Consider the following 102352-nt stretch of genomic DNA (forward strand, 5'->3'; position numbering starts at 1 on the left):
CTTTTGACATACATGGAAGTGCAGTAGTTCAGTGATGAATCATCCAAAAGGTTAGTGAAAGAGATGGTCAGAGACGATCAGTGTTATAACAGGATCACACCAGTATGCATGGAGTGCAGCTCTGAGGCAGCATGGGAGGCTACACTTTCCAGATGGCAATGATGAAGTAAAGAGGAGGTGAGGACTTGGCATGCTAAAGGAGCCTATCTGTCGTGACAAGGTTACGCTTCTGGTGTTGGGTGGGTGGTTTGGTGGGTGGTTGAGCCTTTTCATGCAGCCGATATTCTCTCCATCTTCAGAGAATCAAAGAGTCACAAAGAAAGAGCCTTTGGTTTCGAGTAAATAAACAGATATTACAGAAAAAAGGGAAGATAGATATCACGGAGGAAAAATAGGTGCATAAATGTAGACGAAAATGCTGACGTGATCAATAGTGGATTTACCCCATAGACAACGCCACTACAGGAATGATAAAAGGAATCAATTTATTTATTTGCCTTTCCAATGTATATTTTTAAATCTAAGAAATGGAGAATAATATATCTGTGCTGTATCAGCAAAACAAAAGTTAATGTAGTATGTCTCAGGCTGAAAGGAAAAAACATGCATTTATATTACTCAGTGTTCTGCACTGAATAAAGAGTTTTCTGTGGTGGAGAACTTAAAGGAACATCCTTACATCAGTTACAAGTGCTCACAAGTGGGACACGCCTTCCATAAATGTTAAATAAACATCTCCTTACAGAACATTATATATAATTAGACATTTTACTTAATACACATGCTTTTTATTCTGTTCTCTTTTTTTTGTTAGATTATGTGGCACATTAGCCATACAGATCCCTGTGAATTAGCTGTTACTATAGAAACAATAACAGTGCCCATGAGCTTACATGTGTCTACATGTGTATTGAGCTCCACTTTGAACCATGACAATATTGATTTTTGATTGCCCAAGCACTTGTGTCCTGTCTCATCAGCCCATATGCACATTACTGCTAGTCTTTTCTACTATGGAAATGTACACTAGTTCACGAATCACCCTGGCCTTGAGAGAGGCTGGAGGAGAAGCGTTGCCTCACTCCAAAGGCAGGACATCAGTAGCAAAAGAATGTCTAGCTTAGTTTGAAATGTTTTAACCCGGAATGACATTAATTCTTTATACATACTGTATTTTGGGGATACATGGTTGTTTATGGTTGTTTATATGGATGCTCGATTTATAACTGAAATAAATATCCTATAGACTTTGTAAATCCACTTCATGTAGTGCGTGTTTCCTGATCCACAAGGAAAATGTAAACTCCAGGCTTGGGGAAACAGCTGTCCTCACAGATTACCATTCACCAACAAAAAACCCTGTTTGTCAGGGGTCAGACGGAGGACACATCCCTCTCTTTTCAAAGTTTAAAACCATGTGCCAAGACATGACAAACATAATTACCACTGCCCTGTCTTGAGGGGCCCTTGTTTATACTTGCCATTTTGAAGGCCTTGCTTCGGCTGTCTGGCTTTACCACTGTTTCCCGGAGCAAAGAAGCTGAGCAGTGCATCACAACTGACATGGCCTCCACTGAGATCCTGGCATGGCGGAGATGAGAAAGATTGTGAGAGGCAGGACAGGGGCTAGCATGGCTGGCAGTGCCGTGAGGCATGGCGGCCTCATGGTGTCAGTAAATGAGAGTTCTCTGACCAAGCGGGGAGCGCTCTCACTGCTGTCTCCAACCACAACAGATGCCACCACTGGGTTATCTGAGCCAAGAGGAATGTGAGCCAGCTGTTTTTCCACAGCCGTGATATAGATGCTGATCTAAGAGCAGTGCTTAACCTTCCTGTTCTCTTTAGATTGAAATGAGCCATTTTAAATGATAACATTATTCAAGTTTAATATCATTTTAATATTTTTCCCAACATGGAACTTAGCTCAGTTTCTCATTCCACAGCCATCTGTTAAATTTTTTGTTTTAGCTCTTTTCTTGTGTTGCTGCTGCTCCAGCTCTATCATAACATTCCTTGTGTGAGCCTGTCCCTTATTATTAATCATGGTATATATTGTTTATACTTCTGTCTTTCCTGTGTGTCTTTGCATAATACTTATGCTCTGTGATTATTATATTTTTCTGAAAGTTTCTCCCCGTATAATATGTTTTTTTCCCCCAAGTTTAGCCTTTGCTAATTCTCGACCCATTAGCTTTGAGGAGAGTCCTATTCTGGTCCCATGAAAGGACAGATTCTTGTGATTGGCTAGTGACAGGTTAAGTATAAGAGGTAGAAGGAAACACGGTAATCCTTCCCACCCAGAGTGCAGAGCCAATTATGCTGTCTTGGACTTCCAACCGTTGGATTGATGGCTCTGTCATAAAAACATCCACAATCAAACATGCAAAACAGATCAGCATGAGGCAGTGGTTGCTCAGTGCTTAAGGCTTTGAGCTACTGTATGGAACGTTGAGTATGTTACTTCAAATCCCAGCACCACCAAGCTGCCACCTTGTATCCTGTCTCAATTGTAAGTCACTTTGGATTAAAGCATCATCCAAATAAGTAAATGTGAAATGTAGACCAAATGACAGTAAGGCCTTCACCACCTGAGTTTTGCATATTTGTATAATTCCTAGGTTGATAGGTTTTCTTTGTTTTTACCCCATTTCTAGTTCTTTCCTAGTTTCTAATTGTAGTTAGAGTACCATTTGGTTTTGACCTTTTTTCCAGTGTTATTTTTCATGATGTGGATTTGACTTTAATTACCCTTCCAGTGTTTTGGCCCCTGCTATGGACCTCAACAACACAGCATGGAATATTTTTAATAAAGAAACACACTTGCATCCAACTGCCTCTGAATCCATTTTTCATCCTATTTTTATACAGAGCTTACAAAGAGCAACATGGTGAAACAGTTTTGTTAAACAAAACTGTAATTTTAGTTGCTGACACATTCCCAGCTATGCACACACACACCTGCCATCCCTAATTATGTGAAGGCTCTTGGAGTTCTGCTAACTAGGTCAACTAAGTTTATTTTGCTAATAACTAAGAGACAGGATGACATGATGGTGCATGGGTAGTGTTGTGGCCTCACAGGTTCATGATTCCTCATTTGATCCAGAACTCAGAGATTACTGTCTATGCAGAGATTTGTATGTTCTCCCCATATCAGCTTGTGTTCTCTCTGGGTTCTCTGGTTTCCTCCATCCTCCCAAAAACATCCAAGCAGATGAACTGGCTATGGTAAATTGCACCCAGGACATTGTACCAGGTACTTTGAAATATTTTTACAACTGCATTGCTGTAAAATGAAAAGAGCTGCCCTGGGACATGCATTTCTCAGGGGTGAACAGAACATGGGGGTTAATAGCAGCATAAGTGCGTGTTAGTAGTGAAGTGAAAGTTACAGAAAGATGGCTGTCCTGCATCAGGAGAGTCAGATGAGAGAGCGTGTTCAGCACTCATGTTGCTCTGTGGGCAGGGATGACAAATGGACATCTGCCTTCAGAGGAATGTCAGTGGAAAGAAAGGTCACAGAGAAATTTTTCTTCTTAATGCATTTCTCCCTTTGATATAGCCATGACACTGAAAAAAGATGCAGAATGCTAATGGGAACAGATATCTATTTGAAATGCAAAGCCCAATAGTTACATGGTAACCTTGAAACATCCTCAAATATATTTCTTTCTTTGGCGTGATTAAACCAACTCCACATTTTGACCCTGACCTGCAGCGCTGCACTTTCTTTCAATTTCATGGCTTTACAGGTGAAGGCTGTGGGTGCCACTACCTCTAAAAGTAGAATTTAAATTTCAAGCCACATTAAGCCTCCCACATGGCTCTGAGCAAAAAGAATTGTCTTTCCCTCGTCTTGCCTCCTCCTGACTGTCTGGCCACATTATTTTAGTTCATGCAGGTGCCTGGCTCCAAAAGCCTATATCATTTCACGCTACTCGACAAGTAGAGCCTATTCAGGAAGACACTACTATGATGCAAAGGTGAGTGCCAGGAATTTCTCTGGATTTTTTGCCAGGACATGACAATGTCATATCAGTTTTGGCAGCGGTAATTACCCTACTGGAAATAGGATTCTCTACCTGTCTACTCCCATATCTGTGACCCTGCTTCTGTTTACTTTATGCTGGTGACAAGTTCATCTGCTCCTCTTCCTCCTACTTCACAACAGATCATTCCTGAGAGCCAGAACAGCTGGATCTATTATGTGATGATTTCCTAAACAGTGTGCCCTTTGTTGTCTTTAATCTCAGACATCCTGCCTTGCATTTTACTCTCTGTAGAAGGTTTTAGTGGAATAAGTGTCATCCACTTTCATAAGTAGTGCAATAACAAACCCCTGTTCCTTTAATACCACCTGCTTGCCAAGGGGATTTCTTCATGCTGACAGATACTTTTTATCAAAGAAATTCAAAGGTACCAAAGCTCATTCTGCATTCATGAGACGCCTCATGCTGGCTTTCTGGTTTAAAATGTACAAGGGCTGCGCTGAACACAAGTTTTGACTCATTAGCATTAGTCGGCTTCTCTGCTTTTCATCATGGTTGGTGTGTGATTTGAAGCTAATACTATTGCATTCTATTAGAGGTGTTGAATGGCACAATTGGTAAATCTTTAATATATATAAATATTAAAACTTGCAAGATATTCTAATGCATTAATGAGGGAAACTTTGCTAAAGTCTATGTATGAGTCTTGTAAAAAATTCAGTCAAAATCTAGAAGTTAAATTGAAGAGATTCAGAATGCCAATAAACAAGGCTGTTTAAAAAAAGTACAGCCAGTTTTATAGCCAGTTTATATTATAATATATAGTTTATTATTTATATATAATTAGCCTTATTTCCAATTTAGCCTTATTGGAAATTTATCTGTAATATCCATTAATTCTAATTCTTAACACTAAGTTAAGAGATGCATCATGGCTGTATATTACATACTTACGGTCCTAATAATATTATTAATATTAACATTGTATGGAATAAAATTTAAAAAGCAGATTGTATGGAATAAAAGCTTGGATCACATTGCATTGAGTTGCTTGTTTTAAATATATCTTTCAAAATGAAGTTACATGCTACAAAAGAGTCTCATATTACACCAGGTACTCGTGGAAGTATTCCTAATTGACTATGCTTAAAATTAAACAAGTTTGATTATTATTGATTACAAATTATGGTGGTGCAGCAGGTAGCATTACAGCTTCATGGCTCTAGGGTCCCTGGTTCAATCCTGAGCTCAGGTTACTGAGTATGTGAATGTGTGTGGGCTTGGCGTCCCATTCAAAGTGTATTCCTGCCTCGCAACCAGTTACAGCAGATGAATGAATGAGAATGATTAAGTCATTGCAGGTGTAAAATATTGTTCTGAAAGATAAAGGGCAATGTGTTAATGTTCACATTAACACAATTAAAAACTCTTCTGAAATTTGTAATCATCTTATTTTCTGAGTATGACTCCTTTTAGCAGATCTACTTTTAGCAGATCACAATAAATCAGGTAATCTGAATAATTAACTAGACTAAAGGCTCACAGTGGTCTTGTTAAGACTGCAAGCATTTACTAAGTTGATATACTAGATTGAGTTTGTTAATTGTTTACTGTTTTCTAGCTCATCCTACTCCTGAATGTATCATTCTGCTCATACTATAAATAATCACCCTCTATCAGAGCTGCTTGTGCTGGGTTTCTTCAGCCACGTCTTCTCCTCCTGCTAATATAAAGGCCAATGAGACCATTGCTTTCTGTGAGGGCAGCCTATCCACTCTTTGATCTGTGTGTGACTGGCATATTCACCAGAGTCACGCCAGAGTCTGTGCAGTTCATCTGCTGATCCCATTTGCTTAGCAGCGTGGAATAAAAGCGTCTCAGAAAAGAGAGAGAGAGAGGGAGAGAGAGAGGGAGAGAGAGAGTGACTAACAAGCCCTTCCGTCCCTCACGGCAGCAAGTGTTGAGTATGTCACAACTCGGTGGAAAACTCAATTTCCATTTCATAGCACTTGGGAGAGAAATTGTGCCAAGTGTGTTCATAGTATTGCTGTATTCCTGTGTATGTTTGTGTGGTGTACAGAATGACAATTTCACACCATGCTAACAAAATTGTAAGTGCCACCATCCCAGATGTACAGTCTAAGATTAGAATCCCACAGAAACCACTTTGATGGAATCCCTCAGAAATGTTACAGTCCTATTTCTTGATGTTCAAAGTGGGTTTATACAACTGGACACATCTAAGGTGTTGCGCTCAAATGCCAGAGAAGTAATGATGTCTTACATCCTAATAACTGATTGTGAGTTCCAATCTCAGGACTGCAGAGAGGCAGTGTGGGCCGTTGAACAAGACCGTTAACCTCAAACTGCCCAGAGAGATGCCTGGATTTTGCCTCACAAATCTGTACGAGAGTGTGGATAAAATCACCTGCCAAATGAGAGTTGTGTAAAGGTAAGATACTGCAAGAGAAAACCAAAAATGTAGCCTTCTGATGTCATTAGAATTAAAACATTAGTTCATTGTGAAGATGCTCTCAAGAGAAAGAGTGTGAGAGTGTTTGAAAATCATTTTTGTTGTTTAATCAAGAAAATACCATGCACTGTTATAAAACAAACTATGCAAATACAGTAGGTTTAATGTTAATGTGTTTCCACTCTAGTTAGTGTGGATGATAAGGTTTACAAATGAAATTGATATGTACAGTATATCATAATGACACATAAACTCATATATATATATATGTGTGTGTGTGTGTGTGTGTGTGTGTGTGTTTGTGTGTAGGGATGGTATGATATGACTTGATATGGTTCTGCCAAGTGGGTGGAGCTTAAGACTTCATCAAAGTGCAAAGTTTCAGATAATGTGTCGGTTCCGAGTGGACAAATAAAATATACAATTTAAGAGAATTGTATTAAACATGCAATTTATCCAAAAAAAAATCTGAGAAATGACTGACATGACCTGTGCCTGAGCTTTGTGATCTGAACAACCTTGATTACCTCTAACAAATTATTGCTAAGCTATAATTACTCTAATATACAAAGAAGTGCTACAAAATGTATTTGAAAGCAGTTGGCACCATTATAGTCTAAATATGCTACCAGTGACAAATGTAGAATAGAGATAAATTGAATTCACACACGTATTTTATATATTCTATCTCTGCCATCTTTCCAAGTACTTTTATGTAACACTGTGTCCAGATACCGAAACACAATTTATAAGCCATTAGTCTGAATGTATATTGCTTCTACAATCTGAGAGAGGTGAGGAGAGGTGAAACCACTTATAATCCATGTGGAGAGAGCACAGTGAGGGCTCACTGAAGAGCTATTTCATTCTAATTTATTCCAGGTGTTTAAAAAAAGCATGAAACACATTAGTATTCTTATAGACAGTGCTGAATTTCTCTCCTTTCAGTTGGTGCATGTTCAAGGTTTTACACACGTTTATGAACTGCCTTGGGGGCAGGCTTCCACCCTCCCTTCCATTGACACTCTCGACATGAAATGTATTGAATATCAATGCTTTCTGGCATCTAAAAGACAGAAACCCCATTGAATTCCCTCAAACATAGACATGGACAAAAAAAATCTCTTAGAAACCCACGAAGTCGATCAAAGATACTCCTGGGAACAAACCCTCTTCATTTCAAAAGGAGCTTCAGCGCCAGGGTTAAAAATATCCCATACTTTCCTCAGAGGGCATCATTGCAGTTCACATTATCCCGGCCTCACACAGTAAATAATATGCACAGACACACACACACAAATACACACACACACCCAAGCAGAGGAATAAACTCAGGGATTAACACCTCAGGGTGTCAGAAAAAGCAGTGTTTAAAGACTGGCTACAGTTTTCACCTTTCCTGACTGTGCAGTTCTGAATAATAGTAAACCGAGAGCTTTCAAAACAGACACTGTCTTTTTAGATGGCAGAATTAACATCCAGCCAAATGCCAGACGGACACCCAGACAGTTTATACAGAGACAGCAGAGTAAACATATCATGCAGTATGTAAATAACTGGACGTGGCTGATTTATTTTTTCTTTTTTTTTCTGTTTTTTTGATATGGCTCTCCAGCAAATTGGTTTAAATGTCAGCTATAATTTGAGGGTATTTAAAGCTATGCTGGAAGGAATCATGGCCATTTTTATACCAAGCTGTCCTTTCCTTCAGTCATGCACAGGTTAATCTTCATCTTATCTGCCTAGATCCCTACAGGCTTTTTATTTACTTTTCTGACAAACTCTAGCTTGGCCTTTCATGAGGCTTACAAGTGGTTTATTTCTTATTGTAAACCATCTGGGGTGATGCTGGTGTCTTTCTCTCTTTGTGGGAGTCTTTGACGCATCTTTGCTTAAATGCTAAACAGATTTTTTTTTCTTGCTTCTTAGCAATGTACCAAACAAATGATTCTGACATCCTTAACATAATCATGTTGTCTCTAATGACGCATTCACATCATGTGGGAGAATTTAGGAGAATGTGGCACTTTCCACTATTTGGACTTATTTGGAAATCTTTTACACATTGCCATCTTGTTTTCTAGATACATTATCTAGTTTTTGCTGTAAGTATTAGCTGTGTTCCCAGTAGCATATCTCTTCCTAACATTTAATAGAACATTATTTCCTTGGATGCCCCGCATGCTCATGTAGCCAAAAGCCTAGTTTTCAGGAATGGTCAGTAAAATCACAGCTGTTAGAGTGCTACCAAAATTCCAACTTGGAATTACTGCACCAAGGTCAGTGTTGTTGTTTTCCCTAGTTAAGTGGTAATTACTGTTATCCCTTTATGAATGCAGCATTACTGATTAATTCTCATATTTTGATAGCCTGTGGCGGCCTTTACGGGTGTTGACCTTTCCCTGTTTATCATGTTGAGGGACAACAGATGTGAGTGCTATGGAAAATACGCGATTACTTGAATCCCTTGGAGGGATGACTTTATGCCAAAGTCTTTATCCTCTCAAGATAATGTCTTTGGTGTAGCATATCATGTTTGTGCCCTCGACAAAAAGTAAGAAAGTCTTTGGCTAACATTTCAGCTATGAGCTCAGTGCACATAAAGACGTTACTGGAGATGGCGTATTCATTTTTGATTGATTTTTGCATGATTGCTCATATAAATGCGAGGTGACTGTGTGTTGTGTTAGCACTGGAGTTATATAACAGGTTTTGTGCTGCAGTATATTCTATTTAGCTCAGTCTTGTCACTGTTTCCACACCTCATCCTTTTGTGTTCCAGATTCTGGAAAAATTGTCTAACAATTAATATGCCTACTAAAAATGGGTCCTACCACATTCTTGGTGCACAAGCATGGTTAATATACACAGTATATTAATGTTTCCATTCCTATACAGCCTCGGAACAGTATGATATGCTTCTATAACAGAACGTGATATGCTTCACCGAAGACGTTTTATATATATGTGTAAACCGTCAGTCATTTATATCTGGGGAGTATGTGTTGGAGCAGGGTGCACTGAAATACTGTGGTGAAGGCTTTTAACTCTGGTAACTCTGACCAGGAACCAAGGTCACAGCTTTATAGCACTTCAGAGCCATGCCGTTTCTCTGCCACAGGTCTAGACAGCTTTGTTTCCAACAAGCCACTCTACAGGCAGCTGTAGCTGTAGGTCATCACAGTTAGACCATATTACTTAACTGGTCACATTGATTAAGCTACTGAAAGATAACTTAGCTATGGATTTGATTTTAGACCCTACCACAAGGTAATGAAAAAAGTACACTTGAGGAAAGTACACACTTTCCTCAATAGAGATTGCTTCTAATAGTCTATGATTTTACCAGTAACTCTCCAATATAAACGTTCAGCATGAAGAATGGTATTCTCTTGTCTCTTATCCCACTCTTGTCTAATAGTGGACTACATTATGACTGTAGTATTATATGGTTCTCTCTAGGTGAATATTTTCTGCTGGCAAAACTCTATAATCATGCAATCCACATTTACAGTTCAAGAGGGTCTATTTCAACAGTGCTACAAATGTAGAATATGAAATTAATGATGCATTTTGAGAGTGATTTTATTTTATTTTATTTTTTTTATTTTTTTTTTTTACCAGGACTCAGACACAAGCGGCTTTGGCTTCATACAGTTCGACCTAGCTGCTCTTAATTAAACCTCCCTCAATATCAATTTGATAAGCAATAGATAACAGATAAAATCCTCTGGTATAACTCAGGTTAAGCCTCTTTAGCTATCTCCGAATATGATTGTGTTTGGTAATTATAAAAAGCAGATATCAGACTGTTTTTTACACTGCAGTACATTTTGTTTTCTATACAAGATAAGCAACAACAAAACAACAACAACAACAACAATAAGAAGAAGAAGAAGAAGAAGAAGGGCTTCACAATAATGCCATACAATGAATGGTCTGGGTTTTTTTGTTGTTGTTGCTGTTATTTTTGTTTTTGTTTTTCTGGCCCTGAAATTATCTCCACCCCAAACTTGGAACATAGCCGCTTAGTGCTGCCCCTTTTCCTTAAAAGGCAACTCCCAGTGCATATATACTGTAGTTTCACCAGAGGGGGTGCTGTCAGTGTGAGGGAAAGGGAAGACTTATCAGCATTTTCACCTGCAATTCAGTTTGCAGGCAGCAGAGGGCTCTAAAAATTGCAAACAGCTCCTTTAAGAAGTTATTCATATTAAATGCAGGAGAAGGGGGTTATACTTTGATGTTATATATGATATAATGTGACATTTGGTAGCTTCCGTTAAACCACCTAGCTTAGTTTGTATTACACATAATAATCCAAATATTTGTATAACTTATCACATATTTGTTTAACTTAATAGCTAACTAAACAGGGCTTGTGCAGTGGTAGTAGCTCGCTACACCAGTCAGGTTAATGTCAATGTAAACCTCATTCCCAACAATCAATGATCAATCAATTATGATTCCTAAGCTATTATTTAGTCATTCTTACACTGCAAACATCTTCAAAAAGGATAATTTCTTAATGCTGGCATGTGTAAAATATTACCTTTTATTTCAAACATTTAACGTATTGTAAAAACAGTAAAGTAACACTTACTGACACTTTTTTCTATTTGTCTTAGTATACTGCTTCAGGAAATGCCTGAAGGCTTCATTAAGCAAGAAGATGGGCTTTGATTCACCAGAGACACCTCTGTCACCTTATTCTTTATTACTGACATACCTTGAAATATGCACTTTCATAATATATGGTATAAGTTTGACATGGCATTAAAGCACCCTGAAATTGACAGAACCCAGTAATAGCCCATCAAGTTTATACTCGGTTTGAGAAATGTTATTTGACCAAAATGACATATACTGTAGAACCTTATAATACTAAGCTATATATGTTCATTTTCATACCTTGGCAGAGTGTTAGACCCTACATGAACTCCATTTGGTGAGTGTTTACATAATTTCTATGAGATCATACAAAGTGTCATTTTTCTGACATCACCAAACCATGTGCCATGTGAGTGAACTGACACGTATTTCTCCCTTTCACTGAGCCTAGATATAATATTTCATATAAATATTCTCCTATTTTCATTCAATATCCAATTTAACCTCAATTACAAGCCTTGTTGAGATACTAGATGCTCTCAAGTAACAGAGTGGTGGCAGATGGGTGTAATTAAAGACTCCAGGCTCCGTTGAGATCACATTAGCTGTTGGGAATTGCATCCCCTTCACATAGCTAGGATCACTGCTGGTTGATGTTTAGGGTCAGAAATGTTGGGATTTGCTGAAAATACTTGCAAAAAAATGCAAAGTGCTGACAAGAATAAATATATGTGTAGGGGCAATATAAGTGTAATACTGAGATCATTAAAATAATTTTCTGCAAATGAATTACCCACTTGTAAAAGTGACTCCATGAGTCTATGAAGTGGAAAAGGACATTTTTCCAGTTAGGGATGTGGTTGTATATTATATAAATATAACAGGGCCATTTCAGGTAGTATAAAATAGAATATTCTAGCATATCTTAACCCCTTTAGGCCTTCATAATATATTATACAACAGGTAGTGGATTCTCTGTAACAATATAAATATTTAACTTTAACATTACTTTTTTTTAAGTCATCATGCATTGTTAATGAATACTATGTCATGAAAACCACTAATAGCTATCATAATAATGAAAGCACTCTAATATCAAAGTAGGGTATCATAATATATTAAAGATCCACTTTTTCAGTAATAATACAATAAATATAAGTGATAAAGAAGAGAGGTCAAGGCTAAATGCTGTAATACTGCACTCTGCTGTACAATGTAAAACATAGCAGCCAATCTAAGATGAATAGTGAACATGATATAACTAGGACCAGGAGATACTTCATGTAATATTGCAATGAGCCATGTAGCTTTTGTTCCCTCTGTCAGCTATACCATATTACAGTCTACTTAGTCTACAAGAGTTAGTTAAATGAGACGGTGGTTTAATATATGCAATAATCCTTGCCTGTATTCTATTAAATATACAATTGTGTTGCAAAATTCAACCAGAAATTCCCCTCTGTATATTTTCCTAACCTATATATACTGCATTCTCTGGCAGCTGAATGGAACCCTAAGGAATCCTGAGATCTCCAACCATTTTTCTTTTAAGCAAGATGTATGTGCCCCCTACCACACACACACACACACACTCTCTCGAGCACAGTTTTATATGTGGGCATGTGTATATGTGCACCTGAACAGCTTGCATAGAAGGCTGTAAGCCTCAAACCACAGTTTACATGCTGACTGAACACTCTAGTAAAAGCAACTCTGCTTTTAAAATCTCAGGGAGAAAACCTTAATGTCTACACTCACTGTTTTTTAAATTACATGGTGTCTGTGTTACGGTACAAATCTTACATACAAATAAGTTCATTACAAAGTTGTTTCAGAACCAGCACATCTTCTTCCATATCAAAGAATAAAAAAAATCTGGGGTTTGATTACATCAGGGAACCTTTAATGCTATTTGACCTTCACTAGTCTAATTAAGACTGCAGTACTATGTAGGTAAGATTTCCTGAGCAGCTTCGGTGCTGATGATCTCCGTATACATCTCCCTATCTCAATATCTGCCTGTCAACAGGATCTGTCACCACTTCGGTGCTACATGTATTCAACAAAAACCCACTGCTCAGCGAATCAATGCTTCCCTTAATTCTCAAGGATGATCCTGCATGAATTCAAGGTCATGAACAAGAGGTTTTACACTTTCACCCCTGGCACAGGGAAGGACATGTAGAATGATGTGCAGTGTTAAGTCAGCAGACTAAGTCAACGTGACTGGGAATATTTTCCTTAAAACCCTCAACAGAAAATGCTACTTATCCAGCACTAAACAGTGTGTTACACAGTATAGGCTAGTCCATACATGTTTTTCATATACTCAAGTCAATTCACGTGTTTTACTATAACTTGTATACACTGAAAGAAAATGTCATCTCTTCAGGACCATGGTGCAACACATAATGCGGTAGCATGGTACAAAGGACTACCTAAAGTATATTGTATTACATTTTAGAAAATGTTTTGGATCTCCTAATGGTCGTAAGACTGGAACAGATCATTTAACATTGCGGATTTTGTTGAATTGCAATATTAAGTATTAGCCTTATGCAGCAGTAGCTCATGACCATAGATTGTGGTGTGGCAGGACGAGTAATCCCGTAATAGACGGTTGAGAGTTGGCAACATACAGACATGCAAGTCTAGCTTGTTTTTGAGCTGTTTTAGATGTACCTTTGTTCAGCTGGATTCGATAAAGCCTGTGCCCTGTGTAGTCTCAGACTACTGTCCTTGGCTGACAGGTTTGGAAAGTAATGAGGTCGTATGCTGTTGTAGCCCATCCGCCTCAAGGTTTGACATCTTGTACATTCTGAGATGCTTTTCTGCTCACCACAGCTGTAAAGAGTGGTTAATTGAGGTTCCATAGGCTTTCCTGTCAGCTGAAGCCAGTTTGGCCCTTCTCCTCTGACCTCTCTTATCAACAAGCTATTTCTGCTTGCAGAACTGCTACTCACTGGCTGTTTTTTGTTTTTCACACCATTCTGTATAAACTATAGACCGTCATGTGTGTATTATTCAAACCATGGCATGATCAAAGTCACTGAGATCAATTTGTTCCTCAAGCTGATGTGTGATGTGAACATTAAGTGAAGCTCTTGACCTGGATCTGCAGACTTTTAGAAAGTGCACTGCTGCCACATGTGCAGGTTTACAGCTGTTCCTAGTAAAGTGGATGTTGAGTATATGGAGGAGCCACTACTGACCTTATGGCATCCATTAAATGAATAAAATACTGACTGATTTTATGAGCACATACATGAGTCATACAGTATATGATATGGGTTTATAGGTTCAAAAAGACACCAGACTTTGTGAAACATGACCTGCAATTTTTCTTTTGCAAATATGAACTTTGAGTTTCGCAAATACTAGCTACTCATGACATCTGTAACTGGATTTAGGTAACAGAGTTCAGTAATACAGGTTATTTGTGCATTTATCTGCACAACAAGACTCATAGTTTCCAACCACAGCCCTGATAAGAGCAGCTCGTTTTTAATTACCTGCCGGATTCGCTCTAATTGCGCGTCACTCATCGGAAATGAATGAGGCTGAATTCCAAATGAATTTCTTTATAAGAGCACTACTACAGGGTATGGCTACTGCGTCCTACGTAGATGCACTATACCTCCAATAGGAAGCGGTTTGAGATTTAGCCTGGGTTACGCAGCAGCAGCTCGATTTGACAGGCATGGGGTCTGCGTTCTGCTCTCACACTCCGCTAATATCATGTAAACGCGTGCGTATTTAAAATCCGAACAGAGCAGAGAATACACGTGCAAGTTTGGCTAATGTAGCTCAGATCAGGCTGGTGTTATTCTGGAAAGAAAGGCGCTAAATCTTCTAACTGCTCTTCAGTGACATCACTGGCACCCCGACTGAAACACTGCCGTAAAGTGAAAGTTGCTGTGCGTTCTCGGTGTGTTCTTCTCATGCAAGTCTCTGTTCGTCGCCAGACAGCATGAACGTGTCTGACTCCTGGCGCGTCGGAGATTCTTCCGCTCCTGCGTTGGAGATGTCGGAGGCGCCGGGCGCGCGTGCCAGCCGGGAGCAGGGCGCGCAGCCGGACGGGACCGTGCCGCCGCCGGCGTTCCCTCAGCGCCGAGTCTCGCACCTGTACGGCTACGGCCACCGGATGTCCGTGTACAGCACCACGCGACCCGTCCTCACCCGCGCTTACCTTCAAGGACAGGTGTACAACTTTTTGGAAAGACCGTCGGGGTGGAAATGCTTTGTGTATCACTTTACAGTGTGAGTACGAGCGGTGAGAAAGAAAATATGGTAAAACATATAATACAATATTTAAACATATTCTCACAATATACGATATATTTTTTTTTCATACATACATACATACATACATCTCCTGAAGCCAGGAGAGTAATACAACATAAACATTCATAAAAAGTAACCTGTTAAATAATCAAATCAAAATAATCAAATGAATAAACAGGATCCGGCATCCAATCCAGTCTCCTAGTAATTGGTATAGAGGTTTATTAATCTGACAGTAATGACATCAGTATGACATCACTGGTTGTTTACTGTCTTTTTGTATTTGGTATAAATCTTTTGTTCAGTTAGTGAGCATTAATAATACTGTTATAGTTGGTCAGCCTTCTAGAACTGCTACAGTTAGCGAGAGTTCTAGAGCTGATACAGTCTATTTAAGCTGCTGCTGTTAGTGTCTTAGAACTGCTACAGATGGTGAGTGTTCTAGAACTTCTACATTTGGTGAGAGTTCTAGAACTGCAACAGATGGTGAGTGTTCTAGAACAGCTACATTTGGTGAGAGTTCTAGAACTGCAACAGATGGTGAGTGTTCTAGAACAGCTACATTTGGTGAGTGTTCTAGAACTGCAACAGATGGTTAGTGTTCTAGAACTGTGACAGTTGTGTCATGTTCTAGAACTGCAACATTTGGTGAGTGTTCCAAAACTGCAACAGATGGTGAGTGTTCTAGAACTGCTACATTTGTTGAGTGTTCTAGTACTTCTTCATTTCCTGAGAGTTCTAGAACTGCTACATTTGTTGAGTGTTCTAGAACTACGAGACTACATAAGTGTTATTGATACAGTTGTTAGGTCTATTTAAGTTGCTGAACTGTGACAGTTGTGTCGTGTTCTAGAACTGCAACATTTGGTGAGTGTTCCAAAACTGCAACAGATAGTGAGTGTTCTAGAACTGGTACATTTGATGAGTGTTCTAGTACTGCTATGTTTGATGAGTGTTCAAGCACTGTAACAGTTGGTGAGTGCTCTAGAACTGCAGCATTTGGTTGATGGTCCAGAACTGTGAGAGTTGGTTGATTCAGAACTGCTATACTTGGTGAGCGTTCTAGAACTATGACAATTGCTAAATGTTCTATTACTGCTACATTTGGTGTGTGTTCCATAATTGCTACATTGCAATTATACTACATTGTTCAGGAAGTGCTGGGAAAAGCCAAAATGACAGCAGAAACTGGTTCTATGGTGTAATCTTTCAAATATCTTACATTATTTTGTTGGTATTATGATGTAATATTATACATTAATGATAACTTCACAGAAAGACATCAGAAAGGGGGTATTACGATGTAACAACTTCTAGAAATAATAATACTATATACTCATCATGATTTCATACTTAAGTATCGGTATTGTTTAAGAGGAGAATACATTGAAGTGGATTTAGTCACAATTGTGTGGTTTTAACTGAAGTTACATAACATCTTTCTCAGCAGCATAAATGTCTTTGTTCACATGAATGGGAGGGAATTAATAAACCAATACTAAGCACGACACTCCTGCAGTTGGACCATGATGTGAGTGTTGACTCTCAGGAGAGATTCCTAAGAGTGGAGATTGCACTCATGGTGTGAGAAGTCTTGTTTTCAGGTTCAGCAGAAGACGGTGTGAGAGGAATGTGCAGAATGAAGGCACCAGCTGCTGTCATGTTCTCTGTCCCTAGCAGGAGAGGAGGTGATAATGGGCTGCTAAACTTGGCAGCAGCATGGTCGCTCTCTGGAGCCCAGAAGCCTGCTGACCTCGTGACCTACTGCTGCTGGGTAGTGATAGAGGGGGAGTTTGGGAGTGATAGTGTACCTTCTGTGTACTAAGCTGCATACATAACACATCCAGTGAGCACATGGGCTTTTACAAGAATGCTTTTCAAGTGTAGGTTTCATCTGTGTTATTTAGATAGAAGATAGAACGGCAGACTGGGGTATTACAATCTCTCTGAGCTTACAGATGCTACATATATATTTGAAATATTTCAAGTCATTCAACAAAAAAACTTTTCAAAATATCATGCAGTAAGTAGTACTGATTTCTGTACCCTACATAGGTGCATGCTACGTTCAGTAGAAATTCATTATTCTCTCAAAACCTGCAAAGATCTGGTTATTTTTGTTCCTAAAATGTCAAAACCTGGTCATGCATTTGGAGGAGAAAACAGGAAGCAGGGAGAGAAAGTGCAAGGAAAGAAAGCTGGTCATGTCATTGGTCGTTGCCATTGTGCCAGTTCATGCAGTAATAGAGACTATCAGCATTGGAAAGCACAGTGTTTTAACCTGTTCTTAATATTGTTCATTCAGTTAGCTGTCACAGGAAAAGTTTTGGACTGATGGCTAAATTGTAACCTTTTCTTTTGTATGAGGGTGTATGAATAGGAGGCAGGCAAGCAAGGCGAACTGAGATGTGCGCTTACTTATCTCTGTTCCACCCGCCCCAAAGCCACTTGTGTAGGGGGATGAACTGCACTTATCATTACAGCATGACTAGTCTGTGTTTGCATGCATGTCTTTACGTGTGTGTCTGCATCATAAGCGTATACCTGAATGTGCACGTTCTGTTGATTCTGTTGATGTACATGTGGATTAAGTTTCTAGCACATTGTTTATGATCACCTGTAAGACTGAGTGACAGAAGACAGAGTAGAATGTTTGCTGTTGTCATATGAGGCTCATGCAGAGAGCCAGAAGGCAAGATAGGGAATGGACAAGCTGAATAAGATAACACAATTACAACATGTCTATTATAATAGACAACACCTCAACCAATAACCTGAGAGGCATGCATGAGAGGCATTAATTATCAGTTATGTAATTTATGAATAGAACAGCATCAGACGTATGGAAGGAGTCCATATCACTGGCAAGATAAAAGCAACTCCTTTTTGTAGTTCTGTGTAGGTGATAAGTCAATGGTAAGGGCCGTGAATTCAAATCCCTCTGCTGCCAGACTGCCACTGTTGAATCTTTCAGCAAGGCCCTTAATCCTCAGCTGCTCCACAGTCATCAGTCATGTACAACGGCTGACTCAGTGCTCTTACCTCTTACTAATTTACTAAGTTGGGCTATTTTTCATTCATTCATCTACATTAATCTCTTTAGCAGAGTCACAGTGGATCCGAAGCCTGGGAAATACACCTTGGATTGGGGTGTGGGGGTGGGGGAGGGGTGTAATACATACACTCCTTCACGCCTAGGAACAATTTATCATAACCAGTCCACCCTACCAGCATGGAAACCAGATAAGCCAGAGGAAACCCATGTGGACATTGACAGAAAGAAAGAAAAATGTCCACTCACCTTGGTGACAATGAAAGATTCGCTTTCCCTCCCACGAGGATTAGTGATTATCATTTAATGAGGACACTTTTACATATCACAATCTGCGGTCAGCATCACAATGAAGATTAACAAGTGATATATTGTGCTGTGACATCACATTTATTTAAAAACCTTGTTAGTCACTCCGCTTGCTTTAGCTTTATTTTTAGTACCAATTAGAATGAGCAGTTTTTGCTGAGCTCTGCTGGTTTCACTGAAGGACAGATGTATTATTCATATAAAACCGTCATTTTTGCAGGCTGTTTTTGTAGTTTCAGTTGTAACTGCAGGTTGTTCTTGTATTGGAAAGCTCTTCTGAAGGCCATAAAAGCTCATGCACTGATTACGATACATAATGACTGATGAAGATGAAACTTTTGACAGACAGCCATTTCCCAATAGACTGTGTTTCCTTACGTCTCTGGCCCCTCCCTGTGTGGCAGCGCTGACAGCTAACAGCTGGCCTTCCTTTGTCATAACAGCAGCTGTGCTGCATGCTGTCTGTTCTTTGGTTGTGTTTTGCTGGTTGGTAATTTCTTTTAAATGCATGAATGAGGCGTTTACATGTTGGCTGACATGCTGTACAAAACACCTCCCTGATGTTGACTGAAAACAAAAAGTGTGAGATAGAAATGGTCATTCTAGAGCTTCTATCCAATTACAGTTTCTCTGTCTAGAACAATTATCTCACAGTTATTTTATAGTTAACATCAATTCATAGATCCAAGTGAATCAAATTAAATAAGTCCACAAAAATGTATGTAATGGCTTCAATGCAGGGTTTTCTAACCTTGTTATGCATTTAGATGTTCTCCAGGTCCATTAAATGGCTGGTAATGTTTATCTAATACATTCTAAATTATCTGCCTGGCCTGTCTGTTAATATACAGAGGTTTTTCAGAGGATTAGCATAGAGAAAACAGTGGAGTTTGCACAGCGTGGCCCTGTCTGAATAATGGCATAGCTGCTCAAGGTAAAACTCTCTTATCTCTCAATAAAGAAAACAGTTTTATCGTGCATATGGGGGACTTGAAGCCGGGTTTTTTTGTTGGTCCAGCCATTCAGTCATGCAGCTGACCTTGTAGGAGAGCAACCCAGTGATGTGTTTAACCTCCAACCCTGTGTTTTCAAGCTCACCTGGACTTTACACTTAGTAGATAAGCTCAAAAATTGGTCACTGACACTTTAAACACACACACACACACATACACACACACATACATGTATCAAACATATTAAAGTCTAATTCATATAAGTAGTAGCGTTTTAGATGATCCCAGGGTGGCTCATTAGAAGATTTAACTAATTAGGACATTCTGTAATGTTAGCGTTATAGTGTTCTGTTCCCTCTAAAGATTTTTTAAAGGTACCGTTTTTATATTTTTGTTGTTTGCCGTTTTACAGAATGCACAGTGTACTTATTACAGATTTTTATTATCTCAAAGCCTTCATATCTGAGATCTTGTAGGCAGAGGGTCTGACGTCAGGTAAAGACCTGGGCCAGAGGACTGTCCTTGACATTGCTCAGCTGTCAGCAACCTTTCATGTACATGCATATGATCATATTTTACCTTTTTAATTGCAGTCATTCTTAATATTCAATAGTAGAACAGTAGTAGTTAACATTCAATAGTAGAACCATTCATTAAACAAGACCAATTTTTATAGAGCTTAATTTGATAAGGAAAGCTGGTCATAAATCGATATAAGCAGTTTGATGTTTGATGTTAGTTTGATGTTTCTCAAAGAAAGTTTGTTCCAGTAGGTGGTGATAGTGAGTCACAGTGCCACAGTGGTAGGAATTATGACTCAATTCATTCATTCATTAATTCATTTATCTTCATTAACTGCTTTATCCTGGTCAGGGTCAGGGTGGATCTGGAGCTTATCCCATGAATACTGGGCAAGAGGTGGGAATACACCCTAGATTGGATGCCAGTCCATGGCGGGGCATCATGCACACACACACACACACACATAAGAGAAATTGAGCATAGCTAATCCACCTACTTGCTTGTTTTTGCGAGGTGTCGGAAATCGGAAAACATGATATGATGATAGAAGATAAGACTGAAGATAAGATGGATTTAAACAAAAAATTATATATTCTGCATTTCACCTTTGTTGTTTGTGGAGCCTCAACAGCACACAGAAATGATGACAAGTTTAAGCTTATCAAGATTATGCTTGTTGTGGTGTGTAAATGACAAAAGTTTGTCCTTGTGAAATGACTCCCTTGAACAGAATGACTCATTAGCAAAACACCTGATGATACATCACTAGGTTTAGTGAGTCTTCAAGTGTATTAAACGGTTTTAAATGGATTTAAGCAGAATTGTGAATCAGTTTTATTCAAACTACTGAGTGGTGTTGTTCTTATTTCGGCTGCTCGATTAGGGGTCACCACAGCGGATCATTGGTTGCATATTTGATTTGGCACAGTTTTTACGCTGGATGCCCTTCCTGACACAACCCGCCTCAATTTTATGCGAGCTGGGGACTGGCACTGGGAGTACACTGACGTGTGCTGGGCTTGGTTCCCTGGCTGGGAATCGAACCCAGGCCTCAGCAGTAAGAGTGCCGTGGCCTAACCACTAGTCTTCCAGGGACCCATATTCAAACTACTGAGTGTGACTGAAGAAATATAGAAGTTATAGAAAATACATTTAAAAAATGCTGTATCTCAATTGCTGTATTCTTAATAGAATTAAGAAATCCTAAATGTTAGAACATATTCGATTCATTCGGATAAGATTTCTTGTTAATTGTTATTTTTGTATGTTTAATGGTGTAATTGTGGGGGCTAAGCAAGGTGTATGTTATCCACTTAAGTAACTGACCGATTGCCAAACTAAACTAATGATGATACTTTCTGCTACGGGAACACATTTCAATACCGAAAACTTGTGTTTGCCTTTGAACATCTGCTCTAATGCTCTGCAAATGTATGCAGTTTTAGTACTGAGCAATGGCAACAAGCAGCAAGTTTGAGGACTCAAATGAGCTTATAATAAAATAAAGTGCAAATTTAGCTATGTGCATTCCTGTTCCCTGTGTCAGGTTCAGCTAAGTGTGCTATTCATTCATTCATATGTTTTCCTACCTTTCTTCCTGGTAAAAGTCACAGTGGAAACAGGCTGAGACGGTCCATCTATCCCCAGCCACACATTCCAGCTCCTCCTGGGAGATCCCCAGACATTCCCAAGCTAAGTGTGAGATATATTCTTTCCAGCAGGTCCTGGGTTTGCCCTGAGGTCTCTGTCCAGCATACATACATCCTTGCATGTTGCCCAAACACCTAATCTAATCTAATCTAATCTAATCTTCTCTTAATTCAGTAGAGCAGCAGCTCTACTCTATCAAGCTCCTCACCCTATCAGAAAGACACAGAAGCTGAAGAACAGAGTGAAGGAACATCGTTTCCATCAGCTAATAAGCCAAGTTACAAGAAGTGAATGGGATGTTCTCTTTTTAGTGACATTTCATGCCAAAATATGTATGTACACTTGAGTTGGCTAAATAAATAGCTACCTTGCTAGCAACTCTCTCTGGAACATTTGCTAACTACCACTTAAACTCTTGAGTGTACAAAAACTCTTTCCCTGAAATAGAGAAATTGTAATAAGATTTTCAGAGATATAATCGCTGAGGTGTATTCTTATTTCTATGAGATTATGAAAATCTAGAGTTAAATGTTAAGCCACTGTGCTTTTTTTGCAAGAATGTGAATTGCAAGTGCTTGGCCAGCACTGTTCGGTGATATTCCTACTCTGATACAATGTTCCCACCTAGTGGACAAATTTAATAAGACATATCAAACACTAAAATAGTAAAAATATCAATATGATGAAGTACAGTGTTCTGATGGGTGTGAGGGGCGGCATGGTGGTGGAGCGGGTAGTGTATCCGCCTCATCTTCAGGGTCCCCATTTTGATACTGAGCTCGAGTTACTGTGTGTGTTTAGTTTCAGTGCATGTTCTCCACATGTCCACATGGGTTCCCTCTGGATTCTCCGGTTTCCTCACATCTCTCAAAAACATGCTTGGAGGTGGACTGGTTATGCTAAATTGAGACTAGGTGTGAATAGGTGTCCACATGGTGCCCTGAGATGAACTGGCATCCCATCCAGGGTGTGTTCCCGGCATAGGCTCAGGATCCATCCTGACTGTGACCAGCATGAAGTGGTTACTGAAGATGAATTGGTGTGATAGACAGATTTTGCCAGCAGAGGGTGCTTCAGGATTTCCAAAATGTAGAAGAGTTTACCTGTTCTATTAATTTATAACTTTTATTTATTTTATTTTAATGATTTATTTATTTATTAATGTTTTCTTGTGCTTGGTGCACAGATGAGTGTTTTATGTCTCGTTCCTTTTGCAGGTTTTTGATTGTACTATCTTGCCTGATCCTCAGCGTACTGTCCACTATTGATCAGTATCAGGCTCTGGCCCAAGAAACACTTTTCTGGGTGGTGAGTTTTTAAAAATTTATTTTAATGCCCTTTTTTTAAATTGCTGCCACTAGGTTTCATCTTAACAATCAATATGTGTACTATATAAAACTTGGAGCAATGTCATTTTAATGCAAATTCCTGTAGTTGTAATGAAGCATTTGTCTCCAGCAGGGGGCGATAGTGCAGTATAATTAATAAAATGACTGGGCTTTATGGAGTGAAGATGACAATAGTAAATACAGATCCTCGTAGCAATAACTACAGTAAATGAAAGGATAACAAATGACAAAGTCCCCACTGTTTTATTGCATCCAATACAGTAATGTCAAATCAGCTTATCTGTAATCAGTTCAGATATTCAACAAAATAAGTGTTTCCAAGACTAACTGTGTTTTAAAAACAAATTTGCCAGGTAAGAGCACAAGATATTGACTGGTTCCATCTGTGTGATTTTATGTGATTCAATTGATTGCTTGGTCAGCTTAATTAACTTTTCAAGATTTATATCTGATCAATTAAAGTCTGTTTGGGTAATTAAGGTTCATGCTGTTAATGGCGCTGTTTGTTGTAAGAGGAGATATCACAACCCAAGATAATCAATACAGCACCTGATTGCTTGCATGCTCCACCGCCTCATTGCCATGTGTTCAAGTTAGTGGCTTCCTCCTCCAAACGGCGTATGCTTTGTTTTTATATTGAGCTACGCTTAATATAATTACTAGCCAAAGGACAGAGACAAAGGGAGGTTGGAGAGAATCAATCAGGCCAGGCTGGTAGGGAAAAGTGGAAAGCTAAAGGTTGAGATTATAGTGTGGTGAATGTTCGCTAGAGGTCAGAGGTCAGCCTAGCCACTGGATAAAGAGGATTAAAGCTATGCGATGCGTTCTTTATAGGCGACGCTGCGCATCACAAATCAGTGCCGCAGCCTTGACTCAGGGAATGAGCTACAGGGATTAGACCAGGCTCTGGTCTTGTTTAAGAGGCCCTGTAACAGGTGTGCCAGGTTTTTAGCATTATTGATTTAACATTCGTTATTAAGTACAAATGGAGGCACATCATGACATGGATGAGGATATTTCTCACAGGAAGTAGACCTGCCATGCTGAACCCCTCCTTTCTTCTCCCAACCCCCAGCACTCCCCGTTTTAATGAGCACAGGCCTGTGTATTCGCTTCACAGCTGTTGGGCTGAACAAAGGCAGAAATCATGTACTTTGATGCCTTTCTGCATTGAACCTGCCTGCACAGTGATCAGAATCATTTTGCAAACTGTATATAATATCTTGTAAAAATTGGTCTAACTGAGTGAGTGAACTAATACCTCATATTAATTAGCAGATCATGGCAACAACTCCTAAGAAGTTAACACTTCTTAACTTCTTAACACTCCAATTAATAAATTGGACTCAAATGCAAATAGACTGAACTGTGAATCCAGCTTAGTACAACATTGTTCTCTTGATAGGAATGCTACTGCACATTTGTAATGCATAACGTACCACCTGTGTCATTGGTCTGTCCAGCCAAGGTGACCAACATAACACCACAAAAGGGAAGCTCATCTCTCAGGAAGACATGAAGTGTAGGAACTCACACAGGACAGTCCAATACGTAGAGGTTTTTTACACGTGCCACTAAGCCGTGAAGTCACACGTGTAAACTCTTTCTATCCCAGAGTGAAATCAGATAGGTGTCATCAAGCCAAGTCTTTATGCTAACGAGGTGTGACGAGACCTCATCATGCTCTGTTGTCGGGTGATTTAACTTCAGCGCTTCTGCCACAAGGTGCCAAACTCCACACAGAGAACAGTACCTGCTGCAAAGTTACACTCTGCAGATAAAAACCCCATAAGTCAGAGAGAACACAAATGGCTTTATTGTTGTCAATGAAATCTCTGAGCCCACTTTAAAGAACAGCTATAAAATTGTAAAACCTTCAAAGCCCTGATAATGATAAAAGATACCCTTCTTGAAACAGCAATGAATGCATAATGAGCACATATTGCTGTGCTTCACTCATCTCCATCTCTGTCTATGGTAATATTTTACCTATTTACCAGAGGGAGCATTACAGTTAAGCTTGTTTGTCATTCAACTGAATAATAAAATCTAAACATTATACAGAAGCATGTGCCATATTCTTCCCTGAACAAAATGGGAATAAGGTACAAAAAGTTGTTCTCTGCATGAATAAGGGGCATTAACTATTAGGAGGTGAAACACTTCCTTTCCCCCAGAGGTTTTGAATATTGCTCAGTACATTCAAGAGTTGCAAAGGGTGTGAGGAATGATCTCCGTGACATCTTTCACCTCACTGATAAGAGCCTTCACCCTCCCCCTCATCTGGCACGTCTTTCCTTTGTATACTCCGGGCGCATGAGGGACTCTTTGCAGCAATATGCGTTTTCAGTAACAGCTTGCATTATCCAACTAAATAAAACACAAGCAATTTTACCTGGAATTTGTTAATTGTTTTTATTTAAAAACTATCATAAAAAATTGTGCTATTGTTTTTTATTTCTGAGTTTTTCCTTAACTTGGGTGATCATGCAGATCAGTCATGCAGGTCTGCCATTTCTTTTCAATATCTATAACATTACTAATGATATCTATCAAAAAATCCTACCTAGTGCCTCTTTAATACACAGTACATTCCTGAAACATTATTTCAAATATTATATAGTTTTTTTTTTTCTAAAAATATCATAATTTAAGTTTTTGTTTTTCTGGTGTTGTCATGTCAATCAATCAAATGGGCTCGACCTCAGATATTCTAGGCTGATAGTGAAAGATGTGTTCATGAATACATAATGTAACCTTGCATGATGGATATTAATAAGGTCAGCTAGTCCTTACCAGCCTACCCACTTTACTTCATTGACCTTTGGCGACTACATTCCAGCTACATTTTGGATGGGAAATCCTACTGCCATGGTAACAAAGAAAGAGGCCCTGCATCTGGTCCCTCGTTTCCTTCTTCTCCCTGTGAGCTGCTCTCATGGCCCCCGTGGCGCCCATTGGCCCTCCACCCGGACCTTTTAGGTGACAGCTGGTCAGTGTGGTCACTAGCCTAGACTTAATTAGAAACTCAGTGGGCTAAGTCACTGGGACAAACGGGGTGAGCTCAGGCGTCTCACCACAGTGTAAGTGCAGTTCAGTAAATCGTTTGATATTTGTTTGGATGTTGCGTTTTATTTGAGGAAGAGATCAGGATTCACAATGGAAATTGTGTAGAATTACTACTTTGCCTTGGTGATTCTTTTAATAGACAGTAGGTGTAACGAAAAATAGCCTAGCTGCAAAAATGTTCATGAATGAACAGGAATGCAAAAAAAATTATTGAATAGCACCCTCCAAAAATCCCAAATATTTAAAATTATATTTAAGTCATCATAAGTTTCTTTCTTTGTAGGGATCCTTATGTCTGTGCGATATCAGTCTCTTATTATATAATAAAATATGTCAAGATTATCTAATTTGTAGTTCAGCTGAATCCTTTGTGGCCAAGATTTAAAGCACTCATGGATACTGCCTTACACTTGTTTCTCTTGTTTCTGGTCAACTGTCGGAAATCTGTTTGTGCACCACTTATATCACAATCCGTTCCTTTAACAGCTCTATCTATGCTTTGGATTAAAGGTCATGTCAAGGAATAAATGCTCATCTAAATTCTTTGAAGGGGTCACCCTGAGAGACGAGAAGTCATTTCAGGTTAAAACCGTTTGCTGTCCTGCTAGAAGACCCATCCTCATGGCTTCATCTCCAGCCCTGTTTGCCTCGCCGTCACCTCCTTTGCCCCATCAGCCCTGTTTGACCCCTCACCTCCTGCCAGACTGATCCTGTTGTTCTACTCCATTCTAATGGGCAATTTGGACAAGCTGCCCAGTGACTGTAGTTGTGTTCCCTTTCCCAGGCTGCTTGTCCAGTCTGTTCCCAGTTCTCCAGACTGCTTGTGGAACAGAGGGCGTCATGGCCAGCCTCATAACTCATACTTGTCTGATTCCCTCACCGGGCAGACTCTGTGCCTCCCTTTGTTTGCATTAGTTAAAGAGTGAGACTGCTGTTATTGGCCGTGACCATGAACTGGCTTTGTGTATTGCCACATGATGCCTGTCAACTTTGCCTCAGTATTAGTAAGACTCTATTAAACTCAGTATGTTCTGCAACAATACTCAGATAGGCTGTGGCATTCAAGTGATGCTTGGTTGGTATAAAGGGGCCCAATAAGTGCCAAGAAAACACCATTACAGCACCACCACCAGCCTGAACTGTTAACACAAGGCAGGTTGGGTCCATGGATTCATGCTGTTGGCACCAAATTCTGACCTTACCATCTGCATGTCACAGCAGAAATAAAGATTAATCAGACCAGACGACATTTTTCTAGTCTTCAGCTGTCTAATTTAGGTGAGCCTGTGCCCATTGTAGCCTCAGATTCCTGTCCTTGGCAGACAGAGGTGGAACCCAGTGTGGTCTTCTGCTGTTGTAGCCCATCTGCCTCACGGTTCAATGTGCTGTGCTTTCTGAGATGCTTTTCTGCTCACTACAGTTGTAAAAAGTGGTTATTTGAGTTACCATTTCAGCTCAAACCTGTCATTCTCATCAGATCTCTCTCATCACCAAGGCATTTCTGCCCACATAACTGCTGCTCACTGTATTTTTTTTTTTTTTTGCCTGATTCTGTGTAAACTCTGCAGACTGTTTTGCATGAAAATCCCAGGAGATCAGCAGTTTCTGAAATGCATAGACCAGCCCATCTGATGCCAGCAACCACGCCACAGTCAAAGTCACTGAGATCACATTTTCCCCATTCTGATATTTGATGTGAACATTAGTTGAAATTCCTGACCTGTATCTGCATGATTTCATGCATTGTGTTGCTGCCAAATGATAGTCTTATTGGATATTTGCAGGGTATAAATCACATGTAATGGATAGAGATCATATTCTTCCATGATCACATAGTAAAGTAGTTATTTCAGTTATATGTCCTTTTAATAATGTAGTTATTTCAGAATAAACCCTTATGATGTCTTTCATAGGCCGTTGTCCTGAAAATACCTTTACAATGGTTTTAATCATGATATTCCTCTAGAGAATGTAATGCTACTTGCAAATAAACTCACCACCATTGAGCTCAAATTTTTTTTTCCACAAGATGAAACCTCATTGTCTACCTTAATTTGCAGCAGGCGACTGTGGTTACCAGAATGAGTAAACACAATTTACCATAATTCCAGTGCAGTTTAAATGAATAATCCAAACAATCCCCATTGTCAACCTCATGAAAACCGCCGTTGTCTAAGCAGGCTAGAAATGTGAATGCATCTCTTCTTACTAGGAAATAGTGTTGGTGGTATTTTTCGGAGTGGAATATGTGGTGAGGCTGTGGTCTGCAGGATGCCGCAGTAAATACGTGGGTATTCTGGGGAGGCTCCGCTTTGCAAGAAAGCCCATCTCTATCATTGGTGAGCGCGCATTCACTGAGTTCATTGTCTAGTATGTTCAACCCACAGGCATTTTCCAAGTGCCTGCATGATTATGTCATGGTAATGACTGTTTTGCTGCTACTGATTACATTTCCAACCAAATTTTCTTTTTTACCACAGACTTAATTGTGGTGGTGGCTTCGGTCATTGTTCTTTCAGTAGGCTCTAATGGGCAGGTCTTTGCTACCTCTGCCGTCAGGTAATGAGGATCTAGTTTGTTTACAAACATTACAGAAGAGCCTCTTCTTTGAGTGCTTTTTTTTTTTACTCTTGGCTGATATTGATGGTGTGCTGTAATGCATATTTTGGCCCAGAGGCATCCGCTTTTTGCAGATCCTACGAATGTTACATGTGGATCGTCAGGGAGGAACCTGGAGGCTGCTGGGATCGGTGGTTTTCATCCATCGCCAGGCAAGGGAATCATTTTCATTACGTTTTGCACATATTATTACATATCCAGTGAGTCATAAAATAAATTTATAACAATACACAGCTTATAAAGTATTTCTCTGTATGGAATGTTTCTCAGGAACTGATCACGACTCTCTATATTGGATTCTTGGGTCTGATCTTCTGCTCGTACTTTGTGTACCTGGCAGAAAAAGATGCAGTGGACAGCAGTGGAATCACAGAATTTTCCAGCTATGCCGATGCTCTGTGGTGGGGAGTGGTAGGCATTCTTCGTAGTCCAAAGCTATGTAATCAAATCTTTTCCAGAACCATCCACAGCTCATACATTTTTTTCCTTTCATGCTTTAGGTGACAGTGACCACTATTGGGTACGGGGATAAAGTGCCACAGACTTGGATAGGGAAAACCATTGGCTCCTGCTTTGCCGTCTTTGCCATGTCCTTCTTTGCCCTGCCTGCTGTAAGTCACAGAATCCACAGCTATATATTTCTTATTCCTACACCAAATTAACATAATATAGACGAGCATGTTTTGCAGGGCATTCTGGGTTCAGGCTTTGCCCTGAAAGTCCAGCAGAAACAGAGACAGAAGCACTTCAACAGGCAAATTCCTGCTGCTGCTTGTCTTATACAGGTCAGATTGAGTGATGTTTGACACACCTTTGTCTAAAGTTTTCATTTGATTAAACACGTGTGGATTTTGTTTTTTACGTTTCTTTTATTCTGCTCGGTTTCAGACATCCTGGAGATGTTTTGCAATAGAAAACCCTGACTCTTCCACCTATAAGATGTTTGTGCGAAGGAAGCCTGTGCCGTTGAGTCACACAGCATCCAGTCCTAAGGCTAAAAAAACTGTACGTAGGAAAGATTATTTTTACCTTCTTGCTTTACCCCTAACACTCCCTCTGTTAAGGTCAAAATGAGCAGTTTAAAATTTATGGTAAAAATAGATACAAAAATGTATTTTATTTTGTTGAGCCAATTTCATAAATCATGTTTCAAATCATATTTAAACATATCAGGATGATGTACAGGACCTTATAACTTGACAGAAACAGAATAAAGTGTCTTTGATTGGTCTTTGGAAATTTTGTAGTGTTAGTCCTGGTAATTTTTCCTTCACCTTTTTACCACATGCCTACTATCAGGAGTTTTTTGTGCCCATATAATATTCATAAATATGGTTTAAGTTGCTAGTAATCTAATATCTAATTATCTAATAATCTAATTAATTTTAAAATGGTATTTATAAATTTAAAAAACCTGGCCTGGGTTTTTGGGACATCCACAATAAGTAGTGAGCAGAACAGGGCCTTGTTTTCCAATGCAGTGTAAAATAGATAATATCTTAACTTACAGAGAGAGTGTCTCATGTAATGCTTGCTTTACCATTCAACAAAGATTTTGAACTATTATATTGAAGTATAAGTATAAGTATAATTCAGTTTATGGATATCACTTTCCTCCATGTATGTCACGCTGCCCTATGATGCAGCATGAGCAGCAGTTCCAAAAGATGTGGTTGGACAACTTAACATGTATCAGAGGAGGCACATGTTAGTCCTCACCCTCCCCTTTTGATAGCTGTCATATGATAGGGAAGAGCTGGCTGGTGGGTGGGAAATGGCAAGACCAAATTAGGGAAAAAATTGTGGAGGTAGTGGGGGCACCTTCTCAACATGATGCTACCACCACCATGATTCACTGTAATTGTAACACTCCAAATTTTAGAAAGGTTTGAGAAGGCGAATTCTTATGAAGGTCTCTGTATATCGTGTACTACTGCCTACATTTATTATTTTCTTTTGCTTGTTTAGGTAAAAATGAGAAGAAAGATGAAGACAAGTGAGAAAGACAATGGCCCAAGCACTCCTACAATCCCTACAATCACCTTTGACTCAGTGTTTGATGATGGCCGAGACCAAAGTCAGGATACTGTGTACAGTACCGAAACATCCGGTAGTATCAATAGCTTCATGGACACTCAATCTTTACACTAATCAGCTCAAGCTCCTGATTTTATTGTCTTCCCAATTTTCACTATACTTGCCACTCAAATCATTTAATTATAATGGCGATGACCTGCCTCACTTTTCTCCCTCTGTTCTCTGCTCACAGTAAAAACAGTTGCTCGGAGAGGATTTGGTGAGCTGCTGTTAGTGTCTGCTGCTGCATGTCTTTGCTGTTAGTACCACACTCCTACCACAAAATCCTGTCAGGGTGTGTGTGGGACTTTCTCTTATGTGTGCTGCATTATCATTGCTTGAACACACTCATTTTTTATTTGAATAATTTTTGTTCACTTGGCAGCATGATTTGGCCGCATGATTTGAAGTTGTTGAAATTTGCATCTGGGTTAAATTCTGTGGACTGATGTGGTGAAGAGGTTAGGTGAAGCAGAAGATATAATGTGTATTACTCCCTCCCCTTTGTAGAACGACAGCACTCCTGGACCTCTATAACCTCCTTCCAGTTCTCCCCTCCTCCAGGTAATCTGATCTTAGCTATTAGGCCTGTTTACTCCAACCTAAATAGCACTGAAATAACAGTTCGTACAGGGAGAGGGAGGAAATACTTTGTCATGACACTTTCCTCCTTTTGTGTGCTATTGTTTTGGACCGAAAACTGTGAACTTTTGTGACTTATGACAGAAATAGGATTAGTATTTTATAAGAGTTTACTTGCATTTTGCCTGCTGCTCTCTGCAAACATGCAAAAGAGTTTTCCAAAAAAAAAAAAAAACATAGTTCTTATTGGAAGATGTAATGTACGTACTATACACAGAGCTTCATGGTTCCATTGCATGAATTTGCAGAGACTTGTATGTCAGACCACAATATCTCCCTTAAAACCCCAATCTGTGGGTGAAAGTAAGTGTGTGTGCATTTGTAGTAAAGCAAAACTCAGAGTTTTTGGCGGTGCAACCACGTCCCCCACTGCAGAGGAGCAACAGTTTTGCGGATGACCTGGAAATGGAAGCAGAGAGGGACATCCTTCTCCTGCCTGTCTCTCATGTGTCAGAGTGAGTATCAGCACACAGATCTGATAAGCACCACATTGCCTATGTCCCAGAGAAAAAAAAATCCCTATAGGGCGAACATGACTGATGACACATGATCCCTGAGTGCTGCTTAGAAAATAAGAATTGTGTTTGGCACATTGAGTGGTGTTAGGTATAATACAGAAGACCTAAACAGTGTTCCACATTCAGGGAATATTTAGTAATGCATCTAGTTAGTAATGACATCACCGGTGTACAGAATTACTACTTAGTGTGCTAGTATGCAATTTGAAACACACCACAAGTATTCAAGCCTCATGAGCATATGCATGTAATTATCTGCAATCATTGTTGTAATATTACACATTTAAAAAGAAATAAAACTAATTTCATTGAGCATGTTAACAGTATTTTTCACAGCTTGTTAAAAAAAGTTAAGCTAATTGAAAAAAAAAATTAAAATAGTGGCAGGTCAATCTGACAGCCGACAGTGTAGTTACTGTCTGAGCTGTCACTTAGAAGAAAGTATTGTTAATTTAGCAAGTTATAAAGATAAAGAAAGTAGCACTTGAAAGTATCTGATAGTTACTAGCAAGTACTAGATAGTTACTAGCAAGGTCTGCAAACAATATGTAATCGTAATTTGTAGTTTCACAACAATATGGCACACCGTTAGCAAAGAGCTGGCTGACTAACTTGCTAACGAAGCAGAAAATCTGTGGAAAAAAGACACAAATTGGTGAAAAATAGACACACAGAAGGCAATTCGGCACAAAAAATGCCTTGCATTGTCAGCAAGAAAAAAATCTAACTCCACATTACTTTACTTATAATTGTACATTGGACTCTTTTGCTGTTTTTGCTTGCTGGCTCTCTAGACTTCTGTTTTTTTTTCTTTTTCACTCCCTTCTGGTGCTGAAAATGACTGCAGAGTGCTGTATTACATAACTACCTAGCTAGCTAATTAAGGTCAATAATGAAGTTGGTCTTAGTGGCTAGCAAGCGAATATTTATATCTATATATCTAGGCTGTAAAGTCAGGTTTTATTATCTAGTTCATTTTAACCATGGAATGACTTCTGTCAATCTATAAATAAAAATACAATACAAGTATGTGTGTTGAAAAATTCAGCTATGTCTGAGCAGCTACAAGTTGCTAAAACACAGGCCGAGCTGGTGAGACTTTGCCAACTGTTATAATATTTTCTGTTTATGTCATAAATCACCTTGATCTATGCTCATGCAGAAAATGGGCCACATTAACAGAAATATTCTTCAAAGTGGGCTTGAGGCAATAAGGATATAAATAGAGATAGTAAGGATAGCAAGTTTGCTTACATTTCACCATTGCCACTATTATATTTGTCATTGTATGCTATCCTACTATCGGTGACTTTTAAATGAGAGTCATAGTAGTGGCCACACTACGTTTGATTTTAATCAAAAATTTCTGACACTGCCAAAACTTTGTTGTTGGCTGTCTTTGGTGGCAATGGCACTAAATCGGCCATCAGTGACATCAGTGTCAAGTTATGTGCTCTGAGATCATCAATCTCAAATCATGACAAAAGAATCCTTTTACAACATGTCTGTGATATCAAAATCAGGACTGTACACAGTAGTTAGCTTTATCATCAGTTAAAACCTGATTATCTGTAGTTAGCATCAATCTAAGTCTCAGCAGTCTGCTAATCTCCTGAAACTTAGCAAAGATCTGTAAAGCAATTATAGCTTTCACACCTAACAAGCTTTATTCCCCCTGAGAGCACCATCACTCCTCTTTGGAACTTCTTTGGGGGCTAAACCTGTGAAAAAGGGCCAGATTTCTGGTGCCTGGAGCCATGCGGTTCCCATGGGTGTGGATTGCCTGCGAGTGGGCTATTAGCTGGACTTCTGCGCCCCATTAGCCATGTAGCATGTGGAACGATACGAGTGCATGCTCTGCTTGCTGTTTGTGTTCCACAGAGACTGTGTATGGCCTTTCTCCTAGAGAATCAAGGACAGCCTCATGAAACAGAGCGTCTCAGTCCGTTTGTGGCAGGTGACGTCAGGAGCTATCGCTCTTGCTGACTCTGACGCTTGAATCAATGCAAATGGACTGGAAGAATGTGGCCTCATATGACTGATTGTTGTTTTCCCTGGTGGTAGGTGTGATCCACTAGAGGGCAGTGGAGATGTTTCTTTTAACTCCATGGTCATGAAAATTAAAGCATACAACCTTCCAGCTGCCAGTGACTTTTCTCCTGGTCAAGATTGAATGACTAAGCAACTTTTCAATGACTTGGAAAGAAGGAAATTGCTCTGTGGTGCCAGAGCAAGAGGGGCATGAATCAGCAAAAATATAAAGGGAAAGTAATCCTGCATACTAATGGTCCAGTGATCATTACCATGACTATTGGAGACACCAGTTGGAACAGCTGGCTTTGTGTTATTTTTATCGTTAGGAACCTTTTTCTTGGCTAGTCCTCATCTTGGTAATATTTGTGAAATATTTCTGGATATATGACAAAGTTCATATGCTTTTTAAATTCATCTTCTTCTTCTTCTTCTTGTAATAATAATAATAAAAATAATAATAATAATAATAATAATAATTATTATTATTATTATTATTATTATTATTAAACCCAGGTCAATATTCTTTGACCATGCTTCCCTTCTTAAGGACCATAACTTTCTTTACAGATCATTTATAATAGTGCAAGTGTAATTAATAATAGAAATGCACATAGAAGCAAATATGACAACAACAGTGTTAACAGTGTTAACAAAAAAAAATGCATGTTGTGACCATGGTGAGGATAATTAACAAATTATACGTATATACTTTTTACACAGAGAAAATATGTAAAGAGGGATCAGTTCTCATTTTATTGTAAAATATTGTTAAAAAAAAGTGACCATGTATCCTCAAATGGTTTATTGTTTAGATCTGCTGAGTCTTAATATAATAATTTTAGCAATGGTGAGTGCTAAAATGGTGAAATTAAAATAAAGGACTTTAGATGGCTGGGTACTGATAATGAAGAAATATCATTACGTAATGCTACAGTGGGGCAGATGGAGAATCAGGATCACGGATAGCTTGCCCATGACCTCCAACCAAAAATTACGGATGTGAGGACAAAGCCAACACAGTTCATATCAATGTAAAAACTAATGGCATAACATTTTAATCATTATCACGAGATTGCATTTTCTTATCCGAATCTGTCCTTGGAATTTTTTGACATAAATATTTATCTCTAAATATAGGTATGGACTTTTTTCTCTCAGATAGATGTTTGATTTGATTCCACCTCTCCTTCTTAAGCACACATATTACATCTCCTGCACAAAAGCTCTCTTGTCACTGCCTGCTTCTGTTTGATCTTTGAAGTTTAATGAGCTTTCACTCATCTCACACTGAGATGCAATGGTAACAGCTGTCTCTCTCCTTTTCTTTTGCTCCTGTTCTATCTCTCTCTTCCTCCTTCTTTCTTTTATTCCTCCTTCTCTCTCTCTCTGTGGGTGTGAGTGCATGTTTATTTGTTTGTGTGCTACGGAGCAGCAGGTCACTCAAAATGGCTGAAAGGAGCAAGCAAAAACATAATTCTTACACAATATCCTTGTGCACTCTTCTGCTCTACTCTCCGAGCATGTTGCTCACAATCTTTCTCCTGTGATGACCTTTGACCTTGGCCTGTTAACTTAAGAGGGCAGAGAGGCCCTAAGCCCTTGTCCCCGTGTCTGCAGCTGAAGCAGCTTGCCTGCACTGGGGGTGGGGAGAGAACAATGCCATAGCTACGCCTCTGCGACTCTTGTGTGTGTTTGTGTGTGTGTGTGTGTGTGTGTGCACTCGTACACATAAGTGTGCACACTTACATATAAAGGCATTTTTTTTAGCCCATACCACTTTGGAGTATAATCAGTATATAGTCTCAATGCATATTTTAAGATCAGAAAATAATAGCACAATCGATACATTCATGAAACCATCAGTTTTAGACGCTGAAGTTTTTGAGACCCCTGCATGTTTGCCTTCACCTGACATTCCCTCTGCAATGCTCCATAGGTTAGACAAAGAAAGCTCGTAGCTGATGGCATGGCCAAGGTGAAAAGAGATGGAACCGCAGCAGAAGCAGGTGCATGACTGAGTGAGTGAGCAAGTGAAAGCACGAGTGGCCGTCTGCTCCTGCTCAGATCGGCTCCTCTTGCCTTGTGACAGTGGGGTGTGTGGTTTACCAAAGGCTCAAAAGATTGATTTATTCTCAGCAAACAGAGAAGGGTTTCTTGTGGCTGAAGCAGGGCCCGGTCGTCCACTCTAGCCCTGAGACAAAGAGCCATTGTCTGCAGCTCTACACACTCCAACAATGGCCTGATTGACAAGCAGCTCTAGTCGTACTGGGCTCCTGGCCTAGGACTGCAATGGCAGCTTTGTTAGAAACACTCTTATCGTAAGAAACAATCACCTCTGGGCCTGGTGAGACTTGTGCGTTTCAAAAAATTTTTTAACATTTTCAACATGAAAGTTAGTGTTAGTGTTGGTACAGTTCATGGATTATTTAATGGTATCATAATGTTTGGCTATAACATCTATTTCAGCCATTTGCAGCAAGGAATAATTTTATTAGTATAATACAATACAACTTTTCAAATACACACATTAGTCAAGCATGTACCATTATTTATATTCATATATTCAAGTTATTAGAGAATTTTATTGCAGCATTTTTCACCTACAGAACCCAAAAATGTAGAGTTGAAACATTTTATATCATGTCATACAGCTACTTTCACAGATTTGATGTCTTTAATTTTTTTTAATGATTAAGATTAAGATTTAGGAAATAACTTCTTATAAAAAATAAAAAAAAAACATTGGTGGATTTTAAAACTTACTCAATTCAACTGACCAGTCAATTTGTGGTAGACGTGTAATAAATACAATAGCAATATATAGAATATCAATAGTAGTGAATAGTGATCTCCAGCATCATCAGATCATTAAAAAAATACTAATAACAAAAGGGTTGATCCTCTGAATATACACTGTGGACCCCTTGGAGAGTCAAGATTTTAGATATGATTTTTTGTTTAATCTAAGGTACACTTGTTGTCATATTTGAAATATGGCAGTAATAATGGCCTTCCTGGCGTTCCTTATTAGAACTGACCTAATGTACGGTACTGTCTGGACATAATATGCTGCACTGTCTAGACTGCTGTGTGTGTGCCTGTGTGTGTTTGTGTGTAAAACTGCACAGGAGTGTGTGAGGCGTGATGAATAGGACAGGATCGTTGGCTCACTAATGCCTCTTCAGCGCGGCTTGCCAGCACAAGTCTCTTTATCAGGGCCGTCACGGCCACCCTTTCTTTCCTCTTTAACAGTAATTGCGTTTCGTTACAGTGTGTCAGGGCTAACAAGAGACCGAGGAGAAACAGAGAGAGGGAGATAGAGGGAGGAGGGAGCAGACAGAGGAGACAGATACAGATTGAGATAGATAGCAGGATCCACTATTGCGTGTAATTCTAGAGAATTCTCTTGTATGCTGTCAGACAAATCTGTAAAATATTGCTTAACTTAGAGCTTTATTATTAGTGCACATGGTTGAAGTTCCTGTTCACTTTAGTTAACACCACTTTTCTGCTGCGTTTTACCATTCTGGTTTGGAAAAGTGACTTGTAAAAAATACACTATATACATATATATATCCCAATAGACTCCACACACAGGAGACTGTGTATGCCAGCATCATGTTGGTTGTGCCTTCGTCAGTGGATGTTCGTGGATGTCCACTTCTCAGTAAGTTCGCAACACTTCCCATCTTTTTGAATTTGTTAATAAGTTTGGCAGCAGTGTCGTGTGTGATGTGCTTGGCATGTTTCCTGATAAAGTCCATCACAACCTTGCGACAGCTTAATGATCCAGCCATGAGAATGATTTCAATATGTTCTTCTTTCATTAAAAGCATTCTTAAATGGTATCTGAAAAATATAATATAAACTAAATATGAAAAATTTTGGAAGACGTTTTGCTAAAAAGTGTAAATTTCCTCTATGTATGGAGACTTTTGGGACACCCTGTATTGTTCTTTTACAAACAGTTGTAAGGGTTAAAGCTAATTATTCCCTATTAACATTGTAGCTACATTCTCTTTAAATTCGGTAATACAGAAATAATGCTGTAATCAACATTAATCTAGGATTTTGGTTGATTTTGGATCCTCATACTGTAATGATATTGTTTTAAATGGCTGTTCAGTACTTATTGTTATTTATTTGGTAGCAAACAATAATGATGGGAAAATGTAAAGTACATTAATTCCATTCTCAGTGAAACAGACAGTAAATAAAATATTTATTTGTGTGCTTTATGACCAATAACAATAATGAACAGTGATGGTGGTAAAATGTAATTAACAGAAAATTATATAAAGGTCTTCAACAGTAAAAACAGTATAAAAACTATAATATTTTATTTGTAACACTGAAAATTTACAATCGTTTTTATTTATAATGTTGTTAATCACATATCGTACAACTATTATTGAAAAGAATCCAGTGAATCTTATCAAAACCTGATTTAGAGCCGGTCCTGGTGAGAATGTTAAGATGTGTGTTTGACTAAAACAGCAGGGTCTGACTGCACTTCCGCTTGTTATAATGTGTAGCGTAGTGTATTGGGGAGGTGAAAAGTAATCACGATAAATGGACAGGAACCTTCTTCTTCAGATTTTAAGTGCAGACAGAGTAAGCACAATAATATTAATATTAATAAATTAGTACATTTATTTAGACAGCATTCATACCAAACACAATGTAATAATATTTTGTTAATCAGACAGTAGAATAAAATTTTCTTGAATCTATAGATCCATATGCAAGACTAATTATTAAATTAAAAAAACTAGCAGAGCTGTTTCGGATTCGAAACAGTGGGTCTTATTGGTGAGTGACTGAATTCTGAAGTGGGAAGTTGGAGCTTCGAATTACATCATTTTCCACCTTGGGGTGTTTCAGCTACAAAGCAAAAAAAAAAAAAAAAACATGGATCCCTCGATGACATTTTTTCTTTTCTTTGCTCAGTCTAAGCATCTAGAGCTGATGAACTAGCAAAAAGTTAACATTAGTGATATAAATGATAACTAAATGATAATGTTCATGATGTACTTATATTCGAGCAAACTGTTATAAATTTAACCAACTAATGTGTCTATATGTTGATTCAACACAAATACTACTGTAAAATCATTCAAAAATAGAAGAATGGTGGATTATTTACTGTTCGCAGTGTGTGTGGCTGTGTTGCTCTGATGTCACATGCTTGGGGTTGAGGAGAGCTTTCTGACTTTATGAGCAGGAATTCCATGTTGAGGGGCGTTTTCTTTGGGTTTCTTTGGTAAATTCAAATTTACGAGCTTTAGTCAAACACAGCAACCGAGTCACTGAAAAGAGTCATAATTCCCATTACTGAATGCAGCATTTTGTTTTGGAGCGATCTGGTGATGTGTGATATCAGATTTAATTTCTCAAATTGAAAAGAACTGAATTAAAGTGAATAAACTCAGCACAGTCAATATAAAGTAATTAAAAATTTACAAAAAAAATTAAGGACATTTTGTTAACATACTAAAACTGATTAGATTATCAAAAAAAACAGTGTAAAGATTAAAAACTGACTTTTTTTTTTACTTGTTAGTGTTATGTCCAATTGATGTAGTATGGAGCATCACTTAAGACAAAGTTATTGTTTCCTGTGGTTTTTTTTTTTTTAATCAAAATGCAGCCATTTTTATTATGTCCTATACACAGGTTTGGGAAAATGTATCCAGAGAAATGACACATTACAAATAAATACCATGTTATGACTTGCATTTCGGGCCTTGAACATTGTTAATGTTGTCATGCAATGACACTGTAGTTATTTATAATCATATATGAAGATGTGCCAAATGACAGTTTGTCGGCAGGCTTGTGAGCATGGAGGCAGCAGGTTCCGTTTAGTCATGGTGTAATCCAGCGCTGTGGCGCTCCGTCTCAACCTTAGTAAGGATATTTAATACTGGGTGTACTAGTCTGGCCCTTTGATAATCAGGATGAAAGAGATCTTTGCTTGACTGAAGCCATGGGGACCCCTGGTTCGATGGGCGTGTGTTTGTGTGTGTGCGTGTGTGTGTGTGTGTTTATGTGTGTGTCCATATGATGTCCTTAAGCATGCTGGACCAACTCACGACCTGTGATTGCCCAGTATCCGGCATCTGGTCAATGATTATCGGGCTGCCCTAGACTCTCATGTGCTTATCTTGTGCTGGACACTTATAAAAACGTCATGGAGGCATTTGAGCTGAGAGCAGACGAGTGGGCCGATGTTTGGGCTAGCATGTTTTATTGAGCAGAAGCCCCAACTCCCCCCCTATATCCCTCCAGACTGCGGCTAATCGCTGTGCTGTTCCCCTCCTGCTGCAGGGGGGCTATTCTTAGAGCCTCCAGCCTTTTAGTGCCCCAGCACTGCACTCCCAAAGCCTGCGGCGCAACACAGCCACACAAAAGCACTTCAACTTTTGACTCAGAGCAACGAGGACAAGAGTGCACTCTGACACGGCTAAGGGCGGGGGAGGGGCGGCGTGTGTATGTGTGTGTGTGTGTGTGTGTGTGTGTATGTTAGAAAGGGGGTGCTGTAGTAACAGACCCTCGTCACGTGATATCTATTCTGAGGCACAAAGCATTTTCAGGACAATTTTATTGCGCAATTCTGGCTAATTCATGCAGATTTTTTTGCTGAGCACAGCAGTGTGTATTTCAGATTTTAGGCCGATGATGCAAATTGTTTGTCATTAACACTTTACAGTCAGGACTGTGTTGGTTATTGGTGTGTGGAGAGAAGAGATAAAAGAAAGTGACATCTATTCATTCTGTTGTTCCCCATGTTTGCGGAAAAGCATTCATTCACATCTCTGTGTCGTCTTACGCCCTGTTCGTTTTATAACCGCACAGCTGTGCGTTTGTTAGTTTTTGTGTGCTCAGTCCCCGTGGATGTGTGTGTGCATGTACTGAGTGCTGCTGCAGGCTTAATGTCTCTATCTCTATCTTGATGATAAGACTAACAAGGAACTCCAGAACCTAATTGCTTCCCTTCCTGTTTATCTGGTCCTGATAACGGTCTGATTAGCTCTGAGAAAACGTCACACGGATACCACTTAAAGAAAATACCTGAAAAGTAAAATAATAAACATTATAATTATATTATATTTTTTTGTTGCTTCCTGTGAGCAAACTCTGACTTTTGAAAGTCAGCAGATGCTGGAGGTTGTGTGACATTATCACTCAGTCTGAGCAAGCCATGCAGAAAATCCCTCTCTGTCCCCACAACTTGTTTACTTCCCTCATTTCCTTGTTAATGGTGCCACTCTGAAGTGGTGTGATTGTTTGCCTCAATACAGCTCCAGTCAGGAATTCACTCAGTGCCAATTTCACAGCCCAGTTTTTCTTGAGTTTGTTCTCTCCGCACTGCAGAACCTAGCTGACCCGAGATCAGTGTTTACCAGGCAGCTTGTCATGTTAAACACACCCTGTACATGTGATACAGGTGGGCATGGTCTTCAGTGCAGGGTGTTGATGGCAGTAATGGCATGGCTGTTTCCTGTCCCACGCTGCACCTCTTTGATCTTTATTTGGTGTGGTTGTGACTGTCACTGACACAAGCACAACATCCGTTAGCATCCACGCAATCAAGCGATCAAGCACACATGTCGTGACTTGCAAATGACTTTGGGTGAGAGCTTGTGACAGCTTGGGTTTGATGCACTTTTTTTATTAACAACAAATCTTAATGGCTTTTCCCTCATGCTAATTTGGCTTGCTCATGAGAGCCTCTGGACACGGTTTTCTGTAACACTTTGTGGCAATGTCTCATAAAAAGTAGTCTATAAATAAAATTGACTTGGTTTTACTTGAACATGTTGAGTCTCGGTGAGTCATAAGCTCTTCTTATATGCTAATACTTGCAGATGTTTACCACTTTGACTTCTCTTTTGCTATTCCAGACACGCTCTGGTTTGTTCACATCTGTCTGCTACTGATATCAGTCCCTGGAAGAGAGACTGCCATTGCTGATTGTCTCGTACTTGCTTTATCAGTTCCAGGAGATCTCTTTCTCCTCTTTTTTGCGTAGCTTCTTGCCAGTGTCTGCCATTAGCCAGGCTTTGTGCCAGCACCAAAGGCAGATGGTGACCCTGATGGGGTCATGAGACTAGCGTTGCTATGCTGGTAGCCAGGGATGGGGAAAGGAAGTGGTGCTGTCCCCTAGACAGATGGGCTGGTTCCCATGTTCTTCTTCCCCCCGATCTCTCTCACTCTCTCACTCTCTCTCACTCTCCCACGCACATAAATTCTCTCAGCGCCATTTGCCAATCTACTGGAATGACAAGCGTCTGATTCCAGAGCATAATGATCTTGTGGTTGTCATCTGTGGAGGCCCTTTTGAAGGCGGCAAGGTCATCATAAGGCTGTCAGTGGCGGAGCTGTATCCCACAGTGATGGCATGCTTTGTATTGTCTTCATGTTAGTCACTGTCGTTCGGCATCTTTGTAACTCAGAATGAAGACTCAATAACCCAAAGACAGTTATGTAATGCATGTCTTGTCCAACAGTGGAATGTGAAAAATGGGCCAAGGGTGGTGTTTGGAATAATTGCGCTCCACTCAAGGCCAGCTTGTTATTCAAACTTAGCTATCCATATCAGCAAGGGTTTTCTTCTGTTAAAACTACAAGCATGGGGAAATAATTAAGTTTTCAGCATTTTTTGTTATATTTTAGAATGCCTATATGTATTTTTCCTTTACATGCCTTTATTGGAAGTGTAATTCGCATTCTACTTTAGGAATATTAGCTATATCTAATTGCCAGAAAGGATGCTAGATCACATCCTGAACTGGCTACAAGCTATTTATTCGCTGTTGCCTGGAGCCATGCATACGTTATGCTCCATTTCCCTGTGCTCAGGAACCAAACACCCTCAGGCAGCTATGGAAATGTCTGAAGTCTTACAACCTGCAACCTGCTTGATGCTAATTTCTTTCTTTGGAGGTTTCTTCTAATTGATATGGTGCACCTGCAAGCATTGGTGTGGCAAAACAACACAAATACAGACCACAAATACATGTAGAGCAGCACAGACACATTTATACATGGCCTATCAAGATAAAGATCAAATTTTTAATATTATTTAATTAAAGGGCTTCTTATACAGGCCTTACAAGGGGGTCATCTATCCCTTTATACAGGGTATCTACAAGCAGGTCATTTACAGGTTGCAATTCTTGCACCAGCCACACTCCCATTCACACACAACCCTTTCAAAATCCTCCATGGCTGACAGCATTGGGGTTGTGTTTGGTCCATGTCCTGGTCACAACCCCTGCCTGTGTCATTACCTGGGCTCATCAGCATTAAAGGCCTCTGCATTGACTCCCCCAAGCCGCACCTGAGGGCCTTTCCCAAGCCAGAGAGGATTGTTTTGCAAATGGTGTAGCATGGCTTGTGTCAAGAGTGCATTCAGTGCTTTGGAACTATTATCTTCATGATACTTTACAGCCTTATTGTCTTCCTCGCCTTTTCTGGAAGTTGTAAAGGACCCAAACCATGCATTAGTCTGGCACGGTTTCAAACACACCCTGCAAAGCACGAGAATAAGTGAAATGGGAGTTTTTTGTTCATTCTGTCCTTTTTATGCACTCAGAGACACTAAAGCTTTGAGAATCTAATTTAATCATACTTTCATATGTCTAACTGTAATGTATCTTTCTCCCTTTCTCTTCCTCATCCTTATGATCACCCATTTATACACAGGTTGCGAGAAACCCACCGGGCGGCTATTAGAGTGATCCAGAGAATGCGCTATTTTGTGGCCAAAAAAAGGTTCCAGGTAAGACTGACTGGATTTTTTTAAACTACCAGTAAATTCTTTACTGAAATCAGAAATCCCCATGTAGTGATGCTGCAGGCAGGTAACATTATATCTCATACTGAGCACTTGGCTGTGGGATTTCAGTGTTAAGGTCAGATCGCTTATCACTATAATGTGAGTAATTACGAACTGTAATTGCGTCTCCATGAGGAGTTCCAGTGTAATTGGGGTTTAATGTCTCTCCCGGTGCCTGTAGAAGAGCTGGCCTCTATGCTAAAAGGTCTTTATCCACTGTACAGTTCTGAACATTTGGCAACAGAAAACTGCTTTTTTCCATTTGTATTGTTTCTACCTGCTGAAAATAAACACCAACAAGAAGTATTGGAACTAATGAAGTTACCTGTATTGTTTAATGCACAATATGATGTTTTTGGCTTGAATAAGGGCAGAAAGGCAGCACTTCCTGGAGGAAAGATACAACTGCTATATGCCTTAGGGGCTGTTAACTAATAATAGATTCTTACAAGGCAGGCACTATTGATTATGCCTAGAAAAGCAGATATCAGTATAAGGCCACGTTTACAAAGACACAGTTATTGTTACAGTTACTGTTATACACATAGATTTTTAGAGTACAGCTGTGAATGTATAGTTTTTGCCTCGTCTTTCTCAAAACTGATGTGAATGACTGAAGTCTTGCTGAGACCGTCTCCTATTGGTTGACCCATGTATACATCAGCACATATTGCATCAAAAGGTAAACTTTTGTAACGGATGATGGAGTGTGATTTTGATTCTTTGGCATATGTTGGTGCGAGCTGTCTGTCAGGACATTGTTCTCACTGAAATGAGAGGCAGTGATGTGGTTTTGACTAATAACAGAAAGTGCTTGTGAATGTGGCCTTAAGCAATCATCATTTATAAGCCTTTGAGGCATATAGCATTATTAATTTATCTCCTCTTCACCTACTGAAGTGTATTCAGAAGTTTCTCACTGGCATAAAACCATGCACATACAGGTCAGTTAACATTCACATCAAACAGAATAGGGGAAAAAATGTGATCTCAGTGACTGTGACTGTTTGTTTGTTGGTGCCAGGCAGGCTGGTTTAAGTAGATCAGAAACTGCTGATCTCTTGGAATTTTCAGGTACAATGACCTTAAGAGTGATGCGAAAAACAAAAGAAAGACATGCAGTGAGTGGTGGTTCTGTGGGCAGAAACGCCTTTTTGATGGGAGAGGCCAGAGGAGAATGGCTAGATTGGTTGAGCTGACAGAAAGGCTGTGATAATTCAAATAACCACTCTTTACAACCTTGCTATGCTGAAAAGCATCTCAGTATGTGCAACACATCAAACCTTGAGGCAGATGGGCTACAACAGCAGAATACCACATCAGGTTCCAGTCCTGTCAGCCAAAAACAGAACTCTGAGGCTATGGTAGACACAGGCTCACCAAAACTGGACAGTTGAATATTAGAAAAACATCGCCTGGTCTTTTTCAATCTTTCAATACAGCCGTTCCTAATAAAGTGAGTGTATAAAGTGAGTATTGTGCCAGTGAGTGTATAGGAATAGTAGAATATGGAAAGACAACTGCTAAGGTTATTCATGATTGGCTTCAGTTTTAGCAAAAGTTAAAGAAAGCAATGTTTCACACTGTTGTGCAGTAATTGCTGAGTGGCCCAACATACTGCTTTGTTTTTCACTAAACATAGTGAGTTCAGTAGGCACAAATGCAGGGCAAACAAACAAAAATACTTTCAGGTCATACAGGTTCTAGTTTGTCTGGACATATTATATCCAGCTATGCACATTTGTGTTGACGTCAGTTCTTCATCCCACACCCACACTCTTCCCCTTCTTGCAATAGCACTGATTGACACTGGTCTGTCATTTTCTGTTGCACTTTCTATCTTTGTCCTCCTTCCCTCTCAATGTCCTTTCATTTGCCTTTGGCTTAGCACACTTACGTGTTTCTGAAATCCCCTCACCCCTCCTCCTCTCCACCTCTCACACACTCTTGTGACACCAAACACATAATCATGACCGTGTGTCAGACATTGGCAGCCAGTTTCAATGTCTGAACTCATGACTTATGTTTGCTCTTCTTTGAACAGATTTACTCCCGTCTGAATTGGGAGTTCTTTTACCAGAGATGTGTGAATGTTTGCATTTTTTCTTGCTTAGGCAGCTGAAGCCTCATAACAAACATGTGACTTCCCACATTCTCCACATGTTCCTTGGTGTCATCAAATAAAGTCAAACAGCTCAGGGTGTCGTTGTGCAGGTCTAATCAGGTTCAAAAGCAAGGAATCAGTGCTTGAGTGCTTGATCAATATGAACGTTTGGCGTCGGCACATGTGGGTGGCTTTTCTTCAAAGCTAAACTCAAAGCAAAGAGGTCTTAGTGCTCTTTGATCTAAAGCAGGATAAATGTGAGGTGATGAAGGTTTATATAACGTTCATAATTATGCAGTGATTTACTCATTTTCTCATGTGGTTATGTGTTTAGTTTTAGTACCTGAATGGTGTTTATTTTTGTAGTACAAAGGTTTCCTTATGTTGAACATATAAGATAAGGAAGGACAAGTAGAAACACAGCCCTGACCATGTTTGTGTGTTTGCAGCAAGCACGTAAACCATATGATGTCAGAGATGTGATCGAGCAGTACTCTCAAGGCCATGTTAACCTCATGATGCGCATCAAGGAGCTGCAGAGGAGGTGGGATACTGCTTTCAACTTCATTCAAGCTTCTGTGAAATAAATGCTCCAAATCAAAACATGTACTACAGTGGATTATTTATGGATTATTAGAGCAATGAATACACATTTATTAATCTGCTGTATCTGCCTTCCATAGGCTTGATCAAAGTTTGGGAAAAATGTCCTTGTTCCAGACAAGTTCAGGTAAAGTTGGCGAAACAGCACATTAGTAATTTTTTTAAAGGGTGATTATACTGGACAGGCCTACGATATTCTGAGTAACACCAATAGACTCCAGAATGAATTTGCTTTTGGACACCAATGCAATATTTTTGGAATATCTGGAAAAAAAATAATTATGGAGATATTCTTGTTTTAAACTTATAGTTCATTCATTCTTGGAAAATGATCAGATGTGTTTGGTTTGGGAGGCCTATAAATTGTACCAAAATGATAAATACATTTTGATTTCTGGAAGTAGAAAAAACAGTAATATTTAGAACCAAGAAGACAAAAAGATGTAAATTGGTACTTTGGTTTTTATGTAATAATAAACACTACATCATAAATGGTGGCAAAACCTCCACCACGTTCATGAGCACAAGGATTATGATTATTTAATGTTGTTATTATTAAGGTTGGATGATTTCATGTAAAACCCTATATGTTTCATTGTTGTTTGTTCATTATTTTGTTGGCATTTCTGTATTTTTTTTTCTTTTCAGAGCGAGCTAGAGATAGAGGCACGAATACAATTGGCTCCAGACTCAACAGGATGGAGGACAAGGTAAGCCCTTGCATTTTTCTTTTTAGATTAGGGTTCTAAATTTAGCACCAATGGTCATATTAATGGCTTTTTGTGCCTTTGGGAAACATGGTGGGAAAGTTATTTTCATTTTGAAGTGACTCGTACTTGAAATACTTCCGTCATCTCTAGCTAAATGCCTTCAGAGAGCATCACAAATTCTTGAAATCTACATTGTGATGCTGATTCACTGGCCATTAATGAAGACCATAAAGAGATTTTCTGAAACAAATATAAGCATTACCCAGGCTTAGCTTCATTATACTTAGCTAGGGGAAGTGAAACACGCCTTGTTACCCTTCATTTAAATGTCACTATTTAACTCTTGATTAAAGAATACTGAACTCAGTGATGTGTGCTGATAAGGATGTTTAGTGTCTTAAAGAGGATTGCATTCCCCACAACAGTTTTGTAACAACAAGTTTGAAAGGTTTCAAAACAACAGAGCTGAAAGGTTTCTATTTGGTTAAGGTTAGGATTAGATTAAGGTGTAGGAATAGCATTAATTGGCTGCATAAAAAATTATGGCAGTGGAAAGGCCTCATAAAAATACTAAGACAAACATGTGTGTATGTATGTGTGTGTGTGTGTGTGTGTGTGTGTAGCCTCTTAACTGACTTGACTGACAGCCAGGGACTCAGGAGCTTTATAAACACTCACTATGCTCCTGTTCCTTTGCCACTCTGGCCCTAAATCCCTTTACAAACACTTTTTTTTTTTTATCCCAGACATGAACTCCGGGGAAAACACACACTTACTGACGTACTTCTCCCCCTCCTTCTGTCTGCACTGCACTCCCAGTCTGTGTCTCATACTCTCTTTTTTCCTCTGTACAGCTATGTAAACGTCTTTCTGTATCCTCCTGGCTGTCTAAATGCCTATAATGATTAACACGAATACCTAGAAGTTGCAATAATAAGTTTTATTAAGTATACCTCAGACAACAGCCATGTTTTTAAACTTGAGAAATGAAAGAATTTACTTTTACAATAAGTTCAGTGGGGAGTTTTGTATACCTAGCACACTGGATTAGCAATTAATTTACTTACTCTCTCTCAGTATCATAGAAGCTGCAGTGGCAGATCTGATGTGTTTGCACTGTTTTTTTCTCCACAACGACTATTTTTTTGTAGTTGCCACGGAGACAATGATGACTGCTTCCAGTGATGACAGGATGACCTGCCCCACAATCTATTGCTCTTCTTCCCATAGTACAGTGGTAAACAGGAAGCAGACAATGTGTGACATAAACAGGAACAAATAGCTGGAGCTTTCTAGGCAAACAGGCGCCTGAGGCATTCCTCTGACTTGCTTGCTGTATTCTGCCCTGCCACCCACTGTGATACCAGCCACTCCAGTATGTGGGACAAAAACATATTACACAAAAAGATCTCACACTCGTATCATATAACCATAGAAAAATGTGTGTAATATGTAGCACTATTATAATCAGATCACACAAACTACCCATTAGTAACTAGTGGTTATAAACTTGTAGTATAAAATTATTAGGTTTGAGCCTTATAGCACTCTCATTGTATAGGCATAAGCTTAAAACCACTATACATACACACAGGAACATACTCACTCTTTGAAAGAAGGATAGGCTGCACAATTTGTGCTTCCTATTTTTTTTAAACAATTGTTTAAAATCCGTAACCATGCCATGTCCCTTCTGAATAACAAGCACAGTAAACAGAAGAACCGCACTTGCCATTTGAGCACTCTTCCATTCAAACCAGTGAACGCAAACCTTCTGTCAATGAATGCAAAACATTCTGTAGTTGTCCCTTTCTATGATTTATACTTTGATTGGTAAATGTGTGCTTAGTGCTTCTAGTGTCTACTGCAATTTGCAATTTGAGGGGGGAAAATGCTGAAAAAAAATTCATTATTGAGAAAGTAATGCACCTCGTTCATGTTTATTATACCCACTATTGTATTTGAAGTGAGCCTGCTCAATCACTGCTGATGACATGTTTTGAATGTGACAACGACGCAGATTAGCCCGAGTGCATGTTAAATGTAAGGGGGCGATTCATTGCAATTCAAATTTCAGTTCAGTTTTAGTTACACAGCTCTTTTAATAATGAACATTATCACAAAGCAGCTTTACACAAAAAAAAGCTTATATAGACATAGATTCAGATACCTAATGATCAAGCCAGAGGCAACAGTGGCTCCCTGAGATGGCAGGAGGAAGAATGCTTGAGGGAAACCAGACTTAAAATGAAACTCATCCTCATCTGAATGATACCAGATAGTGTGATTATGAGTCATTACTCATATCATACATATCATAGTCATTACTCACTACAGTTACTTGCAAAGTAACTGTATAAAGTCAAACAGTGTGAAGAATATCAAAAGGATGTTCACTGTGAGTTCATTATGAAGGTCTTTTTTTTATTTTGGTAGAGTTTTTAGCTTTAGGTCTATGGATGTAGCTTTAAACCTATGGAGAAGGAGGGGTTAGCCCATTTATACCAGCCGGCCCTTGCTGTGTCTCAAATCACATACTTGTGTATTATTCTACACTACTTTTGTGTACATAACTGTCTGAATAAAATGTAGCATGCTAAAATTCATTTGTCTAACAATATGTGGTGCAGCAGACAGTTTTTGCACTAGCCTCTTCATGTACTGCAGAACAGAAAAGGAGAGGCTTGTAGCAGATAACAGCTAACACTCTGTGTCAAAACTGTATCCAAATAAACTGAAAAAGACACATAGAAACCTGGGACCAACCTGGGAGGCTGAAAGCTGAGACATTTGAAGCCATCCACCACATATTTTTCAAACTGATGCACATGTTATGTCACAGGGCAGCTGAACACATTGGGAGGAATGCAGCAACTGTCAGCTGCTGTATACATGAGCTCACAGACGTCCATGTCGCTCTGTGTGTCACTCTGATTGACAGGGAAGAGTGTAGTGCCATCCCTACATGACTAATTTGGCTGCCACATGCATTTTTTAACATAATTTTCTTTACGTAGGCCAACAAAGTGCTTAATATTTGAATTTATCATGACTTCTAAGGATGTATTATCTTCTAGATTAGTATATAGAATAGTTTAGTCATAGTATGCAATTTCATACATAGCTTATGATTATCGGTTTTAGCATATGTGATTGTATGTCATATATGTATTGTACAGCCAATGAAATTCTTTGCAATGGCAGATGTGAAGCGTGTCAGCTCTCAGCTGTAACCCATCATATCCAGCAGTTTCATTCCACTCCATTTGAGCTGGTTTTTGTCTCTCCATGGTTAGAAGGGTGTATATTTGTATATCTGCGTCTACGTGGGAGAGCTTGCACATGTTTACATGTGGAGTCCCATGCCATGTGCTGGATGGCTGTGTATGTTTGTAAATGTGTTTGCGACTGTGTGCCTTTACGCTACCTCGGTATAAACTATGTTGTTGCTCAGAGACGCTCATCTGGTGATTTGTAATAGGGTGGAGACGGACTCGGCTCCAGAGATCACTTAACATGGAAGGACACTCACCCCCACAGCAGTATATCTCCATATGCATCTAAACATGTAATGTAAATATATCGCTGCTTCATGCCTGGACAAATTAATTAAGCAGAAAAGAAGGCACGATAGTCTTTGGATGTACTTTATCTTTAAGATCCTAAACATTACATGCCAAATAGATGTACATGATGATATGCAACTGAAATGGGGACTATGTTATGATATGAATTACAGATATGTAAAGGTATTTTATTGTCTTACATTCCTGGAAGTATTAACAGTCTGGGAATGTCAACAAAACCAGCACTTACTGGAAGTCTTGGAATATCTAAAATAACTAAAACAGCAACAATGATAACACAAATTGCCCATGTTATTAAAATGTTTAGTAAAGATTCAACAAGTTTTAAGAAAGACAGACTGTAACATTCCTGAAATAACATTTCTGCAATGTTTTAAAAAACTGCTGCTCTAATAGTTTCTCCACAAAGTTATTAGAATGCTACTCAAAAAAGATCCAGAAAGAAAATAACACTATAGAACCATTAGTGTTACTGTTCCTGCAACAAAAACTGTGCAAGAACGTTGCAGGAACATTTATAAACATAATGTTAAAAAAAAGAGAGAGAGAGAGAGATTACATTATTTTACCAGTCTGTTTCTGTTTCCTAGTCTCTGGGAGAACCCAGAAAACATAATGAATGTTCTTGGACCAAAAATTTCCTGTTTAATTCTATTTCATTTCTGTAGCACCTAAGACCTTGACACAAAGCAGCTTTACAGAAATCCGGATGTAGATTTATATTTAGATCCCTAATAAGCAAAGCCAGAGGTAACAGTGGCAAGGAAAAGCTCCCTGAGATGGCATGAGGAAGAAACCTCGAGAGGAACCAGACTGCATCTGGGTGACATTATAAATCATTACTCTTCTACAGTTGTATACTATAGTGTCAAACAGTACAGAGCGTGTCGAAAGGATGTTCAGTATGAGCATATTGTAAATAAGAGTCCTAGAATGAGCATAGGATGGTGTTTATGATTATAGCAGCAGTCATTATGTACAAATTGACAGTATCCAGGTGAGATTTTCCAGTAAAGCATGGATGAGCCTTGGGCATAAACTGTTTTTGGGAAGTGCAAATGTTAAATGAGTGTCTATGTGAGACCCTCCACATCCATGATTAGATGGGTGTTTGTCATGAAGGTTCCTTTGTCACTGATAAGGTTCCTAAAATATCTGGCTTGTAACAGAATTTGTTCAAAGGTTGTCAAAAACTTGCATGTCTAGCTATTTTGTATTGCAGGTAAGTTTAGTCTATGTGTGCCTTTACATGATGCACTCTCTTGTGTCTTGTGCTCAGATCACACACATGGACAAGACTCTGAACCGCATTGCAGAATCTCTGAACCTCCTGCTGAAGAGGGAGAGCGATGTGAGCAGTGTGGCAGGAGTGGTACAGAGTGAAAGGGCCCTCACGCTAACACGCGACCTCAGTCTGCCCACGTATGACCAGCTCTCCACCCCGTGTCCATCTGCCCTGGAGGAGAGCTCCTGAGCTGGTGCAGCTTCCAAAACTACTGAATCTAGTGCCTTGTGCGGGGTGAGGTTTCTCTTGGAGAAGAGTAGACACAGACAAAAGGAACACTGAATCTGTACTTAAGCTTGATTAGATTTACTCAGGTGGACCAATCATAACAAGTCACTCTATACAATGGTTTAAAAAGATGTAATCTCTCATACACATACAGTATGACATGGATTACTGATTAGACTTGGTGTGTTTACTGTATAAGGAAAAATATGTGAGATCATTTTTAATTGCTCCAATCTCTTGATATGCTGATTAATATTAAATCAGGTTTTTTTTTTAGGTTTTAATGCAAGGTATGGGGATGCTTATGGCAAGCTATGCACATGCAAATGGTTGCATAAATATTTATTAGATCCAGTTATATGGGGTGGTTTTGCAGTCTGTACATTTGAAATCTAGTTTATTTATTAAGACATGTATACAATGATTCACAAATGCATACATGCATACATGTACTGATTTCCATTCACATGCTAAAATATTAGTTTTGTTCAAATAATGAGCCAGATGTTATTACTGGTTATTCCAGAAGCAACACTTCTAAATCCTTTTTTTGATTTTTATACATGCTATTTTGCCTGTCCTCATTAATAAATATTAACCATCACTAATGTGTTTGTTTGTATTACTTTTCAGTGAGGTCCCATCTTGAAACTGTTTCTGTGTCTGGGGTTTTCCCGCTCTTTTTTTTTTTTTTTTGGTCCTTACCATAGATCTTTGGTGGTTCGATGGAGATGTGGAGGCATTTATGGCATTCAGGAACGGTTGTAATCCTTTTTCTAAAAAGTCTTTCAGCTACACTTGAATTCCTTTAGTGCATCCTGACAGATCAATGACTTACGCAGCACACGACCATATGGGCAGCACCCTGACCTGTGACCTCTGTGCGATACCTCTGCTCTTTTGGGTGAAGGGGCTCATTGCCATGGAGATGACTTGATGTGCACCCCCTGACCCTCTCATGTGAAGTAACATAACCATTCCTCTGCTTCTTTCAATTATTGCTTATCATATGGACTAGTGCTGCCAGTAAGATGTGTGACAAGTGCTATCACAAACTGACCATGTGTGGGAATTATCTTGTTCATTAATTTATCTAGTTGAGTGATTGGAATTTAGAAATCTTTAAACTTACGAACAACTGTCCAAACCACTTTGGCCTAATCAATTTCTGAAAAAACTCTGTTGCACGGAGTAAATACATATTGGATTTTTCACATTTAACTAAATAGTAACTAGTCATTCTTTAGACTTTTCTGGAGCACATTTTTATTTATTGTATTTTTAAAATGCATTTCATGAACCAGCTTTGTTCAAATTTGATTATGTTGTTGCTTTCTTAGAAATGATTTTCAGTTCTCCTTTTTATATAACATTACTCAACACATTAAGCGCTGATCTGATGCATATAAGTCAATATGATACTAACTATTGCATTATCATCAGAAAATTTCTGCACATGACATGAGTTCCTCATGATGACTAATATCAGCTGTTTCCTTCTGAGATTTAGACATCTTCTACAATACTCACTTGCCAATTTTTTTATAATGTTACTTCTATTCAGTATTCCCTAATCTACTGATAATACATACATATATGTATGTATAAATGCACAAGACAAGCATGGCACAAGCCTCTTATATAACCCTCTTTCATAATGACTCAAAAGCGTTTAAAGATCATGTAGGCCTGACACGGCTGACTCTGAACACAGAGGGGTTTAAATTCTTAAAAAATAGAGCACAGAAGGTGAGTGAGTGACAAGAGCCAAGTATAGCCACAGCGCTGACTGTTCTTTAGACTTTGCTACCCTGCGACAAGACAACTGTGTCAACAGTAAAGGCAAGAGGACAACAGAGCGGGCAGGCAGCATGGAGGGCAGGCCTTGCTACTGTGGGGGTCTGGGCCATATGCCGCCACATAAATGATGGGCCTTTGTTATGCGTTTAAAAGGACGCACTGCTGCCACTTTTTCTAAGACTGCTGAGCAAACTTGGGGAGCAAATGCTATTAATTCAAGCTAGTGAACCCATAGAGGTGTATCCAGCCTTAAAGACACAGCTTGCCAATGCCTCGGCTAGTTTTATGGGCCAAATGATTCAGAGAGAAAAAAGAAGCGCCCTGACATGGAAAGAGGCTAAAGTATCTGGAAGATGGATGGTTTGATGGTCTGGCAGCAACTTGGCTACGCTGGGAAAGTGGTTTCTTTGATAACAGAAAATGTGTGTCCTAAATATGAGCTTTCCCAAATGAGCTCATTACATGCTGCAATTTGATATCATGTATTAAGCAACCATGTTATGTTTGGTATGAAATTGGAAACTGAATTTCAGTTTAGCAATTAAGAATGGCAGTAGTGTCTAAAATACACCAAAAATATTCCTGTTTTACACTAATGTATTCTTAATGAACTAAGAACTGGACTAAAGAATAGATTCAGATATGAGACCTGACTTCACTGAGGTGTGTACAGATTGCTAGGGGATGAACATCTATGGCTCTTTGGGATTTCTGCGAGTCAATCTGGGGGTCCCAAGAGTCTCAGAAAATCATCCATCTGTTTAGAAATCCCACTGGTAAGGGTACAGCATATTGACAATCTGGACATAATGATTTTATTGTATAAGATCAAATAATGAGGTCCCAGTTTAACCCTCGGGGCATGCAGACCTATAAATTGTTTAGATATATCTGTACTACATGAAGCATATGTAATCTTATTACAGATGTTTTAACATAACATAGAAAATCAGTGTATTCTGTCAATCCTTTACAGCAACAACAAAAAAAGGAAATTGCACTTTGGAAACTAAAACAGGGACTTGCAAATATTCCCCATCTTCAGGCTGGATTAATCTAGTAAAACTATATTGTTTTGCTTTTGCTGTCTTTTAAATCATGATGGCAGACAATAATCCTTCCAATTTTATCCCTTTTGCTGGTGAAAATGTAATGTCATCAGCTCAGCTGATCCCAAAGAGTGCCTCTGATCAAAAGGAAGACAGATTAGACATGAGACCCATCGTTCCTCCTTGGGGTCTGATGGGAGCCTTGGGGGGCCAATCTCTGTTTTCTTGCACACGACTGTAGATAGAGCAGAAAAGCCAAACCAAACAGAGGATTTGGGGGCGCACAGGGCTCCCATTAAGGCGCACAGGCTCATTTGCAGGTGAATGCGATGGCACTCGCTCGGCCTGACGCGCCTTTCGCTCCTTTTGTTCCGCTGCGGCCTTTTTTTCCTGCCAGATGGTCGGAGAAATGAGACACGCCCAGGTCCTCCCACCGACTGCGTCTCACCGCAAAGAATAAAAAAATATCACGGGAAAACTACAGGCAACGAATTTTTACGCTTATACACTTTATCTGTGATGTTTCTGCTGGTGATGTTCCTCTTTACGCAAAGGGGAAAAAACTAATTTTGCTCTTAGAAAGAAAGAAAGAAAGAAAGAAAGAAGATATTGTGATTCAGAATGCAATTTCGTTTCGTGTAAAATTTGGCTCTGATTTTGAGATTTCTAAAATTTCTAAGAATCCAAACAATTCCAAATAAAGAGCACATTCATCAGTCTCATCAGTCTACTGATCAGGAAGTAAGGGGACCTGAAATATCAGAATTATTATGTTTTTATAATATAAATTGTGTTTGATTTCATTTATTTTATGGTAAAACTTAAACCAAATAGTATTAAAAAGCTGTTCAATTCCAGACCCTGTATCATATAAAAATCTGCAGATGGCCTGTTTCCAAAAAGCATCGAAACACAAAGACCATCTCCAAGCATCACATGGAAAACTCTCTCTCTCTCTCTCTCTCTCTCTCTATCTCTATCTATCTATCTCTATCTCTGTCAGGATTATCTTAAATTGACTTCTTTTGAGAAACTGCTCCTTAAACCTTCAAAAAGTCGTTATTATTTATTGGAATTTGAAGTTATAGAAAGTGAAACAAAACATCCGTGAAATTTCTGACTAAACAGAATAACACTAATCTAAATACCCCTGTGTGCTCTATAGCCTAATTTACATTTGTTTTAGTAAATTACACAACTTCTAACAGGGAATAAAAAAATCATGTTTTTCTAGATTAATATTCCAGCAGAAACAATCACTCACAGATAAAAAAAATTTTAAAAATGTAAAAAAAAAAAAAAAAAGACAAAAAAAAGAAAATCTGTGGATACTATACCACTTGATACTTATTTATTAATATTTATGTGACTCAGTATGAAGCTAAAATGCGATAAAGGTGATTCTGAAGTGTCTGGAAATGATTTTCGTTTTGCTTGTAAACTCTGGAGCTTTTGATTCTTAGTAAGAGTTATATCTAATGAGCAGTGTTGTTGTGGTGGCCATCATGCGCTCTAATAGAGATGCAAGTTATTTACCCTGCATGTGTGTGTGTGTGTAGGTATAGAGTGGGAGGCAGGTGGTCGGCGTGTGTGTATGTGTGTGTGTGTGTGTGTGTAGCAGGAGCCCGTTTTGTTCCGCGGCTCTCCGTAAGTGTTTCATTAGCTGAGAGGGCGCTGAAAATGAAGCTCTTACACTGGGACAAAGCGGATGGGGGTTGTGTTTCTCAGAGGGCACCTGCCTCCTCCTTCATTATGGAGAGAGAAAATGGCCTTTAAATCCCCCTATAACCGAGCAGCTGTCCAGGGTGGAACAGCTGAGAGGCTAAAACTTCTTTTTTCTGTCTCTCTCTCTCTCTCTCTCTCTCTTTTTGTTGTTACTCTCAAATGTTCACATCCAATAAGTACAAAGGGCAGAACATTTCTTTCAACCCTCCCACCTCCCCCAGGCTCTAGGTATTGAGATATTATAATCCTGCTCAAGACACACAACAATACCACTGAGTAAACAAAAATAGAATTTATTTTTTTTTTCCATTCAATTCCTCAATACAAAGCTAGTATATACATATATATTAAAGAAGAGGCTCAGAAACATTATTTGCATCGTGACGTCATCCAACAAACTTAAATAAAACATAAAAATATTGCAGTAAATAAACAATAGCTGTAAATAAAAGCGTGACACTATCATGGATCATAAATAAAACATAAGTTAGTAGTATATTCTTCCACCAGTACACAAAAATTCAGATGCTAAATACTATAGGAAACAATGTGGCCTACAAAATAAAGTTAAAAATCAAACAAGGGGAAATAATAATAACATTAAAAATAACAGTAATAATAATAATCATGATAATAAAATAATTGCACAGTTCAGACGTTTTAACACTGCAACCAAGTCTGTTCTGGTAGAGCCAGTATTGCTACATTGATCAGAGAGAAAGAAATTAATTTTAAAAAATAAAAAAATAAAAAAAAGTTTCAGTTCGTCCTCGATGTGTCCTTCATCCGCTCAGCAGATAAAACACAGGACTTCTGTATTTCTCAGTGCAAACCATCTACAAATAAAAATCAGAGGAATATCAGGGGTTATGAACTGAATGAATATACGGAAAGATTAAGATTAAGAAGATTAAGTGTAAACTATTGAAACCAGTCAGATATGTGCAGTTAAACAGAGCTGCTCAGAGTGATAGAGGCTTCTGATGGAGCACAGAGTCAGCAAGGCATGACTCACTGAAATAACCTTCCTGCCATTGTTAAGCCTGTTCTCCACTTACAATGCCTGTTTTATATACATTTAAACTACTGGAAAAAACAGGAAGTTGTTCTGACTTGAACACCTACCATCTGATTCTTTTGCGTGGAGTAACTTCAGCAGGGATGGAGGTGGAGGTGGAGGAGGAGGACTGGGATGTGCGCTCTGCCGGCTTAGAGTCACAGCTCCGTTTCCTCCTGGGGAAGAAGTCTAGACACGGAGAAAAAGAAAGACTGATGTTAGAAATAATAATAATAATAATAATAATAATAATAATAATAATAATAGCAATAATAATAATAATAATATCATCATTATTTCATACATGGATAGGCTGCGTAAAAAGTATTAGGCTACTACAAGTACTACTACTACTATTATTATTATTATTATTATTATTATTAACTAAGCCTAGGTTAGTTCTAGTACTTTAGGACTGAGTGTAATAATATCCGATGTAATGTATATTACCTGTAATGTGCGTAGTGTTATTTGTTGGAGCGTCTGGCACAGAGGTCCTCTTTCTTCTCCGGCACACAGGAGTGACATGGTGCCTGGCGTTCAGCGCTCCGGAGCGGTTTTCCTGGTTCACCTCTGCAGATGGACTCGGAGCTTCTGAGGATCTCTGGGCTTCATTTTTACATCCACATCCACCCTCCGTGCTGGCCTCAGCGTTAGCAGCGCGCGCTCTCCCGTTACGCACCGACTCCTTATAGAAAGATGGCACTGCGCTCACTGCTATTTCCTCCCACTCGTAATGTCCAGGCAACGGCACATTCTCCTCGAAGTTAAAGTTCCAGCGGCTCTGGTCCCGTTCCGAGATTTCCTGCAGTCTTCGCTTCATCTCGCAGCTCAGCTCTTCATGATCCACGGGTCCGAAGAGATTGCGGCAGACTTTAGTGCGGGAGAGAAGAGGAAACGTCCTCCGTGCGGCGTGTCGCTCCCACATGCTCTGTACGTCCACGTTAGCCATGACGCGCTGCAGAAAGGACGGCTTTACTCGGAACGGAACCGGCGTTTGTGCTGAGGAACGTTTGTCCAGGTCGATTTATATTTCAGCTCTTGGTGCTTGAAGGCCCGGTGTGTACAAAGCACTAGCCGGGGATTGGGTTGCTCCACGCCCCGCCCCTTGTTACAAACCCCGCCCTCCCCGAAGCGCATTGGCCAGAAGCGGATAGTGAGGGAGCACAATGCTTCTTTCATGTGTTTATTCTATGTTGATGTAAATACACACAAAAGCCATAAAGTCGTGAACATTAAGGGAGAGTGATGCACCTCGGTGCTGAGTTGAAAAAAAAGGGGGGGGGGGGGGGGGAACACAAAAGCCACAATCGATCTTAAATACATTTAAAAAAGTGTTATTTTAATATTTTCATGCGTAAACTTTTTTTTGTGAATTTTTTAAAGATTCTAATGGTTATTTATTGGCTAAGTAAACTAGACTAGATGAAGCATTTGACTCGCTTGTTGTGCTTATAGACATTACACACTGAGTAACAAAACCAAAGACACTGCACTGGTAATGCAACGCGTTTACTCTGTGTGAACTAATGAACTGAAGTGAATTATATACAACTACTGCAAAAGAAACAGAATACTGCAGCTATATAGAGAGTGTTTACAGATACGTATTGAAAAAAGCACAGTGCATATAGATTCATTTTCCATCGCCTGATCGTTTTTTAAAAATATTACCACAATTAAAAAAGAAAAGAAGAATTATTTTAAAAAGCTGCTGTCCTACTGTACCATGTAGCGACTGGGTTAGTGGCCCTAGCGAAATAGACTTATTTATTTATTTATTTATTTATTTATTTATTATTATTATTATTATTATTATTATTATTATTATTATTATTATTATTAATGGAATTATTGGAATTATTAAAAAGTAAAATAATTATATTTAAATAAAAAATATTAATAATAAATAAATAAATAAATAAATAAAATTATTATTATTAGTAGTAGTAGTAGTAGTAGTAGTAGTAGTCTACTTTTTGGGGTAAAATTATTAGTAGGCTAAAAGGTTTTTAAACCACCGTTTTAAAGCTTACTAAGTATAAAACCCTTTTTTTAAATAAGCTTGAAAGTTTGCTCTGTATTTGCCTGCATGTCCTGTTACGTGTTGCTGGAAGCTGGAAGCACCGCAGCGCGCGCGTGCTCTCTGTGTGTAACCGCATCCTGCCGCCCTGCAGCGTGTGATCAGCCTGACCATCCCGCCATACAGTCTGCAGCAGTAAACACGGGGTTGGGTGCAGCTGGAAGCAGCCTACAAATTGCTACTTGAGTAAAACAGTAGAATAAATTGGCAAAACTTTACCCCCGAAATTACAGCTAAAGAATATTATAAGATTGCTGTAAGAACACTTAGATAAGGCCTACTGAAGTTACTCTGAAATCCCATTCAAAGTAAAAGTGAATATCAGAAACACACATGCCGGATATAGAGAACAAGATCCTCACACACAGATTTCAGAGCCCTGAATTACTTTTGGAATAATAATGATTTAAAAAAAAAAAAAAAAAAACAGTTACGAACAATTTGTTATGCGTAATTTCGGAGTAATTTCAGTTCACTTAGTGTAAAAAGGCTTTTTTTTAGCTCACCAAAGTCATGGAATAGTGAATTTGATGATAGTGAAGACGTTTACTTTTTAAAACTCCAGATAATTCATACTTCTTATTTCTAAAGGTCAGTAACTCTGGCATTCTTTTATTATAAGCATAAATATTATTCATTCAACAGTCTTAATGAGAAATTAGGGGTTTTTTTTATGAATAATTTTTTTATTCCCTTCTTGCTGCTGTAAATTATGAACAAAACATCTGGCATCTGGAACCTGTAATAAACTGTTACATTACTAATGAAATCATAATAAAGAAAGAAAAAAAAATAAAGAAAAAATAAATAAAGAAAAAATTACTAATCAAGAAAGAAACTGAAACTATGTAGGCCTAAAATTCCTATCTATAGATAAAGCAATCAAACTTGAATTCTTCTTATTGTTAGTGTATTCATATTACAAATAATGACCTTAAGACCATCAGAATCAGTCAGTTAAAGGTAGGGGACATTAACACGTCTAATCATCTCTGATTTTAACCCTCACAGAAAAAAGACACCAGTATCTACAGCAAGCCTACACTGAAACTGAAATGAAGGCAGTAGCCTGTATTCTTACAGTTCTGCATGTGATAAGGCTATTTATTTATTTATTTAGAGGGTTTTATTTGCCAGTGATTAGGTAACAGTTGCGGCTCTTGAGCGGCACCAGTTCCATAGAGTTTGCTGTCGCACACCGCCCTCTTGTGGCCACTTAGGTGAACTACATGGTTCTGTCATTAATTTAGTTATTTATTTTTATGTGAGTTGTTCATTTGCACAAACGGGTGTTTGGAGCTCGAGTTCAGGTTCCTGTCTGAAAGGAGTTTCACATGTTCTCCATGTGTTCTTGTGGGTTCCCTCTGGGTTCTCTGCTTTCCTCTCACCTTACGTAAACATGCCAGTAAGTGGAATTGTGTGTGTGTGTGTGTGTGTGTGTGTGTGTGATGCTCTATGGCTTCGTGTCCCATCCAGTGTGTAGTGGTTGCCTGGTGTCCAGTATTCCCATGATAGACTCTGGATCCACCACCATCCTGATCTGGAAGAAGTGCATACTGAAGATGAATGAATAAATATGCAGACTCACAAAAACATAACTCTGAAAAAGGTTGAAGGCTTTAATAGATAGAAAAAGAATTGTAATATTTAAATTCATTTGTTTGACTGCTCAGGCTGGTTAAATACCAAATTAATTGATCTCACAATGGTGATTCCATTACTTTAAAGATATTTTATATAGCCTATTTAGTTTATTTACAGTCCATGTCTCTGCCAGGACTGTATTTAAAAAATAAATAAAGAAATAAAATAATTGTTTAAGAATAAACAGTGTAATTATTGTAAAGATAAACATTTATATTCATATAGGGTTGAGGCATGCTGAAAGTCAAGATGTGGTTATTATTACAGTGGTTGTTATACAGGAAGTCTATTAAAACAACAAATGATAAAGCATCTCTATTCATACAACAGAGTTTCTTTCAAAAAAAAAAAAAAAAAAAGCCCATCTATAGCACACAAAAAGCTTGCAGCTGGCGTCCGGCACCACAAGTGGCCTGTTGTTTACTGAGAACAGGTGAGCTACAGTAAATCAGTCTATTAATCTGCATGGAAATGGCGAAAAATCAGAAAGCCAAATGTCACTCTGCTACACTGAAAGATTTTTTTACTCTGCCTCTTGGGTAGTACGATTATCTTTTGTACCTTTAATATGTAGACTAATATATAATATAATTGGACCATAATTATGTTTTAAAGCTTTAAACGCACACTATATGCACCGTTCTAGGTAAATGATACATACTAAAGCTACAAAAGGTACACTTGAAGGAACCACTCCAGTGACAAGGAAAGGTACAGTTTAGTACCTTTTTTGTCTGAGAGTGTGTAGTTTAATCATAATGCCAAAATAGTAATAATAGGTATATTTTAGAATCAGATTCAGAATCAGGTTTATTAGAAAAATAAGATATCACTTAGAAGATATTCATCACAACCAGATATAAGAAGCAAACATGGAATTAAATGTACAGAACTATTATTTGCTCTACACGCTCAGAAAAATGGCACTAAACTGTACAATTCCCTGTTGCTGTTTCTTGTTTTTTTCTCATATTGTCAACAATCTTGTCCAGTACAGTGAGCATTTTAGCTTCCATAAGTGCATATTTCACATTATGTATAAGAGACAGAAAACCATAGCATATCAGAAAGTCTAAGAGTTATTGTGCTTAACTGGGAATAAATGATGATATTTCTGTCTAATGCTGTATTAAGCGATGGCAATGCAATGCTTGGGATAAAAGAACAGCCACTAATGCTTTTAGATATTATAAACACCATCTAAAAAATTATATGCTATGATTCAACATATAAACAGGATCATTTTTCATAGTTGATTTTGAAAAATGTATATGGAACAGTGATTTCGCGTAAGTAATAGTGCTGGGGGATGTAGGTGTGCCGAGTACCTGTGTGCCTACAGGTAAGGGTGTGTGGCTCTTTAGCAGCAGCTGTAGGGCTGGTCATCTTTGGCGAGAACACACCTGAGCTTCATTTCCTGGTTTGAATGAAACGTGTCCAGAGCACGGTTTTCCGGTGAGAGCTGGAACACTGCAGGCGCAGAACCGAAGACAAAAAGGCAAAGCAAGATGCCCGAGCTTCAGGACACACCTATGGTAAGCCTGTTCTGTCTACTTGGATAATGTGTGTTTTTCAATTTCTGTAAAACTCTATTTAAAGCTCTAAAGGCAATCACAGGACAGATTTCACTTAGAATTAGAAACTAATCTCTAAAGCTGTCCTTTGACATATTGTTGTAATTTCAGTTGGTAGTTTACATAATTGATGTAGAGTTCTCTGAGGTGGATTCAAACAGCCATGGGTAATTTGTTGGATTTCACATTTTAGGTGTAATAGTGTTTAGTACATACAGTGTATAAAGATTGTGAATAATAATTTTCATTTTAACAACGGCTCCCAGGAAAAGCATAAAGCCAGAGTTTCATTATGTTTAATGTAATTATGATCTGTGATTTCTGATGCAAATGATTACTTTTGCATGGTTTATGGTGTATGAAGTTTCTCACACACACATCCTGCCATAGTCCCTAGTCAAATTATGACCTCCACCTGTCGCCATGGAAACACACATATTTGTAGACCTGTAGGGTTTACATAAAACAAGTTCTTCCTGAGAGCTACCCTTTCACATTCGAAACTGTACATTGACTATGGGTCTATGTGTAAATGTGTATCGATTTGCTGTGTTATGATTTATTCAGGTACTCATTATATTGACTGCGAGACCTGCCAAACAGACAGACTTTTAGAAATTAAGAAGATTTCACCTCTATGGTCATGATGTAGGGAGGGATGTGTGTATTCTTTTTTTTTTTTTTTTTTTTTTTTTTTTTTTGCGAAGAGCTGTAAACAGTGGAATATCTATATTTTTTTATTATTATTCTTTTAGGTACACTGTTGTGCAGTATTATCTCAAAAGTGATCTATAATATGGATATAATATGGTACCTTTCCTTCATAAAGTCCAAAATGTTCTCTGCAACTACATATCTTAATGAAAAAACCTAAACATTTGCTCTTTCTACTGTGACAATAATTATATTTGTCAGTTACAGATTCTCTTTCGTTTTCCAGTGGGAAAAAAAACAACTCCACAATGATATTTCATAGTTTTTATTTGTATTTGCATATTTAAATCATTATTTGAATACAGTGATTTTCTTATCTTTCAGTTTCTAATCTGTCACTGTTTAGATTTGTCAGAAGGGAGCAAAACTCCAGACTCTGTTAGTGTCTTCTTTTTCTTCTTTCCAAGTCTCCTCTTCTGACTTGCTTTCCTTCAGCAGGGAAAATCCATTAAGGTCCATGAAGTCACCTGTGGCTCCACCAGCAGAAAAGCAGCACGTTTGCATGTGCAAAGAATGGAAATGGAAATAGGGCCTGCTTTGCATAAAGAGGCTTCTGAACAATGCTTATGTACTCACTGTCCATTTTATTAGGAACACCTGTATGTCTGCTCATTCAGGCCCTTATCCAATCAGTCAACCATGTGGCAGCAGCGCAATGCGTAAAATTACGCAGAAACAGATCAAGAGCTTCAGTTCATGTTCACATCAAAGATAAGAATAGGAAAAATGTGATCTGGAAGGGTTGTTGGTACCAGATGGGCTGGTTTGAATATTTCAGAAACTGTTGATCTCCTGGGATTTCCACTCACAACAGTCTCTAGAATTTACATAGAATGGTGTAGAAAAACACCCCCCACAAAAATCTCCACTGAGTGGCAGTTCTGTGGGTGTAATGATGAGAGAGGTCAGAGCAGAACCAGTCTGGCCATTCTCCTGTCCTCAACGTCATTGAGATGACATTTTTCCTCATTCTGCTTTTTGACGTGAACATCAGCTGAAGCTTGTGACCTGTATCTGCCTGATTTTATGCACTGTGCTGCTGCCACATGATTGGCAGATTGGAAAATTGCCTGAATGTGCAAGTGTACTGGTTTTCCTAATAATGTGGACAGTAAGTGTATATCAATATGTGCATACAGCATAATGTATGTATAAATTGAGTGTCTATACTATATGTGTACACAGGTGACAATACCCCCAGGGAAAAAGTGTGCAAATTGTGGAGAACCAATACTTGAACCAGACGAAGAAGGGTGAGAGCAGGATCATATCCTGATCCCAAACTTATAAAAGATCCTGTCTTCCTTCATTGCTCATTTTATGGTCTATATTATGTGTTCCCTATATGTTTTTTTCTTTGGGCTTTTTAAATAAAATGTATGTGTGTCTGTGGGTGTGTCATGTACACAGAAATGTGTTAGGCTGTCAGTGTTTCTCTGAAGACGTAGAAACTACTGAAGGGTCGAGCCATAAAGCTAAAGAGAAGCGGAATAAAACCCACTGGACAGCTGGTCGTTTGGGAGACATTGACTTTACGGGGTCCAACAAGACCAGGGGCAAGGTATGCTAGAACCGAAAACTATATTAAAACCAGGTATTTTGAGATTTTCAGGATTTAATTTTTCACACTATGAATGTGTTGGTATACTGTTAGCATAACAATGAAATCCAAAAATACTTATACAGTGAACATTATTGGTATACACAATGAGGCACTGACTAGGTGGTGCATCCATTTAAATGTACTTGCTTACCTTAGGATACACTTACCAGGAGAAATTAGAGAAGACATTATTTTATGTTTTGTTTATCCTAATTGATAAAAGCTTGGTAAAAAAAAAATAAAAAATCAGGTTTTCCAAATTAAATAATTGAACACTTGCCCTGCCAGTGCAGTTTTGTGTCATTGAATGTCTTCAAAATGTCTTTAAAACTTGAATTATTCATGAACAATTATACAATGACAAATGCTTTTGTATTACTGACTACGAGTTCTAAGAAGTCATGTGAATCCGGTTATTACAGCCTATTTTATGTCACATAAAATTGTGCTTGCTTATTAGACGTGTGCATTACTCACACATTCTATTTGTCAGTCCAGTTTGCCAGGGTTAGCAGTGCCACAGAGCCAGAGCTGATCTACCAGCTGCTGACTGAGCAGTGGGGTCTTGCTGCTCCACACCTGGTGGTGGGACTAGTGGGCGGCGATGAACAGGCCCAGATGAAACCCTGGCTCAGAGACACAGTGAGGAAAGGCTTAGTGAAAGCTGCACAGAGTACAGGTCAGGAAACTTATTTTACCCAAGGAAATAATAATTAGGCAGGTCAAATATGGTTGGCCTTCATGGCTGTCACTGATTATAATCCTCACCAGGAGCATGGATCCTGACCAGCGGCCTGCGGTTTGGCATCACAAAGCATCTGGGCCAGGCAGTGAGGGACCACTCACTGGCCAGCACTTCTTCAAAGGTGCGTGTGGTGGCTATTGGAATCGCTCCCTGGACCAAGATCCACAACCGAGAACTGCTGCTCTCCACCAAGGTTGTGACATCCTACAGCATAGGGGAATATTTCCTTATTCATTTTACTTACTTATATTTTACAATCATAGGAAAATGGGTTTCATTATGAACATTTCCTATTTTATGTTTGTCAATTATGTAAGGAATAAAACACAAGGGGGCGTGCTTTTACAGGAAAATACTCAGTGCCCAATCTGAAGCAGAGTTACTATTACTAACTTGCAGTTGATTATTTTTTTAATAAGAGCACATCCCACTTTTATTCCACTTATAGCAGAAATTTGTCAAGAATTAAAATTTTGTAATTTATTAAAGAATGAAATTAAATGAATTTTTTTTATCAAGTTATAGTTACATTTAATGTAATGTCTGTGAGACACAGCTTGTCACGTTCCCAAGAAACTAGAAATTCCTCTGTCCTGATGACTCTCCTGTGGTGGAAAACTTACTGAGCATTACAAAGTGCTGACTGCTAAGACTGGAGACTCCTTCCATAAAAATTAAATAATGTCTCCTTATAGCAAGTTAAAAAAGCAGATGATGTCTTTGTTACATAATATGTAAATTTTATATTACAAAGAATATAAAAAATATATTATTTTATTATTAGGCTTAGATTATGAGAACCACCCACCATAAAAGTTTGAGGTGTTACTATAGATGTGATAATGTATGAGCACATTAATATAATTCAAATACAAATACAAATTACCCACTAAATTTGGGATAAGTGGAAATCTGTGTATAATTGATTTTTTTCTCCCATCCACCACCCCTTTAACAGTAAGCTTAATTTTGTTCTTGAAATCTCCAGCCTGATCAGCCAGCGTCCTACCCCTCAGAGGATCTTCCCCATGGGGCTGTGTACTCTCTGGACTGCAACCACTCTCATTTCATCCTAGTGGAAGAGGACCCAAAGAAGCCTGGTGCTACCAGTGACATGCGTGTCAAACTGCTAAAACACATCTCCTTACAGCGTACTGGACATGGAGGTACTTGCATATTTGTCTCTAGTTCACTGAGATCCTTATTTGTGAATTTTTCAGGTAGCTTTTTATTAATCTCAGTAGTCTCAATCCTTATTTCTCTTAATCCTTATTTCTCTTAATCGTTATTTTCTCAGGGCCTGGCAGCTTTGAAATTCCTGTCTTATGTCTGCTTGTTCACGGAGAACCAAGGATATTGCAGGTCTCTGATAGTATGACATTTGTTTCATTTATGTAAGCATGTACATGATTATTAAGTTACTAAAATAAAGTAAAATGTTTGTTTCTTTGCCTCCATTCCACATGTAGAGGATGTACAAGACAATCCAGAATTCAACTCCATGGCTGATCCTGGCTGGCTCGGGGGGTGTAGCAGACATTTTAGTTACACTGATAAATCAGGCTAGTTGGGATGCTCACATTGTCCAAGAACTTCTGATCGACACATTTCCCAATGGTCAAAGTGCTGCAATCGCTACCTGGATCAAACTGGTAAGAGCTAAATGCATGAAAAAACAAACAAAAAAAGCACACACAAAAAACACATTAAATTTTGTATTTGCTCTTACAAAATTAGTGTTACATTTTACCAATTTTCCAATATTGTTGATGTTTTCTACTAGATTCTGAGAATTTTGGATAATCTCCACCTGTTGACGGTACATGACCCTGAGCAGGAGACCTCCGATCTAGACACTGTTATCCTCAAAGCACTAGTTAAAGGTTGGTGTTTCAATCCAGGATGTTATCACCATCTACAACAAAACAATTAGCCTCCTAAAGGGCACTGCTTTCTCTTCCCTTAATAATATTTAATGCAATTTTAAATGTATGTTAATCATCACTTTTCTAATGCAACAAAGATTTTAATGATTTAGTTTTGTTTAACTCAGTTTTTGCTTTATGTTCACTTTTCCCTCAGCCAATAAAAGTCAGAGTCAGGAGGCACAGGACTTCTTGGATGAGCTGAAACTGGCTGTGGCCTGGAACAGAGTAGACATTGCAAAAAGCGAGATTTTCAATGGAGATGTAGAATGGACTGTGAGACATTCATGATTTTCTATCACTGTAAAAACTGTTGTAGTTTTTTACTAAAAATCACTATAAATAACTGTAGGTAGTTACAAAGGCATTTGTAGAGAATGTATTTTATCAAGTTATCTATTTATTATCAATGGATCAATTTGCTTATTTTGGGGGATGGAATAATAATTTATATTTATTATATTTATGACTTTTTTTCTCATAGGCAGATGATCTTGAGGAGGTCATGATGGACGCTTTGGTCAATGACAAGCCGGATTTCGTTCGCCTGTTTGTGGACAATGGGGTAAACCTGGCCGAGTTTATGACCTACAGCCGTCTCCAGGATCTCTACTGCACTGTGCGTGAGAAGAGCCTCCTGTATGAACTCCTCCTGAAGAAACACAATGAGAAACAGGTGCTGCTCTCAGCCCGATCGGCTGGACCTGCTCACGTAGAGATAGGGGATAGACGGCCTCGCTTCACTTTGCTTGAAGTCTCCAAGGTCCTGAAGGATTTTCTGCATGACTCCTGCAAGGGCTTTTACCAGAAACTTCCAGTGGTAAGAGAGCACTTCTGTATCTGTAGCTCCATAGATACAAACATTTAAGAATATAAAGAAATGTTTTGAAACAGGAAGTAGTTTGTAGTCCTTACATGGGCATAGTAGATTTACTTTCCACTTTATGTCCTCATATGATATTTCACAAGATGTACAATGACAACTATATTCTGTTCAACCATATTCAATCATATTTTTTTTATAACTTTCCACTTTGAGATACTTGTCTAAATGCCACATCTCAGTGTACTCATTTAGAAGGGTTCTGCAAGGTTTTTTTGGATGGTTAAAGGTTCTATCTTTCTAAAATGGAAAAGGATTCTACAAATAAATTTTCCCCAAGAAAGTTTCCCCAAAAGGACAAACTATAGAACCCTAAATTCAGTTTCTTCAATGCTAGATAGAACCAATTTCCCTAAGAGTGTATACACTTCAAGAAAAATTGATTATTCAAGGATACTTAATGGTTGTTAGCTGTTTAAAGTCCTATTTGTAACCCTCTCTGGAAGGGAAACCTTTTGTGGTAGTGTTTATCATAGAGAAACCAAAGAGCCCTTTAGGGTGCTAGATGGACGAGTGTAGGGTTTTCAGTATAAGTTTGCTATTACTGTCCCTCAGTGCTTTAATCTTTCGGTTTTGTTTGTATCAACACCAGGAGAGGGTAGGCAAGGGTCGGCTCTTCCACAACCAGAAAGACCTCATCGACCTGGAGCAGCATTGTGAGCATCCCTTGAGGGACCTCTTCCTCTGGGCCGTCCTGCAGAACAGACAAAAAATGGCCAACTACTTCTGGGCCTTGGTGAGGCTACACAGCCCTTTGGAATGACTGGCTGATTTTCATGAATCAGCTCTATTTACTTCTCTATCGCATCATCTTTAGAAAGCCCATTTTATCTGGAAGTGGTTTATCTCAGGCAAATTGGTTCGTGGATGGTTGCTAACAGCTTTATGACTGCAATTACAGCAATCTGTTGCAGTGCAGCCTTTCCACTGAGCTGGAATTATATTAATATCAGTCTCTGTGGAGTTTAATATTATGCTGTGCTTTCCTTAGGAATTGAACACTGTATTTAGGTTATACATATTGCAATCTGCTTATTAATATTAGTGTTAGTAGTAACAGTTATCACTTCACAGTGTGTTGTAGGGGTGGAAATCTCTACAGACCTCACAATGTGATTTAATTTCAATTCACTTGCCATGATGCGATTATAAATGTTTCATCACAGTTTATTGTGTTTATTGCTGCTATTAAAACATAATATTTCCAGTCATTTTTTTCATCATGAAAAACACAAGTTTTTAAATATGACATATGGTATCAGTGCAGAATCTTTCAGAAGAAGAATCATGATGCACCCATATTATGTTTCCCATACCTCATTTGTACATGTTTGTTTGAATTTTGTGTGTGTATGTCACAGGGCCCTGAGGCAGTGGCTGCAGCTCTCGCTGGCTGCAAGATCCTAAAGGAGATGGCTCATTTGGAGTCAGAGGCCGAGAATGCAAGGAGCATGAAGGAAGCCAAATATGAGCAGTTTGCTTTAGGCAAGATTTCTGCTGCAAATCAACAGATTACTGAACATTCAGGACCCATACATCACCAATTTGTCATTCTTACTATCTGCCTACATTGACAAACAGTCCATGACTAATTGCATAGATTATTTTGTGAACATGTTAAGTGCAATGTATTTCATTAAAAAAAAAAGTTTTTTATTATTTTATTGTTTATGCTGGCTGCAGATTTGTTTAGTGAGTGCTACTCTAATAGTGAGGACCGAGCATATGCTCTGCTGGTGAGAAAGACCAGCTGCTGGAACCAAACCACTGTGCTGAACCTGGCCACAGAGGCAGATGCAAAGGCCTTTTTCGCCCATGACGGAGTCCAGGTAACAGCCCCTATTCCACCTGTTTCTAATGCACAATTTACAGACTTCTGCTCACTAGCTCACTATACACTGAAAGAAGAAAGTTAGTTGAATTTACTTAATTCAAATGTGTATTCAACATGATTTGATCATGTATTTTCTAATCTCTGGAGTAAAATCCATGCAGTCACCCCAGCTCAGGACTGAAAAAAGGACCCTGAAGCTGTGAGATAGTAATGATGCCCACTACACTACCATGCCACGCATGAGACAGAGATGCTACCATGCCGTGCAAGTTAACTTCATAATAGTCATTTCTTCCTGTCAGCAGCAACACCATCACAAAATTTACGTACCTGGATCATATTAATACAATGTTAATTGATCACACTCACCACATAATTCAAACTAGTAGATTAGATATTTAAATTAAATTTAGTATAAGCAACGAAAATCATGTTTTGATGAGAAAATAAATATTTTCTGTAAACTATACATAATATTATCTTTTAAATCTGACTTACCATATATTCCCTTTTTTTCAGTGTAGGCTTTGCATTCCAAAAATGCTAGACTGCTATGACTGGGCCTTTGAGCAAAGGTGTAAAATATTAAAAATGTTTGTATGATACCAAAATTGTGTTATATTAAACATCAACCAAAGCTTGACTATGAAAAGAAGATAGAAATATTACAGAATACTGCTGATCAGACCAAGTTGGTAACTGGACAAGTGGAGTAATTTTCTTGATTGGCTTTCCTCTGTCCAACACTTCTAGCCATTCATAACACTCAAACAGACACGGAAAGCACAATTATGCCAAAGGACACGATACATTAGAAGGACATCAATTACTCATCATTTCTACATGCACACTGTAACATAATTAGAAAGCGATCAAGGGTTTGGATTTCCTGGACCTTTGTAGGGTGTCGGCACTCTATTCACAGCTTCTTTCCCAAGCCAGGTTATGCGAATAAACAGAATTTCCCCATGGGGATTACTGAAGTATATACAAAAACTTTTCAGTGGTTCTGGGATTGTACTGATGTTGCTTTATCACTCATTGTGGTATACACTAGGCATTGCTGACTAAAATCTGGTGGGGAGCCATGACAACAGATACAGCCATCTCTAAACTGGTCGTCTCTTTCTTCTTTCCACCTCTAATATGGACCAATCTGATTAAATTCAGGTAGGAACCAATAAGAAACATACCTTGCAGGTAGTGCACAAGTCATCACTGATGATGGATTGATTAGATCAGCATTCAGTATTCATCAGCACTGAGTGTGTGTATGTTTTTCAGTGATGAGGAGTTAGAGAATCGAGTCGGAGGAGAGCAGTTTGCAGAGCTGGACAGTTTGGAGACCGAGAAAGCCTTGCTACTGACTGATGAGGACCCAGCGTTAGTCCCTTCCACTAATAGAACTTTATATAGTCATGGGATTTTTAAATAGATTTCCAAATTATCTTACAATACATTTATAGAGAACATGTTTCTTTTCTGTCTTCTATGTGTGTTTTTTTTTAAGTGATGTGGAGGCAGCCGGTGATTCTGCAGATCAGAGCTGCAGTGCGGCCTGGAGTCAGTTCCTCCTGCGACGTTGGAAGCGCTTCTGGAGCGCCCCTGTCACTGTGTTCCTGGGCAACGTCATCATGTACTTTGCTTTCCTAGTACTCTTCACCTATGTGCTGCTGCTAGACTTCCGGCCTCCACCTCCAAACGGCCCTTCTCCAGCTGAGATCATTCTCTACTTCTGGGTCTTTACACTAGTGCTGGAGGAGCTCAGACAGGTGTGAATGTGAAATGGGATTCAGTAACATTTTAGAGCTTGTCTTTCATATTTATAACTATAATTAGAATTGCACACACCAGACCCAGGATAAGAGTGCACATGAGCTTTTTACATTGGGCTTGTGCCTTGGCAATGGTAGTCAAAGTGAAACTTTTTTCAAAGCAAATAACCTTGCAGCTTTGATAAATGAACATTTCGACCATTAATCAAACAACCTGGTCAAAAGTATTCTTTAAAGTGTTGTTGTGTGATTGCTCCAGAGGGAAATCAGCAAAGGGCTTGATGAGTGGGAGGGAACACATCCTCCAGAGGTGGAGGTCCTGTTGCCCCACTGCTCGTCCCATCCTAGTCACAGTAATGCAATGCATCAGGAAGTGTGTCTGTTAGCCAAGGAGGCAGTAACCTCACACTGGGTGGGGAAGCTGTGGCCTGCTTTTATGCTTTTGGCCCAAATATTCACATATTCAAGAGGCACCAATGTGTGTGGATATGTGTGCACAGGCCTGAGAATACATCTCCCAAAACCTTTCCAACACCACTTCTTGAATCAGGCTTTGGTGGAACAGTGTCTGTGCACACTCAGAATCCTCCAAGACCTGTTATATACCTCCTTGATTACTGACTGGCACTTTTGGACAGGGGGCAGTCCTTGATTCCTTGACTATTTGTATGCATATTTAATAGACGTATGTCAGTGGAGTGTAGGTGAGTGTAAATGCAATTGAATACTGAGCTGTTTTCTATAGATCTTCTTGCCATGATAATGATTATTACAGATGTTTAAAGACCTTTTTAATTATCAAGAACTTTCTCAAGATTTGCATTTTTAAAGGCTTAGCAACTGCAAGACAACTCCTTCAGTGAAGTGTGAACATTAAAGTTAAGCATGAATTTTGGTCTAAAATGCACAGCCTGTATTTTGCATCTTTGACACACAAACAACTGCATTTTTATCCTCATCAAGAATTCCACATGCTATGAATTTGCAAATTTGAAATGATCTCAACTCTATATGTGACCAGCCTATTCTCCAGTGATGCATGACCTGTATTTGCATACTAGAACATGATTGGCTCAGTGCAATGATACAGTTTCACTTTCATTTACCAAATAAGTCTACCAAAAGTTTAGAGAATGACTTACAGATGTATATTTTAGACTCTACACACATTCTCATGCTAGAACACAGGCCATGATCTAGGAATACCATCAAGCTAAAACCCTGATAGAGACAAGTCTGAATGAGAGTTGGTACAGTTATGGAAATAGTACATGTTTGTTTTTTTTTTTTGTTTTTTTTGTTTTGTTTTTTTGTACTGTGTGTGTGTGAGAGAGTACAGATTTAGTGCTTGTTTAAGTGTTTAGTGTTTGAAGACAGCCAGTGACTCATTCTAAAACCTTGGCCAATACAGAGAAGAGGCTTGATGCACATATTCCTCATGTCTTGAGGGATGGTAGAGCCAAGCTGTGCTTGTGGCTCAGGGGAAAGTAGGTACAGGTTCTAATCAGTGTCTTCAGGTAGATGGTGGTTGGTCTGTTTTTGACTTTGCAGGCATGCACCAGTGTTTTAAATCTGATATGGGCAGCTACAGGAAGCCAGCAGAGGAAACATAGCAATGGGTTGATGTTTTCAATCTCCTCAAGTTCTCCCACACGTGTGATGTTGTTCACAGGAAGACCTGCCAGTAGCAAGTTGCAGTAGTCCAATCTTGAGATGACAATTGCCTGAACAAGCAACTGAGTGGTTCTCCAGCAGGGATAAGAACTGATAAGATCTTGACATGTGGGTGTATGTCCAGGGATGTATAACAGGATGTATAACAGCGCAGTTTTGTTGGGTCAGGTTAGTTTTAGGTGATGAGCTAGCATCCTAATTGAGACGTTCACCTGACCTGTCCACTAGATATGTGAGCAGACATATTACGGTCTAATGGTGGAAAGGGGAGGAGGGGTTGTGTCTCTTCTGCATAGCAGTGGTATGAGAAGCCATGCAAGGATGTTACCTCTTTTGGTATACAGGGAACATGGAAGAGGACCAAGCACCGAGTCATGTGGAACTCCATCTTAGAGATAACTGTCCAAGTCCTGTAAGGATGAAAAGTCTTGTGGTTGATGTCAGTGGCTGCTGAGAGGTCAAGAAGGAACATTTTGGATGATAATTTGGCTGATCTAGCCACATAAAGCTTCTAAGTAATAGCCACAAAGGCAGTTCCTGTAAAGTGTGCTGTTTTGAAGCCAGACTGGTTATGGTACAGGAGGTCAACTGATTGCAAACAACACATTCAAGAGCTGAAGAGAGAAAGGAGAGAAGTGATACTGGTCAGGAGTTGCTATCTAGCCTGGACTTTTTTTTAAATGAGTATAGCCCTGTCTTGAAGGCAGTTGGTAAGTGACTGGGTGTTAGGGAGCCATTTACAATGGAAGTGATAAAGGTGAGGAGGAGATGAGAGATGGAGACTGGAGTTTTGTTGATGGGACAGGATTGAATGGACAGATGGTGGGACTGCTGGACAAGAGAAGCTGCAGGATTTCTATTGCAGAAAGATGAGAATAATGAAAAGCATGATTATAGGTAGGAGGGAATGATTAGCAGAGTTTGTTAATCTCTTCAAAGAAGGTGGCAAAGTCATCAGCAGTTAGGGAGGAAGGTGGAAGAAGAGGGGGAGGGTTGCGAAGTGGAGAAAAAAATGTTATGAAACTTGAGTGGGTCACATGCATTTAAATAAAACACGATACGAAAGTTTCCTTCTACAAGGGAAACATTTGTGTCATGTGTTAAGCACATCACAGTCTGTGCACTGAACTTAACTAAAAATGTTTTTATTTAATCCTAAAAACAAATTTTATAAATGGATGAGTTTGTAAAACAGATGAGTTTGTAAAATTATATTCCATCTGCCATGTGTTCCAGAGTTTCTTCTCGGATGAAGACATGAGTATATTGAAGAAGTTTAAGCTCTATGTGGAGGATAACTGGAACAAGTGTGACATGGTAGCCATCTCTCTGTTCGTGATTGGGGTGTCATGCAGGTACAGCACTTTACTTCTCTTTTGCATGTGTACATTTTTAAAGATTGCTAGATTACTTTTACTGACTTCCTGACATATATTGATCTGTTTATTTTTTGCCAAAAAAATTCAAACCCTTTTCAGTTAAACAAACATTTTTCAAAAAATAATGTATCCTGTGTGTATAGGATGGTGGAAGGAACATATGAGGCTGGACGCACTGTCTTGGCTTTGGACTTCATGGTTTATACTTTAAGGCTCATCCACATCTTTGCCATCCACAAGCAGCTGGGGCCCAAGATCATCATTGTGGAGAGAATGGTGACCACAAGAAGTTATTTGAAACCCACAGGGATGAAATTAGTGTAATGTGTGTTAGTGTATTAGTGTAAAGAGGCTTTTTGCCATTATGTTTATGAAATCTGGAGGACACTACTACTTAATATTTGGTTTCACCTATTACCAGTTTTTAGAAGCAGATTGACATCCTTTTTTTTACTTTTTAATTTTAATCATAATATATTTTTTAAAATAATTATTACACTAATTATTACACTAGCACTAATTATTTTATTGTTTCTGTTTTTTGTTTCTCTATACTCATTTCTTTGTACTTCACACATACATCTTAGCAATCTAATGTGTTCAAACACTAACAGCAAACAGATACAGCACTTTCAGCTTTATCTTAAATGTATGAAATATCCTAAATTAATAAGGTTCTTCTTCTTCTTCTTCTTATTATTATTATTATTATTATTATTATTGATAGTAGTAGTAGCATCCTATTTGGTATGGATTGTTTACTGATTCAGGACATATTTGTATTGTTCTCAGATGAAGGACGTCTTCTTCTTCCTGTTCTTCCTGAGTGTGTGGCTGATTGCCTATGGAGTGGCCACTCAGGCTCTGCTCCACCCAAATGACCCCCGACTGGACTGGGTGTTCCGCAGAGTGCTCTACCGACCATACCTGCACATATTCGGCCAGATTCCCCTTGAGGAGATTGATGGTGAGCTATTTTATTGATGCAACTTAAAAACCATAATTTTATACAGGGACTACTTACACATAGCCTATGTCACATATAGTGCATGTAGTATTTAATGCATTTCTAATCTCATTCAACCATTTGAACTGTCTCCATTATAATATGACAGAAAGTATTTTAAATGGAAATTTAATGTATATTTTAGTTGTCTTTTTACAGTATTATTAGTTGAGGGACTGCCACAAGATGGAGACACAGTGCAGGTTAATCATGTACTATTTGCTGCACTTCTATCCACAGCGGCTAAAATGCCCCATGATAACTGTACCATGGATCTGCACCTGATCATAGATGGCACTCTACCCCCCTGCCCAAACATCTATGCTAACTGGCTGGTCATCTTGCTGCTGGTTATCTATTTACTGGTCACTAATGTTCTTCTGCTCAATCTGCTTATTGCAATGTTCAGGTTAGAGTGGGTTCTAAATAAAATTACTTGGATTAGATTCTATTTCATAAGTAATAAGTAATGTACACCAACTAAACAATGGTGACATTCAGTGATTTTCATTTAAAATGCAGGACAAAGTTAAATAACGTATTGTCAGGCTGCATCAGCTCTCACATTTCTGCTTATGCCCCTCTCACAGCTATACATTCCAGCTGGTGCAGGGGAACACCGATATCTTCTGGAAATTTCAGCGGTACAATCTGATTGTGGAGTACCACAGCCGACCTGCTCTTGCTCCACCCTTCATAATTATCAGCCACATCTCTGAACTCTTTCTGACCCTGTTTGGAAAGGCTGAGGAAAACATTGAGATTTTGGGTTGGTCATGTTTAGCACTGAATTTTTTGAAACTTCACCAAAAGTAAACTGATCAGAGGACAGTTTCACATTTGGGCTTATAATAGTTAGGACACAGTCATCCTACACAGTCCTTAAAAAGATACAAGGACAATCGTATTCCCAAAGGTGCAAACAAGGTAACAGTGGTAATAGTTCCCAAAGAAGCTACACTCACTTTATAGCCCGTCGGTTACCTGGATAGCTAGCTCATATGATTAGTACATTCCCATTAAAGGTGCTTTTGGTGAAATTGGCTCCCCTTCTTCTTTTTTTCATCTTCATATCAAAAATTATATTCATGCAAAACTATCATTTGCCATGCCTCTTGATAATGTCACTAACTCTACTGTAGTAACAGTTTAGAACTATAGCTAGAAGTGAAACTTTATGTGGAATTTGTGTGGCGAACACAGACGAGCTAAGTGATACAAACAGCACTCTTGGGATGTGGCTTGTCCAATCAAATTTGTGGACCGGAACTAAACATTGTATAAATGTATATATTTCTTGGAATTATTCTCTCATATTTTGCAATGGATGTATACTTGGCATGTTTCTTCTGGACTACTTGCCACTCCACAAAATAATAATCAGTAATGCTCTACTAGTTTAATATCAGTAAAAAAGTAGCTGGAGTTAACGTGACACTGTGTTTAATGGCCAGAGAGGGAGCTGCCGCCAGGGTTGGATCAGAAGCTGATGATCTGGGAGTCTGTGCAAAAGGAGAATTTCCTGGCCAAACTCGAGAAACGTCACCTGGAGAGCAGTGAGGAGAGACTCAAGAGCACATCTTCCAAGTGAGTTAGTCTCCAGCTTTTTCCTTTGGACTGTATAGAGCTGTGTGCTTTGTGTAAGTACCATTTTAGTGATGCCACTACAATCACCTTTTAGGGTGCAAAGCTTGCTGATGAGTGCAGCACGGTTCAAAGAGCAAGAAAAACGTTTGGCATTTATGGAGGAAGAGGTAAAATCTATTACTTCAAATGTCCCACGAAAAAGGATGGTACTATCCTCCAGATAACTCTGACCAACACAGTTATTTTTGACCTTCAGGTGAAATACTGTGGAGAGGTGCTATCCTGGATGGCAGAATGCTTCAAAAGGAGTACACTAAAGTGTGACAGAGATGTTCCCAAAAGCCCACGTAAGTCTTCCTCTTGATAAACAACAGACTCATGCAGACTTGACAAATTCAGTCCTTTATTTGTGTTACAGGTTAACTTTACGGCATCCGTGTATTTCACAGGCACCAAGGCCAGCGGTGGAGGGTCAGCAAATTCATCAAAGAAAGATGAAAAGGAAGGACAAGCTTGAGCGGGAGCAAACAAGGAAAAGCCTCAAGTTGTGGAATGACTGTAGTATCAAAATATTGTTTATGTGCTTATCCAGCTACTGACAGACCTGAGGTTTTGTAATAGAGATGAAATTCCACAATCCCAAAATGTCAAAATGAAAGTTTGTACTTGTAATTTCATGCACTGCCTTTCATGTTTGTTTAATTTATTTTCACTGTTGTATTTTTAATATTTTTTTTTTACAGCTACATCATATATTTAAAATCCACTGACTTGTTTTGCTGATGATTGATGTAGCATAATATTTATGGTTTTTCATTTAAATGCTTTTAGTATCCGTAATATTCATGGATTAAAGACTAATGACTAATATTACATTTTTTTAAGAATTTGTTTTATTTGTTGAAAAACCTTTTTCCATTCTGATGTCATTTTTTATGAAGTACAACAATTCTGCGGCTAAAACGACTCGTTTTGGTCCAGCGCCTAACTTACACTTCCTCTACCCAACTTCCTTGTTTTAAGCAATGAAGTAAATGCTGTGTGTGAATCACATGAATTATATTTATTAAGTTATCTTTTGCTGCTCACTGCCAAAGAGGCTTTGAAAGTGAAGAGTTCTTTACTGTTTGTAGGATATTCATCCAAGCCTTCATGCACTGATTATTCATTATCGGAATGACCAATACAATACAGTGTTCTCTCAGTTAATGAATCAGTAACCTAGGGAAGTAACAAAAAACAGACTTCAGCAGTTTGCTCACAGCACTGCTGGAGAAAGTCACCAACTGAACAATTACTCTCTATGGCATACGAAATTGCTCATTAATTCTGAATGTAAAACTTTGAACAAAGATTGTACTACAGAAAGTAAGGAATAATATCTGAATACAACATTCACCTGCGACCACCTGTAAAGTAACTTGGGTATGTAGTCTATTTATCATAATTCAATCAGCACTGCTAAAGCTTCCTCTGCATTGTAGATAAGATTACTAAGCTCTTATAGGTAAAATTTGGGTAAAATACAATATATTTGTACGTCTTCAGAAGGAAGGTGAAATAAATTGGAAGTTGGAATGATCACTGAACTGTAAATAGTTAGCATGTTAACTAGGCTTAGCTATAAATAGAATGGTTCATATTTTTAATTATTTATAGAAATTAGTCATATTTTCATAACGATTTAGTTCCTTCTTTGTCGTCATTGTTGAAACTTACATGTTTCTATTCTCTGTGTTTCTATTAGCATATCACCTTGAGATGTAGTCTATGTCCCTGTCACGCAGCTGAAACACCCTCAGGGCTGAGTGGTGTGTTTTGCTTAGTTAATAAGTAGACATATGTATAAACACTACACAGTATTGGTAACAGGAAGTTACTACACCACAGGAAGTGCAGCCTTCCCACCTGGTCACTTTCACAAGCTCTAAAAATCAATCACCTGAAAAGTCCCAACAGCTCTACATGCTTTGAGATGAATCAGATGAAGATGAATATGCCACTGTTCTACATGTAACGGATATGCCGAATTTTCAGCTTATTAAATGCCACTTTGTGTAGGATCTTTGTTTGTGTGTTGAAGCAAAGCAAGGAAGATGAGCTTGAGTCAGCAGCGAGTTCCTGGCTCGAGCACCGTGACTCTTCCAGCATTACCTCAGGCACAGTCTAACTCCAGTGTCAATGATATGAACAGGTAGAGCTCACACATTACCCCTAAAACTAAATGGGATCACTAGACATGCAAATGTGTTTGTCGGTTTTTCCTTTTATTAACGTTTATTAGATAAACCTCATGCACAATTTGTGTTAGTATCTATTCTGCAGTCATTAAGGTGTTTCGAGGTGAAGGACTGCAAATGAATGAACTCTACTTCTTAAATCAGAGCATCAGGTACATATATAAACGAGCCATGCATAAGCATTAGACGATATGCAACAATGTAATAAGTATGGATTAATATTTATGTTAAGTAATATTTTATATTTGGTAAAGTTTATATATGAGCAGAACGAAAGCAGCTTATCTCAGATGCTTTTCCGCTTCATCTTGACAGGTGGCTTTTAAAAACAGAAATGGGGTCATTCATTGAAGAGTATTTCCAGGTACTCAACACGATCTGCTCCAACATTTACACAATAACAGATTGTGTTGTTTTTATTGTGTTTTGATTACAAAACTGCATTTTCACAAGTATAAATGCACTTACATCACCTAAAAACAATAGATCTCAGTAGATCTTTTGCTGCATATTTAAAAATGGGATCTATGATGTTAAAGTTCATGTTATATTTGGCAAAGCTTTCACATTCTAGTAGCCTCAGTAAAATATCTGTTCAGATAAACTGCCCCTTTGGCTCTAACAGGAAGTAGAAGAAAAAAACTAATGATGTATCACCAACATCCAACAAATCAGAACAAGGAGACTTTTCTTTTTTGTCTGATACTTGTTGTTGACTCATTCTTGCACTGTCATCCAGGAATACGAGCTATGTTTTTTGCCAATCTGGCTTCAGAGGGTACCCTAAATGGAAGGGCTGTATTTGTTTTCAGTTTAGCTTCAACTAACTTCAATAAAGTCACTGAGATTACCTTTAATATAATGATGCCTTTCTTTTTTCACTGGTAGAATCAACTTCTGAATAAAGGTCTTAGGTCTATTTTGGAAGAGGTTCAACTATATGAAGGTAAGAAACAAATGCTGATGACAGATTTGTACTGTACATGACAGCACAGTACAACATATGGGCTACTACACACACAAATAAATAAATGAAATGTATATATATACACACACATATATATATATATATATATATATATATATATATATATATACACACACACATATATATATATATATATATATATATATATATATATATATATATATATATATATATATATATATATATATATATATATATATATATATATATATACATACACATATACACATACACACTTCATTTGTTCCCAGGGGAAGATCAGCTCTTTTTCTTGGCTGATGTATGGATTAGATTTTTCTCAGAAATCCTGCCCACACTGCAGGCCATTTTTTATCCACTACAGGTATATCAACATCCAGTATATCACAAATCACATGAATTACCCCACACGAGAACTTGGGCCATAACACGGTCAGAAGCGTAACAACACTGAAATTATTGTCCTACTACCCTTCCTTGTATCGTTTGCTCAACCCCAGGGTCATGAGTTCACAGTAAGGCAAATGGCCCTGCTAGCCTTCAGGGATCTCGTCCTGATGAGGCTTCCACTGGAGGAGCTGCTCCACACCAACCTTTCTCTGCTCCCCACATCCATTAGACAGATGCTGTTAGTCCTGCAGGTAAGTGTCTTTTCCACACACAGTCACACTAACACACATACCAGCTTTATCAAGTGTTCTTGTACTTCTACTTTGTGTTACTGTTTATGTCCAGGGAGTCCATGAGCCCAGAGGCCCCTCAATGGAATATTTTCGCCTTGAGAAAATGCTGGAAATGGTGGTTTCTCCCTATCTGTGGAACTGCAAACACAAAAGTAACACAAGTTCCTTACATATTCATGTCTACATATTAGTGATCAGGATCAGGTATTCTCAGAATGTTTTCAAAGCTAGGAACCATTTCCAACTTTAATCTTAATCTTCTTAAACGGTTTATAAAAAAAAAAAAAAAAAAAAAAAAAAAAAAACCTCACCAAACCGTACCATGCCACACCAAACAGCTTCAAGACGTAGATACATAGACATAAGACATAAATACCTGGTATGATTGTCAGCATTTTTACATTTTACATTTTTACATTTTACATTTTTAACCTTACTAACATGTTATTGTGCCCCTGCTCTCTCACTCCGCCAGGCTATGAAGAAGAAATCAGAGAACGTAAACACCTGATTCAACCTGAGATAAGGATCACACAGCATATTTCAGAGGTCTCTCTATTGACTCCTTTATTGGAGCAGGAGGGAGAGGGGCACATGGAGAGAGGAAACAGCCTGCGGCGTCACTCTGTATCTGATGGCAGATCTGTCATCACTGACATGCAGCTTCTCACTGTTACTAGTAGGATGCATTCTGGGTCAGAGGAGGCATGTGGGACTAATGATGAAATGAGGAAAAAGGATAAGAGGGATCGCTCTCAAGTCAGTCCCACATTTGAAAGCCAAAGTTGTTGAGACTGCTGGATGTACTTACTTTCAAACTAAAACCTTAACCATTCTGGAAAAGATGAATAAGGAGTGAGATGGATCTTGCAAATTTATTTTTCATATATTAAAAATGTATGGTATACTAGCCACACAAAAATTAAAAGTATCAAAAATCAATCAAAAGAATATTATAATCGGGAAAGTCATTAAGATGAATTTTAGGCCATGTCTTAGGTCATTGTTGTCAGCATTTTTATATATATGTTGGTACATATACAGTAGGTTGGTTCTTGAAGCTAGATATAATCTCATGTTCAACATGTGACATAAAACCATATTAATTACAAATACCATAAAATACAAATAAGTACAAACAGATATACTTGACATGGTTTATTCTGTGCGTTCCTTAATGATTAATAGCTCTGTTGGTCTGCTGCTCAGCCAAAGACTCTATTTTTAGAGCTGTGACTTCACACACTACCTTCTGGATAATGCTCGTCTAAGAAAACGTTACTCTGTTATTTGTCAAGTGAAATTAGCTGTAATTTTTGTCATTTCTTTCTATTAGTGGTATGTGTGATAGTGAACTTATGGCAGCACATTCATTACGAATTATAGAGGGGGCTGTTGAAACTGTTTTATTTTCTCCAGTGCAATCAGGGTAGAAGTATTAGTTTTTTAGAAGTATTAGTTTTGCTACACACCACCATATCCTGTAGGAGGATGTCATTAATTCACAAAATGCTATTCGATTATTAAGAAAATTATACTTTAAAAAAAAAAAAAAAACAGGAAGCAGGTATTCGGTTTCACAGCGCACCACCTAGAGCTGCTCTTAATACTTCTGGTTTCTCTCAGTGGTCGAATCTATGATGCCCTTGTTTAATCATTAATTGGGAGCAGTTCTCAATTTCTAAAGCAATGCACTGTGTTGTTTGTGGTACTTTACATAGTTCTTTTAGCTCACTGCTTCAAAATCATACACAAATGTAATGTAAAAATCATCTTTTAAAACAAAAGGAAGCTTTGTACTAGCAAGGTGTGTCTCTGAGAACATGTAGGGCAACAGCAACGTGATTAAGACATGCTCAGAGAGATGGTTCGGGTCCTCGAGGTTGCACGCCCTCTCTCCTGAGGCTGGTGTCGCAGCGAGGCATGACCTCACAGCGCACCAGCAGCACGTCGTCCTTGACAAATCCTCGCTGGCGCAGCGCCTGCAGCTGCATGAAGGTGACATAGCCAAAGCCTTTGGGATTACGCTGCACTGTGGGCCTTTGGAAGGCCTGCAGGTCTGGTTTGGTCTCCATTATCTCAATGTGGTGTTGGCCTTCAGCCTGGTCCAGCACAGCCAGCCGGATGGTGCCCTGCAGGGGCCATGGGAGCTGGCTGTCATACTCACCCTGCATTGTATGCACAAATAACGAGATGTAATTAGAGCAACGTGGCGCGCTTGGTGTCTGCAGGTGCAGTCGCAGGCACAGTTTATAGCCCGGTCTTCCCGTGTAGAATGGTGGGCTATGGAGCACAACTGGTTGTCCGGCTTCTTGTTGGTGCAGATGAGCTGAGAATCCCTCTATACGCCACACATAGACACCCTGGTACTGCTGAGCTTCCAGCTCATGCATTTTCTCTTCCAGCAACGCCAGCTTCTTGCGTAGCTCCGTTATCTGCGTATGCTGTGTATCATTGCGAATGCTCAGCTCCCGTATTTGATGGTCCTGGCGCACAAGGCGGCCCTCAAGTTCCACAACAGTCTCGCGTAGCTGCTGCATGTCCTGGTTGCACTGGCATGGCTCTCCCACCCTGGAAGAGGCGCCATGCTCGGATGGAGGTGAACACGAAGGGCCACATTTTGGAGTGGGGGGAATGCCGTTCATAGTCTGGTTCCTCAGGAACTCGGCCATGTAGCGCATGTGCATCTGTGTAAACTCCTGCATGTGAAGGGCCAGGTCGTTCCTCGGCATCTAAGACAAAAGAACTCACTTATTTATTCCATTATAGCATGTAAAATGCATTCAGTGTCATGCAAGGACGAATCCTTTCATGAATCATTATGCTAATCTATTATATAACTATAAGTATATTAACTCACTCAATGTAAAATAAATTAACAAAGTGTGAAATTCTGTCATCATGGCAGCATGGCTTTACCTTTTCTTGACAACCAAACATGCTGAAAGTACAGGCAACAGGAGCTTTCAAGCAGTCTGTGGCACAGTGTGATGACAACTGAAACAAATATATCACTTCACTTAATAAGCAGATCATATTGAGCTACAGTAAACTCACAGGAAAGTATGCCCACATGCAAGATGCATTGCTCACCTGACCCCGAATGAAATCCATGTGACAGTACTCACACACTGTATTCACAAAGGGACACATCTGCTCATGAAACTGCAGAAAAGACATTACCACAACATTAACACAAATGGTAAAAATCAACATTTGATCTTACAGAAATCAGCAGTGAGACATCAGAGTCTTACACCTAGCTTAGACTCATAGTGTTTTACTCTATACCAAATGATTCTTGCTCTAAACATAAAGTCATTTAAACAAATAAATTAATTTTTTTATTTATTTTTTAAATTTAAATTTTTAATAATATAAATTGTTATAGTCATTTACATTGACTTTCCACTGTCTTTTTTTGTCAAATGCCTAATTATAAGGTTAGAGATGTCCTTAGTTAATTTCATAAATTATTAAATCAACATTTAGTTTGCCCAGAGATTTAAATTTGAATTGCATTTTAGTTTGGCATAATATTTCTATTAACCTGTATTTCTTTGCTGAGCATTAACTTCTTTATTTTACAGGATCAACATCCAAAAGTGAGACATTTTATTGCTGCAAATATAGCTGCAAGCAGCGATGATGGGCCCAAGCACTATGGTGCCACTGCCAGCATATGGTGGCTTCATATGATCACTTCTATGAAAACAATGCATAGTGAAGCAATTGCTGTAGACTAACTTGTTTTGGGGTGATCTGTTAGGTTAAGCCCAGGTCTAAGGCTTTACAACAGCTTCCATGTCCAAACATACAGCTCATATTTGGTGATATAATGCATGAAGAAGATACGAGATATATGTTGTTATCCTTATTAGCCATTAATTAATTGTAGTGATGTAATGCATAGTGGGGACATGCATTTAAGAGAGTGCAACATAGCCCCAGTGACCAAACATACAACATCAATTTGTTCTAAATCAGACAATGCACTGAGAGGATACGAGACTATTCCTGTTTCACTTTTTTTGTAATTAATTTAATCCTTTGCCATGGCCACATCGTTCAAGATATCAAAAATCCATTCGCAATTTTGTTTCTTCAGTGACTTGGCATTATGTTGACCACATCTGGTGAGAATTGCATGAATACCCTTGGAGAAGTATTTAAAAATTCAGAGCCTGCAATTTTAAAAAAAATATCCACATTAAATCTAAATTGACCTACTTCATTTTGGGAGAAGCTAATGACAGTCATTTTGAAATTTGTCCGGCTTGATGAGAACAACGTAAGTACCGAGTATGGTTTCTGTAGGTAAAACTGACCCCACCACTTTAGTCAAAGGGGGCGCTTTAGAGCCCTCCCCCAACACCCACTTCTTAGCTTTTGCCTACAACTAACTCTGACGTGCGTGAAATTCATGAGAGCCTCAGAAACACCCGAAAAGAGTATTAATGTTTGATGCATTACCATGGCAACACTATTTAAGATATTAAAAATCCTTTTACAATTTTTCAGCCATGTCTTGACATTATTCTGACCAAGTTTGAAGCAATTCGGGGAAATATAAGAGGATTATTGCAAATTCTGTTGTAAGTCACACACTTCCTGCTGCCAGTTAGAGCTCACAATAGCCACATCCATGTGTTCAGCCCCCATGACCAAACATACACCTCAAGTTTCATCTAAATCACTCAATGCACTCAGAAGATATGATACACTTCCTGTTTCCCTTTTTTCGCCATAAATTTATTGCCTCACCATGGCAAAACCATTCGAGATATCAAAAATCCCTTCGCAATTTAGCATCCTAAATGTCTTGGCATAATGCTGACCAAGTCTGGTGACAATCACATGAATCCCCTAGGAGGAGTATTTAGAAGTTCACCACATGCACTCTTCAAAAAATCCAAAATGGCTGACTTCCTGTTGGGCGGAGCTAACGACTGTCAGTGTGAAAGTTGTTCGGGTCGATGAGAACAATATGTGTACTGAGTTTTGTACGTATTCGTACAAGTATGAACAATATATGCACAAAGTTTATGTACCGTGTAAAAGGGGGTGCTGCAGAGCCCATATGCTACCCTTTGCCTGGGCCTAATGGCCGACAACTCTGACGTGTATGTCAAATTTCATGAGTTTTTGAGCATGTTAAGGGCCCCAAAACCCCCCGAAACCTTGAAAAACATATAATAATAATAATAATAATAATAATAATAATAATAATAATAATAATAATAATAATAATAATAGCTGATGGATGCTGAATACTAAAATAAGGGAAGTGGTAGCTCAGTGGTTAAGACGTTGGACTCCTGATCGGAAGGTTGAGAGTTCAAATCCCAGCACCACCAGGCTGCCACTGCTGGGCCCTTGAGCAAGGCCCTTAACCCTCAACTGCTCAGTTGTATAAATGAGATAATTGTAAGTCGCTCTGGATAAGGGCGTCTGCCAAATGCCATAAATGTAAATGTAAAATAAAATAAGTCATGATACATAAAGTCTAACTTTTCAGTGACTGAGTCTGTGGTACTGTGGTAAAGGGTACACAAGTGCCTGCCCCCAATCTCACTGTAACCTATCAGTCTGCAGTTCCAGCTAAAAAGCCTCCGTAATGACCGTATTTTGGAAAAATATGGCTCCATTTCAGGAAGTTTTCATGTTTCGTTGCTTGATACTGAACTTGAAATGATGTAAAACGTATCTGATGAAGCTGCAAAATAAATAATCAAGTGTTATGATTGATCATTGCTGTTGCTTGTGGGTAACTGCTGTTACTTGTGCCCATCCCTTATTAGAGGCAGACAGAAGAATGGTGCAGGCAGTGTAAAACTTCACCATGCTAAAAAGGGAGAGATTTGTGAATGCTGAATTTATAGGAAGTAAAGAGTTTCAAGAATGGTCTTTCTCATCCACTTCAGTCAACATTTTAGCTTTACCAGTTGGTTTTTAAGCTAAAGGAACAGTTCTTGAAGTCCTCTCACCTGTTTGTCAGCATAGATGATACTCTCTGCACAGTCAGGGCATGTGATCAGGCGCTGTAAACAGTCCTTGCTCATATGTTCCTCTACACTATTCTTCCATATAGGCTTCTGACACTGGGGGCAAGGTACTGTAGCAAATTCACAGAGCTTCAAGTGATTCTGGAGAGGAAATACACACCTTAATAAACATATGAAAGATCAAACCACTTTAGTGGTTTTTTCTTCCTCTAAGCCAAATTTTTCTGTGTTGTCAGGAATTAGCACATCAGCAGTTCTGGCAGAATGTTCACCATATTAACTGAAATTTACCTCCAAGTGTCTGAGCTCCATTTTCTCATTACAGCCAGCATTGCGGCAGCGCACAGTGAGAGACAGGATTTCCCTCTTGGCAAAGTTATCTGGAAAAAGCTGGTCCTCTGTCAGCACTTCATTGTCAACTGGACATTTCTGCCCCGTGTCCCTACCAGAAAGATGAATAAGTTATAGTTTTGCTCTTCTTTACTGATCCTGGAACTGGGACTGTCATGGAAATTTAAGATGTATATTACTTTATTTGACAAGATTCATAATACCAAAAAGGCACCCAAATCCCTTTAAAATTTGGATGTATATGTTTTCTTTTTTTTTAACTGAGCTAACACCAATAATGGTAGGTGGTCTGTCTGTTCTTGTCAACCGGTAGAGATTTTCAGATGATCAGACGATATTGCAGTTGATCAAAACTACAAAGACAGCAAATGCATTCAAATTAAAAGTAGTAATAAGCTTTTCAATTAGTTTTTTTGTACTTTTCAAGTACTCAAATAAAAGAACTATTCATTGATTATTTGATATTTAAATTAAAATTCTGAACCATACATGAATGAAAGTACAACTACTTGTGTCCTTCACTACTTACTTGCTGCAGAAAGGTTACATATATGACTTAGCAGATAAGCTATATGTGTACCAATAGAGTAGTCCAGGATGGGGGTTTCAGCTGTTTTAAAAAGACTCATTTATGCTTTTGGCATTAAATATAACATTAACTAAATTAAATAATAAATACCATTATATGAGATACCCTAAGATGACAGAAGACTGTAACTTGTTTGATATAAATTTAGGTCAGATGAGTTTTTCAGTAGCCAGTTTAGATTACATTTTAATGTATATCATTAAATATACCACTGCTGTCCAAAACCTAAAAAAAATAATAATATAAAATGTTGGTTTAAGGCTTCCTGTTCAATGTATAGAACAAGAAATGGCAAACAGCTCACCTGATTGATTTTTTAATACAGCCGTTGCAGAAGCGATGACCACATGGTGTCTGCACGGCTGACCTTAGACCCATCAGGCAGATGGGACACTCATACTTGCTCTCCAGTGGGGGGTCAAAGTCAACATCGTAGCCTTGCTGCTCTGCTTGGACGCTGGATGAAACACTAAGCGTGGATGGGTTTTCTGTAGGGCTTAGGTACGACTCCCTCTCCTTCTCCATATCAGCCATACATCTGGAGAATGGATACTCATCAGGATTGGATTTATGCATGTCACCACATGCCATCTATATAAACACAAACGGGAGAGGGATGAGAAGAGAAATATTACCAGTTAGTGATGTGCTGGTGCATTTCTGCATTACACATCAAACAACATTACTTTACATAAGTTTAAAAAAGAAGCAAAATGTTCTTTATAAATTACTGTTGTACTGAAAATTACATTCTTTCTTTATAAGTAAAATATTTTACACTACAGAATATTATATTGGCCTAGTCTCTCTAACATGCCACATTTTCCCAGAGACTACACAGTCAACATGTGCATCATTACACATGCACTCACAATTGTTATATGACACAGGTGCAATAAGATGACCGGGAAATGGAGAAACGGCTTCTATGAATAGTTCATCAACCGCATGTGAATTAGTGTTGAAACTTTAATATTTTTTTCAATAATGCCAATTAAATATGTTTATATTTTTATTTGAATAGGTAAATACTACATTGATTCTGTGAGATGCATATAAATACAGATGGCAGAGCCATGCAAGGAATTATATATAAGCTCCTTGAAAAGAAGAGCAGCAAGGATTTCTATTGTATTCTATCTATTTAACAAATTACTATCTATTCTATGTATTTTACAAATTAATCACTTAGATTGTCTATAGCCTAATTTTTAAGTAAGACACTGTTAATAATTTTAATAATACACTGGTTTTCAAAACAAACATTTAGTTAGGTAATTCAGTACAAAAAAATGTACCCAGTCAAGTTCCTCACTCCAGAGGCTCTAGTTCCTTTTGTCGGCTGCCGATAAGTGTAGGTTGGATTTTGTAACCCTCTCACTCTGGTCCCTAAATCATACTGCAGCACTACCTCCATTTCTCTGAGCAGTGAATGTGGCTGTACAACCTGCTACTTTTAAACACATCACATTCCTACCACTGTTGCCATATCTAACATTTGTAACTTTACCATTCATGATGCCTATGAGACACACAGAAGAACAAGGAATTGCTGATCAAAACAACGATCTCTTTTTCTTTGGTTCAGTGCTCCTTTTTTTTTCCTGCAACCCTCTCATTCAGTTCATAATGACAACTTGATAAATATTTCCTGGAAAATTCATTCTCAGAAATATTTTTCTAAGAAAGAACAACAACTGGAGGATTTGATGTTTTCGTTTCCTTTTGTTTTTGTCATATTTACAAGGATGTGCAAAAAGACTTTTGTACAAAGACTTAATAATAAATTGTTTCATCCCGACTTACACATTTTAAAACGGTTGATTAACACCATGATATTTTTAGGCTGAGTTGTCAGATCATGAAAATTTATCAAACTCTAACACCCCTGGTGCCAAATTTTTGCTGCTAGATCTGGTGACTTTTCAGACCCCTTTAGCTATTGTAATCAAAAAAGAGTCTAGCGACAAATCTAGCGACTTTTCAAGTGCACATCAGTGACTTAAACTCACAGCGGCAGATATCTGAGCAGGTTCACTTGACTCACCATCAGTATGTAATACCTGACTCTGTTGAGCTTGCGACCAATCCCTGATTACCAGTTTTTCCCAATGACCAATCCCTGATTACCAGTTTTTCCCAATGACCAATCCCTGATCACCACTGTTTCTGAATGACCAATCCCTGATTACTATTGTTATCCATGACTAATCCCTGATAACCACTGTTTCTCACTGACCAATCCCTGATTATCATTGTTCCCAATGACCAATCCCTGATCACCACTGTTTGTCCCACCCTCTGACTTTTATGACCACTCACAGTCATGGCTTCATTTTGTCTGCATTCTTGATAGAAAGTATAGTATTTTGTAAATGCATAAAACTTTAGTTTATAGTGCCATGACAAAAGATGACACTTTTTCTCTAAGAAACCATTTATAATCTATTATTTTCTATTTTGATAAAACTCTATTCTATTGTTTTCTATTCTAAGTGTAAACCTAATTTGTAATGTGATATGCCAGTGATCAGGAGGAATAAATTAACTACTTTTGCCAAAATTCTGGCATCATGGCAACCCTAATTGGAGCGACAACTACTAAATGAAACAACAACAACAACAACAATAATAATAATAATAATAATAAGATTAATAATAATGTTATGAAGTTATGTGTTAGTGGACCTCAGTCATGACTAGATAAAGCCAATACACACACATTTACACAAACATTTACACAAACACACACACACAAACCAGATGTTTCTTACTGTTACACAAACACATAACTGGGCGGGGCCGTGTGGGTGAAAGTTGTCTAAACCTTTGAAACGCTTGTTAGTTCGGCTTTCACATTTGCTAGCTAGCAACTTAAACGCATACAAAATAACACAGTATTCGTAGATACGGCGTTAAAGTTCTGTAAACATTTCTGACTAAAAGATAAAATAGGTATAAAGGAATAAAGGCTATGCTAAATCTTAACATAGCTAGATTTACTGTCGCTAGTCTAGCTAGCTAACTATCTAACTAGCCAGCTAATTTAGCTAACCCTACTAATTCGGCTCACGTTCAACTGTGAATTTTTTGCTAGCTATTTGCGTATATCTTCATATTTTGTTATCCATTCGATATTTCTTGTTACTTCTATAAAGAGTTGCCCTTATTTCCTTCTGGAAGTATTTTATTAACTTACCTTTGCTAGCAACGTCTAGGCTCGTGAAACACTACCTCTTCCTGAATCCAGACGTCACTCGAGCGAGTGCCGCGAGATTGGTGGAATCCCCCGTGTTCGTGAAAATCTCGTTAAAATGGGACGGACTTGAGCACTTTCCTTATGCTATTATTTCCTAGTCATGCTCTCGGAATCTCCCTACATTGCACTGACAACACTCATGAGCTGAGCTTGTCATGAAAGAAGGGAAAGACTAAAACTTGCAGTGCAGAAAACACCAGAAGAAACAATATAATACTCCCAGGTAGTCAATAGGCTAAATTGCACGTGTGGCGGCCTGGGAGAACCCTTAAGACCATCACATTCTGACATTTTCTACAATATATGGTTCTGAATACAACAGATTTACAAATTTTTATTATAAGTAATATAAGTTTACAATGGGAAATCAGTTATCATTTTGATTATCGGCATTATCCACATCAGCCTCTGTCTGATCACCTGAGGTAAAAGTCACTCAGAATTCACTTCACTCGACTGCATTTACATTTACATTTACTAGTGGGATGTGGCAGATGCAAGTGACAAGTGCTTTGAAGAACCTATCATTAAACACATCCCCATACTGGTTCACTAAGTTAGGGACTATGAGTACCATCTGTCTAAAAAAACCCTGCTGGAGGGAAGTACAGTATGAAAAACCCACAAGATGATGACGTTTTTAAATATCAAAGTGCTAATTTAAGTATTCGGTGAAGGGGTAGGTCTGTAGTCATCACTTGAAAACAGCTAGTGACTCAGCTGTTTGGAGAGCCAGGGGAAATTCATTCCACTACCTAGTTGCCAGGACGTCCTTCTACCCTGAGAGATCCATCCATTCTCTGGACTGATTATCATACACAGGGTTGCAGGGGAGCCTGGAGCCCCAGGGAACTTGGGGCACAAGGAAGGGGACACACTGGATGGGGTGCCAACCTATCACAGGGCACAACTGCATACACACACACTATGGACAATTTGGAAATGCCAGTCAGCCTGTCTTTGGACTGGGGAGGAAACCAGAATACCAGAGGAAACCCTCCAAGCACAGGGAGAACATGCAAGCTCCGTGCAAACAGGGCAGAGGTGGGATTTGAACCCCAAACCCCGGAGGTGTGAGGCAACCATGCTACCTACTAAGGCACCGTGCCCCCACCCTGAGAGATGTTGGGTGTGATTGAGCAGTCCTAAAAGATCAGAAGTGCAGGGCATGGTGTGATACTGTAGCTTTAAGGTAGGTGGCTGCTGGTCCGTTTTTGACTTTGTAGGCAATCACTGTTTTAAATCAAAGAATTTCCCTGACCCCTGAATCCATCTGATCATTATTCACTCTGAGTTTGGCGAGGAAATAATCACTGATTAATTCAATCAGTTCTGTTGACTATATTTCTTATTATTAAATTATTTTATTAGGTTTTTGAAACACTGAAACACTATGTCAGCTGTCATCTGTACAGTGTTCTTTTCTGTTTTGATGATGATGTGATAGCAATATCCGATGGGTTTTCCAGGACCACCACACATACACACAGTCCACTTTATTAGGAACACCTGTACATTGCAGTTATCTGATCAACCATTCATGTGGCAGCAGCACAATGCAAAAAAAAAAAAAAATCATGCAGATACAGGTTAAGAGCTTCGGTTAATGTTCACATCAAACATCAGCATGAACAAGAAGTGTGATCTCTGTGTCTTTAACCGTGACATGGTTGTTGGTGCCAGATGGGCTGGTTTGAGTATTTCAGAAACTGCTGATCTAAGATTTTCACCCAACAATCTCTAGAGTTTACACAGAATGGTACAAAAAACATTCTGTGAGCAGAGGGTGCAGGATGCAGTGGCTGTTACTATAGAAATGATATTGCATTGGTATGGGCGCAGTAGTATAAATCCGATGATGTGAAATACAGCTGGAACTACTGTCTAGACCATGCTGTTACAAAAACACCTTCTGACTAATCAGATTCAAGAATTCAACAGAACAGTTGAATTCTTGAATCAGAAGGTATGGATTAATTTTCTGTAATAGCATGGCTTTTGACAGTAGTTCTGGCTCTAACATAAATTATAGGTTTCTATTAATGTACTTATTCTAATATGTTATCGTTTCTGTATTAACAACTCATTCACAGGGACTTGTATGGAGTTAGGAGACATTTATGTAACATTTATGGAAGGATTTTGTAATAGTCAGCACTTTGTAATAGTCAGTAATGTTCCACCACAGGAGAGTCTCCAGGACAGTGAAGTTTGCGCTTTTTGGTTTCTTGGTAACAAGACAAGCTATGTGTTTTTTTTGTTTTGTTTTTTTTTTGTCTTATTAATTCAAGCGAGTGGAAACAGAGGCTAGTGAGGAAATGAACATTTATAGCTGTTATACTATAACTGATAATAGCAACTAACTTGTTTCTCAGTTGTTTCACAACATTAAATGTAACTACAACTGACTAAAAAGTGTGACATCATTCACTAAAAAAAATTGTAATTGTTGGCAAGATATGTAGGAATAACATACATCAGGCCATGCTGTTATAGGAAAATAATCCACTTAATGGGGTTTGTATTGTGCTTTATCACACCACCCTGACATGGTATTTTTTTTTTTTCTATAACAAAATGGCCTGTTGTATGTTTGTTCTTAAAATAATGCTTTATATTTTAATAAAAAATATTTATGCATAAATGTATATATTAATTTTTTTACTAATACTGCTGTTACTACTAAACCACATGAAGACAAAATCATTATAGAGAAATAGGGATTTTCAATGTTGATTTTTTTTTCATGCTCAGCTAGAAAAAGTTCCAAACTTCTTTGAACCCCTTTAGCTGTCTATTATATCCTCTGGTGAATTTTTGTCTGATGTCCAGGGTCTTTTCTTTTCTTGACTATCAGTTATTATGCAGAAAACAAGGATTAGAGTTCTTCTATGCTTTTGGCTCAACTCTGGCTTCACTTCACCATCACAGTAGCCAGACCTTCCTCTGTGCCTGAGGAAATCGGATGCAAGTGCAGAGTGCTTTTAATAGTTAAACAAAATACAGGAAAAGAAATTAAAACAAGGACTAGACTAAGGCAAGGCCAAGAAAACTCAACATAAAACCAAAAGAGACTCACAATGCAAATGCACCATAAAATGTAACAATACAACATAATGCTTGCCAACTAAGGAGGGAATACTCAGAACTTATAATAGTGTAACTAATTAAGGGAACACAAAACAGGTGTGCCCAAACAAGGAAGGAAGTGGGGCAGACAACAAAGGAAGAAATTCAAAAATTGTGAGTGAGGGTGCCCTCTGGTGGCCTTTTGGGGGGGGGATTGTCCATGGTGAACGTGACAGGTACAGCATATGGTATATAAGTCTCGAAAACTGGAGCCAAATCCAACCTTAAATTCATATTTTAGGTTTTCAAGGATGTGCAGCCACACAAAGACACCAAGTACTTTTCTCCACTGCTTAATAATGCTGCGTCTTTAATATACAACAAAAAGGTTATAAAGTGCAGGTTTATTTATCCAGTGTAATAGTTAATAAATGAATAGGTATCAGTTAATAGTTTATAGAAATTATTAATGGTTTAATCAGTGTATACATAGAGTATGTTTTGAAACATATCTCTTAATAGGTGATAATTAATAGTTTAATAGTTACTGGTTTAAAATGGATATAAAAAGTATGTTTGGAAATAGAGCTCTTTGCAATATTCTTAATTCTTTTTGTGGCTTATGTCTATTTTATTTTCTTAGACTACTTTTTGTTCAGATGATAGAGATTTGCTGCTCATTTAAGAATGAAAAATCTATGCATGGAGCACACTTTGCGTGTTCATTTAAAAAAAAGAAATGGAATTGAAGTCATACTGTGTATCCTGTGCTATGGTCTCAAATCTCTGAAACATAATAACTAAAGCTATATCTTTTACATGATATATCCACCACACAATGGCTCCACCTCCACACTGAACCAACTTTAAGCCATTATAGACAACCATTCCAGTTTCCTGCTTGTGGAACATAGAGGCTGTGTGTAAGCTCACGATCAGAGCCAAGACCTTGTAACTGATGTCAGCTCTTGGAGCTTTTCCTTGAGGCTTCTTTGTTTTTGCTTGTCATACCCCAGCCTTGCAATGGCAGTGGACCTCCTCTCTGGCCACAGTGTCAGAGTCTGGATAGGTGTGGTCACAGTGGGCCTCTATTCCACTTATGAATAGAGCATTTTATAAATAGCAAGATCAACAATTTGCACTAACAAGGCTGTTCATTGAGCACACTCACCATGCGGAGCCCACCCTCTTGCTCATACGTAAATGCTTTCAAATAAATATACACATCTACTTTTTTTTCCTTTAACGAACTTCCAGTGTCGTTTTGTGGCTAGAAAACCTGACATAAGATTGCACAAAGAGTAAACAGAAACAAAGCATGTCAGCAAGACTATGGCTATAAGACAGCTTAATGTGGTTTGGAAAGATGGTATTATGAATCCTTCAAATAAAGCCATCAATTAAATGCTGATGAAGCTCATATCACTTTTTTTTTCAGATGAAAACCCTTCCTACAGCTAATGCTAATGCTGTAACTTTTCAGACGTGTGACACATGTAGATAGAACTTGATTACAAACCATCACACCAAGTCAAGATGACACAACTTACATCACCTTAAAGACTTAAAGATGCTTTTTTTTTCATCTGAGGGGTTTCATCAGAACATCTAATAAGCACTACTGATGAATCACTTCATACGTGAGCAAGCACACTCAATGATATACCACATGTCCAGTCACCTTAAAGGAAAACTCCACCCTGAAACACATTAAATATGTTTATATTGAAATATTTGTTATGAGGTTAGAGGTTTTCATGACGACATCACAGAGGGACATTGCTAATGCAGTTATACAATGGCATTTTATAGGAACAGAAAATTCCACCATCTGAAATATAAGGGTCAGGTTTCACTATTAGCTTCTAAAAACAAAAGAGCAAGCGCATCTTTTCCAGTGACATTAAATATTATATTAATGAGAAATCTAATGTAGAAATAGTGGAGACAGAATAATAGATTCACAATGCAGCTAGGCAAAGCAGTTGCGTTGATTTATGGAGACTCAGCTTGGCTAGTTAACAATCTACGAGATGACAATCACAATGGTGTTGATGGCAGTGAAGCTTTGAAATCTTATGTGTTTGAGATGAGTATACAGATTAGGAGGTGAAAGAGCTGGACAGACTAAATGGCTAAAGAGCTGCTACTTTCTTTAGGTAGGTAGCGAGGACTAATTTAATTTAATTCAAGAACATACGTGTGTTAATTATAAATGCTAATATTGTATAGGCTACTAATATAAGTCATTCCGGGAGGAGTTTTCCTTTAATTCACTACTCTTAAACATTTTGAATGACCTGGATGGCTGAAAACCTTTATTGTAGCCTCAAACACAAGATCATCTTAATACATAGTTTTCTTTTCATGTCAGTAAGTTACGTACATCCATACAAGCAGTGAAAGAGTATTTAAAACTCTGACAGAAGAACCAACAGACTAAGCAGGAACTCTGCCAATCTATTACAGTTATCCATCAACCTCTGGCTTTAACGTACAAAAGCAGCTCTGTTTGCAGGCCCTCAGGAGCCCACCTTTCACATATGTTTTCTATTTAGTGAAGGGTGTTGCGCATATACCGCTGAGTCAGTCTGGTACAACAGGGCCATTATAAATGCTCTGCATCTCTCCATTCTCTCAGACCTTACCAGCATTTGAGTTACACTGATAGCAAAAGTGTGCTTATTTAGCATTGCCTCAAAATTCTTATCAGCAGCTGTAACTGGCTTTGCCTTTGTCTGGATTTAAAGCCTTCTTTGGGCAATACTTTTACTGCCAAGTCTGCTAGGCAGGGATGGAAAAAATCACGTAATCTTTAAGTGGATAAAACAACATAAGCGTTCTGTGTGTATCACAGAAAATGACCTCAAAGACCCAGTGATTTCCTACACACACCGGTGGTTGTAGACCATAGTTTCCTGTTTATTATAATTGGAATTTTATTATAAATGATCAAGCCTTATTCAATGGGTAAATCCCAAGTAAAGTGTAAGCAATTCCAAAAGCTCTGTTTTTATTGTAATTATGCATGTTTTTAAATATATATAGCATAGAATTTAATCTTGTTGACTTAACTAAAACTGTTTTCATCCCCCCTTCCCCTGGTCCTTAAGGAGAAGTTGGTGGGGCCCCATTATTGAGACTATGAGCCTTTCATACTCTCCTATCCACACCTTTATCCTCACCCCACCTTTATACCACTTATGGACAGTAAAATCACTTACAGCGATATTCAAATGTCTTCAAAAGTTTTTATTTTTCATCTTCGTTTTATTTAATCAATTATGAAAAATGAATACAATATGGCCAAAAGTATGTTAACACCTGACAGTCAAACCCATATATGCTTGTTGAACATCCTGTTACAGATTTATTCTCCCCTTTGCTGTTATAATAACCTTCAATCTTCTTCAATCTAGGCTTTCCACTAGATTTTGGAGTGTGGCTGTGTCTAGTGTAAAATGGATAGTTGGATAATAAGCATTAATTGGAGGAGAATTATTTGTGAGTTTTTGATACACAGAATAAAAATCAGACTAAATATTGGACATCGTCTTTTGGTTCCAAATGTATTTAGGGGTTAAAATGGCAGTCGGCATCTAATGTGCACACAATAACCACCAACCATTAATTCAAAGGTAAGATCATTGAGAATCCTGGTATCAATCAACCCCTTAGAACACTGTGAATTGCGACGGGTGGGCAAGCACGTGTGCAAGTATGTGAAAGATGCTAATTGCAAAGGACACAGTCTTTAATCAGCTGTTGAAGCAGCACGAGAAGAATGCCCGCTCTGTCCCTTAGCATAAGGATATAGTGTTCTGCTACTCTCTTCTCCAAACATTCACAGATTTTAGAAAACACATAGACCCTTACAGGAACCATGACTGGTTTGACTCTCTTGTAGGATGAGTGAACTGTGGAGAAATTCATCTAGCGCATATTTAGATTTGCCTATGACGCACCACCCTCAAATTCTGCAGAGAGAAATAGTTAGTGGTGGGAGAGTATGATTTAGTTATAGGAATTTCAGGAATCTGTGTTTGCATTGGCTAAGAAAAAGGCCCCCCAAAATAGAGGTCATATTGAGATATTATATTAATAGCTATAAATGCATAAATGCATCTGTAGTTCAGCAGTTACCAACAAATGCACATTTGTTTTTAGAGAGATGATTTTGAAAATTATTCATCACTACTACATATATTATTGGTTTATTGGATTTTCATGAAGAAGAACCAAATTTGCTTATAGTAGAAGGATTGTTAGAGACAAATCACCAAATGTTTGTAATATAAAAAAAAGATTTAAAAACAGCTTGTGCAGTTCCAACAGAGGTAACTGAAACAGAAAGTGGATTCATTGCCTTTTTTCCACAAAATGCACCATTCTTGTTCCATTTGAACTGGCTACTGCAATGTTAGTCAAGGTCTAACAGTACTGCTGTGTGTTTGACAGGTTAATGCACATACGTGCAGTGGGGTAAGTGGGCTTGTGTTCCATAAAGTCCTGTTGAGAAAGACTGGCTTCGCTCTCTCCTGCTCTGGGACTAGCATGGAACTGTAGTGACTCGTGAATTACAAATGCCCTGTTCAATTCCAGCAGGAAGTAAAATAAATATATACAGCTCTCTCTAAAAACCCCACATGAAGTTTTAACAGAAGGACCCTGTAAAAGAAATATCTTTTGATGGCAGGAGCCACTAGATGGAAAAATCTGCTTTGGGCAGCTTAGGGGTCTAGCGAAAGTCTGAAAAAGTTAATCACAATTAAGTCATTGTCTTGCTAATTTCTACATATTTCATGGTGGGTTTGAACTTTGACTCATGATTAATTCAAATGACTACCTGGCAGGTCTAAAATAAAGTGTAAAAAGGTATTGACACAGTTTAGGACCAGTAACATAGAGGTGTACCATGTTCTCCATGACTGCATACACATATTAGTCACTAGATTTCCCTCGTCCTCCTGTCAGGCCGCACAAAAAACATTCGGATGCCACTGGGCAGGATAGTAGAAAAGCATTTGGAATGACAACTGGCTGAAGGACCACAGCCTCCTCGCACAAATTTGTGAAGAAGCTCATGTATTTCCTCTGAGGTTTGGGTTTTCTCTTCCTCAAGACTGCCAATGACGAGGATGCTTGAACTTTTCAAGCATTTGGCCTTTTTAATGAAAAGAGCTCTTGAGTATATTGAAATGTCCACTGATCCCTTGAGGCTTAAACCAAAACCGTGCGTGTCATCAATATCAATCACTTGTTAAAGTCTACTGTTTGGTTGTCAATTACATGATGGAGTCCTGCAGCAGATATTTATCTACACCCTCCTGGATTTAAAATGATTTCAAATGTCCAATGTTTGGTAAAAGCAACTGTTAAAGCTGTCAAATGGGCTTGGAAGATGCAAGATAACTTTCAGTATTTGTTCATTCAGCAAAAAAGCTTCTGTGTTTCTGAGTCTTTGCTGAGGAATTATGTGTTTGAGCATCAGGTGGCCTTAAGGCACTAATTTTAAGGAAGTCACAAATTTTGTCTTTAGTGCATGACTAAAACCAACCATCTATTTAAATCTCATCAGATTTCTCATGAGGTAAAATCATAACAAAGATCAGATTCCTTTGGATTTAAATTCATGGCATGACCATGAAAGTTGGGGGAAGTTAGAGAAGACTGGACAAAGCAGTCATACAGTGACACAGTGGGGACCCGTTTGAAGTTTGCTCCAAGCAGTTCAGTTACACTTTTCAGTCAAGATCCAAGCCAGAATGAGAGACCCTGTCCCTCCCACTTTAAACTTTCCAGGGTTTGAATGGGAACTTGTACTCATGGAATACCCACAGCCAAAGCATGTACTGTATTGATGAGGTGATGGAAAAGAAGTGCAGGATCCATCAGGTAGATTTTGTGGTGCGGGCATCATGAAGAGCCCTTAGCAACAAGCTCCTATTGGCTCATTCAAAACACTTTAAACAAAAACAGTCCTGATGTAACAGAAACTGCAAATGGAAAACGGTTAGGAATGTTAGAGGTGTATGTTAACATTAAGAATAGCATGACAAATATTCCATTGAGTGTAACATTCAGTTTTGGAGTATTTATTATTTGACATTTACTCACAGCAAAATCTCTAATATTAAAATAACAATAGTGTTACCGAATTTAATTCTCTTGAGATGTATGTTTTTTGGGTGCATGTTGAACTTATATACATACCATAAGTGTTCACATAGGATTCATATATGTTTTGAATCCTAGCAAATTACTGAGAGAAGCCACAAAACTGTTTCTGTAACTGCAGCCAGAGTATGGTGATGACCAACACAGCTATAAATGGAGTGGCAGATTCTGGGAAGTTAAAACGTAACTGGATAAATTTCTTGGTACAGGACTAGAAATACGTAAAAACATTGGAGACACTGGACCTCAACATTTCCACTCCTCAGGAAATACAATGACGTGCATTTTGACTGCATCTAAAGCTGTACTTTGCTGCCGAATGTTTTTGAATAAATGCTCAAATGGGCCAAGCAGATGGGCCAAGCTGATGAAGTAAGGCCTTTGTTTTAGGCCTCTCCTGAAGGCCTCATTTAATTCCTTTCAGGGCAATCACTGCTTGTTCTTTTT

General features: G+C 38.6%; 5 protein-coding genes and 1 non-coding gene across 12 annotated transcripts; 3 read left to right on the forward strand and 3 right to left on the reverse strand.

Annotated features, from left to right (window-relative positions):
- The first annotated feature begins 14681 nt into the window (after positions 1 to 14681).
- Positions 14682 to 53112, forward strand: kcnq1.1 (potassium voltage-gated channel, KQT-like subfamily, member 1.1). Of its 2 annotated transcripts, XM_026937670.3 has the most exons (18): positions 14682 to 15330; positions 23058 to 23148; positions 28471 to 28597; positions 28739 to 28817; positions 28933 to 29029; positions 29148 to 29288; positions 29378 to 29488; positions 29567 to 29662; positions 29766 to 29882; positions 30846 to 30987; positions 31147 to 31173; positions 31464 to 31517; positions 31921 to 32050; positions 43859 to 43934; positions 46545 to 46639; positions 46779 to 46825; positions 47347 to 47408; positions 52275 to 53112. In XM_026937670.3, exons 1-18 carry the CDS (start codon positions 15041 to 15043, stop codon positions 52467 to 52469), a joined length of 1977 nt encoding a protein of 658 aa, XP_026793471.3. In that variant the 5' UTR covers positions 14682 to 15040; the 3' UTR covers positions 52470 to 53112. The 2 variants fall into 2 exon arrangements, with proteins under 2 accessions (XP_026793471.3, XP_026793472.3); XM_026937671.3 differs by lacking the exon at positions 31147 to 31173.
- Positions 21214 to 21285, reverse strand: trnak-cuu (transfer RNA lysine (anticodon CUU)). Its single transcript has one exon. It is a non-coding gene; the product is annotated as a tRNA-Lys (tRNA).
- A 4247-nt stretch (positions 53113 to 57359) lies between the features above and the next one.
- cdkn1ca (cyclin-dependent kinase inhibitor 1Ca) lies at positions 57360 to 59189 on the reverse strand. Its single transcript, XM_026937692.3, has 3 exons — positions 58590 to 59189; positions 58208 to 58328; positions 57360 to 57918 (listed from the first exon to the last, which is right to left on the reverse strand). Coding segments are annotated over exons 1-3 (624 nt in total). The 5' UTR covers positions 59092 to 59189; the 3' UTR covers positions 57360 to 57917.
- A 4097-nt stretch (positions 59190 to 63286) lies between these two features.
- Positions 63287 to 79443, forward strand: trpm5 (transient receptor potential cation channel, subfamily M, member 5). The gene is made up of 26 exons (XM_026937665.3): positions 63287 to 63401; positions 65340 to 65407; positions 65565 to 65715; positions 66256 to 66436; positions 66529 to 66695; positions 67491 to 67668; positions 67800 to 67864; positions 67972 to 68154; positions 68286 to 68385; positions 68585 to 68703; positions 68912 to 69247; positions 69903 to 70046; positions 70672 to 70795; positions 70994 to 71139; positions 72202 to 72314; positions 72429 to 72527; positions 72655 to 72916; positions 75830 to 75948; positions 76116 to 76248; positions 76765 to 76939; positions 77219 to 77387; positions 77569 to 77747; positions 78433 to 78565; positions 78660 to 78732; positions 78822 to 78912; positions 79015 to 79443. Exons 1-26 carry the CDS (start codon positions 63375 to 63377, stop codon positions 79080 to 79082), a joined length of 3603 nt encoding a protein of 1200 aa, XP_026793466.3. The 5' UTR covers positions 63287 to 63374; the 3' UTR covers positions 79083 to 79443.
- Positions 79444 to 79524: 81 nt separating this feature from the next.
- Positions 79525 to 83598, forward strand: LOC113540969 (proline-rich protein 5-like). Of its 5 annotated transcripts, none has more exons than XM_026937688.3 (9): positions 79525 to 79990; positions 80649 to 80759; positions 80877 to 80957; positions 81121 to 81169; positions 81694 to 81751; positions 82045 to 82136; positions 82273 to 82413; positions 82508 to 82607; positions 82931 to 83598. In XM_026937688.3, the coding sequence occupies exons 2-9, from the start codon at positions 80662 to 80664 to the stop codon at positions 83245 to 83247; spliced, it is 936 nt and encodes a 311-aa protein (XP_026793489.1). In that variant the 5' UTR covers positions 79525 to 79990; positions 80649 to 80661; the 3' UTR covers positions 83248 to 83598. The 5 variants fall into 5 exon arrangements, with proteins under 5 accessions (XP_026793489.1, XP_026793488.1, XP_026793487.1 ...); XM_026937687.3 differs by having other exon boundaries at positions 79526 to 79990; positions 80627 to 80759; XM_026937686.3 differs by having other exon boundaries at positions 79527 to 79990; positions 80313 to 80759.
- traf6 (TNF receptor-associated factor 6) lies at positions 83312 to 92851 on the reverse strand. 2 transcript variants are annotated; one of them, XM_026937676.3, is made up of 7 exons: positions 92600 to 92851; positions 89705 to 89991; positions 88752 to 88902; positions 88443 to 88601; positions 85549 to 85620; positions 85375 to 85452; positions 83312 to 85187 (listed from the first exon to the last, which is right to left on the reverse strand). In XM_026937676.3, exons 2-7 carry the CDS (start codon positions 89989 to 89991, stop codon positions 84312 to 84314), a joined length of 1623 nt encoding a protein of 540 aa, XP_026793477.1. In that variant the 5' UTR covers positions 92600 to 92851; the 3' UTR covers positions 83312 to 84311. The 2 variants fall into 2 exon arrangements, with proteins under 2 accessions (XP_026793477.1, XP_053085462.1); XM_053229487.1 differs by lacking the exon at positions 92600 to 92851 and adding an exon at positions 90699 to 92563.
- Between the last annotated feature and the right edge of the window lie 9501 nt (positions 92852 to 102352).

Source organism: Pangasianodon hypophthalmus, chromosome 25 (assembly GCF_027358585.1).
Source record: "Pangasianodon hypophthalmus isolate fPanHyp1 chromosome 25, fPanHyp1.pri, whole genome shotgun sequence".
In the NCBI taxonomy this organism is placed as follows: Eukaryota; Metazoa; Chordata; class Actinopteri; order Siluriformes; family Pangasiidae; genus Pangasianodon; species Pangasianodon hypophthalmus.

Coding starts and splice junctions, on each gene's coding strand:
- LOC113540969 (XM_026937688.3), top strand. CDS start 80,662: ATGAGCTTGAGTCAGCAGCGAGTTCCTGGCTCGAGCACCGTGACTCTT. Junction 81,170..81,693: donor TCATTGAAGAGTATTTCCAG/GTACTCAACACG, acceptor TTTCACTGGTAG/AATCAACTTCTGAATAAAGG. Junction 82,137..82,272: donor CCATTTTTTATCCACTACAG/GTATATCAACAT, acceptor GCTCAACCCCAG/GGTCATGAGTTCACAGTAAG.
- traf6 (XM_026937676.3), bottom strand. CDS start 89,991: ATGGCATGTGGTGACATGCATAAATCCAATCCTGATGAGTATCCATTC. Junction 88,903..89,704: donor TGTATTAAAAAATCAATCAG/GTGAGCTGTTTG, acceptor TCTTTCTGGTAG/GGACACGGGGCAGAAATGTC. Junction 85,453..85,548: donor TGGATTTCATTCGGGGTCAG/GTGAGCAATGCA, acceptor TATTTGTTTCAG/TTGTCATCACACTGTGCCAC.
- trpm5 (XM_026937665.3), top strand. CDS start 63,375: ATGCCCGAGCTTCAGGACACACCTATG. Junction 69,248..69,902: donor TTTACCAGAAACTTCCAGTG/GTAAGAGAGCAC, acceptor TATCAACACCAG/GAGAGGGTAGGCAAGGGTCG. Junction 76,249..76,764: donor TCATCATTGTGGAGAGAATG/GTGACCACAAGA, acceptor TATTGTTCTCAG/ATGAAGGACGTCTTCTTCTT.
- kcnq1.1 (XM_026937670.3), top strand. CDS start 15,041: ATGAACGTGTCTGACTCCTGGCGCGTCGGAGATTCTTCCGCTCCTGCG. Junction 31,518..31,920: donor CCAGTTCTCCCCTCCTCCAG/GTAATCTGATCT, acceptor GTGCATTTGTAG/TAAAGCAAAACTCAGAGTTT. Junction 46,640..46,778: donor ATCAAGGAGCTGCAGAGGAG/GTGGGATACTGC, acceptor TGCCTTCCATAG/GCTTGATCAAAGTTTGGGAA.
- cdkn1ca (XM_026937692.3), bottom strand. CDS start 59,091: ATGGCTAACGTGGACGTACAGAGCATGTGGGAGCGACACGCCGCACGG. Junction 58,329..58,589: donor TAACACTACGCACATTACAG/GTAATATACATT, acceptor CTCCGTGTCTAG/ACTTCTTCCCCAGGAGGAAA.